This window comes from Hirundo rustica, chromosome 3 (assembly GCF_015227805.2).
Source record: "Hirundo rustica isolate bHirRus1 chromosome 3, bHirRus1.pri.v3, whole genome shotgun sequence".
NCBI classification, from domain to species: domain Eukaryota; kingdom Metazoa; phylum Chordata; class Aves; order Passeriformes; family Hirundinidae; genus Hirundo; species Hirundo rustica.
The window spans coordinates 106802658-106946836 of record NC_053452.1 but is presented as its reverse complement, the minus strand read 5'-3'; the positions used below and the strand labels follow the sequence as shown (position 1 = coordinate 106946836).

Here is a 144179-nt window from a genome sequence, read left to right as displayed (position 1 = left end):
TCCTCTTTGGGGATGGTTTTTAATATTTCGTTATGAGTTTGCTGGAAGTGTGCAGCTGAGATCTATATTACCACAATGCTTACACATGTGACTTTTAATGTACAAAAATTGAAAGAACCTATCTTTCTGGTTAGTGAAAACCCTAATTACTCATTATTCCCTGCTCCCTCCTTCTGCACAATCCTTGGAGCCTGCTGGTGAACTGCATAGAGGTGTTTCTTTTACAAGGGATATTACAGAGACACCTGTTAGGATTGATATAGTTAATACTGCATCAACATTTCCATTGATTTGGTTTATGACCCAGCTGTAAAAACTCCTTTTAGTGTGAGAACTGATGAATGATGACTGAAGCAAGGAGCTCAGGGAAAATAATGATTATAAATTACTAGAAAGCAACATCAAATTAGATGAATTAGACATAAAGAAGTTTCAGAAGCTGTCTTTATGTATTTATAATGTGAAAAATATTTTTTTATAATGAAAGTATGGAAGTTTTTTAGACACAAAAGTCTGGTGCTTTTGTGTGCATAAAAAAAATAATTAAACCAGAGCTTTTCATGTGGAGAAACAGCTCCTATTAGAAGTTTGGCTAATTATTTTGCATTGGGAAATTCATTGGTATTTTAGTAGCAAATTCATAAAAAGCTATGATTTAAGGTATAATGTCCTTTCTGTTTTGGCTAGATCGAAGAATCACTTGATACTTTCTGGGGAGGGTGGAAAAAATATCACTGATATTTTCTCCTCTGTAAGATGGGTAAGTGGTATGGAAAATATAGACTTTGCACTACTGTTTATAAAGTGAGAGCACAGAAGTCCTGTGTGTTCTGTACTGAGGCAATCCACAGAAACAAGTGGCCCACGTGAAACAAGACTTTGTAAGGTGCATTATATACTAAATAATTTATCTCACCATCCCCCTCCTCTCATGGTCCAAAACCACAAAATGCAACCACATGTTTGGCTAATAATCTTCCAAACGGAGAAGAGGATCATTAAGGGAGGGAAGATCTGGTTTTAAGCTCAAGAGTCAGCCATTGCAGCAGTAACAGACACCCTTCTCCAGGGGGTCTGAGTGTGTGTCCTGTGCCCCATCCCTTCTCCAGCAAAGGTGGAGTCAAGTAATTGCAGACTGGGAGCAATTTCACCTGCAGGGTAAGAGCTAGGCTACAACAAAAGAAAGCTGTGGTGTCCCAGGGATGTGAAATTACAGAGAACCTGGTCCCAGTGTCTGAGATAATGCATATCCATGTGCAAGCAAAAGGTGCTGGGCATGTGTAATTGAACTGAACCTTTGAAAAGAACTATTGGTACTGAACCAGAGCTCATTCATTGCACCTGACTTGGAGCAGGCACTGTTAGTTCCATTACAGTATATTGTAACTTAATATTTACACACGGAAATAACTGAGTGAATGGCCTCAGCCTGGGTGACTTATGCTACACTCATCAAGGCAGTCAGTCTCCTGGAGGGTTCCAGATTTGCTCAACTCCTGTGGGTTTGCTAAATGTGATATAAATAATGGGGCTGGCATCACTTTCCTCAACAAGAAGGAAAGACTGATTTTCATAATAAAAAAATATCCATTTGTGAAGACAATGTTGTCTAAGGTAAAATGTGAAACCTGGGGTCTCAAAGGATGTGGAAGTTTAAGAAAATGTGAGATCTGATCCAGAGTTTACTGAAGTCGTGGAAAGATTTCCCTTGACTCTATTAGTGGGTATTTAATGAGCCCCTTGGATCAACAGAAGTGGAAGAAGAGCCAGAAACAAGTTATCATGACAAGTCAGAGTGATGGCAACAGCACACAGAAAAATACGGAAGTGTAATAAATGTGATGTAAAACTAATGCTTCAATTTTTATAGTTGGCATCTGCTCTTCTAGTCCTCTTGGCTACGCGCCAGGGTCAAAGTATTTAATATCCATTAGGCATTTTAGACCAATTTTTTGATCACTACTCAGTTTCAGTAGCCCGTGTTTACTTGTTCTTTATGTGATGACTATGTCCAAGTTCTTACTGGCATATTCCTTATTGGACACCACTGATGAATTTAGTCCAATAGGTAGCCCCTGAAAGTAAATGGATTTAGTTTATCAGATCTCCTTTAATTTCACATGATGAGCATGAATATGCTGTACATATTAATTCTAAGGTTCAGATGAAACAGATGGTTGTACATACATGCGCACGTGTGGTGGTGCAAGAGTTGTTTTATTAAGTTATTTTTGTAAGTTTTATAAGAAGTTTTTTGTAATGGTTCATTCCACTGTGACCCCCATTTTCTGTAATGGTTTCCCCCCTATGAGTTTGTTATACAACCAGTCATTTAGTGTCAATCACCCTCTTATTCCACCTCTCTCTGTCAACACCCTCTCTCTCTCTCTCTTCTTGGTCGCCCTGTCTGTCACTTTGGGACCCTTCCCTGGATTCTAGAAAGATCCAGGAGAGGTGTCGAGTGATAGGCTGGTGCCCGGGGAATCCCCTCCTCCCCTCTTGTGATTCGTTCATTGTTCAGAAGTTGACACCCCCTGTTACACCCCCATGTTCCCTTATTGGCTGACCCATTGTCACCACCCCTGGATCCTCCCTCATTTATAAGTCTCTGCTCAGCTTTGATCTCAGCTCTCTCTGGGCAGCAAGGGTCTGAGGCGGAGCTCCTTGCCGGACTCCCCTTTAAAAACCACCTTTTACCCTGCTCTGGAGAGAGTCGACCCTTTATCCGCCGCCGTGGTCGTGACACCATCAGGTCCAGCCGCCCGTGTGGGGAACCAAAGACCCACCAGGAGGAGGTTACTCGCCCTGCCTGTGACCCCGACCAATCCACGCTGTCACAGTGCAGGACTGAGCTAGCCTGTGGTCAACACCTGCTAGGTGTGAGGGACACTGCGACACACATGCACACACAGACACAAAAGACCCATCTGTTGATTAGGAAAAATTTCTTGCAAAGAAGACTATGCCATTGATTTTATTGAGCTGAAGCTAATCAGAGATTGAGCTATGCAGTGAAGAAGGATTTTTTTTTCAGAAGGCAGTAAAGTCTCCACATGAATTACAGCAAAAGACACCACATTGTTTTTACAATGGTCTTCAAAGCCCAGAGTTAAGGTGGCATTTAGACAGACGATTTACAACCACTGGGAAATGGCCATCTAGATTTTTTTTTACCTGTTTGGGAGAGTTTTGAATAAGGTATTTACATTTCTGCTACTCTACAACTGATTGGGATGCAATTTTGGAGTGCTGTGGGGTTGTTCATTATTGTCACAGCTCAGTCAAGTGTGCTGTCTACAATCTTCTGAGAATATGATGGAAACTTGCACCCTTCTGCCTGCTAAGGACCAGACTAAATGAGATAAGGTAAGAGTGCTTTAGCAGAGAATATCCGATCTTTTCTTTTTGGGAACTTAACCTGCTTCACGTGCAGGCCAAAAAACCCCACATTTAATAAGTTCATAACCTACCTTAGAAAAGCCTGATTAAAGATGAGCAAAGAGCGGGAAGTCTTTATGCATCTGTGAATATAAAAGAGACTTGCTTTACCTGATGTAGCCCACCAAATATTTTCTATCTTCTTTGGATTGAGAAAGAAAAGGCAGAGACATATTTAAAAAATGGGTGGGCAATGCTGTTTTTAAAATATTTTTCATGAAAACAAAACAAAACAAAAAAAACAACCCCTTGGCATGCCAAGTATATTTTTTCTCAAATTTACCTTGATAATTGCGTTCAAATACAGAGTTCAGAAACCATTAATTTAATCTTACTAATTAAAATGTTACTTATACATCCACAGTGACATTCTACATTATCTTTTCATTCTGAAACTTGTTTATAAAACCCCTTCAATTTATATTTGAGATTAATTTTAGCATGAAGTTTATATTCAAAATTTATTGAGTGTCTGCAATATTTTTTTACCGTTATTTACAGGATAATTTTTTTTCTACATCTACATGTGAGATAGGAATAGACATAAAAGCTTTAAAAAATGAAGAGAAGGAACATCTAAAACGAGAACATTAAACCTGTTCCTAGCAAATGACTTTTAAGACATAACATATTTTACTGAATTGTCTAATGCTATGTATTTCTCATATATTACCTTTCATCAAATTTCAGTTTTCTATAATCCTTACAATTTCCTAAAAAGGAAGAAAAAGTGGTAAGCATAGTTTTGTTTGATGAAATCAGTCTAAAGTCAGATATTGGAGAACTAGTGTATATCACTAAATGAAATCCTTTGCCATTCCTCCCAGTTTGCCATGATTTTTTTTCTCAGATAAGTTATGTTTATGACTGGAGAACCTGTCATCCATTCTTTGATATAATTTGACCTTCTGTGAATAAATGAACAAGGTAATAATCTTCAGCATGAAGAAAATCAGACTGGTTTAAACTGTATTATATAGATCTTATAGATCATTGTATGAAAAATAAAAGTACTGTTCAGTCACTGATCATTTTTTTCCATGATTCCACTGACTGCCACCCTTCCAGGATTAAAAAGTGGAAATAGACAGCTTTGTCTACTATGCAGAGTGACTTCTAAGGGCTGAGACACACTTCCAGAAAGGTAAAGAGATCACCAGCCTTTGAGATCAAATTATGACAAGGTCAAATCAAGGGTAGTTTTCACTATTAAGGAGCATAAGAATTACAGAGGTACTTGGACACACACATTCAATTTTTTTTCTGGTCTGAGTGGAAGGATCAACATTACTATTTTATTACAATATTAGTATTTTGTGCTGTAAATGGTGGTCGACATGGCAGCTGTTTGTCATAAGCTTTTGTCAAATTTTACCATTTTTAAGGCAGTTTATGTATGTCTTGAGCAAAATAACTTACACAACAGATTTTTCTTCCCATTTAAATGTTTAATAATGATTGTCATGATGTAAGTTATAATAGATATCTTCATGACCAGGTAGAAAACCATGCAGCTTTCTTTTCTTAATTGAAAAGGGCATTATGGGACTACATATTTGGTAAGGGCAGTCTATGTATTTGGTATTAAAATGAAGTAATAGATAAGGATTGTCCCAACTAATAATAGAGTATGCAATTTAGTGTGTGCTATAATGTCACGATGTCAGTGACATCTGTTAACTCAAAGTTACAAGATGCTTTTGGTCGGAAAGGGAAAACTCTTTTTGACATTTCATCATCACATTTGTAGTCATGGTCATGATTCATGCACAGTTTTAATACAACCAACTAAAAATCTATAAAAAATAACTTAGTGCAAAATTATTTGTGGCTTTGTTCTTGGTTTAGTGGATTTTTTTTTTCTTGTTTTGTTTTGGGTTTGGTGGGGTTTTTTGGTTTTTTTTTTTTTAGTGTTTTGATTTTCATTTGGCTTTTTATATACATAAAAACTAAGATTCTCTTGTAATTTCTGAATTTTGGAATATGGTTGACTAATATAAAACCTGATTTTCCATAATAGGTGTATTGTGTCCAGGGTACATACCCCCTTAAAAGCTCAGCAAGGCTTCTTTCAACTTCTAGTTTAGTTGCTTTTTCAAAAGAATTTTCCAGAACTTGATTGCCAAACTCTTAAGTCTCCAGTGATCCTTTTCTCATTGCATTCTCATTACATTTTCAAGTAGTGTATCCTTTTTATGAAATTTGGCTTGGAAATGATGCTGATCTTGACAAAAGTGAGGTGGGGATTTTAGTATTTTGTGCCAGGACTTTGGCTGCTATTCCTGTTTTGTAATCACCTTATCTATGAGGGGTTTGTATTACCCAATCAAACTAACAAAATAAATAAATACTCCAGTATGATGCACACCATGTTACTAATTTCTTGAAGGATTTTTGGCTGCAGTTATTGTAATGGTGTGTCTTTTTTCCCAGCATCATTCCTGAAGTCCATCAAGTATAATTTTTTAGCTAGCTGAAGCATGTACCATGTATAAATATTAGTGACCTAAAGAGCAACTCACCGATCTCCAAATAATTAGAAAGGTTCTATGCATGTTTATTAGGTCAGTCACAGAGACATGGCACTTGTGTTTAATATTTAAACTTTTCTTCCTAATAAACATATTCCAGGTTTAATCCTATTTTAGACTCAGTTGAGTTTAGCTTGGGTTTAGTTCTTCAGTTGTATCCTGTACAGACTGTAACTCAACTGGTATATATATTATGTTCTACCATAACCCACATCTCATCTTCAGCTCTGAAGAATAAATAGACAGTTTTGAGTCCTAAGTTAGTTGTGTTTCCTTTACAAATTACACAAGGGGTGGTCAAGATAGTTTGTGGACCAAGCAAAACAGAAATAGAGTATGGTCAATCCATACACTTTTATTATTTTTGTTATGTGGGTTCATAAAGGACCAGGCTGTTTTAATCTTACTTATGTTGACCAGGTCTTATTCTACATGTAGTGTGTGGAATTCTTTTCAGTGTCAGTTGCTTAGTGAACAATCATATTTTAAGCCATGATACATTTGCAGATTGGTTTGCTCAATATTGGATAGGACAGCATTGCTACAGGTATGTGTCTGTGAAAGCTGTTGTAATCACATCAAAAGTGCTGAACATAAAAGAATTTAAGAACCCCTTACAGTAAGCAAAGCAAATATTCCATATTGGTTTTGTGGGATAAGTTATTCAGAATTTTATTTTACTAAGCAGTTTTGTGATGGTGGGTTTTTTTGGGCTTTTGTTTTGTTTTGTTTTGTTTTTACTAAGCAGTTTTGTGATTGTGTTGGGTTTTTTTGTTTGGTTTTTTTTCTTTTTTTTTTTTTTTTTTTTTTTTTAATATTTAATGTGCAGACTGCAGACCTAATCTGATTTGTGGAAGGTATGGCTTTGTTTACTTGGTGGAAGGTTTTTGGTTTTTTTTCCTACAAAAAAATCAATAAATAAAAGAGTGTTGCACTCTCTAGCACAGACCTTGCAGCTTTGGAATTTTCCAAGTGCTGTGCAGGTGAGTGGAACTCCCAACCCGTTTTCTATGAGTACTTTACCTTGTGATGCACAGAGATAGTAGGAGTCTCAAAAACCAAAACACAAAGCACAATCTGCCCAATATAGAAGTGTTGAGGAGAGGGAAGGTAGGAACAGACACTGTGGCTTAAGCCCTGCCCTCTGCTACACAGAAATGCCTGTAGCCAGATCCAAGACAATGATCCAAGAGGTGAGTAAGAAATCCCTTTCAAAAGAAGTACTGTCTTCCTAAAGTCAAGGAGAAAAATCACTTTTATCTTGTAAACTGGTTGTTGAGAGCATAATTTCTGAGGTTAGAGACCCTCATTTAAGACCCCCCTCCCCAACATTTTTGTGCCTACAATCTTTCCTTGCCTAGGGGAATCAGTGAATTACACTGTATTATTAAGTGCTAATGGCTCTAGTGGATGAAAAAGGAAACAAAACAAAAGAGAAATAATACATAACGAAATTGCTTCTGACAAAGTCTCTCTGTTTTGCATATAATTTTGCACAACTCCCATATTTTTGGTTTGAGAAATAATAAAAAAAATAAGCAGATGAATCTCTTAAATAGATTGCATATTAATATGAAAAATGCTCTATTTACTACATTCCTAAGATAAATGCAGCTAGCTCAGTAGAGTTTAAGGGCATGAAAACTAGGGCAAATTAGAGGGGTTTTTGACTTCATTACTTCTTGCTGTGTGAGTTGTGAGAAAAATTTGAGTTTCACCTCAATGAAATATTCCAGACAAAATGCATAGCACGGAACAAAGTTATAGGAAACCATTTGCAGCATCTTCAATTTTGCAACACTTATTTTATGTTGCCAAAAATATTGCATTTTGCGCTCTGTCAGTTTTACTCCTGCATGACAAATAAACAGTGATTTCAGAATTTCGAAATATTTTTGAGGAAGTGACTTTGTTCATGTCAGTAAATTTATAATGAAATATTTAGTTTCTGAGAAGCGTATTAGGCTGTGTGCATCTATGAAAAACTATATCTCTTCTTGAAACCTTATAGATTCTTTCAGTGTTATGAGAAACATATATTTAATGTAAAACACTTTGACTATATCTGTGCTGGTAAATAAGATGACCAGAGATCATTGTCACCTTTGATGCAAAAGTTATGTTGATAAGGTCTCTTTACTCTTTTGTCCCCAAACCATCATACTGAGACAAATACTGTACATGTCAAGTCCTGATGATGTATCCGCTGTAATGTAGGTCAGTGGCAGTCACTCTGGGTTAAAAAAAAAAAAAAAAAAAAAAAAAAAAAAAAATTTTGTAATACTTGTGTAAGATCCTGCCATAGTTGACTTCACGCCCTAGCCGTGCTCTGTGTATTCCTTTGGATGTGACCTAATAACTGAGTCACTTTGGATAAATGATTCCCTGATAACCTGCAATGGTGAGTAGAAAAAACAGTGTCTAAACAGATGAGCAAATAATGGTTCAAGTTTGAAGAGACGATAGGGTGAAATAGATAACCCAGACATGTTCTTCTCCATCATTGCTTCCTTCTGAGTAAAAGAATTGTATTTTGGAGGAGGAAAAGGAGGGGGAGGAGTACATGGTCCTTCATTCATGTTTGTAACCCCCAAAGCTGCTCCTGTCAAGGTCAGTATTGGAGGAGCCTTTTGTCTTAGTAATGAAAAGGTAACCAGTTTTGTTTGGAGAAGGTGTCAGCAAGAAACTGCTCCTTGTTTTTGTTCCTGGTAAATATAAGAGCCTGGAAGCTTCAATCTGACCTTCCAACACTGCACAGTGACCTGGTTTTGCTCCCTCCCATGCAGTGAAGTAGGCAAAAAGGGCAGCACAGGGCTAGCCAGGTGAGCACTATGAACATCGAGGTCAAAGATATTCTGGAGTTTTCCCTGTTTCACTACAGAGCAGGGTACTTAGAGGCAGAACATATTGGAAAATCAGGATTTCCATCCCTGTTGCAGAGATAACAGAGATAATGCAACAGTTGTATTACTTGTAATTTTGGGGCTGAAATAGCAAAATGATTTTTCTATGTGTTCTTAGAGGGGGCAGAAGGAAAGTGATCAGGAACATTTTTTAATCAAAAAACCCCACCCCAACCCCCCCGTGAAACACCTGCATAAAAGCTGCATACAGTGTACAATACGTGAAATTTACCATCGTTCTGAGTAGGCTGGAGTGAGCTAAGCTTTCCAAACACTGTTCTTGCTGTGGAATGCAGTCATTCTTCATGATAAGTCTTCAGGGCGTAAGTATTTCTAAACCCAAAGTTTTTCACAGCATATTTTAAATAATCAGTCATCATATTAAATGTTCTAAGTGACTCCAGTGTTTCTGTGTTTGAGGTACCTCTTTTTGCAGAAAAATTACACAACAGTAGAGAAAATAACTATTTCACCCTTAATGCTAGCTTATCAAAATGTATTTTCTCCCTATTACTTTATTTCAGTGTGGGTTTTTGAAAACTATAAAAATGCTGGGCTTAAAAATACAAATTTTAAACCAGATTTGTAACCAGCATTATCCTTGGAGCTCTGAGCTAGCCTAAAAAGAGGCTTTGGGTAGAAATATAAATTCTCCTAATAGGGAAAACTGCAAATGGCAATGTTTAGATCTGTAGCATATGTGCAATATAATCCTTGTCAAATGAATTAAGTAGTGTAAGCTGGTCATTATGACTTCCAGTGAAGAGAGTGGGAAGGGAAATCCTCACAGGAGCACATACAAGCATAGGAAAAAAAATCCTCATATTTTAGGCATGTTATTTTTTTAGGATGAAATTAGTTAGATATTTTAAAATTTGATATATATATATATTTGCATACAGTAAAAATATCTTACAACATGACAGATAATTATAAGCATAAATAAATATAAACTTTGGGTACTCCTCTTTTGAGGCACAGAAACTACAGAGACTACACTCATGAGGAAGGAAGCTAAAAGGACACATGGAGCTTTTGTTGATATGTTTGTTTTTCTTAAATATTCCAGTCTAAGAAAGATGGATTTTGTGTTTCAAAAGGGTTCTGGAAGCATCAAACAACCTCCTCTATTCAATTCATCCAGTGGATCCAACTCTGAAGCTGATTCTTAGGATATAATCAAATTATCACCATGTTCAGTGAAATTTTGGATTCAGTCTGGACAACTGAAATGAGACCAATTTTCAGATAAGATGAAGTATGAAGTGCTAAAATGATGTTAATGGAGCTGTGAGGAACATATTCTCTGTTTACTCCAATTTATGTAAAATCCATGTGATTTCATGTTTAATAAGAATATTGGACTTTCTGAGGGAATCTTAAGCACAGTTCTGAGTGATCCTTCGCTGATTTATGCTTTGCATTCTCACATGATTTTGACAATGAACCAGATAAAATTTGGCAGTTTTGACTATGTTTCATTTTGAGGTTTTGAGCATATTTGGACATGAAACACAAGCAAAACTTGTAGCTGTGGACTCACCTAGAAAGAAACTGAAGAAAACAGTGACCCAGCCCTTACTTTATCTTAATTAATTAAATTAATAAATAAAATTAAATTAAGCATTTTCATATAATCCTGACTTATGGATATTAAAACTGAGATGAATCCTGCGCTCCAGCCACACCGCTGTTGGTGACAAGAAGCAGTAACTTCCAAGATGTAGCCCATATGGATACTAGGAGATACATTTCTGTATTCACTCAGTTGTTTCTTCCGCACAAGCAGTTGAAATGGCAGAGCTCTAACACAGTGGGAACCCAGCTCTACCCCCACACCAATTTTCTCACCTGTCTGCCAGGTACCACAACTGCACCCATCCAAACCCACCTCCTCCACTTAATGTACATTCACCTATGGCACGTTCCCCTTTGGCAAACTTTTCATTGACAGGCTTTTTGCCTCCCAATGCTGGTCCCACATTCTCAGGCAGGAGAACAGGCCCTGAAAACAGCTGGTTGCTGGCAGAATTTAGAAAGCCAACATGCTTCTGCACTCAAGTACTTATCTGAAGGATCTGTCTGCAGCTCTGCTAAATGCCTCTGCCTCGATGGACCTGGCAACTACTGCTGTTGTGCACTACTTTAGCAGGCTGGAAACTTCTGCACCACACTAAGCAAAGCTGTATATCAGTACTAGCCCTCACATCCTGCCAGCAAATTTATGTCACGCTAGAGAGGTATGACATGAAATGAAGTTTTTAGTTTTGTGCTACCACAAGGATAAGAAACAGCACAAATACAGATTAAAAGCAAATGAAGAGAACAAAGTCTTGCTCAAATGAATGGCATTATAAAGATGACAGAACTCACTTGCACAGACAAACTACATTGTTTCAAGTCATCTATAGTTTATTAGTGTATTTTCATTTATTCCAGATTCACAATCTTTGTCATCTTAGCTGACTTTGCCAGTGATGGAGAACTGAACTGTCACTGCTGATAACAGTTCTGGTGATCTACCCATGAAATGTACCCACACTAAAATGACTGGTTTGTAAGGTTTTTTTCTGTTACACCTTTGGGCAGCCTCTTGCTCTTCATTATTGCTCCCAGAGCCCAATATTAAAGAAAAAAAGCCCTTTCCAGATGATTGAGAATGTAATTTAACTTTGTATTTTTTTCCCCCAATCATCTTTCTTCTTATATGCAGTTAGAAGTTTAACTTCAGTACCAAAATAGGAATAAATTTAACCTCTGATTAAAAAAAAAAAAAAAAAAAAAAAAAAAAAAAAAAAAACAAAACAAAACATGCATGGTGAACAAGCAGTATACAGTCTGACAACGTTTTTGTCTCCAGGATGTATCTTCTCAAGCAGTCAGGTTTTTAAGGGAATTGCAGTGCAAAACATACTTTTTGCAAGTGGTTAGTGGTAGTTTCAAAGTTTTTCTGGCACATGTCACTCATATGTGAGATTTAAAAAATGTTCTGTCCAAATTTAATTCTTTGGAGTCTCAAAGCATACCCCAAACTTAAACATGACAACAGTGTAGGCATCAAAAAGAATCAATCATAAGCAGACTTAAAACATTAATTATGTTGACTTTAAGGACTCTTAGTTTCAACTGAGGAAAAAAAAAGGTCAAGAGTAGTCTTAAGGGTTGCCCTGTAAAACAGCAGTAGAGGAGAGAGCGAATGACAAGTTGTGTGCTGCATTTTCTCACTACAATGAACAGTATGTATTATGAAATGACATGAAAGGGAAAGCTCTTGCACCTCAAGGAAACACAGTCCTGATCTCTAGCAGTAAAAGCACCTACAGCACAATCTGACCCCATCAGGTCAGTGAACTATTACCCTTATGTAGAAACACATGAGAATAAATGAGACAATTCAGATGGTCAGCTATAAGTGTCACTTAAAATTTTGGGAGGCCATTAGAGAACATGTAATTGATGTGGGAGAGAAATCAAAGAAAAACGCACCATGTCCTTTACCCTTTTTCTCCCCATCTTCTTTCTTTCCTTCATCTCATTCCATTCTTTACGACTGAGGTGGGGATGGCTCAGCTAGGACATTTCCTTGAGTCCATGAAGAGAAGGGACATAATGAGTTGGAATGATTGAGACCATGTACAACAGACAATTTCAATGTAATGAGTGCCTTAGAAAATATTAGGATAACCCCAGCATTTTGTCAAAGACAAAAAATATTAATTCCAAATGTAGACAGTGTCTTAGGATAAAACCAGGCAGATACTCTTGAGAAAAACTCCCAGTAGGAGAGGAAGAGTCCACTTCCTAATTCAACACTGAAGACAAACATGCACCAGGCTAAGGGAGAGAGAAACAGGGAAGAATCTCAAGCTGCAGTGAAAAAGAAAACAAGCTCAGCAAACTTTCCAAGGTGAGGCCAGGCTTTGAAGAAAGAAGAAGTGGAAATAAAGGAAGGGAGAGGGAGAAGCATTACACTGCCAGACCTTTGCACTCATTGTAGCCAAGATGCTGGAACAGCTAAAAAGGAACTTTGGAGTCAGATATATTTTAAGTTTCTGTTTTCATATTTCATTTTTTGTTTCCAATTTTGCAGTCAGGAATTCATCTCACAGTTTGCTAGGACACATTTCTTTCCTTCTTTAGTCTTGTCTTGTGTAAAGAATGGGCTGTTTTGGCAAGAGGCATGCTCTGGAGAAATAACCTGTGATGCTGGATTAACTCATGGTGGACGTTGTCCTTTACTGTGTGATGAAGGAGAGCAATGGGTTCAGGGTGCAGTTCTTACTAGACACAGCCCCCACATCGGTTCAAAAAACCTAAGCTTCTCAGAAACTTAACTGAGCCATCAAGGAGCTGGGTAAACTAAAAACTGTGTAAATTTCTATGTGAGCAAAAATGGAGCAGAATGCAAATGAGACATTAGACCTTTTTTTTTTTTTTTTTTTTTTTTTTTTTTTTTAAATTCTCTCAAACCTTTCAGTTGTCAGAACAAATAAAAGCAAATAAAATTTTGTTTCATTGTTAATCTTGGTATCAGGGGTATCAACTTTACCCTGGTTTTCTACCTTTCCTCCTTACTACAAATCTTGCTTGAGGATTCAAATACATCAGTTTTAGCTTTCTGTTAAAGGTAAACACGTGCATGAGGTCACTTTTGTTACAGTGAGTAAGATAAATTTCAAATGTGGCCCTGCTCAAATAGAGCTGGAAAATTTTATATTTTAACAAAAAAGTATTTGTTCTCCTTTGTGTTGGTGTCAGTGGCAGTTCTTATATGTGATATTAGCACTGGTAGCTGAAGTTCCCTACAAGGAAATGATTCAAGACAGATGATAATAAAAATGGGGGGAGAAAAATGGGATATGGTTACAGCAACAAAAATCTCTCTTATTAAGGTTATGTCTTCACTGCGGAGTTGCTCAGCTGGTGTTCTGAGTTTGGCAACAACACAGTCTTCCAAAGCAACTGGAGTGATGCCTTGATCCAAGCAAGATGAATTGCAGAGCTATAGATTAGTGTGTGCTAATTGTTCTTCTCCTTAGTCTGATGAATAGCTCACTTTTCAGGGAGCATTCCAATATCCCTCTTGTGCCTTACTGCAGTTCCCTCTTTGCTTCATTCCGTTCATGGGAAAATGCTCAATGCCTTCAGAACCATACTATGGTTCAAGGAAGCCCTATCTTACACCTGTGACTCAGACTTGGTTATCACTATTCTGTTCATTGTAATACACTCTCATAAAGCTAAAGTTATTGGTGCAACAAAATATGAAAGGGTATTTAAATTTGCAAGGTCAGATTAATCTTCCTTCAATGTAGACATTTATGGTGTGGATTGTGATCCACAGGAACCATTCTGGGTGTCACCATGACACTGAGATGAACATTTGTTAAAACATCTGTTCATTGTCTAAAAAGAGAGGGGAGTTGAGACGTAAACAGTTACACCAGGTGAGATGGATCCCACTCCAAGTGACTAATCTCAGCTGGGAAAGAGCTACCACTTTTTTTACTGGCCTTGAGTTCAGGTCACTGACTGTCAGAGTGAGCACTGGATTGAAGTCTTCAACAGATTAGCTGAGGTCATGGGGGATGCAAAGCAGGGTGGAGCACAAGCATTTACAGAGTCAGACCCTGGTTACCTACCCTCTCCAGCTGAGTCCTGTCACTGCTGGTGTGGGTGCCCCTTCACGTCTGTTCTCAGTGTGTCCTACAACATTCTGCTCAAAAACGAGCATCTGTCTCAATTTAAATGCTGTGGTTGTCCTAAGATTGATGTTTGACATGAAGATGGAAGGCTAGGCCAAAGAGAGTGGAATAAAAGGTGAGTACTTTTACAGACAAGTGCCAGACATTAGAAAAGGTCACCACTTGCAGCTGACACTGGTGCAGACCTTTTTAACTCTTTCCCACTATTGTTTAAACTAAACTGCCTGAATTCACACTGACTGGGCAATGAGGAATCTCTCTGAGCCAAGAAACAGCAAGTTTAGTTAAGATACCAAAGCTAAGAGCTAACAAATGCATGCTGGGATTTCTGGAGAACCCATGAGCTTCCATGTAAAGGAGATAAGGAATCCCCAGACAGGATTGTTTTCTTACTGGGAGAAACTTATAAGATTAAACAAGGAGAAAACTAATATTAGAGGCTGATATATGAGTTATTGATAAAATGAAGTGGAAAGAGAGAGAACATGCAGTGTGATGATACTTGTAGACACCAAGTTTAAGGACATAAATTAGTAGGTGAGGGATTTTTATTTCAAATGTGATTTTACATTGGGTTTATTCTGTCTAAAGCCTTCAGCAAGGCAGATTGGATCTGCCTTGGAGACTTCATGTCAGAAACCACACAGTTTGATTAGATTAATCAGTCAGTTTGCCAGGGAGATGCTCACCAGTTCATTGTATCCTTGTATTTTCAAGAGAAATACAGACATTACCCAAGATAAATTTTCTAACCAGAGTTTTGGGGAAAATAGTGGCTGCTATAGCTAACCATGATTATCCACCTGAATACCAGCCCAGGGGGACAGATGACTGGCCTGCACATGGGAAACAGCAAAATCAAAAGTTGATCTCTTTGAGGTTTTATCTGGCTGCATTTCAGGCTACTACACAATTTTAATTTGTGTCACTCTATTTATATTCTCTATCATACATGGGTGATAAATGGATCCATTTTCTAAACCTATTCTCTGGATGTAAGCACATTATTTGGAAAGTTTTTAAACTGCAGATCAAGGCTGAAACTGTAGGAAGATGACTTCAAAGTCAAAGCAACATCATAGACAAACTCACCAAAGAGTATTTTATCTCACATTTCAGCAACAAAAGCAAGACTATATCACTTCCCATTTTATATGTGAGAAGATCCCAGGCCATAAAAATCAAATAAGACTCAGGAAAAAAGCTGGGCTAATGAAAAACTTATCTGAGAAATGAAGAAACTTTGTAGGGCCTAGTACACGCTGATTTAATAATTCAGATCCTGTGAGATGCTTTTCCATTAGTTGGCAAAATATTCCTCCAAGCTTTGCCTTGACTAAAACGTGCTATTTTTAACATGATAATGAGCTTAGCACCAGTTTTCAAGTCCTTATCACAGAATTAGAACTGAACTAATCAGAACAATTAATATTTACTTATATCTTCTCTTGGCTAGTTAGCGATGGCCAACACGGCATCAACTAGATCAAATCTCATGTGTTCAAAGTTTTGGTTATGACATTGCATGGATTTTTTTTTTTTTTTCCTACAAGCTGGGACATCATATTTCCCCATGGATCCCCTCAAGGCTGATGACAGTGTGATAGTCATGAATTTTTTTAGTGGGTTTGCATGCATTTTTGGAGTATGACAAATGTATGGAAACTGTTTTCTTGTTCCTGAAGAGTTTGTTTAAGACCTTATTGATATGAAAATCTCTGGCTTCATGAATCTGAGAAATTTTGGATCATCTTCCTTGTGACCTTGATACTTTTGAAACCTTGTAAAAATTAATCATTGATATTCAGTTACATTTGGGCATTTAATTTCATTGAAAGTTTCAAAACCACTGTAATATATTGTAGTGGTGCAAAAGTTGTTTTATTAAGTTATTAAGTTATTTTTGTAAGATGTATACGTTATTTTTTTAATGGTTCATTCCACTGTACACCCCCCCCCCCCCCCCCCCCCCCCCCCCCCCCCCCCCCCCCCCCCGTGTTCTGGAATGGTTTCCCCCCTATGAGTTAGTTATATAACCAGACGTTTCATGCCAATCATTCCTCCCCTGCACCTGTCCCTGTCAATCCCCCCTCTCTCCTCTTGGTTGCCCTGTCTGTCACTTTGAGACCCTTCCCTGGATTCTGGAAAGATCCAGGAGAGGCGTCGAGTGGTAGGCTGGTGCCCGGGGAATCCCCTCTTCCCCTCTTGTGATTTGTTAATGGTTCAGAAGTTGACACCCCATGTTACATCCCTGTGTTCCCTGGTTGGCTGACCCGTTGTCACCACCCCTGGATCCTCCCCCGGTTATAAGTGGCCGCAAGGCTTTGATTTCTGTTCTCTCTGGGCAGCAGTGGTCTGAGGCGGAGCTCCTTGCCGGACCCCCCTTAATAAACTACCTTTTACCCTGCTCTGGAGAGAGTCGACCCTTTATCCGCTGCCGTGGTCGTGACACCATCACGTCCAGCCGCCGGTGTGGGGAACCAAAGACCCACCGGGAGGAGGTTACTCGCCCTGCCTGTGACCCCGACCAATCCACGCTGTCACAGTGCAGGACTGAGCTAGCCTGTGGTCAACACCTGCTAGGTGTGAGGAACACTGCAACAATATATGGTTGTCAATGTCCTTTACCATGATCTCAATTCTATTTCCACTATCAAAAGTAAGTCTGGCCTCTGCTTTTAAAGCTGAAGACATGATTATGATTAAATCTGAGGTTCTCCAGCATCAATGAACTGTAGATTCTCATCAGTCAATGCACTGAAGCCCATAACTGCAGCTTGACCTAGAACTGTTCTGGAGTTTTGTTTTGGGGTTTTGCTGTGGGTTTGATTGGCTTATTTATTTATGTAACAAACCCAAGCCCAGAATTTCTCTTTTTAGCTGGGTGAAGCCTGGAGAGTTCAAATGGCTTTGGCAAAGCCAATGCACAGGGCAGGGCAGAACAAGACCAGCACTCAGACTTGTGTCCCATATTCTCATTGCCCTGACAGATGTTCAGATGTCTCAATGCTTTTCAAAATATATGAGTACCACCAAACTTGTGTGATCAATTCAGAAACCAGGCAAATGAACAAAATCCGAGATGTAACTGAGATAACTCAATAAACTGAGGAAATCTAAGAAATCAGTTCAATGCTGCAGCATGAGCAAGAGATGAAGCAGAAGAGAAACAAATTTTGATTTATTGAATTAAAATAATTTATTTAAATACAGCTTTACTGAATATTCTCCTGGAAACCTTGTTTTGTCTAGCAGTGTACTTATTTTTAGTATGGGCTTTTTTACCTTCATTTCTGACACTAGGGAGAAGTTAGGAGTATGTTATACTCACTGAGGTTCTCCACTATTCAATAAAGGGTTCCAGTGGTACTCTACCTGACATTTTTAATATCAGAGCAGATTCCCTTCAACTCCAGAGGCCTACAAGGCAGAAACCTCTCCAGAATTTTTTCTAACTACCTGCTGAAGTGCTGTGTTGGGCTTTTGAAACTGAAGCCAAGACAGTAGTGGTGTTAACCTATTTTGTAAGCAGATCATGCTGCCTTCTTCTGTCAGAGGTGGCAGTGCTCTGAGGATCATTCTCAAGGTCCTAACCAGTTGTTGTGTGCTGTTAGTCAATGAAAGCAACAGACAGACACCTAAAATTATTCACCTAAGTAAGCACATGTAGAGATGGTGGCAGTAATGGGTGACATTTTCAAGACATCTTATACGTCTTAAAACTTGCCCTGCATGTGCATGTGTTCCTGCTCCTTCTGTCTTGACTTCCCCTGATGTTGGCTGTGCTCTGCACATCAAGGGTCTTGACTGTTCTAGGGGTCACAGGAGAGTTCAGAAGCTTGTGGAGGATTTTTTACAAAAATAACAACAACAACAACAAGAGATGAATAATATGAAAAACAAGTTATGCTGTTTTACCTTTGATTAAAACCAGCAGACCTCCATTCAAACCTCATTCAGTCTTTGCCCTTGCTGTACTCAGCATTCAGAAGGGTTTTGTGTAGACAGAGGTGTGAAAGGGCTTACAGTTTTCAAAAGTGAAAATTTTTATTCCATCTGATTATCAGCCTAAATGCAAGAGAGGGTTAGACCAACAGTGAGTGCAGATAGAGAGCACATCTGCAGAAAGAGAAGACCCTGCTCTGTGGGTTGTCTTCATCCAATCTTCTACATCTCCTACCCCAAGGGATCACATGAGATTTCAAACTCAGATTTGAACCTCTTCAACATCACAGATTTGGTTGTAAAATTAGTCTGTAAGCTAGTTTTTTATAAAAGTGACCAGTAGTGACCTGTGTAAGTTTACCTTAGTTACAATAAAATTTTATGGCTCTAAATAAGATGTGGTTTATAAAACCAAGGTAAAGGCAGGGGGAGCTGGATGCCAAACAGAAGCAAAACCTAATAGGTTGCTATTGCTTCTACTACTTCTTTGGCTGTGCAAGTCCAGTGTGGTGATGTGAGTAGGACGGGAGGGCAGAAGGGCAAGAAACAGGGGGCCAGGACACCAAATTCTCTCTGGTTTTGCATGGAAAAATGAGACATTAATGGCCAGGCCTTTCCATGTGGATGCTTTTTCAAGTTCATTTTGGTTGTAGATTTAGATTTAATGGAAAGTGAAAGCCTGAGGTTACCAGAATCATTAGTGAACCTTCTGCCAATTAAAGTTTTTGCCCCAAAGACCACACCTTGCGATGGCTGAATTTCACTGCCACCCCTTCCGGAGTGTTTTCCCTCTGCTACCTTGTTATTGTGGTGATGGTGGCATTGTAAATTATAGTCCCAGCTGGATGAAGAACCCTTCTGAACTGAAACTAGTGCTGTTCCCTATAGTATTGTTAATGATTACACAGCTGCCTTGTAGCCACTCTAGAGCATAGACTCATGGGTCTGCCTCCAGCACAAGTTGCAATAAAGTTTATTTTTATTCCAAACAATATATATTGGGATTATTGTCAGAGCAGCCCCAGAGGCTTGCACAGGAGGTCTAGTAAGCATTGGTAAGAAAATTGGAAGCCTTGCGGTTATTAATGTAGCTAGAATGGCAAGCTTAGTGACCAGCAGAGGTATAATTTACCTATGCTAGCATCACACACTGGAGCAATGCAATCAAGTAAGAGGTCAAGAGACCTTAACACAACATAAGATAGATATATAGCCCTGAGCCTTTTAGGCCAGATTCTCAGCTGCTGTAAATCAGCATAGCTTCATGGGAATCAGTGGACCTATGCAGTTTTCAATGTGCTAAGAATCTGGCCTATATCCTTTATGGAAGTTATCCTAAGATCTGAAATGAATGCAGCAGCAAAACTCAATTTTTATTTTTGCTTTGTTTTAAAGCCAACACATGACATTTTTAGCTCAGCTATACATTGGTTTGGAGAGCAAGACTGAAGTTTAACACTTTTGGCAAGGACACATCTCAAAATGGTCATGAAAGAGCTGATGAGATTCCATCAATACACATTAGCTAATAGAGAGAAAACGTAAGTAAATGCAGAAGGAGCAAATATCTGTTTTTAACCGGTTAGTAACCAAAGTTCAGGTAGCATACAGTCTTTTTGCTCGCAGCTGTGGGTTCCAGTCTATAAAACAGAAGTTCATGTTTCTACCTATAAAAACAAGTTTGACCAAAAATGTAATATCAACTTTTGGAGATTTAAGTGACATGAAAGTGTGCTTTGAATTCATGCCAGGGGATAGAGTGAAAAAGCTGACAGAGATAGCAGAGAGTGTGAGGAAGACACAGACAAGTCAAATGCATGCACCATTGACTCACAAATACACAAGAGTTGGTCATTTTTGGTACATATAGATCCAAGCCACAATTTTTACTCCTGGAGTGCAGTCCAAGTTTGTGTCTCAGTGCAGTCCCAGAGCTGTTGGAGTTTCAGAAACTGCAGAGGAGGTGATGTCTAATGTTTTTTCAGAATAATTTGTGGCAACTCATAAATGTAAATCCTGTGCTAACACTTGAATATCTAACAGACACTTCAGCCTCCAGTAGTATTGCCTTCTGTTCTCAAGAAGATGTTATATTTACTGATTTATCACAGTTACCTATAGTACCTGCCACGGGAAGAAGCTTTTACTACAATTCTCTAATGAAAAATTCGATATGGAGTGCAAAGAAATTAAAGAAGCATAAATATTTTTCCTGAAGTGGGGAGATCAGCCTGTTAAACAATCAGTTTACTTGTCCTACATGTCTGTAGGGGCTTGAGCTACTTAAGTGTCCTACTTTTTTATGCTCTCTAGTTGTTTTTGTCCTTTGTTTAGACAAAGACCTGACTCCAGCTGACCTCTGAAGAGAAGTTAGCTGCTGTTGTTTGCATTAATATATAAGTCTTTTGAATCTTTGTATCTGTTGAAAATCTGAGTTTCATACTGATCTGATTTTAATAGTCTTCAATTGATGTGCTTTTTCTTGGCCCTGGAGATTAATCAAGTCACATCTTCCAGGTCAATAAGGTATTAAAATTTTGAGACAGTAGTTTCCTTTCAAATAAGATACTTAAAAGCTGGACCAGATGGGGATTTAACAGGTGAGAATTGAGAGGGCTCATATCATTTTGTCCATTTCAAAGCTTGTGTAAAAAAAAAGAAAAAAGTTTTAAGAAATTTAAAGTAAAATAACCTGAAAGGTGATATAACCCGTGCTGAGAGCAGACAGGAGAATAGGAGCTGACAAAAGAGAGTTACAGCTTTCTACACAGCATTCTTTTCCTCCCTCCTTTACTTCAGCTCTCTGTGAATCAGTTTATTCCCAGGTGTGCTCCCATACTGCTTTTCTGGCCAACAAGAACTGGAATCCTCACACCTATCTGTCCCTTCTGTTTGTTTTCTCTGCATTTGCTCTCAGTAAATAGAAACAAGCAGGACTCTGATGAAGTCTGAGAGAGCTACACCCCTTCCATCAAGTCAGGTTTGACTCTCCTCTCCTACCTGTCCACTTTCAGCACTGCTGGGGGCTGCTGCCTCCCCAGCAGCAGCAGCAGCAGCAGCAGCAGCAGCAGCAGCAGCAGTGCAGCCTCTCTGCTGCTAGTGGAGTTCACAAATCATCAGGCTCATTAACACAAACTGAACTCGACTGTGACTCAAATTGATATACCAGACAGTCAACTGCAGTTGCTGGGGAACCAAACACTCCAACTGTTCTGTTGCCACCGCTGCTGCTGGGGAGGAAACCTCTGGGCAGAGAGCTGGGGCAGAGAGCTGAAGAGCATGACTTCTTAGGTTACACCAAACTGGACCACCACAGAGTCTTTGGAAATTCCTTCTGTCACTGTCTGGGTTGCCCTGGACCAGGGCTATAAAGTGTGTGTGAGGCCAAGGAAATCTGTTCTTTCATGCTCCTTTGCATGGGTAACTGAAAACCCACAGCCTTACTCAACCATCTCCTCAGAGTATTTGTGCTCTCTGGAAGGGAGAACTGCCTTCCAGAAGCCAGTGCTGGTGACAAAGGACCAACTGGCATGCTTGTAACCCTTTATTTTTATGTGGGCGGCCTGCCAGGCTGATCAGAATCTAAATTTAACGATGCTGCTTCAGGTATTGTGAAAACAGTGTATTTCTGGACCACTGGATGCTGGGCAGTGAGCCACCCCAAGGACCAGGAGCCAGAACCTTGTCTGTTGGCATGTTCTATGGAAAGCATATAGTTGATTCTTTCTTGGCCGTTTATCTCCTGCTCCAAACAAGGGGCAGAAGTTTGAAGTGTTAACCCTTCCAGACATTTAGGAGGGGATGCCACAGGCATGCATTGACTATTTCAAAATAAAAAGGCTGGCCCACTGTTCCTGTTTAAACATGGAAACTAGTGGTCAGGATGAAAACCTTACCTGCATGACATATGAGAGTTTGCTTTCACTGATCTCAGTGAGTTTTTGCTTGTTGATACTTAAAAAGAACCTGACCCACAGTTCTCCAGAGCTGTGAGGATGGGATCAAATCACATACACTATGTTACAAGCATCTCTTGATGACTCCCAAAGCACTTGCAAACACAAAAGAGGATAAAATATGAGATGAATGGGAAACTTGAATGAAACAGAAACTGTAAACCTTTAGGCAGAATTTCTCTCTGGGGATTTCAGAGTCTCCTGCTACTAATAGGTGAGGATCACATGGTCAGTGAGGATCACAGGACATACCACAGCAAGATCAAAACATAAACATGACTCCTGTGTTATTTTAGCTAAACCAGGAACAAATCTGGCACCATTTGACTCTGGCCTTTCAGCTCTGAGACAGGGCAATAGCAGGGCTCGTGCCAGCTGGCTATCTGCTCTGCAAGAGTCAACAAATTTCTTGACATGCGATGTCCTTCTATCTCATTTGCTGATAGGAGCAGTGAAATATTTATGAACTGCCATCAGTGTCCAACTTTTGAGTTTTGACCCAGTAAAGGATAAATATGGGACAATTTGCCTCTGGCCTTTCACTTTGGCCAGCGACCAGCTTTCTGTCTGTTTGTGGTTTCAACTGGATGGGGAAATAAAAGTCCCCTAGGTAAAACACTTCCATATCTATGATTTACTCCAGAAATAATGTGTTTGGTTTTAAAATCATTTGAGTGAGAAACAAATCTCACACAGTTGTCCAATAGCCTTTGACCTCCTAATGGCTTGATGCCATCTGGCTGCCAGCTTGCTACTTCACTACACGAGGAAATAAGTTTCTCACAGACAATGCTCCCTTCCACTTTTAGCCCTACCAAAAAAGAAAAAGCTAACACACCTTTCCTATAGCACCCTTTCATTCCAACAAAAGGAGAAATGTGACGCAGGTGGCTACTGAACTTTCAACTTTGAGTGGCAAACTACCAACCAGCTACTGCTGGACTACACACTCCCACAGCAAAAAAAAAAAAAACCAAAAAAACCACAACTTGCTTGGCCAAATCATTGTACAAGTCTTCCACTTAAAAAGGAGTATTCAAAGATGGAGAGAGAACAAGTTAGTAAAAAATCAAATATAATGAGAGGTTTTGCAAAATTTTTGTAGGTGTTAAGCCATAAGTAGAGATGCATGATTTTTAGAAAATATGCAAAAACTAGACTTTATACATAGACTCTGCAAAAAGGTTCCTGCTTTGTGCAAAAAGAGATGGGATGAGAAGGATTTTTACTTTGCAGTGAAAATAGTTCAGCCTGATTCAGCAGACATTTGCCTCGTTCCTGGAAGTAGAGCAAATGTGTTTTGTCAGGAATGGTCATGTAAGCTTCCTGACCCTCCCAGCTGTCTACTGAAATCCAGGACCCATGAGGTGAATTGGAACGCCTCTGAGAGCTGAAGGAAAGAGCCCCTGGGTATAGTTCTAGGCAGGTGATGACAGGGGCTCCTGGGACTCCAGTGCCAGGCAGGATAAGGCTGGGATAGGCAGGCAGCTGGATTGGAGGGTGACATGCTGCTGCAGCTTATTTCCTTCCACAGACTGGTGCTGCAATTATCCAACAGTCCCCATATCAACATGTGCACTCACAAGGTAGGTCCAGCGTGGGAAATGCATCTATATTGCTAGAGAGCAATTGAACACCTTTATATTACTCAAGTAAGGATAAGACTTTATATTTTATATAAATTTCATATTCTTTCTTTCTCTCTCTTTCTCACTTTCTTTCTTTCTTCCTTTCTTCCTTTTGTCCTTTCTTCCTTATTTGCCTTTCTTCTTTCCTTTCCTTTGTTTTTCTCCAGTGGTATAGAAAACCAAGTATATCTAATCAACATTAGCTGTTACAATTCAAATAAATTTTAACCCCACCATGACCCTAAAATTTCCCCTTTCTCAAGATTCTATTCCCTTTTCCGTTCTGTGGCCCCTGTAGTGCATGATGTCCACAGACAATGAGTGTCTTCCCACCCTCCCTGCTCTCTGCCCGCCCATGGAGATTCTCAGGGTTGCAGGAGATGTGAATCTCACAGTTTACTTTCTCCATGACAGATTCTCTTCCATCCTGTCATTTACATTTACAGCCTGACTCCAAGCCTGTTTATAGCCAGAGAACTCTTTTCATTTACTTCAGTGGGCTTTGAATCAAGCCTTTATAAACCACACATGTACCCAACAGGTATTTATTAACATGAGCTGGCCATGTACTCTATGCCATGAGTGTGGAAAAAACTAACAATAACTTTACAATTACCCACCTAAGCCCTCTAACAGGCTCCAAAGGCATGTCTCTTTGCCAAGCAAGCATTGAATCAAGTTTGACATTTCTAGGGTAAATCATTTTTGTGTTCAAAAAACCAAAAAAGGGGTTAGGAAAAAGTCCAAAGAATGAGAACATCCCCATTTTTGGACAATAATATCATTCAAATGTCCTATCCAAATGGCTTCAAATGTTCCAGAAACAAATGTGTGTTCTGGGATAAGACCACTGAATGCAAGGTAAAGTTACAGGTGATTCTGCTTGAGGTTGGCAAGATTAGGCTGGAATTAAAATGGAATTAACAGTCCTACTATTTTTTTTTTTTTTTAATTACCCACAAAGATATTAGTGTTACTCACAATCTTTCCAGAACAATTAGACATCTTTATGTATTGACTTTACATACAGAGATTTCAGTTCTTTCATAAGCTGTGTCTTAATTTATTTAATTTTTTATTGGATATTTTATGTTTTTGGACACGAAATTAAGTGTTATTTTTCAGTCTCTTGAACTGAATTGGTGGAACCTGAACCATCAGAGAGGACAACCCAGTGGACTTGGAAAACTCCCGACTCACTGTGTGGGTGAGGTTCATAAAGGACTTTCCACATTTTATCAGATGGTAGCTCAAAGCCAAAAAGTTTGGATCCAGACCTAGATAAAAAGCGCCTCCAAGGACAATTCTGAAGAGCTCCAGGGTTTCCATCCAAGCCAATTTCTAGCTGTGATGTAAGACAAGGTTATTTCCATTAATGTTGAAGTTTTGCATCATCTGTTCTCTCATGCTCTAACTTTTTCACTTTCAGCAGCAAATCAATCATCATAATACTAGAAAACTTGGTTTTGTCTTGTACATGTTATAGCTCTAGGTGGATTGTTCTGGTGAAATATATATCTCTGAGAAAGCACTTTGGAGACAAATATCTGCTAACAGATAGTTTTGTCTTGTTCATTAAGGCACAAATTTTTAAAAGTTAGATGTAAAAGTTTTCTGTTCTGAGTCTTACACTGGCATTTACATGAGTACATGAGTGTCTGCTTTTTTTAAAAAAAAAAAAAATCTCAGCTACTGATCTTCAGAAATTCCTTTTGAAACTCATGGCTGAAATAATTCCTGGTACTGTCCATAGATTTTGGTCACCTTTCCTTCATTTGCTGTCTCCTTGGGGACATGTACCTTGATCATTTCTTCTGCTGCTGCTTCAGAAAATCTGTAGTGGCAAGGGTTAAACCCAGGACTGTAAGTTCACAGATGTGAAAATACATATTTTTTGGCAGGTTAAATGCACTAGGCAACTTTTGCGTGTTTGTGCTTTGAGTAAGGAGGCCACCTGCTTCTAATGTTACAGGAATATGTTGGCTAGTGGAAAGGCAGAAACCATTTTTTATTAATTGAATAATTTCTGTATCTTATCCAAATGCCAGGAGATTGCTTCTATCCCACTATTAGCTTGTAGTTTTCATGACATATTAAATAATAATAATAATAATAATAATAATAATAATAATAATAATAATAATAATAATAATAATAATAAATTCCAGTCACTCCCCTGTTTGGTGCAAATCACTATTCCTAGTAAAGAGTGATAGGAAAATGGGTATTGGATGAAAGAAATGGTAAATAGGAGACAATCGTTTGCTTGGATTGCCAGGGCAGTTTCTGGGTGAGGTGGTGTTTGGTGGGTAGGCACAGTCGACTATTTGGCACTGGCACATGGAATAGCAAACACATGCAGCAGTTAAAATCAGGCTTGCATTAATGATTTCATTGCCCAAACTAAATTTGTAATGTAAATCATTCAGAGGTGCTCTAAGGCATTTCTATTCTTAGAAGAAAAGTCACAAACTGGAAAGTACGTCACCTTTGCAATCAGCACCCCCTTTAGCCTGTAATGTGGAACACATGGTGGTTGAAGAGGTTACAGTGTTACAGAAATGTCATTACAGAATTTCTCTGTGTTAACATGTATCATCTGTCACATAATTGTTTGTTTTACAACCCATACCTATAATGGGCTAAGTGGGGACTATTTATATCAGTTAACAATGAGTGCCTTTAATTAGTATTTCATGCAACTGGAACATGTTAAAGATTCTGACACAAATCTGGCTTGGGTTGCTAAATTCCATATGAATTTCATTATGAAATTGCTAAGACATTACAGTTGCTCAGGTATTGAGGTTTATAAGTGCACTTCATCTGTTACAAAGCTAGAGCAAGTAAGTCACACACATGCTAAAAAGAAAAAAAAGCTTCAGAACAACAGCTTGGTATCCGACACAGTTGAATGAGAGTTTAAAGTAAAAAAGATGAAAATCTTTTATTGTTTGAAATGTGCCTGTATATGCTCTAAATCTGCAAATCTGCTAACATCTACACAGCTGAAGCATTATATAGAATGGAAAAGATTAAGACAATGGAGAATCAGATTGCACACAAAATTGATAATGAAAACTTGTCAGAGATGGACCAGTCAGCAAAGAGCTTCAAGCTGTTGCCAGACTGTAGGATGCAAAGATGGTGTTTTGCTAATGATTGATACTGAGTGGTTAAAAACATGGCCTATGCCTTCTGAGTGGTCTCAAATTATATTTAGCAAAATATTTAGCCTGAGACCCTCTCTCCCAGCACAAGCTCTTTTCAGTGACTGAGGTGGCCAATGGGACATTTCAGTTCACACTGAAGGAGACATTCAGCCCCTGTGGGACTCTCATCTGTTGGCCTTCATGAATTTGCAGCATGAAGAATGTGCCAAGGAGCAGTGTAACATCCAAAGAGTGATAGGAGAGGAAATTGTGCCTCAGCTTACTTTTTTAAAGTTTAGGTGTTGTCATGGTCCTTTAGACTGATGGAAAGAACATGCTAGAATCAGGCTTATGTCAAAATGAAACCTGTTTGGGAGATTAGGAGTGGGAGAGCAAAGGATGACAGGAAATCCCAGCAGCTTCATGCTTCCATGTTATTCTTCTCAGATGTTGTGGCTGAGGCTCTCTGTGTGTCAGTTTCTGAACCTAATGCTTCTTTTTCCCTTCTATACCAATTATTAACTTGCAAATTTACATTATAATGACACAGTAATTGAGCAGCTGTCTCTAGAACGTTTTCAAAGGTTTCTTCAAGATTTTGAGATGCTGAACAAGGAAAGAGAAGAAGCTCAGGATGTCTCATTTTTGTCCTCTGCCACTTGTATCAGTCATCCTTATCAGTGCCTACAGTATTGTTTAAAGCATTTTTTGGCAGGCAACAATAATATGATTAAATTATTTTACAGATGCTTTAAATGAAACTTTTTTGTTGATATTAATAACTAATATACAGAATAAAATATTTTTATTAATGGAATACCAGAACATGATACATTATTCTAAAGAAACTAACTCTAGCTTCTTTAGAAATTACTGATTCAGAGTCCAGCAACAAGCCTTGCGGTAAAGTTGTTTATTTACTTCATGTTTTCATAGACAAAAACCCATTAGTCATTTTAACTTTTCCTCACAGAGCATGTTTCCTGTCCTGTTCTCCCTGACTGAGGTTGGCAATAGGAAAGAGCTTCATGGTTTGTTACCTTTGTTAAAAGAGAGGATCTGATTTCTGAAATTTGTTTTCAGTATTCCAGATAGCAGTAAAGCAAGTCCTCCTTCTATCTACCCATTCTAATGAAATATCTTGAAGATTTGTGTCACTTATACTACTTTGATATCCACTTTTCCTCTGTTAGACTTATTAAAATTTGTATTTATTTATTTTTTTTTTTTTTTTTAAACTACATTTTTCAGGGGATCTTACCAAAGTCCTCAAGCATAGGACATCATAAGAAAATCTATCCAGGCTGTGTGTGTGCAATGTATAGAAGTAGATAGGAACTTGAAGTACATCATCTGCAATGAGAGGACATATCAAAATATCTGAAATCAAATAGTCTGAATTGTGTACAAGAGAGATTTTTGTTGGTGATTTTCAGATATATAAAAAGGGGACTTTTTTTTTCTCTTTTCTGTCCTCTCCCCTCAGAAATAATTTTCTCTCAAAACTTGTTTTATGATTGGTTGTCTCTTTTCTCTTGTTACATTGGAAAACAATTAAGTCCTTCTAGACATTTATGAAAGTCCCTTTTAGGAGAAATCTGGAGAATGCATCTTGATAGAAGACAATTTTTTTCAAAAAGGAAAGGGAAAACAGACAATATAAAAATATACATGGGAGTATACCTGTATATCTGTCTATGGCATGAGTATTGTTTTTAATAGTTTTAGAATGAAGCTATACAAGTAGATACTGGTTAGGTGATTTTTGGGTACTGGAAAAGTATTTCCCATGGAAAGTCAATTTGAGTACAGTATGTTGAAGGAATAGAGATAATTAAAAAACTGGTGAGAAATCATGCAGCTGATTTGGAAGAAAGGGTTGCAGAGCAGCATCATGGCTTGTCCCCTTGCAATCTGATGAAGACTATGAATGAGGAGGAACTTGTTTGTTCAATAAGGATTTTGCTGCAAATCTTTTAGGGAGTTACACTGGCAAAAATTAATTTCTGGATCACTGGGGGCTTTTAAGAGTTCCCTGTTGGCCACAGCAAAGCGTCTGTGTCCCAGAGAAAAGCTTCACAATATGATTCATCATCACATTGTCCTGTGCTTTCACTCTGCTCTGTCACCCATAGGAAGAGCAGTTCTATCCTAACAAATGACCTGGAATTGTACAGAAGTATCTGGTTTTACACTCCCAGGACTGCTGCCCAGTTTTAGCTATACCCTTGTAAGTGGTGGTAAGTTCATTTGAAATACTGTTATAGCATAAAGCATTTATATCCTTCCGTATTATCTGTCCTATTTTTTTTTTTTTTTTCCTCTTTTACATGTGCGGTTACTTGAGTTTTTGTACCTCGGATGTGAACCAACACCCTTCCACCCATCTCAAAAACCACTGGAAATAAAATGTGAACAGTAGTTTGTAAATTAAATATGCTTAAGTAGCAGAAAACTGCAGTAACTAAGGGTGATATATGGACTTGGAAGACTAAATCTAACTTTGTGGATTCAATTATAATTACAGCTGTATTAGCTGGCACATTGGCAAGATGGACCTGCCAAGACTGGCTTACTAGAAACTGAAGAAAGGCTGACCACATCATCAAAGAATAGCTCTCTGATGACATCGTACCTGCAGCTCTCCAGCTGATGGCCCACAGGCCCAGCTGAAGACACTAGCTGGTTTGTTGGGAGGCATCAAACAGAAGGGATGATGGTTTGCTGCCAGTGTCAATGGCAAGAGGGATGTTTCCCCTTAGCAAGTTTAGGGAAGTCTCCAGAACAAAGAAGGGGAAATTACAAAAATATATTGGATTTTGGAGGTGTCAGAGCCAGATTACAGTTACTTATTAGGGAGGAAAGGTTCAGAAATGCAGTGCTTAACACTCTCTCCAGCTCTGCTAAACTATTTATGAAGAGCTAACTATAATTAGAAATCCAAATTTAAAAAATGGTAAACCAAAAATTTACTTTAAATGTGGGCAAATGGCCAACACTTTTTACTGAGCAGCACTGGAATGTTAATGCGGAACATACGCAAAACTGTTATGAAAAAAAATACTCCTCTTTAATGCTAATATTCAAATAGATTGAATGATAATTGCATTAGGCACCAGTTGGGAGTCAGCATAGGTCCCTGAGAACTGGAAATCCACTATATGTTAAAGGATAAATTGGTACTGACAGAGCAAGTTTTAAGAAAATTTTTGCAGGAAAAAAAATCTGAAAGGGAGGAGAAAACACAATTTTTCTTGCAGAATGAATGAAACTCTTTTGTCAGTTAGTAGGAACTAGAATAATGCATGTCTAATTTAACTTTTTTTTGAAAGTGCCTTTGATCTAAAATTCATAACCTCATACCAAATACTGGAATTTATGAATAATCTACGTATCTGCTTTCCCAACCTGCTTCATCCATTTGGTTAAGGTTTAAGAAAATAATCACCTAAATCATTGGCCTGATTTTGTCCCTCAACAACTACCCATGTGGAATCATAGGGAGAATTTATGGTGGGTGGAATGTAATTATCTGATCTGGAATTTACCCAGAACCTGAAGTGATTAGTACAAGGTTTTCCAGGCACCTTTTTCACTTACTGGTCACTATTTCTCTGTGGTGGTCTTGATGATGAGTAAGCCAAAATCACTGGGGTGAGAATTAATTTAAAATATTTCAAAACCTGAATGCAAAGTGTAGTGCTGTACTTTGGCAACAGCCACATCAGAAAGGCTCTATTAAATCAGAATTCTTGGTAGTGGTTTCTCCTGAGCAAAGAGGATCCCATTACAAAGGGTTGTGGCACAAAGCCCAGAGAGGAAACCTTTGCTGGGTTTGTGCTACTTCTCTCCAGAACCAGCCCAAGCCTCTCTGCATCCTGATTCTGGAAAGTACAACCCATGTGAATTACTCTGGCTGCAGTCAGTCAGGTCCAGCCACTGCTTTTGGCTCTGTCTCAGTGCTCTTGTTAGAGCTAAAAGTGAAGCTGGTTATGGAAAGGACAAGGAGGATCTGTGTGCATGGAAGGAAAGGATTAAATATTGAGGATGTGCTTTTCCAGTGAGTCAGGAAAATCAAGAGCTAAAGGGAGAAAGGGATCAAACTATTATTTATTTAAAATGAAATTGTGACACACTAAAGATGAAACACTAATCTTTTTCATATAACTTAAAAAATGCACAGTGTATTCCCATCTTGAATTTAGGTCACTAAAATCCACAGGAAAACTAAGGAAGAGAGAAAGCAACACAAGTGATCAGAAATATGGAACAGTAATAACACAATGAAACACAGAAACTAGAAAAATCTCATCTGGGAGAGGATATAAAATCATGTTCTGTGTGAAATTTTGGTGCACGAAACATTTTTTTCACTAAAAGAAGAAATATTTTCATTTGTATTTCAAAAATAGAAGTATCAGTTTAAGATGAAAGTGTCAGGTAGGAGATTCAAGACAGAGGGTTTTTTTGTGCTATACAGCAATGGAATTCAATGTCATAGGATGCCAAAAGACAAGGAAGGGTTTAAAAACTGGTGTGGCTCATCCACTGAAGAGAGTTACTGCAATGGTTATTAAACATAAAGGTGTTGCCTCTAATTTTTAAAGTTTTTAATTCTCTCATGGCTGGAACCAAGGGAGGCTTGCTGGGCAAACAGAACTTTGTGTTGCCCTGTTTGTTCTGTTTTCTTTACTGTCAGAATCACTCTGCTGAACACACTTTGATCCAATCAAATACTGCTTTTTCTGATCTTCTCACCTTGATTTTTCAGGGCCATGTGCACACAGTCTACCTGGGAAAGACAGAATCTTCCCAGAGGTGCTGGCTGACAATAACTGTTATAGAGTGACTACAAAGCTTCCTATAAGTAAAGGCCCAGGCACACACTTAGCCCCCCATGAACTTCTGCTGAGTTGGAGAAATCCAGCTATTTAGGGCTATCAGCTACAGGGGAAATCCCAGGCAAATATATAAGGCCTGCTTCCTCTTCCAGTCTTCCCAGATAAAACTTTCTGTCAGAAGAAGGAAGAAATGCCCAGGAAACTCAGCCTTCGGGTAGACCTAAGGGTTATAATATACTTAAAATGGATTAGTGAGCAAAAGTGAAAAGGAGGTGGTGACCTTCACCCATGTGTTTCTATGCCAAACACAAAAATAAAAGTACATGCCACTAAATCCATGCCCTAATGGGAAAATCGCAGTCTATAGTATACAGTCTGCATTGGAAACTGAATGGTTGGTTTGCTTATATCTATTCCATGCCAGAAAAATCCCTAAAACTGCACTATCCTGGAGAACTCTAATACTTTTACTTGAATCATCATATTTTCTATTTAAATAGTCAGAATTTTTGAAAGTAACATGTAACAATTAAAAAAAAAAAAAAAAATCTTGCAGCCAACCAAAGGGAATTACCTGGCTCTTTTCTTGGTAAACAAAGTCAGTCATTTTAGAGGGGAATACTAAAATGTAAATCTTACCTTGAAGTAAATATCCAGGAGAGTTAATTTCACAAAATTGACAAGAATGGTGAATGTAAATCACCTGTAGAAAACAATGTTCAGAAAGATAAGAGATAATGAGGAAGCATTTAAAAAAGTTTTCTCTCTTATCCAAGAATCACAATCCTAGAATTAGAAGATGCTAATGGTGCTAAAGTAAAATAATCTAGTAAACAGGAGAAATGGTGGCAGATATGAAAATTAAAATTTATGATGAAGGAAGAGAAACAGAGCAAAAACCAGCAGCAAAGCATAGTATTAGACAAGAAGTTGCAGCAAAAATTATGAAAGAAGCCAAACAATGAAAAGAGTAACATTTTGCCAAGCCAGAGAAGTTTAACAGCACCAAGGAAAACCAGAGTGTGTCCATGACATTATTGGAAATATTCCAAATGCTACTTATAAAAGAAGCGGTGCTCAATAGGCATTCCTGCTTTTTATCCAGGACAGAGCTGGAGGAAACATTCTTATCAGAGGGCAGTCTAAAAACATTTCCAGTTCTAGAGCAAAGCAGGAGGCTGATAAATCACTAGGTGAGGATTCCCGCATCTGCAAGTGGGAAGAGAGGAATAACATGAGCTGTTTGAAACACTGAAGAAACTGTGGAGGTATAAAAAATGGCTGTAACCGAGGTAAAACTCTGAAAGTTTAGCTATAAGGATGTTATCTTTGTCATTAGTCCCTGGCAGAATAATGTAATGCATCATTTGTAACTTCTTTAATTAAGAATTAAAGAAGTACATAAATATCAGAATGAAAAATTAATGGAAACACATATTTTTGGTGTGGCCTTTTTTTCATGTCTGTACTTCCATGTCTTTGATGAAATTAAATATTCCATGATAATAATGTTGATATTGCTTTTTGTAGGATATCTGACTTGATTTTTTTTTTTTTTTTTTTTTTTTTTTTTTTTACATTGACCAAGAAACAGATATGCGATAAATTCAAGTATTGATCTATTAAATGAATAACTGGTTAAGTACTCTTGTGGAAATGTGAACAAGAAATCACTTGCAAAGCATCTCTGATGAAGTAGTTTAATTTGAGCTTTAATTCATGGTCAACTGCTACTTTATTGATGAATTGGAGGAAAACTGAATTGTTATATGCCTTCTTTAGAGATTACATTGTTAGGAAAAAATGCTTAATAGCAAAGACGATCAATTACTTTGAATAATTTTCTTTCTGTGCTCAGCTGCAGGCAAGTGAAATAGCTTTCATTAGAAGCAGATTGTATTTACAGACCAGGGAAGTATCTCTGCAAATGGCTTGTGTGGTGTAAAGGATAAACAAATGAGTTCAAATCCCTGGTATAGCACTGGAACAAAAAGGGTAATACAGTTCTTATATATATGAAGAGAGGAATCTGGAGGAAGCTGGAGGATGTTATTTTAGCTGTGGTGATGGTAACCACTACCAGGATGCTGCACTTTGAGCTGAACTTTACTCCTGTAGGAAATTGTAGAGGTAGAAAGAACTTTGTCATAAAGTTATAAGATGGTGAAAGATCCTTTACAGCTGAGTTTTGGGGACCCCTCTTCACCTCTATTATCTGTGAATGAGATTGTTGACAAGAATCAAGTGTGGGGTGACTGGATGAACTGACATTTAATAGGAAAGGCTCTTCATCCTATCAGAACTCATGACTGAAAATAAATGCAGTCAAATTCTACCTTGAAACAAAGTGGAAATTTCAATCCTTTTTGTGTTAATTGATCACTGAAATGACTGACTAAGTTTGACTCATATTTCCTCTGTCCTTGGTAAGCATTAAATTTTGCCAAGATTTTCCTAATAAAAATAAAAGTAATTTGAGGAAGATTTATTGTATATTTGTTGAGTCAGTGTAGCTGATTATACCATATCACCTCACACTGTAATGTCTAAACTAATAGTTCTACTCTATCATTTTTTTTTTTTCCCTGAGATGCATTCCCAATCATTTACCCCACGATATGGATGCATGCCCAGTTCTGAGGTTGGCTGTAGCTATGCATACTTATTTGGTACAAAAGTTTGCTCCAGAATGTTTGCAGACAATGCAAACCCAGAGTGATAGATGTCTAAATAGACAATAATCTGAGAAAAATCTCTACTGTAATGTAAATCTGCCCATGATGTTGCCACATTCTGTGAGTTTTGTGAGATGTCTACAGTTCTGTAGCTGAGTTCTCACGTTTGCACCACAAACAATCGTCGTTTTCTACATTCCTTTCTGATGAGGAACACTGATTGACTTCTAGCCTGGCTAGTGGGATGGAGAGGTGGTAACCTTGTTCTCCAATCCCTGGTCATTGCTCAGAATCTATATAAGCAAGGTCTTGGTAATAACTAAAGCTTTTTCTTCAGCCTTCTTGGAGTCAGATTCTGTGAGTATCCATTCATGTCCTCTAGTGACCCCCATGACTTCTTTGGAGATACTCAAAACCCACCTGGACACAACCCTGTGCAACCTGCTCTGGGTGATCCTGCTTTTCCAGGTGCATTGGACTACAGGGTCTCCAGAGGTCCCTTCCAACCCCAGGCATTCTGTGATTCTGTAATTCCTGATTCAGTGAGCACACAGGGTTCTTGTGAGAGGTGCAATAGCAAACTTAGAGTGACCAATGCAGATTAGAGCAAAGAAGACATCTTCTGTCACCAAGTTTCCTCCTATTCCCTAATGGATACTCTTTATAGGTCCTCCTAGTGCTTACCAACAACAGAACAGAAATAATGTTTGGAATTGCTTGTGATGTTACCCCTAGATAATTTTCAGTATTTTTGATGAAAATCTGAGTTTCTGTAAAGAATCTATCTGACTACACTTCCTTTAGGCCAAGGTTTCCAACCTAAACCGTCTAGACTGCCACAGCTTGTCCAGTTATCTACTCCCTCTCTGACCCTGGTAAAAATTTCCTTTGTGTCAATGTGACTGTTTCTACTCAAACAGGGAAGTTATTTAGTTGCAGGGTGGCAGGTTAACAAATACTTTCTTTTCTTTAAAGTAAGCTAGTTTACAGATGTGCCTGAGACCAGAGCCACATAAATAGTTTCAGTGGCAAAAATAGATGACAGAAAGGAGGAGAGGGGGTGAGTGGAGGAGAGCATGCAGAAAAGAGAGAAATTGAAAGGGATCTTTCACCCTGACTTTGCTGTGAAAGGCTTCATAGCACTTTCTCAGCACTTTGGTTGTTTCTTTCTCTCTCTGACATATGAATATATGTACACAAATGTCCTCCCAAAAAACAGCCAGCAAAGCCATCCTGCAAGATAATTTGAATTCCTTAATGGTCTTGGGTGTGCCTTTGTTTCAGCTCAAATGCTGCTATCACATCATAAATAAGCCTGTTTCTACTATCTTAAATGAAGAGTGACAGTCACACCCAGCAGTTCCAACTAGATTTAACCCAGCCTATAACAGTATTAATCCTAGATCACAACCATAAGCTTCTCCACATGTTTCGAATAAGAGAAAGTAGTGTAAACCCCGCACAGTTTTACAAGACCTCGTTCTAGTTCATGAGTGGATAAACTGCAGTTTCAAAAGCCATTTTAGCCTGAACAGGAAACCAAATTATAATAAAAATGACATGCAAATCCTGTTTTCACTGCAATGCTTAAGACAGTAAAAGAATAAACTGAATTTATCAAAGTACCATGAAGTTAGCCCCCTTGCAATGTCAGTCCCATCCCCACCAAGATCAGACATGGAAGTGAACACTTCACTAGCCCTAAAATAGCCTTGTTTCAAAGGAGGAGGTTTCTCATATACAGTGGACCTATAAAGCACCTATTACATCACCTATAACAGGTTCCTTTAATAAACAGTGTTGTGAACAAACAGAGCACCTCTTCATATTCCTTGTGGTTAAAATCAGTTATCTAGCAGTTTCAGTAACTAACCAGGACTTTATATGAATTTTTTACCACAGCCTTTCTTTTTGGTGTACTTTGATTAAAACAGAGGAAGGGCTGTATTGTGTATGTCTATTTTCCACAGTATACACTGTACAAAACAGCAGTAAAGGCAATAGGGCACAGACATCTTAGTAAGTACCCTTACCACAGTAAGCAGACAAAATGTATGTTTCTACATTGTGTAGATAACTCTGGAGAATATTCCCACTGATTTGAGAATGAGCAAACTTGGGGGGGGGGGGGGGGGGGGGGGGGGGAGGGGGGTGGTGTTAATGAGTTTTTGAGTAACTGTTTGTATCCCTGAAACCAGCAGACACAACCTGAAAAAACCTACGCAAGCTAAAAAGTTGCAACAATAACACAAGGTTTAAGTTTGTATTTGATAGAAATGTATTTCTTTTATATCCTTGTTAAACTAGGATGGACAGAATCCAGTGAATACTACTATTAGAAGCTAACACATATGTGAGAATGAGGTAAAATTTGTGAGAAACTTCAGATAGCTGGGCAAGGGAAAGTGAGGACTTTATTTCATGTTTTTACCCTTCCTCAATACTGCAAATCAACAGGATGATTTTTATGATAGTCTAGGGTTTAGTCATCTCACGCTTCTTTAGCTTGGATCATTTGCTGGAGAACTTCAATTTTCCCCATCACCTTAGATCTTCGTTGTTGTGTTAAGGTACTGATCATTTTTCCCCGACAGTGGGGAAAATGTTGAAGAGATTCACCAACGCAATGTTGATTTCCAATATAGTCCCTTCACTTAGAATTTACTGGACAACACAAGTGACAGTTAAGATAGCTACACGTTTTATCTGCTTCATTGATGGCAGATTTAGCCAGAATGGCCTTTTAATGCTGCAATGCCACACTTCACACCACCATTCTCCTGATCCTCAGCAGCCCACACACATTCTCCCAAATCTCATATTCCCACTTCAGTGATGAACTTGCATTCCTATGAATTCAAAATAGTAAGCGCATTCCACATGGAAATTGTAGGAATGGCATAAAATGACATTTAGTATCAGAATAAATAACACAAGGACTATATTACAGGCTACATAGTTTTTTTTTACATTTAGTCATGAAAACTTCCATTATTCAATTTAAGTGAATATGTCACATAATTTCCAGACTCCTGCTCCAGAGTACTGGAGAATCCAAGCAACTCATTTCAGAACTTAGGTCCAGCTTCCCATTGAGCATTCTGGTCCTGGAGCACACAGACCTTGGGCAGCTTGTTGATTCTGTGGTAGCAGGCACAGCCAGCCAAGAGGGGTTTTTTTCCCTTCCTGCTGTGTTTGGCAAGGAGAGCACAACCTTTCCTGTCACATGTGGTCCATGCTTAAGTTATCCATACTTTTCTTACCACAAGGTTAGATTACTCTAATGCACTCCGTGTGAGGCTACATCTTGAGGCCATTTGGCAACTGAATCTAGTGTGCACAATTCAACCACCTGTTTATTAAGTGGAGCATCATGCAGAGAGGACATAAAACCCCCCGAGTCTCCAAAAGCAGCAATGGCTGCCAGTAAATTTCTGGGCTGAGTTCAAGGTGTTGGTTTTAACCTATAAAGACCTAAGTGTTTTGGGATTTGGTTACCTGAGAGACTGGCTTTCTTTCCCCATGAAGTGCTTTTAAAGTTGATATGAAGGGAGGAATCTGAGTTTGTATCACTCAGGTGTAATAAGGGTGCTGGCAGGACTTCTGTGTGCAAAGCCTCTGCAATACATCCACATTATTATAGGTTTATCTATTGTGAAATATCTCTGATTGTGGAAGAATTCAAAATGAACATGCCAGGCTGGGTCTGAACCAGGCTAAAAACTCATGATGGAGCACATTGCTATGCTCTGATTTTCCCTTTTTCTAACTACAGTTGCTACTTACATTAAATGTGATTTGGTAACTTAACTTAAACCTGATGTTAACAGTTGCTAACCCAGCTAAGGCTCACACTGTTTGTTTATCATCTGTCTCTGAGGTACCTCTCTCTCCTGATTGACTATGTAGGGTAGTAAAGCACCTCAAGAACTGTCAGAAGAGAGTTACATGCTACAGCAACCCAGCCATTTTTCCTGCTTGGTAGGTTAGTCAGGTTGGACTATTTCTGGCCTTCAGACCTGTGACTACATCTCCCACAAACACATAAAATGCTACAATGCCTGTTCTTCAGATATTTAAGTGCCCTGGTAAAGTTTACATCTCTGACTCTGAGTTCCCAAATTGATCGATCTCACACTTTTTATAAAGAACAGTTCATGGACCATTAAACCCCTCCCCATGTGCCTGGGCACTGAAAGCAAGAGTGCTCATGAGTGTGGGCCCAAACCAGGACAGGCATCCTTGACAGCAGTTAAGTTGTGCTCATAGTCACGAGAAAATGTTTTTGTTCATGCTTCCATGAGTTTGGTTGACTAGTAGGGAAGTATCCTGAAAGTCTTGAAGCCATTGGCCAAACCAGCCTTCTTTATGACCAAAAAAAACCAGGTTACCAAATAATAAAGAATCTCAAATGAGATTTTGAGACCATGACACTGTTCTGCCCTGATGAGCCAGGACTGGAAAATTGATTTTACAGAAGAGTGGAGCCTTGTGACTTTATTGGAAATTTGTCAGCAATGGGTCAATCTTCTTGAAGATTTTTCTCCTTACTCTTCCTGATGGAAGAGGATGGTACTGCTTTCGTTATATTTCTGAGGAAAAAAACTCTGTTGACACAGTTACCCAAAGCCATGTCGAAAAGGGGGAGACAGCTGAGACAGCAAATATAATCTTACCTCCAAAATTCAAGACTTGGAACATGATCTATATTGATCTTCCCAATAAAATACAGGTCACAAAAGCATAGGATGCTTTCTTTTCATACATTAGACAACAAATAACTTAATGTTTGCTGTCCTGTGCCAATAGAAGAAAAAAATATCTGTCTTGGTATTTCTTAACCAGAGAAGGTTGTGAAGTTTCCATTGCTGGAAATCTTAGAAAACATCAAAGGTGTGGATGACCCTTCTTCGGGTCAGACATTGGGTGTCTGCCTGAACTGTCTTTGAACTGCATGATTTTACAATCATGTTTTGCTGAAGTAGAGTTCTGTTGCTCCAAAATGTGAGTGAAACCATATTATTACACCAAAAGTTGTTTGCACACCTGTGTGAAGGCTGGTACAGAGCCTCAGGTGTCAAGTCCGAGAACTGCAGACTTTTTGTGGGGGAAGACAGAGTTTTCTGGGGAATTTAACAAGGCTGTGGAATTAATGGCCTTGGTCAGAAGCCTTTGACACAATAAAACTTTTTTTTAAAACAATACCTGATATTAATCTTATTAAGAATAATAGATCCTACCAATGTGTTTCATACTTTTTCTGCATTAAAAATACTCATTATACATTTCTGAAATCTCCTGCAGTTTGTTCTCAAGACCCCACCTTGAGACATCACTTAATCTGGATTAATGTGAAATATCTAAAGAATCCGTATAAAAGGAGACTGGAAACCTACCCCTTTGCTAGTTTTGTTCTGCTGAAAAATCTTGATTTATCAAAATGAAAACTTGTGTACATTAACATAGCCACTTTCCAGAAAATGTCTTTGAATATTTTTTCCTCTTAAGGAATTTCTTATCCTTAGAAACATAACTATTTATCTGAAGTAAATAGTTCTATGAAGTCCCTGAAGGTTATGGAGAAATTCATGTCCCACTTGACTCACATAGGAAATTTTAGTCTGGTAGAAACTGGAGGAAAATTATCTTAATTACATGAAATTGAAGAGTCTGTCTACATGTTGGAGAATAAAGTTTTTATATGTTCAAATTTTTTCCCATTTGATAAAACAATTTCCTATTCTGATCTATGTCAACTTTATCAGCAATTTCTGGTGAGTTTTATAGAAGACTCAGCCACTGTTTACCTCTTAATGAACAGTTAATAAAATTTTAAAACCAAAGATTATAAACTCTGACAGTAACACTTTTATTTGCAATCTTCAAGGTCCTTTTCTCACCTGCCTCTGTAACTAGATTTTGTAAGTGCTCCCAAGTGTAATGTTGAACATGTCATGAACCGATGCTATTTCCCCACTATGTCCCCTATGTTGTCTATTGTTTGAGCTAGCAAAATATTGGAATTACTTTGCCTCATAGCTGTTTCCCTCTTGGGAATGGTGAGGTCTGATGCTAAAAGACCTTTCAAGCATCATCACTTATCTCATGGTGAGTTGTATCAGCTGTAGCAGAGAGGTTTGTAGTTCATGAAATGGAGATGTTTTGCCAATGAAGAGGTCTGTGAGTTCTGCCAGCTGTACCAACAGAAAGAGAGATGCCTCTGAGCCAGCCAAACGAGACCTTCAAATGCAATGCACTTCAACCATTAATGATCCAAGGGAGGTACCAGGCCCACCAGTGCCTGCAAACATGAGTTCTCTGTTAAAGATATAAACATTAATGGCACTCTCCACACTCCATTTCCATGAGACAATGTGAGGCACAGATGCGGCTCTAAATGATCGTCACCACTGCTTGACTGGAAAAAAGTACAGTAGATTTGACAGGAAGCAGCCCCTGCCTTGTCTTTATAATGTGTTTCCTCTTGCAATATTGAGACAGCTACTTCTATTTTGGTTATGTGATTGGCTTGCAGATGCTGGCTTAACACTTTTGTTTTCTTCTTTGTGCTGCAAATAATTGGGATTTAATTAGTTTAGAGTTTAGAAGCTCTGGCCAGAGAGCATAGTACACAGCTTCAGCCTCATCTTTCCATATACACAACGATTGTACCTCCCTTGCTATACATCACACAGGGTTTCTGAGAAGAGGCAAAGTTCAGCTACCATCAAACAAACAGACAGAAAGGGAGTTGGACCTGTACACCCATATCAAGAAGAAGCCTACTCAAGTTAAGTAGTGATTAATGGGCAGCTTGAAGTAATTTTCCTATATTCACTCCTCACTTTCATTTGTGTTGCTGACATCTGTAGTTGGAACTGAGATTGTGTCAGCAATTCCTTTTCAGGTGTTCTGGCTTACAAGTTTTGTTTCTTAATTTCATCAAAAGTGAAAGCCATCAGGACACAGTGGATAATTGATAATTCACCATATTATTGAAATGAAAAGCATCCTTCTTTTATCTTCAAAAGGTCTGTTCCCTACAAGAAAAATTAGTTTCTCCAACTCTAAATATTGTCTCAAAATAAAATGTTTAGTAGGGATTTGAAGAGGTATGGAAAGGGATGAACAGACACTAAGAATTAAATATTTTATAACGTTTTGCTACATGCTTGTTCAGCAGAAAGTATTTTATTAATTCACAATGTCTTCTGCTAAAACTGTGATTTATGTAAAGTTTCATTTTTTAATAATTTTAACCAACAATACTCTTCAATTTATTATTATTGTTGTTGTTAGTATTATTACCATTACTATTTGGATATTTGGAATGAGAGGCTGGAGAGCAGCGCTGAAGAAAAGGACCTGGGGGTCCTGGCTGATGGCAAGTTGAACGTGAGCCAGCAGTGCCCTGGCAGCCAGGAGGAACAACCCTGTCCTGGGAGCATCAGGGACAGCTTGGCCAGCGGGGCAAGGGAGGGGATTGTCCTGCTCTGCTCTGCTCTGCACTGGGGCGGCCTCACTCACCTTGAGTGCTGGGGGCAGTTTTGGGTGCCTCAATGTAAAAAAGATGTTTAGCCATTAGAGAGCATGTAAGGAAGGTCACAAGGGTGGTGAAGGGCCTTGAGGGGAAGCCATGTGAGGAGTGACTGAGGTAATTTGATCTGTTCAGCTCGAAGGAGACTAAGAGGAGACCTCACTGCAGTTGCAACTCCCTTGGAGGGGAAGAGAGGGACAGACACTGATCTCTTCACTCTTGTGACCAGGGACTTGAGGGAAGGACCTGAAGCTGAGTCAGGGGCAGCTTAGATTGGACATTAGAAGAAGGTTCTTCACCCAGAGGATGGTTGAGTGCTGCAACAGAGTCCCCAGGGCAGTGGTCACAGCACAAAGGTACACCTGACAGAGTTCAAGAAGCATTTGGACAATGCTCTCAAGAACATGGTATAAAATTTGGGGTGCCCTGTGTAGAGACAGGAGTTGGACTCAATGATCCTGATGAGTCCCTTCCAACTCAGCTTATTCTGAGGAATGTCTCTTTCTATTACCCAAGGTTTTCCATTATGGATCTCTGAGGTGTCTGCTTCCCTCTTGCTGTGCTTTTAGCACTCTGTCCCTCAGACTGCCCAAACCTTTCTGACCAATGCAAAGTGTAATGTCTGATTTTCTGGTCAGCTGTATGTCCCGTTGTTGTTGCTGCTGCTGTAATTATTATGCAAACTTTTTTTTGATCTGTAAATGATCACACTGACTCTTGAAGTGGAATAGCTTCTTGCCCTTTCCCCTCCAATCAGCTGAGGAGAATAAACATAAGACACATCCCCTTACAATGCCGGCATTTTTTCTTTCAGGAAGTTCTCTGCTTCTTCCTTCACACCTCAGTGTGGTTTCCTCTATTGCTTTACCTTATGTGAATATATGCATTTAGCTATCTATGCTCTCAGTGGAAGATTTGCTTCTGAGAAATAAAACAGTCTTATCACAAGTGACTGAACTAGAGCATTTTTAAAGGATTCATCTGGAGTTCATTAGGTGAAAGGAACTCTATCAAATTATTTTCTTTCTCTCAGAACTGAACCTGAGCAGAGTTATTCATTCCTTGATAGCAAGAATAGAGCACTAATTGGTGTGCAATGGTCTCTATCTTCTCCTGAGCAGGACAGGAGGTAAAATTTTAAGCTGTAATCCAGACATCATTGAACCCTTCTATTTTTGTGAACAACAACTGAGGTCTAATAATGAGACTCTTTTGTTTTAATAAGTTAAATAAAGAACTTTGAAACAACTGTGTACCAGAACAAAGAACATGTGCATTACAGAGAGGAAAAATAACAGGAGCATATCCAGCAAGGAAGGAATTACAGACATTATGGACTCTGTTAATGTTGCATATCCATTTCAAAGGCCTCAGAATAAGGTATTCTTTGAGGTGTAGGGAATGTCAAGAAAAATGAGACAGGCCAGAAGATCACATTGGCATCTTCTGGTTCCAATCTTTCTAAATATCAGACAGGGTGTAACATTTTTGCTCATAACAGTCAAGGAATAAACCATTTCTTCCTCTTTAAATGTGGCTGCTGGAGTAAAAGGACTCTGGCGGGCAAGAGTGTGACTGAAAGAAGGTAGGTTATTCACTTGAGATAACTGAGTTGTGTAAAAGTGATTTAAGATGAAGCATCAAGAAGATATGACAGTAATCTCCGGTCGTGCACTGCCCAGTAGTCAACATTCTCTTAGCTTCTTACAAGGTTTGCAGTTTATGAAAAGCATTTAAGTGTTTCTGTTACACATTTTGGTTGCCATGTTAACTTGGCTTCCATCAGACTGCAACAAACCCAAAACACCTCCTTACATACTTGCTTTATGACATTTCATTAGAATGCCAGTATAACAGTTTTATAGTAAATGTAGGATATGGCAGGAGACTAAAATAACACTATATTCTCTAAACACTTTAATCTAGGTTTAATAATTTTAAGGTTTTTAGACATTTGTAACTTAACCTGTGGGCATAATCTAGTAGTAACAGTGCTTGAGAGAAGTTATGAGCACTGCGCTCTGAGATTATAAGTGGCTCAAATAACATAGTGGTTCCAAGGGAAACTAAATCTTTTTAAACCCCTCAAACATCAGTTTAAACTGTTAACTTTAATTTTATTTTAAATTCATGTTAGAGTAATTGCATCAAGCTGGGATTATGTGTGTTCTCTGACTCTGTCTTACAGCACTTCTGCCTCTTTTAACCATTTCCTGTATGGGTGATTCTTACTTGTTGTTTATTAATAGAAGTTTCTCCCTCCCAGGGTATATTCATTTCAAACAGTATCTTACCAATGACAGCTTTGCTGGAACCTTATTGGCAGCACATGTAATTTATGCATTATGAAGGGAAGCATGTAATGCCTAATGTATGAAAGGATAAATTTTATTTTTCAGAGGATTTGTTAATTTAAAAATAGGTGTTCCATATCCAAAAATTAAAATATTATTATTATGGAAATATGTATTTCTCTTTTATATAAAAGAAGATTGCTACTTTTTACTTGATATATGCTCTTTTCAAACACCAAACAGGAAGAACAAAAGCAGCATTTTTTTGGAAGTTTTGCATGTGAATGTGTGTTGTGCTGTGGTGCTTAACATCACACACCTCACAGGAGTCCAAGATGGAGAAATTGTTGGGCAAGCACCTCTGAAAATCACACATCCTTTTTAGCCAAAATATTTGTAGCTTGGGGGAACTAGAATTGTTCTGTGAATTACTGTAGACCTCAAAATAGTCTTTGGGAGGAAAAAAACCTATACTTTATTACCTTTGTTTTACAGCACAAGAAACTAAGAGACAGAAAGGCTAAAGTCAAAAAAGTTACTGAAGAAGCCAGCGGAGAATGGGCTTCTTGTTGGAACACTTTGAGCAAAACTCCCATTTCAAGAAAGCTGAAGAGTCTACAGCGAGAGAAGCAAGAAGGCTGAGAACTTTTTTTGGTTAGCAGAATAGGAGAAATATAGCACGAGGAATATCTCAGTCTCTGGAGTAGAAAGATAGGGCAAAATATTAGCACCAGTACCACGGTCTAGCACCAAGAATGCTGTTTATATATGATGTACATAGTTAAACCTTGGTCCAATTTTTCCATCAAGTCCAAATAGCCTTAATTCAACTTGACATTACTCTAAGATTAATTAATTTATTAGATATGTCTTTCAAAACAACAATATAAAATACTGCTTAGTGAACAACTGAGAAAACAGGCAGATGACTAGAAGAAACTTTTCAAAAATCAGTCTGGCTTTTAAAGGAATGTGATCTGCACCTCCTTCATCCCAAATTCACATACAATTCATACGCTTATTTACAATTCATTTAATGCCTTGCACTTAGAAGTTTGATATTTTAGATTCCTCAAGCCCTAGAACTTCTAAGTGTTTTCCTCAGCTGCTGAGTTAAGACAATAAAGGATATATCATAAAAGCACATTCATTGATCTTCCATGAATCCTGTCGTGCAGTACTGATGAACTATGTTATTACTTAGGTTTTTATATATCCTGAGCAGCATTTCTAGCACTGTACCACCTTAACCATAAAGAATTTGTTTTGCTCTGGAACGCTTAACCCCAGAAAAAATGCGCAGTGACTCTATACATAAGTGACTAAGAAAATGCTCTCTTTTGTTTATAACTGCCTGGACTAGTAAACAAACCCAAACATACCCAAAGAAGACATTGGATTCTCCTGTCCTTTCAGGCAGTGATGGCCTCCCTCCATATCACAACACCAATCTGAGACTTATCAGAAGCTTATTTCAAATGAGAGGCGCCATTTCAATGACAAAAAAGGGCTGCTCTGCTCAGGGACTTGGACATAAAACCAAGGGAAAATGAAAGCCTGGTGGCTGGGGTCCGCCACAGAAAAAGTAGGTAGAATGAACATTAGGTTTTTATGAGTTTACAGCTTTTGGCTGCTGCCCTACTCCAAGTGTAGATTAAGTCAACTTCTGGCTTTAAACTCAGTGCTCTCCTGAAACTGTATGCCTGCCCCAGATTATGTCTTTCTCCCAATAAATGGCCCAATATTCTTGTGATCTGAAGGGCAGAGATTAGACAAGTTATTTGGTGTGTGAAAGCCCCATGTATTCTCCTCTTCCTAACAGGAATCTGAATCACAGTATTTCACTCCAGGGAGGAGGCACCTTTGCTCTGTATATGAATGAAGGCTGATGATCTCCCTAGCTTGCTCAGCAAAAAGTTCTGCCTTGAGGTGTAGTTTGTGTATTAACTTGAAAAAGCGGGTCTCTAGACCCTTTAAAAACATTTATCAAGAATGGCTGGGAGTTGTGTATTTGTGCAGAAGACACATTTTCCTCACATTGTATGTATGGAAGCATTGAAACAGTGGATAAACCCTGGATATCTCCAGGATTCATCCAAAAAGGCACCTTGGAGTTACAGCTGGATTTAGGTGTTTAATCTAACTGTTCTCTGGATTATTTATTACTTTTTTACTCACAATTTCTCTTTGAACTTCTCCTCTTACTGGAAAACCACTATGTTACAAATAAGCATATCCCAGCAGCTGGCAGTAAGATAAAGGATACTCACCCTGCAATATTTCAGGACTTAATAAAGCTACTGACCCAAGAAACAGAAACCTATAAAATTTAGTGCTGGTGGGTGAAGAGCTTTCCACTGAACCTGTCTTAGATCATGGATTTTGGCCATGCTGTGTTTATACACTCTAACCATGGTACAATATATGCGTATGAGCCACTCTCTATTCCAATAGATCCTGTCCAATCAGGTTATAAAAGCATTGAAGTTTGTCCCCATAACCCTCAGCCCTGGTGGGTTTGCTAACTTCTGTCCAAACAGTCTAAATGTCCCCCAAAACCCCCCACTTTCTCCCTAGCACATGCACGGTTTTGTGGGGAGCTACTCCCCTGCCTGATGGAGAGAATTCACCTTGTAAACACTTGTACTGTCAAACTTTGGTTTTTGAAGCTCTGCAGCAGCTCCCTTTAATCACCCCACCACAGACAGACCTCCTCAGCATGTCCACGTCTTCATTTCCTCAGCAGAAGCCTTCTGCCAGATACAGTCCACTGAAGGCAAGTGCTGAGAAACAAAAAAAAGCTGTTGTGAGCTAGGAAGTGTGTCAGTGCAAAAAGAAAAAGGATGGGAAGAACAAAACTGACAGCAGTTTGAATAGCCCTAGAACTGAGGAGGGAAGAGATTTTTCCTCCCTGTTCCTGCAACAAGTGAAGACTGAGAGTCAGGTGACTGTGTCTGCCTAAGTCCTGTCTAAAGATTTTGGGGTTTATAGTTTGAGTCCAGCTTTATTAATTCCAAAAAGCATGTAAAATGTTTTGGCTTTGGAGTGCTTCTGTAGATAACCAAGACAGATACGCAACATCCTAGACAGGACAGCTGAGTACTGAGTCCAGCCTAAGCACTGGTGACCTATAGACATAATGCCACGAACATGAAAGGGAAGATAATCTTAATATAGTCATGTTCAATGCACAGTCACTTTTCTTAAAAAGTAGATGGGAACTAGACAAACATCTTTATTATATTGCTTGTTCCTGGGATGCTGCTTCAGACTCACTCCAGCCTGAAGATGTTTGGACCTTCTGCTTCCACCACGAGTGAAAGTTCTCAAAGACTGCCAATGAAATAAGGCAAAGTGTATTACTCTTCTGTGCATACACACACACATGCCAAGACCCAAGTGTACCCCTGTGCACCAACAAATGGTGCTTGTGGCAGTGCAAGAATTGTTTTATTAAGTTTTTATAAGAAGTTTTATTTTATGGTTCAGTTCACTCTGCCCCCAGTTCTGTAACAGTCCATCCCCTTTGAGTTGTTTCATGTCAATCAACCCACCCCCCACCTATCCTTGTTAATCCCCTCTCCCCTCTCCACCACCCCCCCTGCCACCCCCCACTCTGGGGCATCCTGTCTGTCACTTCAGGACCCCTCCCCAGCTTCGGAAATTCCCAGGGAGGCGTCGAGTGATAGGTCGAAGCCCGGGGGAAATCCTTTTCCCTTTTTGTCAGTGGTCAGAGGCTTAGAAGTGGACACCCCCTGTTACCCCCAGAATTCCCTGATTTGCTATCCTGTTGTGACCTCCCCTGAACCCTTCCCCGCTTATAAGATGAGAGAGGGAAATTCAAATGCTCTCTGGGCGGCGTTTGGACGAGCTGCGGATCTCCCGCAGCTCGGCTTGAATAAACCATCTTTAAACTTGCTTAGCCAAGAGCCATCCTTTTATCTACCAGCGCAGTCACAACACAATTTGGTCCAGCTGCTGCTGAGAAGCCGAGTCCAGCAGGTAAAGATAACCTGTTTGCATACCCGGACTGAAAAAGCTTTGGCCGCTGTGCAGATCTGAGCCAGCCAGGGGCCCGCGTCCGCCCGGTGCAGAAAGGCACAGCCACAGGTGCTTAATCGTAAAACCAGGTATTGGAACTACTCCCTGAGGACTGTGAAAATCTGTCCATTTGGTCTTTTTTCCCTAACATTAGTTTTGTAAGAAATGCTATCCTTTGACCTTAAATGGGACTAAACACAGCCATAACTGAATGGCGTAATACCAGGATGGAAGAGATTTACACTGAATGAAGGGCTAGTGAAAGCAGTGTAGCCTAAGGCTCAGCTCCAAACCTCAGCCCTGGCTATAAACAGTCTGTATAATCCATCCGGGCTGTTCTCCATGGACACAGGAGGAGATTCTCCCTCCCTCCCATGCCTCGTTTCCTTTCCTGTGATGTGGTGGTGGCAAAACTCGTGTCTCCACTGCTTTTGTAATATGAGAAACACCTATATCGTACAGCAGGAAATGGGACATAGGGATTAATGTGTCTTATCTAGAGAGCCTCTAACTCCATCCCACCAGGAAATGTCTACCTGATTAAAAGGCAGTGGCATAATCAATGAACAGATGGCAGAGGAGGAAAATTGAACTTAGACATCTTTTATTCCTTGGTATGAGAGCTGGCAAAGAAGGTTAACAAGAGCCATTAGTCCTCCCACCCCTAACACACATCCTTTTCAAGAAGGAATTCAACATGTTCTGCCCTTTTACTGATTAGTTCGACTTTCATGACAAATGATTTGTGTGGTGATCCAGAAAGAAAGCCCTTTCAAATCATTAGTCTTTAATAAAATTTTAAAGTCTCAGGCATATTCATGCATTATTTGGAAAAAATATGGTTAACAGAAGTCATCAACTCATAATGTCACCTTCACTTAAGTAAATACGAATCAACAGATTTGGTGAGTCCAGGCCAAGTCCTAGCAGAAGGGATAGCGCATTACAAAGGCTGTGCCCTAGCACTGGGATAACTTGGCAAGGCTTGCTGGAAGCATTGGCAGAAGAGCTGTAGATCAGATGAGGAGGTCTATCCCTTTTACCATCCTGTATCTTGAAGGGCCAAAGCCCATGAGCAATATGTGAGAGTGATTCTGTGCCAAATATAGCAGGAGGGTGTTATTGTGCAGCAGCTGCTAAAAGAATGGGCTTTGAAACAGGTTAAATGAAAAGCAGTCTGTGATTGCCTGCTTCTTCCCACTGAATCCAAGGCAGCTTACTCCAGAGGCAAACTACACTGCAGATTTCTAGAAGTGGATAACACAGTGCCATTCCCTGTTGCTTTTCACACTTCTCCCCAGAATTATTTCACTTATAATTACTAGTGACTAACAGTCATCACTCTCTTGGTCACTAAAGTTAAGGAAGAAAACAACCAAGTAAATATAAACTGAAAAAAAAAATCTTTTTTGCTTATTTCTCTCTATCAATTAATTCTTTAGATCATACTAAATCCTATATACATACCAGAGTGGAAAATGCTCAGCATGCACCTACAGAGTCCATCACGTATGGAATTTACCTCCAACATAATTCAGTTATGACTTCCCTTTTAAATTCATAGAGATTGAAGGAAAACTCAATTGCAGAAAATGGCTTTGAAGTAAACCTTCAGCCTGACAGTCAAAATCAGGCTGTGTAAATCATACAAAAACAATATCTGAGAAGCAACATTCAGCTAAAAATTCTGGATCGTTTTTTTGGTCATGAGTTTTGGCAAGAATACCTTAGAGAGTGAAATTCTGTTTTCATGGATATCTGGGGAAAGTAGGGGTTCTATGAAGATGTTTACAGATTACATGTGCATATTGAGAGCTCTAACACAATGTGTTGAGTCAAACTAGAACAATAATTTATGATCAGAAAATTAACAAATATGTTAAAACACAAAGAAGTCTCCATTGCAAACAATTTGAGTAATTCATTTTCAAATTAAAAACTTAATATGCTATCCTTTCAATGATATAAAATAAAGCCAGATTAGGAAGAGCTTCCATTCAAAATCCATAAGTAAAGAGTCATGAAGTGTGAAATATAAAAGTTTCATTTGATCTGAAAAGTTAAGCTCAGTCAATTATTCCCAGGCATCTCCTTTAGCAATACAGTAGCTATGCTAAATCTAGAAATAGTTGATTTAAACACTGGCTTTAAAATCTAAAGTAAAACCAAAAAAATCACAGATACAAGCTTTATTAAAAAATATATAAAGGGAAGATGTTTGACAAAGACAAAAGAGGTGGAAAGGATACTATAGTTCTCTAAGGCAGGAAGTCAGGATTGTATGGTCACTGGAAATCAATACTGTTAGTTCCTGTGAGAAGTAGATGAAAAATTTCTAAAACCAACCACAACTACAAACATCTGGATGCTCAGCTGCCCTGTTGGATGAGAGGAAACAGGTGCAGTTGTTCTCTTGGTTTGAATTAGCCTTACACTACTGATGGTAGACATTCCTGGAAGAGGATAACTGCCCCCAGATGGAAACATGACCCGTCCCAATGCAGTGGACAGGACTGTCTGGATTTCAGTGGAAGAAATGGTGCTTGGGTACAGTAAGCCACAAGAAGGATCTCATCTTTGAAAGTCATAACCTTTTCCATACCCTCTTTCCTCAGTAAACACTCTCCCTTGAGCCAAGGGAGAGATGAGAGCCTCAAGCAGATGGAAAAGGAGCAGGAAAGCCACCTGCACACAGCAAAGGCTGCAAGGACCGAGGTGTGTACAGACAGAATGTATCTGCTCAGAGAGTGGATTTGTAACCAATATCGTTCAGGTCAACTGAGTTAGAAAAATAGTTAAATTGTACAATTGTCTGGTTAGTGAATAGCATGGTCTTACTTCAAAGGAGGCTGTATTTCAGATACTGTTTGTTAAGCAAGTTTATTTGTATGGATGAATGAGTCTATAAATGTAAACATTGCATAACCATGTATCTTGGGTACCAAGTACCTTTGGCACTTAAATTTCTGTAGATGCCACCACTAAGAGCATTAATTCAAAATGAAATAGACACAGAGAAAGTTCATCAAAAGGAAATTGGACATGAAACATCCATCTTTCTGAACAGGATTTGTTTGCCTTAAGATACAAAAGTCGAGGAAGAAGAACATCAATGAAGATAAACAGTTTAAATTAGCACAAAACATATGGGTATAATAAACTGCCCATAATATGTAAGATGTGGGACATTAGAACCTGAAATAATTTTCTAATGGAGATAAAAACATGAAAAAAAACACCCAAAATATTTCTCAGCAGTTTTACAATTATGTGCAAGAAACCTATGTGAAGAAAATGGTGCTGGTTTTCATTTGGACAGGGTTAATTTTCTTTACAACAGCTAGTATGGGTCTGTGTTTTGTATTTGTTTTGGAAACACTGTTAATAGTGCAGAGATGTTTTCATTATGGCAGAGCAGCTCTTAAAGAGAGTCAAGGTCCTCACCCCACCCCACCAGCGAGGAGGCTGGGTGTGCACAAGGAGCTGAGAGTGGACACAGCTGTGACAGTAGACTCCAACTGACCCAAGGCATGTCATATGGCATCATGCTGAACATATAAAGTAGAAGGGAAAAAAAGTAAGATGGAGAACATTCAGAGTGACGGCATTTTGCCTTCCCAATCACCATCATGGGAGTGTGATGGAGCCCAACTTTCCTGGGAAGGGGTGACCACCTGCTTCCCTTTGGGTGCTGGGAAATGGTTTTCCAAATCCTTATTTTTGTTTTCTGATGCATTTTTTATTTGTGAGGCTTTTAGTTTACCTATTAAGCTGCCTTTATCTCAACCCAAGAGTTTTATGCTTTTACCGTTCCACTTTTTCCCCACATACCACTGACAAGAAGTGAGTGAGCTGCTGTGGGGGTCTTAGTTGCTGGCTTAGTTGCTTAAATAATGACAAAAATACAAAACTGGACATCCAGAGAGCAGAGACCAAACCACTCTGACTCAGAAAAACCATTCAAGTTCAGTTTCTAGCCTTTAATTTTCTTCTGTAATTAGAGGTCTGAATTGTACCTTTAAGTTATTTTCCTTCCATAAGGATTATGTTAAGAGTCATGGATCAAAAGGCAATCCTTGTAGTTTCCAAAGGAGATCAAGAAATGCAAGTGTAGACCTCTCTCTTGGATAACTATATCCACAAGTGAAAAAAAGCATCATTATCTAGTTTTAGCTTTGCCCTTCTTCTTTGGGAGGGGGTGGTGACCACAGGGTCATCTGGTGGCTAGTCAGAAGTCATGACACCTGGGCAGAGAACAAACGTTGTGGAAGAGGTAAGGTTCAATTTTGACGCTCCACTCCTATCCAGGACACTCTTAAGACAGATATAATGTCCTGGTGGTTTTCCATCAGCATCAGAAAGAGTAAAGCGAGTTATGTTAGAAGACCATTACTCTGGTCCTGCCTTAAATCTATCCCCAAGGAGAGGCTAGCAGTTTAGAAACTTACCACTGCTTTATGTGAGCCAGTTTTTGTGAAAGCATTCACAATTTAGGAAGTAATTTTGGCAAGCTGACAATTCCAAGCAAATGCTCCCCAAATTCCTTAAAAACTGCATTGTGACTAAACCAAGACAGAATATAACAGTAGCTGAGACAAGGCCAAATTGAGGAAAATGCAGATTGCCAGCAGCTATTTCCCCTCTGTGAAATATGATATCTAATATTTTTCTTTACATAATCCCTGGCAGTTAGGTGAACATTTTTACCCACCTTTTACAGATGTATATACCAGAGCAGAGAATTGATCAAGTGCTTTGAACAAAGCTATACATGAATTTGGTAGAAGTAATTGATCTTATTCCACGCCTCTTCATTCATAGCTACTTTTTTCCTTTTGCCCCTTTCTTGGGTTGAAAACTGTGGTTTTAGCATTCACATTCATTCACCATTACAGCAGGGACATCCTCTCCTTAGCTGCTTCACTTGAATTTGCTCTGCTACTGTTCTCTGATCATCCCTATTACCACACACTGAGACAAAATTATTTTGGAGTTGTGAGAGACTGAACTGTTAATGGTTAATGACCAAAACAATTGTCCATTTTTAATTCTTTTGGATCTTCTAGCCAATATTTCTATCTTAGTTTCTCAGTATTATATTTACATTTATGTTATATACATGGGGTTTTTTTAATATTTCCACTATTCCTGCTTTCTACATTTTTTTGAACTTCCGTACCTTTGTTACTTTTGTTATGTAGACTGTTGAATTGAAATTCAAATGTAATATAAATAAGAATTAATAGGGTTTAGGTCTCACCTGTTTCTCTATTGGTCTCTTCCATTTCTGAAAGCTACACATTTTATTTTCCTTCTCCACTTTGTTGGTTGTATTGATAAACGAAATCCTACACTTTGCTTCATGCCAGCCTCTCACTGATCACTGCCCTCTTCCATGGCACACTTGGTCACTGTGTCTGGATGAACCCAGCCTTCAGTGCCTCTCCCTTGCTGTGTCCAGAATGTGTTGGCTGTGTGTCGGTGGATTTTTTTGTTTTGTTTTGGTGGTTCTTTTTTTTTCCTTTTTCCCTGTGTCTTGTGCATTCACAATCCTCATCAAGAGATTGTAAACTCAGTATTAGTTCTGAAGTATGTTCACAATGTACTTTGGTTTATTGTGTAATGGTCTGCCTAAATTAGATTGGAATCAATGGGATCTGTCATCTAATTTAGCTGACTGTAGAGCAGACAGTAATGAAAAAAGGCAGCATTATATACCTGACTTAGTCAATCGACAAAAAATCCTGTTATCGCTACTAAATAATCTAGAGTTGCTTACTAAAACGTCAGCATAAAAAGAAGTTAGATGGTAAACTTTAGCATTGAGGAGTGTTCCCTTTCCCATTACAGGAATGAGAACTATTTCTAATGAGATGTCAAAAATCTCCAGTTACTGTTTAGTAACAGTGAATAAAAGTAGTAACAGCAAATAAAAGACCCCGTGGCAACACAAATATCACAAAAGAAACCTCGAAGATTCCTAATGTAATCATGAGGGAAAGAAAGAGGATATATACATTTTAAAATGCATTTAACGTAACTCACTTATACAAAAATATTTAAGCCTCGAGAGACTATTATTCATGCTGAAATATTTTAACCGTAGTATTTTCAAACATCAGTGAAACATAGTGTCACACAGAGACTTCAGACCGAAGTTCTTTTTGCTCTAAGACAGAAGGTCCCAAACGGTAGGTTTTCACTGGCGAGAGCGTGGGCTGTGGGTTATTCCAGCTGCCGTGAGCTGGTCAATAGCGGCTTCGGCAGCTGCCGAGAGGAGAGGGGCAGCACGAGGAGGCGTTCGGCCAGCAGGTGGCGAGTTTTCTTCAGGATTGCGCTTCCAAAAAGATTATTTTTATGGTCCTGCCTGTTGTTCAGTGATGCCCTGACTGTATTACTCCTACAGCTTCAAAAGCAAAAGCCTATCTCAAAATAACCTTAAAGGCCTGACCTCAAACCATGAATAGCAGGAAGTTCTGAGTTAGGGCTGAAACTCTGTCACTACCTAATCTTCCCCTTGGGCCGGTGTATTGCAGCTTATTTGATATTTAGGATCACCTGACAGCACAAAGCCCCCCCTGTTAGGTGACCTTTTTCTCTAACACTTCAACATGACTGTGTATGACAGAAAATTGTCTTTCCAGCTTGACTCTTAACTTCCTTTGCTTATGTGACTTTTAGTTGGCCCCTCAGGTTTATTTCCATGTAGTTTCAAAGGGAAGTTACATAATTTTTGAAAGCTAACACTAAAAAAAAAAAAAAAAAAAACAAACCCACAAACAAAAGCAATCAAGCAAACAAACAAACAAACAAACTCTTTGTGTGTGTGTGTGTGTGTGTGTGTATATTGTTGCTATATGTTTAGAAACTGCTAAAACCAGGAAAACCATTGTGAGTTTATACAACTAAAATTCTGATTTCTTATATATTATCTTAAATAAACACCATTTTAGGGTTGTTCTAAATAATAAAATTCTCACCAGATCAATATTTCTATGTACTTTAGCCAGGCACTAATTCTGTATTATTAAAAACAACACTTTCTGTTAAAAGAACACCTTTCCACTAAGTTAAAGCTAAAAAAATTGGATCTGCAGTGACAGAATACTACAGTTGTTAGATATTAATGTCACTGAAGTCAATAATGAAAAAAAAAATTCATTTTCTGTGAGAGAAAGGGTACTTAATTCCTTGACTGCTTCAATGTAATGCAGTCATGTCAGCGGTGTACATACGGCTAAGGACCAACTGGCCCTTGGTAATTATCATATTATAGGAGAGGGGCAACTTATGTGTAATTGAATTTAAAATGTCCTTGTCCCCTGTGGAGAGCTGGCCATTCTGTCTGCCAGCAGCACTGGTCAACGAGCTTGCAGCCAAGGGAGTGGGCAGCAGGGCTGGGATGAGCAGCTATGGACTACACATTTCTTTGGGGCTGGGAAGATGGCCCCAGTGCATGAACCTCTCAGTCCTGTAGAGAATTTCTGTCATTCTACAGGACATGAAAGAGTGGCATTTTCAAATATTTGCTGAAACTGTGAAGGACAAAACCTGTTTTTAAAGGTGACTCCCACTGGCTACCAGGCCAGGTTCTGCCCTCCCTGGATGCCTTTCCAAGGTTCAGGCTTGGGATTTAAACCACCACCCATGTTTCTGAGCTGTAGGCTATGATTCTACGGACCCGACCCAGCAGATCCTCCCCTGGAGCCTGTCCTAGACTGTAGAGTGGGTTTGCACAAGATCTTCCTGATCTTCAACACCTCTTCTTGTTTGCAGTGCCAGACAGACATGGCAGCCGTTGTATCAAAGGCATGGAAAGCTCACAGTTCTTGACAGATTAGAGTTCTGTGACACAAATGATGATCCAATCACCCCTCATGCTACTGCACATGGATTGAATGTACCTTTGGTCTCTAGTGTCCAGTCTGCTGGGATGAGCGGATAGGAGTATTGGCAATTGACCAAACCCAGAGCTTTGTTTCATTGCACACCTATGCAGTGGACAAAGCCAAAACAAGACCCCAAATAATTAGGATGTAAATTGGAGTCCTGTCAATTTGTATTGCTATCTCTAGTCCTGCTAATCCCAAAGGAGGTGCTGAACTGCTGCCATGAAATGTTTCTGTACTTAAGTCTTAGGAAAAGCTTTTCTGACCACTTCTGGTGCAGAAAATATTTAGTATTTTCATTTGTAACAAGCTTATGGTCACATAAGTGTGTGACCTATCAACTACTGCAGATTTCCACTTCATTAAGTCCTGAAGATAAAGCCTGATAAAAATGTAGAAATAAAAAAGACTTATACCCATCCCCTAAACTTCAGGCTATGACTTGAGATACCTAGAACAAGGACCATTGAGTCTGTGTATGTGCCAGCATGTGGTCAATTATTATTAAAAAAAAAAAAAAAAAGTTTTCTCTAAAATGATCTCAACAGGAAGTTCCCTGCTTTCAGGAAGTGCTGAATCCACTGGAGGTTACTAGCCCAATGTCACTGTAATGAAATGACTCAATGGAAGATAAATCTTGTGGAATTCTGATTCCAGTCCTGTAATTGACTGACCACGGCAAGCAAATGTTGCCTTTGTTCACTAAAAGTTATGGACTCCTCTTTTAAGTCTTTACAATAGTAAATATAAGCCTTATCAAGTTACATATCATTAAAATATATATAAAAGTCACTAATATTCCTTGATTCAATATGCATATCTTCCTACTTCCATTGTGCATCCTGTAATGCTGTGTTAATCTCTCTCTGTACCTGCACATGCATTCTTCCTTTTTCTGGTGCATATGTATTTATATGTATACACATGTATCTCTAATTCCATACATAGCTTTTGGTGCTACCTAGAAGTAACTCTTTGAAGTCTGAGAGATTGCTCTCAGTGATCCTTTTTCATAGACAAACCAGAGCTGGATGGTTTGGAGGATACTGCTGCTGAGATTCCAGGCTAACAGAAGTGTATATTTTACAGCAATAGAGAAAGGATTTCCCTTTAAAACATATGGCATAGGCATAATCCACAGCAAAATGATGTGATGTCCAGGCTGCACTGGCATTCTACTTCAATGTCCCAATTCACACTGGTCTTTGTCTCACAGACCCCTTTGGAAGCCATGTCACCAAAGCCTTCAGTTCCTCTGGGATCATTAAATCCTTACTCAATTTCCAGCAGATATGGGAATTGTATGTGAGCAAATGCAATGTACACAAATCATTCCACCCACCCTTGTATTAAATGAACTTTTTTTAGAAGCTGGTTCTGACCTGATAGAACATAATGGTTTCAAGGGAACCATATAACCATTACAATCCATCATATAAATGAATACTTAGGGACACCTAAATCCAAAGATTATTTGACTGTTGTACATATACTTGCTTAGAGGAGGCTGGAGGATAGATCCCTCAAATCTGCAGTGAAAACATCTGTACTTTTACGAATTTTTTCCTAAAAATGAACACATACAAAAACTTTGTCAGATTTCAAAAATGATGAGTTAAGTTTGAATCAAAGTGACCCCCCAGCATCAAATTACATTTTGGATGTATTGATAATAAATTATTAGTTTAGAAAAATAAAATATTTCAGAATGATAAAGAGTATTTTATATGACCAGTTCTGATTGCAGACTCTGGTTTCTTTATAACCTGATGGTTTTTCATGTGTTATTAATTACTGTGTACTGTACTTCTCTAACAATTATGGCAGATACTGTAAAGCTGAGGAAAAGCAAGTGATATAAAATACTAAAATGTTCTGCAAACCCTGCTTTTGCTTCCTTTTGTTGCTCTCTCGCAATGTAAAAACAGATAAATGGTTTCCTCTTTCAAATACAACAAAAAGAAATGACTCCTGGGAGGAGTTCTGGGATGCCAAGCTTGAGCCTGGATTGAATTTTTATGACCACTGTAAAAACTCCTGAAAATAGGAAATTATAATGGAAATGCTGACTCTCACTGCACCAGTGTGAGTAGCATCACCACGGCATTATTAGTGATCTAAAGGGGCTGGAAGTTAAAGTGGAATCATTTACACAACCGACTTCACACCGCTTTGCAAACAAAGGGTGTGTGGGGCGGGGGACTAGTGGTGGGGGGAGATCTTGAGCTTAATTAGTTGCTTGCAAAATCCATTGTGATTCTTGAAGAAGACAAATCCCCTATCGCTCTGTTCCGTGCTCTGGATTTTCTTTCCCACTTCGCAGAAGTTGCTGGCAGAGGGCTGTCCCCGCCGGCTGCGCGGGGGGGCCAAGCGGGACTTGCGCGCCAGCGGATCTCCGCGGCCGCAGTAACTCTCTGGAGAAGGACGGCAATACATCAAAGCGCCGGGTTACACCTCAGCATCGCAATCAAGGGAAAATGATTTCCCCCTTGTTAACAAAATGGAGATGTTCCGAAGTTTGGCTTTTATTTTCAGGGAGCCCTAGAAGGTTGGGAAAAAAAAAATTAAAAAACCCCACAACCTTCAAAATTGGCAGAACAGCGTTATATCTATCTCTGCACAGACTTTCTTTTTGAGAGACGGAGGTGGGAGTTGCTATTTGAACAGCGTTTACTCGCACCGCGGGAGCAGTTTCCACCCGCGTAGTTTGCCGCTATTCTTCCCTTTCTTGTCATTAGCAGCTATTAAAATACTAAGGCTACACGGAACCTGAGGAGCGAACTGTGGTCGGGAGGGAGTGGGGGATCAGTTTGGGAAAGGGGAGCGGGAGCACCCGCTCTGCCTCCGGGCCCTGCCCCTCGCCCACCGCCACTCGCAGCTCCCGGCCACGCTCCGCGCTCGGCCCCCGAGAGCTATTGGCCTTTGCTGCCCCGTTCTGACTCTCCCTTTTCGTCTCAGTCCGGGCCATTCCAGGGAGAGCAGAGTCTACACACTCTAATCCTTCACCGCGACCATCATCAGAGGAAGAGGAGAGACCAGTCAAAGCGAAGAAAAGCAGAATACATAGACATATACACACACACACACACATATATATATATATGTATGTATGTATGTATCCCGGGCGCCACAGGTATCGGGGACATTACACCTTGCCCGGTGAGGCTCGAAGACAAGGAGGGGAATGCTGAGTGCACTTGTGCCTGCTCTCCCCTGCGTGTCTGCCGCCGGGGCTGCTCCATCCTCCCGGTGAAGATGCGAGAGCGAAGAAGCTTTGGAACCTCCGCCGAGCGCTGCCGGCTGCTCAGTCCTGCTCCCGCTTCCTTTCTCAGGAGGGTCGGGAGCTGCAGGGTTGCCGAGCGAAGGCGGCTTTGCCCAGCCATCCCCCACCCACCGCCTCTTCTCCAGACTCCAGGGGCGATGGAGCCCCCGCACTCGCCGAGCACGAACCTCCCCTCGCTCCGCCGGAGCCGCTGCTCCCCACAGCCCCAGCGGCGGATGATGCTTGGCGAGTTGCACAGTTGTTTCTTCCCAGTAAATGATTTTTTAAGGGACAAGCGCAGTACCCCGGTGGGCAGAAAGTCCCGAAGAAGCAAAAGGGAGTTTTATCCTGCTCATGCCTATGGAATGGGGTCGGGAATCGTTTTCCTTGAGAAGGTTAAGTGGGTGAAGCTGGGTATCCCAGCTGCAGCAGGGAAGAGGAACGTCAGCCAGGCTGTGTAGCCCTCTGCCAGCACGCGTGTAGGTGCATCACCGGCCTCCGCAGGAGTGTGAACCAGAGGAGGCGCGATCCCCAGCGCCCGCTGCGCGCAGGGTTAGCCCTTGCACCCAGAACTCGTTTGAGAGGAGGTGACAAGCGCAACAGGCTCCCCAAGGGAGGGACGGGGAAATGCTCTCAGATGTTCTCCCCGTGCCCGCCGAGTCTGCTCGGCAAGGATCACAAGCCGCTCCCCCCGGTTCGGGCCCCAGCACCGGCACCGTCGGCACCAGGGCAAGGCGGCAGCGCCCGGCGGCGACTCCGGCGCTGTGGGAGGACAGCAGACAGGGCAGCCCCGGTGCGCTGGGAGCGGGCTGGTGTCCGGGATGCTGCTCCCCGAAAATGGGCTGCACAGAACTGGGAGGCTTTGACTTGCAGATACAGGATAGGGGACAGGATGGGACGCGTGTGATTGTTGGAAGGGGATACAGGTAGGAGATAGGAATGGGGGCTCCGGTCTTCCCAGTCATCCCACATGTTTCTCTTGAAACGAATTGTATTTCGCTGTCACGTCTAAATCCTACAAACGTGGCTAGCTTTGGGAGCAGATGCCTTCACTTTTCATAATTCTCTTGAAGGCGTAACATTCCTAATCGACAGCAGATCCTCGCTGTGGAAAAGTGCAGCATATTCCCTGCGTGACAGAGTGGTTTTGTTCCCCGTTCCCGGTATTAGGTTCCCCACCGCTGCAAGTTGACATAATGCAAATTAGCAAGGGACATCATAAAAATCCATTCGAGAATAAAGGGTTTGGAACAACATACGCTTCATAATTTAAACACCAGATATTTAAAACAAATGCACTTAACAAGACAGTTAACCTGAAACTTCAGTTCTATCGCCAGTGGGTTGACAAGTGCAAATATTTTTACTTTTTAACAAATACGTAAATATCAGACGACACATTATCCAGGAAGATTTCAGCTACAGCTTCCAGGACTACTTTAGAATAGAATGATGTCTCAACGACCTCCTTTGATTATAAGCTATTTTCGCGTGGGATTTTTTTTTTTTTTTTTTTTTTTTTTTTTTTTTTTTTTTGTCTCCCTCCCCCGTAGACAATTAGATCATTTACTGCCACTTATTTCGATGTTTAAGTATTTATTTCAGAACGATGGGGTTTCTGGTAGTGCATGGTTTTTATTTTGTTCCCTCAAAGGCAACACGTGCAGGTATCATGGCTGGTTTTGTGTTTACCGTCTCAGCTAATCCGCTATCTCTCTAAAGAGAATTGTGATTTGTCTTTTAGTACTGCGTGCACCCACCCTCATCTATAACAAGATTTTTCCTATGGGAAAAGATACAGTTCCAGTTAGAAGAGCCTGTCTGCGGTCTGTTTCTTGGTCTGGGGACTCTTGGGAATCTTACATTCGTGTTAAGACAACTGGATTTAAACTATATTTGAAAATGCAAACTTATTCAAAGAAGTTAGCTTATAGCAGCGAATCACATTCTTGACAGGAATGCAAATACGATGTTTAGGGATTTGGGGTTTGAGTTTGTTTTTTTGGTTTGTTTTTTTGGTTTTTTTTTTTTTTTCATGATCAGTGGGGGGGTTTGTATAGGTTTGTTTTGTTTTGTTTTGTTTTGTTTTTAGTGTACGTGAGTATAATAAAGAAAGAAAGAAAATAACAGGACGAAATGCGAGAGAACTGAAGAACTGGGAACGTCTTTGCTTCGTCTTTGCCTCATAAAAATACCACTCGTTTACAAAAAAAGGGAACGAAAATCTCTTTGCCTGACTAGAGCAGAGTGCAATGTTGGACCCCAAATTGTTAATAAAAATAGAGAGAATTTGGGGCTGAAATGGCAGGGCTAGGCTTGCTTCGCCACCCTGCTGTCATGTTCATGAACACTTATTCTACAGGATGATAACGTAGTGTTTTCTTTTTGCTGTTTTGTTGATTTCGGTTTTATTTGTGTGCTTGTTTTCCCTTCGGAGATGGTATAATAAAAACAAACAAACAAACAAGGTGTAATAACAGGAGTGTCATGAACAATAAAAAGACACATGCGTGCCCCTGAGCACGGTACCGTGTTATCCTGATGGATCTGTCTTCGCTGGTGTATTATATTACCCTGGCTTCCCGGGACAATGTAATATACCGAAGCAATTTTCCCCCCTTCCCGGTTCAAAAGGAGTGTGAATGGATGGATGAATAGAAAAACAAATAACCGAGGAGATTACGGCCTCAGGATTAATTATAAAGCACGTTTAACCTTTTTCTTTGAAGGGTTATTTTGCTTTTCCCGTGTCGCCCGGTCAGTCGCTCCCGGACGTGAGCAAAGCTTTGTGGCTCCCTATCCGCGGGGAATCGGCGGAGTTTCGCACGGCGTGGAGCCCCTCCGGGGCGCGGGGAGAGACCCTCCCGGCCCGTGGGAGGAAGGACGGGGGAAGGCACCCAGGTCAGGGGCGCTGGGGCGGAAAGTGGGGATCTGGAGGGATGATGGGACGGGCGGAGGAAGCGGCTCTAAACCGGGGGTGGACCCCTGACAGGTAAGCGGCTCCCGGGATCCTCTCTGAAGATCTTTTCAGAGAGGCAGAACATCTTGAGATCCCTAAATCCAGCGAGCGGGAGCTGATTCCCTCCCTCCATCATACCCCCACTTTTTCATCCTTTCCTCCTTTGTCACCCTCCTGCCCTCTGGGCAGGTCCCGGTGAGTCCCGTCCCGCGGCTCTGCTCGGCGGGGAGAGGGCGCAGCGCGGCGGCCGGGAGCGGGGCGTTTCGGCGCGGTTCGGCGCGGTTCGGCGCGGTTCGGCGCGGTTCGCTGCCGTGAGGTGCAGAACGGAGCGGCGGGGCCGGATCGGCGCAGGCAGCGCGGCCGCGGAGCGGCGCCGGGGCAGCGTCCCGTCCCCGCGGAGCTGAGCGGGGAGCCCCCGGGAGCGCGTCCCGCCGAGCGCGGCGGGCCCTGGGGAGAGCTCCGGGGGAGGCTGCGGGAGCGGAGCGGGGCGGGGGGGGCGAGATGAGAGGTTTGCGGGCTGCGAGCCCCGGGCTGCTGAGCCTCCGGGAGAAGCGGGTTGAAAAGTTGGTTCTTCCCAGCCAGAAACTTTCTCCGTGCGTGCGCATGCCCGGAGTGCGGTGGGAGGTTGAGGGGGGAGCTGGGAGGGGGGGTTGAAATAAGGAGGAGGCAGGAGGGAAGGGATCGGTTCAGTCTGAGCGCGACCGCTCCCGGGCGCGTTCGCACTCCAGCGCACGCAGCCGGCTCCGGGAGCAGGAGCTGGGAGAGCACCTCCGGCAGCGCCGGCCGGAGCACCTGGACACCTGGCCCCGCTCGGATCTGCCTGTACCCGCTGGAGGAGCAGTGGGGTGGGTGGGGTGAGCTGTGCCCCCCAGGGCCAGCACAGACATTGACCTAGCCCAACCTCCTCTTCTTTTTTTTTTTTTTTTTTTTTTTTTTTTTTTTTTTTTTTTTTTTTTTTTCCCCTCCATTATTTTATTTTGCCAGCTCCAATTTAACCCAGGATCTTTTAACTGCTGCCAGCGGTGGAGCACAGATCGGGATTAGGTAAATAAAAAGAACAACTCATTCTGTTTGGTTTTTATTTTGCCAAGCCTCGGGGGTTGGGGATATCTATTCAAACACTTCCTTTACCTCCTTTCTTTCTCTGCCCCCATCCCCTCCCACGGTCCACTGTATGGTGCAGAAGCGTGGAAATTGCGTTTCACGTGAGGAGGACTGTTCTCTTTGGGGTGGGCGGAGGGCTGGGGTAAACCTTCAACACGGGTCTCGGATATTTTGATGCTATTTAAAGATTTGTCCTCCTCTTTCAAAGCTGTGTCTCCCCCCTTGCGGAGAAGCAGTGTGTCTAACCCGAGCTAAAAAAGACACATACGAGCAAAACAGAAGTCTGCATGTCCTTTACGGCCTTGAACTTCCAGCTTTTCTCCTTTCTATTATTGGCTTTTATTTATTCTTCTTTCTCTTCTTTCTTTATTTCTATGAGGTTTCCTCTTTCTTTTTTTCCCCCTTTTCTTGCAACTCCAGTGTTTTAGGATCGGAAAAGCCTTCTCTCTTCCCAGGGCCATAACAGAAACGACCTTGATGTTTATATTTGTCTGAGTGGGTTGAAACAAGTTCAGCACAGGAGAGACGAAGCTTCTCTAGAGGCTGAGCCTATAAAGTGTCAGTGACAAGCCGAGGATTCGGGTATGGTTGTTACAATTGGCTTTTGGGAGGGAAACTGTAAAACCGGAGCATTTTGGAAGTTATCGCAGCGCCGCAGGAATTGTTCGATAGATCGCGAGCCAGGCAGGAGGGTCCCGGACAGGTGCACTGTAGGTCCAGGTCAGTAAGTGCGGAGTCAGCTGAGGAAGAGGCCCGGCCCCTAGGGCAGCGCTGGGCCCGGGGCTGCAGCCCCGCGGCAGAGTCCCGCTGCGGGCCGGGCCCCGGAGCGCGCCGCCGTGCCCTGGCTGCCCCCGGGGCTGTCACCGCAAAGCCTTGCCCCTACCCGCGGCTCTGCGTGACCTGACCATGGGAAGCGAGTACAGTGGCAAGAAATCCACCCCGCGGCCGGGAGAGAGGAAGGACGATTTATTCCCGCGTAGGGGAGGCACTGGGTATTTCTCTAGGGAGAAGGTCAGGGTGAATGTTGTGCCGGGGCCCTTCGACACCCGAGGGGATTGCAAAAGCACACGTACAATACCCCGAACGCACCTAAAAACTTCTGCGGGGAGAAGGTGGAGGAGCCGGGCCCTGCGGCCGTCCCGCAGCACCCACCGCGCCCGCCGCGGGGCCGCGCTCCCGCCCGGGGCTCGTAGCCGCTGTCCCTCAGGGGACGAAGCCGGGGATCCTCGCTGCTCTGCATAAAGGCTGCCCCGGGCAGTGCAGCCATCGCTGGTGCACTCGGCCCCCGGTTACTATTTATTATTATTTGAGAAACGAAAGCCCATCTCATTCACCCGCGCTCGCAGTGGTGGTCTGGGGGGACTTGTCAACACCGATTTCGTGATAAAATGTGAATGATGATTTTATAAGGATTGAGCGGAGATACCCAAGGCACACGCTGACTGAGTTCTTCCAGTCCTCATTAATGTTAGCAATTAACTCTTTCACGCTCAATTAGCCCCAAATAAACCTGCTTTAATAGATTCTGCACACTTCATTAATACTTTGAATAAATCTGTGCTGAACAATGCATTTTATTCCTCAAGAGCACCACGCTCGAATAATGCGGAGCGAAAGGGCAGTTTTATTCCCTTTCCACTTAGATTCCCAAACACAGATAACTTGTAAGCTCCACTTCCTCTCTTTAACTTTAGGAAGCGAAATTTTCTGCCCCTCAAAGGAGACAAAATTAATAGTCGACTTGGTGGCAAAATGCTGCGCACCGATGCGCGCAGCTGAAAGGACGGGGCTACCAGGCTTGAAAAAGTTCAGGCAAAACTGGGGAACTTTTTTTGACAGAACCTGATTGCGGTAGTTTGAGGTTCTCGCAAGAATGCATCATTTTATGCCCGCTACTTTATCATGTTTGTAAAAATAAGCAACGTTCTCAGGGTAATTTACCTCCTCCATTCTTCCATGTGGAACTAATTAGCAAACCTCATTATTTATGACTCAGGTATTTAATGTAACAAATATCCCTTTCAAAGAACACATCGGAAATTGATAATTCAATGTAGAAAGGAAAAATACCTACTAGCCACAAGATTCCTTAAAAATCCATTTAATTTCCCCTCTTGCTATGCTACCAGCAGAAAGCCGGGTAGAATTTTTTTTTTTTTCTTTTCTTTTCTTTTCTCTCTCTTTTTTTTTTTTTTTTTTTTTTTTTTTTTTTTTTTTTTTTTTTTTTTTTTTTTTTTTTTCCTGGCATATAGAGTAGGTAGAATTTAATCTGGATGGTTAAGATTGAAATGTTCTTAAAACAGTGGCAACTGGACAACAGCATTACCGTATCGGCACTCAGGGCAAAGGGTAAGAAAGCTGGAGACAGATGTAGACTTTCAAGTTTATGATCCTATTTTGCAGGGTAAATTTATCTTGGCCTGAGTGGGTTTTGTTTCAGTCAGAAAACAAGAGGTTCGTTCTTAATTACTCATCGATCTACTTTGTGTTAAAAAGAAAACACCGCACAGTTTTATTGCAATGGGGGAATTCAAGCAGGGAGCTCGTGGGGTCTTCTCCTGAAAGAAAAAAAAAAAGAAAAAAAAGAAAAAAAAAAAAGACCCGATAACGATCTGTTTACATGAAGCAGAATTAAAGGTGGAGGTGGCACCGATATCAAAGAAACGTTGATCTCTCTGCGGGAAAGTGGGAGACCAGAGAGTTACTACACTGTGAAACACAATCACTTTGATGTGATGTCACGAAGTCAGGGGACTTCTTTATGAAATAGCCTGCTCTTCATCCATGTTTTTGACTATCCCGGTCGTACAGAGCAAAAGTGCAGTTTACATTTCTGGAAAAGCGCCAAGAAACTTGTAGTAACATGAATGCTCTGCTCCCACCTCCTCTTTTCCTCTTATTTTCTTCTCTGCTCTATTCTCTCCCTCCCCCCCCACCCCCCCCGCCTTTTTGTCTTTGCTTTTTCCTCCTTTTAAAAAAAATTATTTTTGTTTTAATTTAACAGAACTGGTCTAGCAAAACCAAAAAAAAACTGTGGGTGCAATGGATCCTGTTATGACCTGACTGTATTTCTCCTTGTTTTCTGCCTAGTTCTTTATTGGGAAGATCGAAAGAGAATTTTTAAAACATTTTCAAGCGAGAATTTACCCATATTGACATAGTAGATTTCTGCTTGTCTATTCCATATTAAGTGTTTTCTAAGGATAGAAAGAAAGAGAGACGGATAAACTTCATTTGCAATAGCCTGTTTCATGTTTGGGAGATCTAGAGCTACCTAGACAGGGAAACAGACATGGAACCATTGTGACGGATAGAAACAGACACATTCAGGTACCCGGACGAGAGGACAAGAATGTTTTCTGTGCACTCTGTCCTTCGGGTCACCAGCTGAGGCATTTGGTGATGTGGTCATGCTTAGTGTATAGGCAGCACTAGCTAAATAAAAGTATATCCCCAGTAGAGCAACAAAACAGTCTGGCTGGTTCAACAGCCCTAAATAGCACAGAAAAAAAAAAAAAAAAACCAAGCCCCCAAAAAACCCAAAACCAACCCCCCCAAAAACAAACAAACAAACAAACCCCAAACACACCCCAACCCAACACTGCTCTCCCCCCCCCCCCAAAAGAAAAAAAAATAGAAAGAGGGGAAAAAAGAGGAAAGGGAGGAGAATAGAGAATATAATGTGTGCATTTTTTTAATCAGTGACTATAAAAAATGTATCCAATTGCAAAACGAAAATGTCACAATCTCTTATTCTGGGTCATTGCAGTGGAATTCCTCTAAGGTTTGAGCCTCTCTTCCTGCTGCTGATTTATGTAAAGCAGAGTGAAAGGTGGGCCCGGAGTATGGAGCTGCTCAGAGTAAGCTTCTCCCTCTCACACCCTCCCAGCCGCAGCTCCTCTTTCCAGGCAACAGCACACATATAAATCAGATTTGTTTCCCTGGTCTTTAGACCTCTTCCACCAGCAGTTTCCACACCCCCAGACTTCCAGCTCAGAGGGACAATTACTTCTCTGCTGTATTTTGCTGCCTCCATTTGTCCAAAGCGGCTTTACTCTACACCTGGGGATGAACTCTAATCTGAATACTGCAAGGACCCTGCTGGAGTCCCCTATGGGGATCTTGTGGGGGAACCTGCCGTGACTCAGCAGGAACCCTGTCAGGATCTTACAAAGATTCTATGTGGCTCCTGTGGGAATCCTGCAGCAAACCTGGGGGGATTCTGGCAGAAAATAGCCCCACTGAGGACAAATCCCAGAGCTCCCTGAGGAGAAAGTGAGTATAAGTTGAGGACCGTGGAATAAGGAGGAGGCTCTCTGGGCTGCAGGGATGTGATGCTTCCAAAAGCCGTGGGTGCTCTCTCACACCCACAAAGGGAGGAAGCTGTGTCCCCACCAACAACCCTCGGGAGGCATCTCCTGCCAAATGGCTGACAGTAGCCAGGGCTGAATTTTCAGACTGGGCCAGATGTGCCTCAATGCTGCTGCCTTGTAGCATTTTCCCCTCCATCTTGTGGGGTGAGATGGGTAGAGATCTGGCTCAGAAGAGAGGCTAGGGGCTTGGTAGGACCCTGAAACACAGACCAAAGCGGTGGCACCCAGCCCAGGGAAGGGCTGAGGTCCTGCAGCTGCTGGCCTGGGTGCCCCATGGGAAGGGTCTCGCCAGTCCTTGTCTTTCAGCCTTTTGAAGGGCTCTAATTAAGCAATTGCTTAGATTAGGATGTGGGCTTGAAGCCAGGCACTTCTCCCAGGGAAGAGCAAATGGTACTTCAGATTCATCACCCAAATTCAGCATTTTCCTATTTCTTTTTGCAGTACACAAGAGGGAGGGCTTTGGCTGGTATTTTCCCCATAATGTTTTCTTTCACCAAAATATATTTTATTTTTTTGAAAGAGGAGATGCAGTTCTGAGCATCCAAGTGCCTCTATTGTCTCAAAGGTTTGGCTGAGGCCAGACCACAGGAGCTGAGCAACCCAGGGGCAGCAAGCTTCGCACCCTTCCCTAAATCACCTTGAATCAGGGCTAAACACAGTTTCTGTGGACAGACGTAGTGGGCAGTGTCTCACTAAAGGCTGAGGTGACCTAAGAGGGGATTTTAAATTACTGGGAGATGACGGAGCTTTTGGGCCGAAATGGCATCTCAGCTGTCCCCGTGTACAGGATCACTGGAAGTCTGCATAGGAGGGGATGCTGCTGGGAAGCAAATTATTACGGATTCAGTACAATTTTTGTGTACAAGAGAGAGATGGGGAGAGGGAGAATCTGGGGATACACTCACGGTAAAGACCTGGTCAGGCTTCTCTAATCCCAAAGCAAACCTCCTCCTGTAGCTTTGGAGAGGGATATTGATGAGGGGTGAGGTAAGGTCCTTTTGTTTTCATGTAAATCTACCTCTCCCTCTTCCCCCCATCCATCTTTATTTTCCAGATATTTTCCTCCCCTGCTCCCAAGATCCTCCTCCTGAGCGGCCACCATGGGAAGTAAAACCCTGCCAGCCCCAGTGCCTATCCATCCTTCCCTCCAGCTCACCAACTACTCCTTTCTGCAAGCATTCAACGGGCTGCCTGCCGTGCCCTCTGACCACCTCTCCAACCTCTATGGCTTCAGTGCCCTGCACGCCGTGCACCTGCACCAGTGGACTCTGGGCTACCCGGCCATGCATCTGCCCCGCTCCTCCTTCTCCAAAGTGCCCAGCGTCTCGAGCCTGGTGGATGCACGGTTCCAACTGCCGACCTTCCCACTCTTCCCACATGTCATCCAGCCCAAGCAAGAGGCTGCCAACATGACCCTCAAAGCCAAACCCCGCTTTGACTTTGCCAACTTAGCAGTGGCTGCCACACAAGAGGACCATTCTAAACTGGGACAGGCAGACAGTCAGGGCTCACCTGCAGGGCTGGGGTCTTTGCTCGAGGTGACTAAACTCTCTCCGGAAAAGAAACCCACAAGGGGAAGGTTACCGTCCAAAACCAAGAAGGAGTTTGTGTGCAAATTCTGCGGTAGGCACTTCACCAAGTCCTACAACCTTTTGATCCATGAAAGAACCCACACCGACGAACGGCCCTACACATGTGATATTTGTCACAAGGCTTTCAGAAGACAGGATCACCTGAGGGATCACAGGTAGCTATTTTTCTCTTCCTGTTCTTTTTCCCTTGTTTATTTGTACTCTCCTAGTTATCCACCCACATTCAAGATTTTTATAAGTTAAGTACCCATCCAACCAAGAGCATTCCCTCTAGTTTTTCCTTTGCCCACTGTTGGTGGAAGAGCCCGGGTAACTCACAGTGGAAGTAAAGTGAGATATACTTTACTCACTGCATAAAGACAACTTTCACAACCTCCTTTTTAGCTTCCACAGATGTTTTCACCCTCCATTTGCATCATGTGTCCTCTGCCTCTATGATAATTCAGAAGTGTCATGAAGACATGTAGTCTGGTGATCCCAAAGTGAGAGGAGAAGTTCTTTATCCCTAAGAGAGGCACCTTATAGCCCTCTGATGCTCCACTCTCTTGCACACACACATACAGACAATTGCCCAAGAACCGCACTTTCAATCTCAGCAGTAGGTGTAAGAAATCTCCAACATATTCTCCCTCAGGTGGCTCACTGCTGAGTTTAGGCCAGGTATTTCTGACATCTCGATTGTTTCTTTCTCTCTAGATATATCCATTCTAAAGAAAAGCCTTTTAAGTGTCAAGAATGTGGGAAAGGATTTTGCCAGTCCAGAACACTAGCGGTCCACAAGACACTGCACACGCAAGTAAAGGAACTGAAACCCGCCAAACTTAAGTGTTGAATCTCCAACTTCTATGAACTTTTCCTCCCCTTCAGACTTCATGCCAAAACTAGAGCAGAAACAAAACTTTCAGGATGAGAGCACTGGACTTTGTGCTTTGTTTTTGTTTCTACTTTAAAAAGGGCAAAATCTGCACCCCTTCAATCCCCCATCCAAGCAATCAACTTCCTAAGTCGTGGGTGAAAAGATTGTTTTGCATTTAAAATATATGTGAATGATACAGAGAGTGCTAGCTGACTTGTGTGGCTTTGATAAACTTTATGCCAAAAGGTGGTGCTCACGTCTTGGACAGGAATATCTTTAAAACCAAACAAAAACTCACAACTCACCCCCGACCAACCCCCCCCACACATACCCACCCCCCAAAAAACAAACCAAAATAGTATCTTCCAAAAATATTACTTAAGAAAATCCAAACTCTTATTTTATACTTTTTTTTTTGACTGTATAAAGCTTCTTACTTTTACACTTCAGGAAATACAAAGAATTCCAGAAGACGATTAAGAACTGAAACGGTGGTTTCTCATCACAGCACCATTAAGACAAGCAGAGGGTCAACTTGCAAATCTCATTTGCTAGTTTGTTTTCAGAAAAGGAGAAGAAAATTAATGTTTGGAAATGACCTAAGTCTCTCAAGTGGGGAGTCCTACCATGTGTTAGAAAATGCATCCAGATCTCAGACCCATGGGTTCCGGGTGTTGGGACAGATCAGTGTTCACAGGACATGGAGACCTTTTTTATTACCTTGTGGTCTAGTGTGCTGTGAGGAAGTTTGTAACTTCTGGACTTATTTAAAATCCCAGAGGAAAGAAAGATGGCAATACGTCAAACTGGTGGTATGCACAACATGGTTTTAGTGGTACTTAAAGTCTTCGTGTGTCCTGGTGTGAGAGAACAAATCTCAACTTGAGAGCGTATTTTTTTAAATGCTGGCTTTCTGAACAGTGTATTCAAATTAAGAGACATTCCAATATGTTCTGTTTATTAAAAAAAAAAAAAAAAAAAAAAGAAAAAAAAAAGAAGAAAAAAAAGTTGTATGGCTGTTTGGCACTTTATGCTGATTATTGGTAATTGACATTTATCACTGGATTGTGTGTGGTTTTTAAGTATTAAAATAAATTGTTATTTTACAGGCAAGTCTGCATGGACTACATATGCATTCATTTGGTTTCTGATCTCTTCCCTGGTAAACTCTCTTTGTCAATATTCAGAACCTATTTATTTTTTGATTTTTTCCCCCCCCCTTAGTTAAGTTTTGTTCCCTCGGTGGTTGTTTCTACCATTTTTTCTACCAATTTCTGGGTCTTTTTTCTATGCATTAGCTTTCCCCCTTCTAATTTTCCTTTTCTTCTCTACCGCCCCCCCCCCCCCCTTTTTAATTTTTTTTTTTTTTTTTCCCTTTCCTTTTCTTTTCTTAAGGCTGACAAAAGTAAACATCTGCGGAGAGTCAAATAATTTTGCTGCTAGTGAAGAAAAAGAAAACCGTCTTGGGTAACTAAATCCCGGGTATTAGCTGATAAGATTAGGTGTCAGAAGTGTTATAAAACAAATCAGATGAGTAATGGGTGAACTGTTGCAGCTCTCGGAGCCTGGAGGCGCTGCGGGGAGAGACGCCTTCGCACCCCCATTCCTGCCTTTGTCAGGAGCGGGCGTTTTTCAGCCACATTTTCGGCCGGTTCCGCGCTGATCGGGGCGGCCTTTGATTCCCGGCAGCTGTCTTAGATCAGAGATGTTTATTCCACCGCGAAACCTCTTTGGATCGAGACGGGGGAGAGAGCTCAGTGCTGGGGCGTCCGCTCGAGCCTTTGAAGCGCCTCTGGCCACCGTCCTTTCTCGTCCTCTGGGCAAAAACCGTAAACCTTCCTCCTCCCGTCACAAGTCAGTGCCCCCGCGATAAGAGAAGCCTCTTCTTTCGCAAATTAGCGATGCGGCGGAGGTGACCTCGGAGCTGCCCAGCGGCTCCTGCGCGGCCGCGGCGCGGATGCTCATCGACGCCAGCCGCCCGGTCCAGTGCGGCTCCTTTCCCCTTCCCCCCTGCTGCTTTTAGTAATTATTTCTTTATTTGGTCAAAGAATTCTATCAAGGTCAGGAAAAAAAGGTGCTGTTGTAACTCATTTAATATAAGGGGAGGGGGGTGAAACCTCTCTCTCTCTCCCCCTCTTATTTATTGGACACCCATTCGAGCGCACCGCAACTAATGAAAAGGCGCTCGCAGGACGGGCTGCGGACCCACCTCCAGCGTGGGAAGGCCCTCGGGGAGCTCGGGATGCGAAATGTCGCTTGTGCCGGCATCCAGCTCCGGGGGCTTGGGAGCATGGGCAGAGTTTGAAGCAGGCTTGCTTCGGCTTTGCTTCCCACCCGCCACTCGCTTCCCACACCGCCTGAAGACTTTTGGTTTTGGCATCTGAAAAGCAGTAAGCGAGGGGTGCGGGGGAAATCCGCAGTAACCTGCAGGCAGCCGGGGCTGGCCCTGCGCGGGAGGAGGGCGGGACGAGCGCGGAGCGCTGCGCGCCGCTCCGCCGGCTTCTCATGCGCGGAGCCCGGCTGGAGAGAGGAGACCATCCATCCATCCCTCCGCAGCCGAGCCGGGCCGGGATGTTCGCTCGGCAGCTTTTCTCGGAGGCAATTTGAAGGTGTTTCCCGCGCCACTCCCCGGTCCTCCGTGGGGGTTTGGAGGGATTGCCTTGCACAATCCCCGCAGGAGAGTCCGCGTTTCCCCGGCGTGGGTCGTTGCCACGGAGCGCTCCGTGGGACGCGTCAGCCGCCCCAGACGAGCCGGGCCAGGGGCACCGCAGCCCGCGCCTCGCCGAGGGAGGACCTGCAGCCCCGAGCACTGACGCGGCGTTTAGGGGCAGCCTGAAGGCTGGGTGCTTCATCCTCCTTCGGGCCCTTCTAAACGGAAAATCGGAGAGAAAATCCCCGATCATCTTCCCCGTCCCTCTTGTGCCGCTCCTGGCATCAAGCAAGGGAGCAAGGATGCACCCGGGATCCTGTCGCCGAGCGAGAAAGTAAAGGGACTGCCGCCTGGAACCAGGTTTTCAGGGATCGTAACGACGAGGCAGAAATCCGAGTCGGGTCCACAGGGAGGGAGGGACTCAGGTCACTCCATCGAGGCTTTCCCACGCTCGCTCTACCGTCTCCTTAACACTGGGAAACTGAAACACCCGTGGCAAGGTAAGAAACCGAGTCAGTTACTGGTTCCTGGGAACCATTAGAGCTGCGGGGTCGCAAAGGTGGAGAAACCACTCCTCCCAGCTGGATATGAGAAAGGTTCATTTTAAAAGCTGAAGCCTGGTGATCTGACTGCCAAGAATTTCTTGGGACCTGCATTTTTATGTGCAATTAAAAAAAAACAACAAACCCCCCCCCCCAAAAAACCCCAAACAAAAAAACCCCAAACAACAAAAAAACCCCAACCAACCAACCCAAACCTCCAGAACTGCAGAACTGACATAATTAGAAATACAGATGTATTAAAACTACATGGGCATGACGAGCACAAGATGCACATACAACCTCTTAATGTCACCTGTACTACACTTAAATGTGTGTGTATTTCCTCCTCCCAGAAGGCCAATTTTGTCCTGGTGCTAACAAAGGCTATCTATCTGGTCAAGCTCCCAGCTGCATGGGGGAACAGTTTGCCTTTTCCCTCCAGTGTTTTGAAATTTGCTAGGCAGTATCTGTTCAGCAATTCCAAGGAAAGCAAAGTAGAGATGAAATCATGACAGTCAGAATAGATAAGTTGTACTAAACCCCAAAATAAATGAAAGGAATTAGATGGGAAATGTGCCTTTTGAATCAGTATCACAATTTAAATGATTAATTGCCTTCTCTCTTTCTTTTTCTTTTCTATCTTTGCACGTGTTTTAATCTGACATTCATGCAGTGAATAAAACTTACTTAGGCCTCTGTCTGCCAATCGAGAGCTGATTCTGTTTTCACAGTTGCTTTAAATTTTGCATTTTCATCATAAAAACATCACTGAATGGGAGTTTTCAAGAGTAAAAACCAGCACCTGACTCTAGTTGCCTCTTCCTGCAAGATTTATAAGGGAAACACAGACTTTTTTTCTTTTAATTATTTTTTTTAACCATTTCCAGTTACAGAAGGAAAACATAAAGATATGTTGGCACATCTCTTGCTCTCTTTCCCTGCCCCCCTTTGCATTCCAGTCATTCTTTTCCTGCCCATAAACTGTTAGTACTCCGCAAGAGCCTGATCCTGCACAGCCTACTAAGCCTGTTGTTTTTTTTTTTTTGTTGGATGCAGGAAGAAATCCTGTCAGATGGGGTCTTCAGTGTACATTCATGAAACAGAGCAAAAGCCTCTCTCAGAATGCGCACTGGAACAGCAAATAGTTACTTTTCAGCTGTGGATTGCATGTGCCTCTGAAAAGCAGACCACAAATCACTGGGCTTTTAAAGGTTCCGCATGAGTTGTATATTAATCCCAGTTTCCCTAGGGATGGATTAATCCCAGCTTCCCAGTTTTGTGGCTAGAGACAATGTGGATGGGGTTGGGGGCAGGGGAGAAGGGAGATGGGGAAAGGAGAGGGAAATTAAAAAGATCTATCACAGGAATACATGGCTTTAGTGGCGAGGAGCCACAAGTAGTTTCAATACCTTTTCTACCTCTGTCACCACAAGTAAACTGAAGCAAATCACTTTGGCTCCCTGTTTCAGTTTCTTTATCTGTAAATTGGGGGTAATGCTGCTGATTTTGCTCCCAGGAGACTTGGCACACTTGTGTAGAAACCCCTGCTCAACCATCAGTAGTGAAAGGAGAAACTCCAATTTGTACGAGGGCAAGTGAAAGCAGGGGCTGATCTGGGGCATCTAATGGAGTGTGTACAACAAATTTATATTCACGTGTAATTCTTTTCCAGCCCTGGCAGTTTTGTTGAGATGGAGTCCTAGAGCCCAGTATTCTTCTCTACATTCCTATCCAGTGACTACACAGGAGGAGTGGCATGGGCCAAATTCATCCCTGGTGGGACTCCAATGACATCAGTCATCTTTATAGGAGTTTTTTGAATGAAGTCAATTGGGTTTTACAAGGACCAAGTTTGGCCACATGCATATTTAACTGCTCAGAGAGCTGCAGCAGTGAAGAAAGCTTCCCTTCCCTTGGAACAACCAGTTCTCAGTCTGGGAGACACAAGCAAAGCCATTGATTTGTTTTGCACAGTCAAGTTTACCTTATTTAAACTCAAGGAGCAGCCGATGTGTGCTCAGCATCCAGCTGAACTTCAAAGAAAGAGCAGCCTAGTTGCTCTAAAATGTTCCCAGCTTTTGATGGAGCTCTGCATTTGTCCACAGGCTCAGTGCAGGAGCCACTGATCCCCAGCAGACTCATTTCCATGACAGAGGACAGTGCCCTGCAGGAGCAGCAGGAGGAGGCCTGCGAGCAAAGCAGTGGCTTCAGCACAGGGCTGTGTTGGGGCTGTTCCCTCTGCCCTTTATCAGACCTGGCTGTTCCATGGTCCCTGTCATGGTCAAACGTCTCTGCCACCTCCAGTTCACATCTTCCTCTAAGCTGCTCTCTGGGGCTGTAATTCCACTACCAGTTACAGCTGATAAGAATGTGGTAGTTCACTAAAAAGGGGCATTCTGTCCCCCACCTGTGACTTGGCTGCTGATGCTGACTCCTCCTACACTTTACTCCTATGTTTTAGCTGGAGTCTGACCTTGCACCAAACATATACAAAAGCTTATAATAGCATTAGAGTTCCTGACATGGCTATTGAAAAATAAACCAACAATCTGATCGGTGTCAGTGATTACCAAAAGTTTGTCTACAGAGTTTGTCACCACTAATCAGTTAAATTATTTCAAGGTCAGTTCATGCTGTGTTATTATTGCACCTTCTAAGGAACAAGTCAGTTTGAACAACTAGAGGACTGTACTGATAAGTCTGAGTAGAACATGTGTTCTGGTCATAGGAGGGACCTCAATTGTTTCCCATAGGATGGACGTCATAGCTCTTTTCCTAATTTCTAATGTGTCTTCTGTCTTTACTAGATCTTTGAGTTATGGAAGTCATATTTAATTTTTAATATTTTTTACATTATATGTATGTAATAATGAAATCTGAGTTTATGGGTTTGTTCATCTCCTTTACAGCAACTTGACTGAATCAAACAGAGCTGTTCTAGTTTTACAGCTAAAGTTGGGAATTAGGCCTAGTGATGGATTTGCTGCAGCCACATAATCCATACTATTGATACCAACTATCACTTTTTTGCCTATTCTTAATTTTGCTAAGTTTTAATTTACCACTTTCTCTTCTGTTCCTATTGGTCTGTATGCCATTTAGGAGAGAGGAAAAAAGAAATTGTTACCAGCTTTTCAAAAGGATACACCAACTTGTACTAGAGACTCGACAGTCAGGTTTTTTTGTTTGTTTGTTTTGTTTGGTTTGTTTGTTTTGTTTGTTTTTGTTTTGTTTTGTTTTGTTTTTTCAGTTTTCTTTTTTCCTTCTTCAATCTTTATTTCTCAGATTTTTTTTTTTAATTTACAATTCTAATACTTCTGTCTCTCATCTTTTTCTTCCTCAGTGTTGATAGAATTCTTGTCCTGCCCATTTCAATCTGTGTTTCTGCCTCTTATGCAGCTCCATTTTAATTTGCCTGCATGCTGCTGAAACTTTATTTAATCTGAGCATTTTTTGCTACCTTCTGGTCTTTTTCATCAAGCTCAAGTTAGTGAATGAAATTCACTATAAATCTTTCTTTTTTCGAGTCTCTGAATAAATTCATTTCTTCATCCTCTTGCTTTCTTCACTTGTTTCAAATTTCCAGCCTTCTCTCGTCATGATACCTTTTTTCTCTATAGCCTTTTGGTTTCAAACTGGAGCTGCTCAAATCACATTTAATGAGTGAATGATTAATCTATTTAACAACTTTTTTATCCTTTCAAGGATTGTCCAGACACAACATGGCTTTCTTCCAAATGTATGTAAAGATATTTCAGTTTATATATGTCTTGGAAATTATTTTGGGGTTTGTTTTTTATCTATTCATTTTCCAGGAATTCAGTACTAAGCTAAAAAAAAAAAAAAAAAAAAAGTCTCAGGTACATTTTCAGAGAAGCGAGGAGAAAACTTCCCAGTAAGGAAATATAAAAATAGGTAAAACAGATTCCATCTAAAGTCATATGTGGAAGGAGGGCTCTGTGTGCTAAACGCCACCCTTTGGAACAGACCCATGATGAGTGTGTTCCCAATCCTGCCTTCCTTCCTCACCTGCCACAGCCCTCGAGGCTGGTCAGACACGTCCAGAGGGAGGACTGCACTGCATGTCATAGAACAAAGCAGGATATCAGCAATACACAGCTATACAGGGCTGTGGGGTTATTCCTCTGCCTAGGAATCTTCCATCTCATATTAGTCAAACTCAAACCTCAAGAATTCCCCATGTTTCTTCCCAAACTTAGGCTGCTGAGGCCACTTCAGTGTTTCAGGCACAGCCACCTCTGTTCTGCACATCTTCCTCTTTCCTGGATGTTTCTGCTGCATGCAGAGAGCACCTGCAGCCTCATGCTGGTGCCTCTTCCAGTCTGACGTTCAGCTGGTGTCACTGGGATCTGCCCAAGGGTTGCTGTAACTGGCCATACTGTCATGAGGGTTAAGGATTTTTTTTTTTTCTTGTGAGTTGCATTTCATTGTAACTGAGCATGGTGATGGGGCAGCTAATTACACACTTTTATTTTTGTTTTTGTTTTGGAATTGTTTGATCTGAACTTTAACAAAATTCTTTATTTTTTTCCCAAGATGATTTTTTTTTTTTTTCACTTCAGATGGAAATTTTGTGTTATGAGTGAAACTATATTGGCTACAGGCTGGCAGGCTCCTTTCCCTATCCCTTTACACATGTGAAACTGGGTTTATGTAAGTGGTCTTGAGAGGGACATGAGAAATAACATCATCGGTGTCAGAAGGAGAATCACAGACCATCAAGAATGTGCCACTTGCAATGACTTCCCTTTGAACCGTCAGTTAATTCTTTTCGTGCCTATTGTGTACTTATTTTTGTCTTCCTTAAAATGCACTTTGCTTGGAAAACAACTTCTCTAACACTTTACAAACATCTCTGCTTTCACCACCCCTCAAGTGCATTGCTGGCTGTCTACTGAACATCCAGTGAGTTGCTGGATACATGGAACAGACACTGCATGAAGTCAGTTAGATGAGAAGTGAAAAAACTAATAATATTGGAATAGGATTGAAGAAGTGGACATTTTTAACTGGACTTTTCTAAAGTAAATTATTAAGAAATTAACTGTTCTTTGCAGCATCTTAGTATTATTTGAGTAGAATGCTATTCTAATCAAAATGAAGGACTGATGTAATAGAAACTTATTTGGGAACTTTAAAACCCCCACTCCTGAGTCAAAAAGGCGGTCTCAGCCTTTTGAGACAAAGATAATTTTAAATCAGAAGAAGTATTAGTAAATAATACCCCAGATACACTAAGAAGCTCTGCAGATAGAACATCACAATCTGCAAAAATTCCAGGCGGCAGCAGGTGTGTGACATTGGGAGCACTGGACTATTTTGTCTTGTAGCAAACGTCTTCATAAAAAGATCTTAGAAGGACTCTTCTCCTAAAGTAATGAGTAGTTATGTCTAAGTAGTGAAACTGACTAAAAAACCTAAGTTATGTAAAGTTAATAGTTTGTAAGAGGAAAAAAGCGTGTTTTAAGGTATCATTCTGTTTTAGTTTAAGTTTTTCTTATTTCTCAACTTTTTTTTCTTTTCTCAGTCTTTTAATATATGTTAATAAAACTTTGTTCGTTCATTTTTAAGCTTAAGCCTGCCTTGTTTATTTTTTCTCCTGATCGCTCCCTCCCACAAAAATATTAACACTAAAACCCCTACATTAATTGGTATTTCTGCCTGGTTTTATTAAATTAAAACCATTACAACCGTCAGTTAATTCTTTTGGTGCCTATTGTGTACATATTTTTGTGTTCCTTAAAATGCACTTTGCTTGGAAAACAACTTCTCTAACACTTTACAAACATCTCTGCTTTCACCACCCCTCAAGTGCATTGCTGGCTGTCTACTGAACATCCAGTGAGTTGCTGGATACTGCTGGTATGCCAGATTTAGACTGTGTGGTGAAGGCTGCCCTGAACAACTCTGAGCACAGTGCTGGCTGCTGGTCTTAGCAACCAATAAATAATTAAGAAGCTGGATATTTGATGATCCTTAAAGAAGAATGACTCACCCAGTCCTCTACTGTTGATTTCTTCATTAGCACAGACTTAGATCCAGGCCAAGAATTGGTTTTCCCGTATGCTTTTATTTGGTGACCACTTGGATATGGCTTAGGAAACAGTTAGTGTCTCTCCAGCAGTTGAGAAATGTTTATTTCCAGCTGTTTATTTCCCTCAATGGAGTAATAAGTCTATTTCAAAGTGCTGCAAAAATGAAACTAGATTTTCAAAATGGGGCAGGAAGAAAATTCACAGAGACACAGTGTTTTCATCAAACTCCCTTTTTCCTGCACCTCAATGTTTAAACGAACGGCTCAGTTTCCTTAGCTTTCCAATGGACCTAATGAAGTACATAAACTACATGAAGAGTAATAAAAGTAATTCCCTTCACTGGAGAAGGGGAAATCAGATGGAGATGTTAATATTTTGGAACACAACTTTTCCGCTGAACTGGTAGCTGCTTGATTATCATATTATGCAAACAGCACAAAGCTCCTGCAAAGATTTCACCAGTATAAAACCGTCAGCAAGAAGGACTCCATGCTTGCTGCCTTTTAGTCAGAACTTTGTGATCCAAGAGGCCTCCTTTTCTTTTCCTCTGGCACAGAGTTTAAGTCTCAAACATAGCTTAAGACCTTCTGTCTTGTTTACTGATGTCTCGTATTCCTTACCAGGTGGGGATTTTTTTTCTTCTGACTTTGGGAGAAATATTTATTTTACGGTTATCATGATTTTAACAAGACAGGCATTTTATCCCCAGGTGGATGGAATATACTGTCCTGTTCTCCTGGGGTGAGTAGGAGACCAAGTTCCCTTCAATAGCAATCTTGCAAAAGTAGAATAAGCACAGATAAAGCTGATCATAAGTACAGAGCTCTCATTGCTGCTGACACTCTGGTGCGGGAGATATATCAGAAGGGGCTGAGTGGTGAATAAGAGAACAAGCCCCTCCTCTGGGCAATTCCAAGGCCAAACAAAGAAGCAGAAATTATGGATACAAGTCTGTCTGGCCCTGGCATATTTCTCAGACCAATTCCTGCTACTGTGCACAATATGGAAGAAAAAGATCAAGAGAGGCTTGACTAAACCTGGAGGTGTGAACAGGGATTTGAAAGTTAGAATTCCAAAGCCAAACTTCTAAAATTAACATATAAGCACCAAACTCATGGTGTTCCAGTTTTCAGAGCCACAAAGTGCCAGAAGGTCCCAACTAAAGTCTTTGTTGGCTGCAGGTGTTTAGCACTCACAGCATAGATTTTGGAACTTAAATTCATGATTGTTATTTTCAGGAGGGTACCCAGTTTATAAATCACTCCTTGTGTTTGGACCAGTGTTTGTAGATCTCCAGATGGAGAAGAGTGTGACCCAAAGGTGGATTTGGCAACTCCAGTATGCTTTAGGTCAAACATCTGTAAAGAACCTGTGTCTGATTTCCTTACAACTTCATTGTTTCAGTAGATGGTGTATCCAGTGCAGTGTTATATCTGCTACTGAAATAGCTGAATGCAAGTAACAGGAACCTCTGGGAAATTTTAGTTAATAGGAAAATAATCTAAAACAAATTCATCTGGTCATACAGCCAGGAGAAAAGAAATGAAAATAAAAGGAATTATTGATCCAACCAAGTAGGCACAGAAATGAAACCCCTCTATGATTTTCTTTTTAGTTTCTCCAACTTCCACTAATTTAACGAGCAAACTAGGTCAGCAGCACGGCCTTGTTATGCTAATAAATGAATGCTGCAGATTCACTAATGTTAAAATGTCCAGGCATCCAGCATCATTTGCTGCTTTGCAGAGGGTGCTGTGGCACAGCAACTCTGTCTTTGGCTAGAATCCTAATTCAGACGCTGAACCCTATGAGTCAATGTACCAACTGCTGTAATGAAAACCCAGCTATGGAGAAAGCAAGCTGCAGTACCTCAGAATGTGAATTAGCCCATTCCTGGCCAGGGTAAGAGAAGTCATGTAAACTGCATTTTAAGTTCCTGCCTTTAGATTTTATGCTGATAAAGGACTGGGAGGTCAGCCTGAGATGTGCAAAGTTTTGCATCAGGCTCTCATTGCAATACTGATGTATTTGCTTGTACTCTTTAGTAAACTTCAACAGTGAAACACTGCCAAATCGAAAGAAAATTCTGAGATGCTGTTTTCTCCATTTGCTGTCTCTTTGTGGAAGGAAAATTTATTAACTGTTAAACTGGTCATCAAAAATCTCAGTGGATCAAAAACTGATAATAGTGCTTCATGTAAATAATATTTTATTTCTCAAGGTGGGTGGAGATCTGCATGGGGAGATCCGTGTGTCCCCCCCTTTTTTTTTTTTTATGTCAAGATACAAAACAAGGAAAAATGCAAATAAATACCTTTGACTTAATGAAGATATAAATCAGTTTAGTCCTTAAAAAAGGTTTTTTTCCTGATCTGCATTCAAAAACTCATTGCAGAATAGCTTTTTGGAACACAGGTAAAAAGTTTAAATAACAGATTGAAAGTGAACAGTTTACAAAAAGTTCAAGTGTTGAAACACCTTTGCAAGAAAAATTGGCATATTTATATAAACAAAGAAAATCACATAAATTAAAAAAAAAACAAGCAGAAATATAGCTTAAATATATTTAGGGTGAAATTATTCACTTTATGGAGATATTTCAACACTATCTAGAATGCTTCTTCTGCCTAGTTTTATAGGCATAAAAAAGACTTTTAAAACAACACATCCTGAATTTATAACCTGTACTTTTGATTGAAAAATTAATAAATTGGACACTGAAAGGTGATTAAGACATGCTGTGTCTGGCTCTCAATTTCCAAAATAGTAAGTATCCATCTTTGGGGTATTTTTTCTGTTGCTGCTCTCAGAAGCAAGAGCTACCGAATCTTGTTGAGAATATGTACTAGTCTTGAATATGGCACTGGTGAGGGCAGTAATTCTTGTCTGAATGTGCATGTATGAATAGGCACATGCATGGCTCCTTGGCTGCTTTCACATATCATTTTTGACCTGTGGGGAACATTTTTTCTAGATGGTAGAGCTTACAGTTTTTCTCAACTACCTCAGGGAAAGTTTCAAGACTTTTTGGATCTCGGGAAGAATTAATCCCTCAAAATGCTGACAAGCTACTTGAGGAAGGCAATCTTAGGTTTAACTCTTCCACCTTTTCTGCTGGTGTGAAGTAAGGATTGATCTGCCAAAAAGAAATTTGCTACAAAATTGGCATTGGTTTTGCAATTGTGAGTTGGTTGCACCAAAGATTGGTTTGATCACTTTATAGAATAGACCATCTAACAATACTTAAATTTGAGATTTTTTTCCTGTATTCTTTTAATCTCTTTGTCATAGAAACAGTTTGCAGTGACAACTTACAAGTTCGATACCCATCCACATGAAGTCAATGTTTTAGATAGCGTGTCTTGAAGAGATACCAAAATCAACAACATTTGTGATCTAGGATGAATTAGAAAATTAATGAAAACACTTTAATCAAACCAAGCACTCTTTTTACTTAGCACTGATGCTTCTATATGCACAGCTTATGAAGCTACATAGTATGTGGCTTTGTGTTTGTCCATAACATAGATACAGCAATCTGTAACAGAAGTTTGACAAAAGTGGAGAAAATGAAAATATATTCAGAACATTTGTTTAAAGCATAATGCAAAATTAGTCAAATTAATGAACAAATATTTACTATATGAGAGTATTTTAGTGTTTATGTTGTCCAAATGATCTTTGCTATGTAAATTGTGTGTGGACAGCCAATATTTGCTTTTCAAACTGTCACTGGCTGGACTGGCTGCCTGGCAATATTCCTTTGTCCTGATTAGATGTGTGAGTAATATTTCAAATTAATATTTTTGCTCTTCTGGGTTCCACAAATACTCATATATGACTCCTTTGAAGCTGGTATCTGAATCCACTATGCCAGGAAACTTAATGGAAATTGTGGCTTGATGATATTAATTAATGAAAACAGCAAAAGGATATTTCTATACAAAATGAATTGCAGTGTTTTCCCCAGCCTAACACCCAGACAACTGTTCTCTGGTAGTAGACAATGCAGATACTTATAAAAAAATAAATATACATAAATAAAACAATTGAATTTTATTTCCTGCTTGAAAACTGTGTGTGGGTGGCAGTTTATTCTCTTCTCTTATTCCAACTGGGTCAGTTTCAAGTTGGACTTGAACACAGTTTGCATCTTGCCCTTTTTCTTGTGAAACTTGGGAACTTGTAGAAAGGGGTCATTTGGCAGGAGAAAAAGTAGTGTTTAGAGTTAGACTTTGCAACAGAGGTGAAGCTTAACTTATTGTACTCATGGTGGCTGGATGGATGGTGCTTGGTCATTTCACTTGTGTCAGCGAATCAGAAGCCAGATGTCTTACTTTTTTTCTCTTTAATTCCAGACACAGAGTAGTGTCTTGCCAGGGTCAAACAAATATCCTTGTATTCAGAAGCAAAAATCATGATCATGCTGAAGGGTTTACAGTCAAGTTGGAATGTCTCGGAGTCTATTTTTGGGTCAATGTCCACACCCAGGCTTCTGTTGCAAAAATCAGTTTGAAAAGGAGGATAAAATACTTTTACTTAAATATTTTGACATTTTATCTACATTATATGCAAATACAAATTGTTCTACTTAAATTTTTATAGGTGTTCTATAGACATGATGTCTACTTAGGCTGGCATCAGCGTGAGTTATATGTTGGTCATACAAGTTTATTATTTCTTGCTAATGCAAAGGTTGAATGATAGGTTTGAGCTCTAGAAAGCCCAGCTTCAATGTCCTTTATTTTCTTAAGAGTAGCATCCAAATTGCTCACGGCTGTTGGTTTTTTAGATAACATGCTTCTGAATCTATAAAGGTGACAGCCTGTGGAGTGGGTCAGGGATGGGTCTCTTGACTCTGAGACTTATGAATACACAGTTAAAATGGACACTTGAAGTCTTTGTTTATACAGCAAAAACATCTTATTTCACATGCTTAAAAATCTTAGGGATGCAATAATTTCAACCTTTTATTATGTCTGTAGGACAATGTTTAAAATTGGGAATTATGGATGTTGAATAATGAATATATTCCTTAGGAAGAAGAGCAATGATTTTTATACCCTCCTGCTAAAAGAAAGTTTGGTGGAAGTTTCATCTGGAGTCTTGTCTGTGATGGTTTGGTGTGGTTGTGGAGCCAGGTCGATGCAGTGAGTGGGAGTGGAGGCTTCCAGAAGTAATGGGATAGGGAGGAAAACAGGCAAGGTATTTTTAGAATGGAGAACATAAAACCAGCAATAGGTATGATATTTTCTCAATCAACAAAATTACCCAGCAGTTCGATAATTACCACGGTTTCTCTAGCAAAGGATTTGCCTCACTCTGCTAGGCAGAACTTCCTTTCATTGCTCTCAAGGGCTAAAAGACTTTGATTAGGGAAATGTCACTCCTCCTCTTTCCTAGGAAAAGTGCTGTCAGAAGCTGTCCTGCATTTAACAGTAGATTGACTTGGACACCAACAGTTTCCTGTTTCTTCTGTGTTTTTCTCCACTGAGGGAGGAGCTAGATAGCACTAATCTGGGTCTTAACCTTCATTTGAGAGCCCATTTTGGGATTTTTGTTTCCTCCTATGTGTGGTCTTGGGATGCTAGCAAATGAAATTTGAAGTTTCTTGCTTGATCAAAACTGTACAGCCACATTGACTCTAATGTCCATCTGAAACCTGGAGGTTTTGTTCAGTTTCTGGGAGTTTTAGTGCACTACTCCTAAGGGACTGGATAAGAGAGTAGACGGAGAGGCATCTCTTGTTTCTGGAGAGTCAGAAATAATTTTTGAATGGTATACCCCTATTGATGTAGGCTGTTAAAACATGACTGAGGCCAGATTTAAAAAACAAAAAACAAAAAACAAAAAACAAAAAACAAAAAACAAAAAACAAAAAAACAAAACAAAAAAAAACCCCAAAAACAAACAAACAAACAAACAAACAAAAAACCCCCAACCAACCAAACAAACAAAACCCCCCAAAAAACCTACCACTTTTGCAAAATTTATCCTTAGCATGTTCACCCAGTGGGAGAGGAAAGACCTCCTCTCTAGAAAGACATCATACACCACTGTAATTGGCAACATGTGCATTAGACACACAACCTAAAATTAAATTGACATGTCTCAGGGATTCCATCTGCTGTCAGATCTAACCTACCACAAACTGAGCTGCAGAGCTAGACTCGGAGACTCTGTCTCTTCCCTCAAGCTTCAATGATATGATAAAGTAGGAGTCAAGACACAAGATTTGTCACCATCTTTCTGCTGAGTATTCTGAAGAAAGATACAATCATCAAGATGAGAAATAATGGCTGAAAACCTAGAATTCCACTGTGTCCTGTGTGGTGATTTCTTACCATTTCTTGCATCTGATTCATCTTGTGCCACTCATTGCTGATGGAGGTTATTGGATGACTATTCACCAGTTGATATGACTTTCCATGCAAATTGGAAATGGACTTGACAACAAAATCAAATAAAATGCGTTATTAGTGAGAATTAAAAGGATAGCTGGCATCTAAAGGAATGTACAAGTCGGTAAGCCAACAGAATGACTTCTAAAGCAAATAAGACAAAACATAGTTGATCCTGTAGATGCCTGTAAAGTCAGGGTTTAAAAACCAAAGAAGCCTCATTGGCCTAAATCATTCCTTCCTTATGGCTGAAATGGCTCATGGTAGTGGGCACTGTGTTCCCCACTAGATCTTCATTTTGCTGTGTATTGTCTAAAAAGTGACGTCCACATGCATAGAGACGGAAATATTGTTTTAAAGTGAACAGGAGCAGGCGTTTGCTGTTCATCTGTCACTAACAGACATAAAAATGACTTAGCAGATGACTTCTTGACTTAGCAGATACTTACACTTAAAATATTTTTAGCTGTAATAGCAGTCCCTAACTATTAAAAAAAAAAAAAAAAAAAAAATCCAAACTCCCAAACTAATTGGAAAGAACTGTTTATCACAGCCAAGCATTCCCAGAAGGGGAATCAATTTATAAAAACATGCTAAAACTGACCTATTTATGAAATGTTATGGAGAGCTGAGAAGAGAACCACAACAGATCTTTATCTTATATTCACTGCTTTAAAAGATCAACAATTGGGTGGAGGCTGAGACTGGCTATCGCATGTGGTTTAGATGTGGATGTCAAAGTCATCTAAAATCTGTTGCCAAAGTCACTGTGATTGTCAGCAAAATGTAAACTAATTCCAGACTGTTCCAGGTCTCTCATTATATGCTTAATATGAATATGCTTCCCTTTGCACATAAATCACAATGAATGCAGCAATCAGTTGCTTCTGTGAAAGTCCCAAAATACACATGCAAATGAAAGAAACCATCATAAATAGTAGATGTAATCCCTAAGGGAAAAAAAAAACCAACAAAAAACAAACACACCCCCCCCCCCCCACCCCCCCTGCCCCCTAAGAAGGATATATTTGTAATTTAATGTGTGGCAATACTTTGTTTTAAAAGCTACTTTAGTATGTATACAGGCAGATTTATTTTTAATGCAGTTTAAGCTAGTAAATTAGTATGCATGTCAAAAAAAATTTGAAAAGACCAAATATGGTCTGCAAGTTCTATTTTGTCCATAAAATGTCTGTCACCTTCAGAAAATTTTCCACAGACCTCATTCATATTAACCAAAGAAGAAAATCCCCATGCAGTTGAGATCAATTGCAAAATTACCACAGAAACCATCAGAGCAGCAGTTTCTCCCAGCCTTAATTTTACCAGGCAAGGATTCTTTACACAAGGACAGCAGTATTTCTCTTTCACTAGGTGAGAGTTAACCATGCATGGTCACATACACCTAAGAAAAACTGGGACAGTGTAAAACAGCTCCTCGTGTCAGGACTTTTGTGTAACAGGTTGGCAAAGTTCAGTTGCATCATTTGATCCTCTCCATTAATACCCAGATGCAAGAGCTGCGTTCAGAGCTCCTCGTGAGCCAGGGCACATACTGCAGAGTGCTCCACGTTGGGAGTGGAGCTGCCTCAAGTACCATTCAGCAGCTCCTGGTAGGTCTGCACTGATGTTCTGTATCCTGATGTTGATACAGATGTTTCTTTGGAGCACCTAGTTACCACAGAAAATTTTATGTCATACAGAAGTACTTTATCAATGCTGGAAATTGCAGTGCTCAGTCTTGAATTCTAAATTTTCCCTAAAATCATTGCAATACTGAGGCAAAGCCTTAAGCAGCATCGTTCCAAACCTAAAAAATTAGAACAGTTGGAAACATTGACAAGGAGTAAAACAATTTTCCAAATGAGAGAAACACATACAAGTTTAGGAAAGAGAGGGATATGGATTGTCTAACAGTGCCGTGTAACACTGTTTTATTTATGATGTTGCCCAGTAGCACTGCTCTAAGCTAAGTCAATCACTGTATAAACATGGATATTTCTAAGAGTGTTAGCTTTATTCACTGAGGAGCTGAGTGAGAGATAGGAGGAAGGCAGACATAGCAAGGAGGAAGGGAGGGGAAAAGGCTGACAGAAAAAACAAGGAGAGTGCCAAGGCAAGGAAGATAGTGTTTGTGTTTAAAAGTAGAACTTGAAGCTGTGCCAAATCAGAATTTTCTTCAGGAACTTGAGAGCTGAGAACTTCATGAGCATGCTCAGATCATGGGCAGAGGGAGACACCACAAGTTCCCTGTAATGTGCTGCTATGAGGCTGGGGAGAGAAAATGGAGAAGAGAAAGAAAGAACTGGCCTTTGGCCACTACTGCAACAAACTGAGGAAGGGTAGAACACGAGCCTTAGCAATTCTTTAGTAAGCCTGGCTCAAGCAGATGGTGTTTAATGAAATCTGGTAGCAGGCAGGGGATTTCATACCCTTTCTATTCTAGGACAATAATTAAATAAATGATACATGTAAAAATTAAATACATAAACATATGAGATTCAGCTGGTGGATTTGGTTTAGCTTTGAATTTGCAGGAGGAGATTTCTGAAAGTCAAAACACTGAAACTCAGTCTTAAATGGCTGAATGAACATGGGCTTGAAGACATTCTGCACAAGATCCTAAGTCGTTGGAATAGCATAAATTCATATGGATGGGAATTACTCTAGAGTTGAGTTCAGACAGGGGGTTCACAGCTTTCAGTTTTGGTGCTCTGAGATCATGTTTATATGAGACACCCTTGATGAGAAAATACACTTCATTTGGAAGATTATTTTTAAGTTTTATTTCTAACTCAGCACAGTTCTGGATAGTTTTGTGTGGACTGTAACTTTATCAACAAAGTTGTAAGAAAAAAATTTGCTTTCACTGCAATAAGAAAATAAAATTTTAATCTTTTTTTAATACAGGCTTTAAAATATGGCATCTCATCTATGGGATTTATAAGGTAGGTAAGATTTATAAGGTAGGAAGTCATCCTCCTGGCATATCATGAATTCTAAACTGCTATTTAGAAGATAAACTGGAATTTGGACAGAATATAAGTCTCCTCTCCCCATGCAGGGAGATAATGACATTCATGGCTGTAGGGTCTTAGTGTCAAAGGTTTCAAACATTTAATAAGGTGCATTGACTCACTGCAATTAATTGTCCTATTGTCATTGAAAATGCTCAATTCCTACCAGAAAAAGAGTAAAAGAGTCAAGCCATCATTTCTCCCTTGTTCGTCTTCTCCAAACAGGGTCAGTATGGTACATTCCAGAGAAAGAAACTAAATGGACTGGAAAAAGGTCTGTAGAATCTTGTGAAGCAAGGAAAAAGGCAATGAGGAATGATGGTTCACTGTGCTCTCTGTTCTGCTGTGGGCATCTTTCTACTGGTCACTACTGGAGTCTATATGCTGGACCAGCTGAAGGTTTATAAACTTAGTCCTGTGGTTTTCTCTCCTGCAGAAATTATCACTATTCAAAAAGCTGGATGGCAGTGTTCTGCTCCTACATTTCAGGGAACTAAGAAAAAACCCAAGAGATCTTGGTCAAACATTGTTGTTTTCTTTAATGAGAAAAATGGTAATGACATTTCCTCCAATATGCAACTGGATAAATTTTAGAGCCACCATCCTGATGAAAACTCAGAGCATCCCATTTCCTCCTCCAAGCACCAGCACAAGAACTGCTTACAGAATCACAGACCTGGGAATGGTCTCAAGGAAATACCCAGATTTCTCCTGCCTTAAAATGTTGTACTTCTGTAATTTCTGACAGAAGTTGTTCTAATCTATTTTAGAGACCCTCAATAAAGAGGAGTTTATGACTTCCCCAGAAATTTTGCTTCTGTTTGAATGTGATTACCTAAAGCCCAACATGTCTCTTCCATGTTTCAGTTTCATCATACTTTTATTTTCGGTCTGTTCAGCCTCAGTAGAAAATGTATTACTACCATTTTCTTGGATGCTGTCTTTTATATGTTATTATGCCCTTCTTTTAGGGTTTTATTTTGTACACTGAGTTCACATTTGGGATAAGACCTTACTCTGGATGCTCCTTTCTATCTTTAGTAAAAGAAATTTATGTCATGTAAGTGATGAAAAAATCTGTATTAAAAGTAATAACAACAGCAGAAACTTGTGTGTGTGCAGCACTTTATTAATGATCCCGTGTAACCACAATGTTCAAGAGCTTGTAAAAGAGCACTGTGGCAGGAGTAGACTTTACTATTCTATAATTTATTTAAACACTTTATCAAATATTTGGAAAAGTCATACTCACATGGAAGTCACTCATTTCAGCTGATCTGCTACTTGTGTTGCATCAAAATAGAGAAATAAAGTAATAGATAAAACATTCTTGCTATGAAAATCTACAGCCATTTTTTTTTTCTTGCAGATAGTATTAACCTCCATGAGGAACACTGTATCTCAGGCCTGATTAATTAAATGAGGAATTTGTTTTAAAAAGGTAGATTTTTTTCTTAGGTGTTTTTTTTTTTGTGTGTGTATACAAATTTTAATACAAATACGTATTTTCTGTGCTGTGATAAACTTGATCTGTGCAAGTGACTTTCACGCTCTCAAAATAATTCAGAATTAAAGATCACTCCAACTTGCTTCACTGGATATCTGTTTATTCTTAGGAATACTGAAGATTTTAAACAGTATGACTCTGTCCCTTGTCCCTGATTAGTAATTCAGTAGAAGTGTCATAAAAAAAATCATCAAAGAAATGAAAATAAGTGGCATGACACTGGAGACCTCATTCGAGCAATGTTGCAGCTCATGCTGGAAATGGAATCTCCAGTTTCATTTGTTTTGATGTACTGTATAAATATTTAAAGAATGCAAGCTGCAATTTTATCCAGCCTTTGCTGAATTTCAGTGTCATGTCTTGGTGGGGGTCTTAATGCTGATACTAATTGCTCTTAGAATTGCTGGTTCAGCAGACCAATGGGGGATGTATGTAAGCCCATTTCTGCTCAGGAAAACAACACAGAACAAGTTTGACTTGAAGCAATGGTTCAAGTCTTACTGAAATACCACAGAAGACAGTGAGCCTTGCATATATGTTAAGAAATTCAATGCATAAATGATGAATCTCATCTAACCCTACTCTGCCTTTACTGCATTTCCGGGCTTTTTGGTGTAGAAAGGATACTTTCATATGCAATGAAGTAATTTAAGAGTGACTAAAATAGCCAAGTAACTTCACATATGTAACAGTGTCATTACAGAATGTCTTGTGATACTTTTATTTAGAACATTCATATGAAAATCTCATAAACTGCTTATTGAGAAATCAGGTCCTTGTAATATTGGAGACCCAGGACTTTCCATCTCAGAAACTAACAATGGTGTAAGATCAACAGTTGAAGATTAATATACTTAAGAGACAGATGTGGTGCTCTATAGATTAAACTGAGGACCATCAGAGATAAAAATATGAAATTAAGAATCTGGAATTTCTATCATGGGTTAATAACAGAATCACATTCACCAATAAAATATGTCTGATGGATACATGTAGCCTAACTTGGAGGATGAAAACCTGCCGCCTAAAAAATCTATTAGACTCACAGGGTAATTGATATGACCTGCAACATGAAAACTCGTGGGAAACCATAAAATACCATCAGTCATTTGGCTGTCAATTCATCTTACTTCCCAAGTGTGTATTTGCTGAAGAACGTTCACAGCATCTGAACAGGAGTATGGGAGGATACTCCTCTAGGATCATTCATCTAACAACTGTCTTCCATACTCTTAAATAAAGTAAGGCAGGGGTGGTGTTTGGTCCTGAATCTAAGTGACAGAGGGTGATTCCTGTCAACAAGACCCCCTGAAGAGGGTGACTCTGTCCAGGCTGGGAATGTTGCTTAGTTTGTGCTGTTAGTTCCAAGCTGTGTTCATGCACTGTGAGTCATTGCATCCAGAGCTGTACCTTGAAGCACCTTAGGAATTCAATGTCAGGGAAAATCACGGGACTGTACCTAGCTGCTCCTGTACCGAGCCCTGTTTCATTAGGAATACAGTCAAAATTCAGGGACAAGAACTTTATCCAGCCTGTCTGCTGGAGGTGATATTAATGAAGGAAAGGGAGTGAGTGTATGTGACCAGCTGCAGAACTAGGCTCAGAGAAAAGGTACAGAATTTTAAGTAGAGTCAGCCTTGATTAGTTCTGAACTTCACCAGCCTGCAAGGTTCATCAAAAACCTCCCAGAGTAATATTTTCAAGCCTTTAGTCTCCAAATGTCGCCCTCTAGAAGAAAGTATTGGCTTTCCCTATAAAAGGATGGATTTTTGTTTAAATAGTAGCCCAGGAAACAGAGAAAGATACTGTTAAATATTACTGACGTGTTTCTGGGAGTCTCAAGACTTTATTCTTCCCTGGAAGAGGATTATTAATGAAGGCACCATTTAAAACTACAAAGACTCCCATACTGAAACATAGCAGCTCACTGAGCAGACAAAATAGTGGCAGCACCAAAAAATGTAACCTGGTTTTGGAGCCTTAGGCACTAGAAGTTAGTTGGCACCAGAACTGCTGGTTTTTGAGCTCCCCAAAACCATTTCAGAGGTAGTGTTTTCTAAAATTTTGTTTTGTTTCTGGAGTTCAAGAAGCATTTGTTTAACCCACTCAGGCACATGTGATTTTTGGGATAACACGTGCAGGGCCAGGCATTGAACTTTGATGATTCTTGTGGGGCCCTTTCAACCCAGTATATCCAATAGTTCTATGATTCTGCTTGATTTCGCTGAAAAAATAGATTAAAATGTTTTGTTGTCATTAATACTGTCCAAGAGAAACCATATCTCCAAAAGATATTCGTGTTCATTTCAGAGAGAACTTATCTTGTATGACCTATTCTCCAAGGATGCATGCCCATGTTTAAACATGTCTGTAAAAAAATATGAGGAGTATGCTTATTTCAGTTGCTTTATATATAGATAAATGTAACACTGACTTCAAGTGGTTCATCTCACCTCAAAGCAAAATTGTCTTTTCTTCATGTGATAGGACTGTTTCTGGAGCTTGTAAAAGGTACTTGTTTTAGCTTTGGTTCCGTCTGTCTTTAAGGCAAGGAAACACATCACACCGCAGTTCTCTCATTCTGCTCCATGTGACTTGGATAATTCACAGTGCTGTGTAAATAGCTCTTGAAATTTGCCCCATGAGAGATATGTAATTCAAATGATCTCCTACTTTTGTTACCTCTGAACTGTAATTTACTACCTTTAAGGAGACTTCTGTTTTCAAGCACAGGCCTCTATTTTGGTTTTGGTGCAATGTCGTCTTGCAAAGAAAGCACACAATGTTCTCTCTTGTAGCCTTCACTGTCAGTTTTTCTAATTTTTCAAAGTCTTGCTAAATTTTTCCATGCTTCGTAATTCTGATAAGAACACCAGGAACAACCAAGAGAAAGTTCATAGTGAAAAAGAGGAGAAAAAGCTTCCTGATTAGCAAGAAAAATAAGTATTAAATGGCCAATATGATGACAGATCTGCAATGCATGTCCAGTTAGAAAAGGAAAGGAAAAATGTATATGAAGGTATAAAAGATTCATAATTACATTTGTCCTAAACCATTGTTTTTAAGCCTGTTCATAGAAGATAGTTTATGAACCTGCTTTGGGATTCTTCTGGTTGAAAGGGAGTGCAACCATGAAAGAAAGTGCAGCCATGGCTGCATTACATACCTTATGTCAGATGATTGAAGAAATTAAAAACATGATGGACTATGGAGTGTGCTGTGAAATAGAAATTAATGAATAAATGTGCTAATTAGTAAATTACATATTAAATATATTATAAAGCATAATTTGTAGTAGAAAACAAGTTATTGTTTGTGGATGACCTAGGTTTTTTACTTTGAAAGCAGAATCTCAAAGTAAAGGAGGTGGAGATTAATTCCTTGCCTTGTACCCAAGTCAATTAATTTTTTCTTTCTACAGTGTTGAGGGAGGAACCCAAGATTAGTTTTCAGAGTGTTACATGAATAAGTAAAATTAATATGATATCTCTATCTGCAGAGTGCATTTTTACATGTGAGGATAAATTACTTTTGTGTCACTTTCAAACCTAAATAGTGTCTGTCATGAGAATAAAATATCCATTAAAAAGATATTTTTAATGCTTATCAGAGGTGTTTCTGTGCCAAATACACACTATCCTGTGAAGTACAGAATAGTATGCTGGTTACTCCTTTGATCTCAATATCCTTCATCTTGGTCTGCTGCCAAGGATCATTCACTCTTTGCACACATCAGCTGGGACAGGGAAAAATGAATGCAACTGAATTCACATCTCACTTTCCCTATGTCTCTGCCTCTGATGTCCTCAGGGAAGTTATTCCTCCATGATGTGGTATGAGCAACACCACCTACAGCTGTACCTTCAGCACAGACAGATGGCATCTTCCTTGCTTAGTCAAACAACAGACAAAGTGCCCCTCTTTAAAGCTTGGAGCCAGCCATGTTATGATGACTCTTCTGAGGAAGGACAGCCTGTGGCACAAATACATTACAAAGTATAATGTAGAACTACTGATCTAACTCTGCCCACATCAGGATGTGATCACCTCAGCATGGCACTGTTAGTTCAGGTGCCAGCACTATTAGTTCAGGTGCAGCAATGTGCTAACAAGGCTCTGCTACTTCCAACATCCACATAATTTCTCCTGCAAAGCCTTGCCTTGCCATGCCTTGCTCAGCTCTGCTGTGTGGTGGTACGAGGACTTATACAAATGCCCTGTCAACATGATGCCTCTTGTTAGACACCATATCTGCATTTATATAGACTTTATTTGATTTAACACAAATCAATAAATTTCCATATGGGAAAAATTCTTCAGTGGTGGTGAGGAACCAGAATATTTCACCAAGAGAAGCTGTAGATCGCCCATCCCTCGAAGTGTTCAAGGCCAAGATGAGGTTTTGAGCAAGCTATTGCTCTAGAGGAAGGTGTCCCTGTCCAAGTCAAGGAAGTTGGAATGGGATGATCTTTAAGAACTCTTCCAACCCAAGCCATCCTATGATTCTGTGATTCTACTCTATGAACCTAGGTGGCAAATTGACATCCAGTAAAAGCCTTTGCCTTGAACAGTTCTCCATCCTAATAAAGCAGGAGGAATAGGGGTTTGCCTAAAACAGCAGATTAATGGCTGGCATGCTGGGGTTTGAATTTGCACTGAAACAACTCCTCCGTGCCTCTGGTGATGCCTAAAGATTTTTAGCTGTTTGGGAAAGACCTGTTTTATTCCAGGCATCACAGGATACTGCTAGTCAGGGGTGCTTTGTGCCGGGTACACACACCAAGGGAAGCCAGGACCATCTGTTTTGTTCTATGTCCACCTGTGCCCATCAAATTACAGACACCCAACAGCGATGTGGGAGCTGATCTGTGGCTCTATGGCCAAGTGTGACCTCTCACAACCACCAAGACAAGTTCTTGGCAACACAACCTATGGCTGTGAGTGTACAGTTGGCCTGGCCACTGCAAAAGGCTGACAGGGGAAAAAGAGCCAAGCACTATTCATTCACGCTTACAGTGTGACAAGCACAAGGCATGCAAATGCTCACAGCACTTAAGGCAACAAATAACTTGGGATTCACCTGGAAACACAACGTGGAGAACCCTGAAGTCACATGCTGGAGGTTTTAGAGAGCAGTTCCCTCATGACAAATCTGTGGTATCAGACATCATAAAGTCTCAGAGTATCTTAAAGGAAATACACAGTGTTTACTTAGACTAGACTAATTTTTCTGTGAATTTTTTACTCTTTGTTCTCATTTCTGCCATGCTTTTAGGGTAATCTTTAAATTTTACTGTGTCATGAGTTTGGATCTGGCTGTATACAGCTTCCACTGATTTATTATTTTCCTACATGCTATAGAATAGAATATTTCAGTTGGAAGAGACCTACAATGATCATCTAGTCTGACTGCCTGACAACTACAGGGATGACCAAAAGTTAAAGTGTTAAGGGCATTGTCCAAGGATCTCTTAAACACTGACAGACATGGGGTATTTACCATCTCTCTAGGAAATATATGCCTATTTCTATATTTAATTTGATATGGTGAAGTTGTGAGGAATCATCAAAGTACTTTGTCCTGAAGTGCTGCCATCAGAGAAACAACAGCAATGGGTCCAAACAGCTTTTCACACATAATTCTCAGCCTAAACTTTCATTTTTGCACTAAAACAGCATAAATGTCCTTTGGAGAGGAATTGATTACTATTAATGGATTACTTCTATCCATTTTAAGGTATTTGTGTGCTGCAAGGTGGTGGAAGTGCTGTGGAAGTGCTCCAATTGTGAATTAAAATAAGGCCTTTTCAATCAAAACTGCTTTGAATTTCTGTAATCATTAATTTAATGATGGTAATTATGATAAATTACAAATGTTCCATGCCTACAACACTCATGACACAGCTCACAGTAATAAACCTTGCAGAGCCAGGTGTAGTGATGAATGTCAGAAAGTCCTTCGGTCGTTTTTCAAAGCATAAGTGTTTTACTGCATGTGTCTGCATGCATTGGACTCTGGTACTGAAACAGACCTTGTGGCATATGGTACTCACACAAGTGGCTCCTGTTCCTGTGTGTGAACAGTCAGAGCAACACCTCTTCTTCCACTAACAGAGATTGCTCAGGGTTACAGTCAGGTGGTAGATGCGGCTATCCTGGAACACTCAGCTTGGAACTGTCTATCCTGGAACTGCAGACACCAGATGGGAATGACCCATAACCTGCTTGTAGAAATTCTTTATGTGCTGGAAATTCTTTTGTTTCCTTTTGAATTATTTGAACTTATTCCAAAAATCCTGTCTGTTTTGAATTTATTTCATGATCTTTCTCATTCTAATGCAAGATGAACAAATTTTGAGTACCTTTTCATTTACATAATAATATCTGACCAGGGGAAGAATTTCTGATGCAATAAACCTTAAGAAAGTGATACAAGACAAAAGTTCAACTTCTACACAAAATGGGTTGAGTTTTTCAGACTCTTGTACCTCAAGATGTGACCAGGCAAGTGCAAAGCAGGCATAAATGTATACCATTAAGGCAGGTGATGGATGAGAGAGAGAAAACTTATTTTAAAATGCTCTTATGCTACCTGGTTGATTAGAATGGTGTTAGAAAAAATAGAATTTCAAGTCTATACATTGCCAGATAATAAATAAGAGTGAAACCCAAGAGTTTTGAACTCATATGGCACAGGTGCAAGTGATTACTCCAAGTTACGTGAACAGAGGCAGCACATGCCGACATTTGGGCACGAGAGGCTTGACATCTGCACATACATCTTCTCTGGGTGTAGCTTAAGAGCAGTGGCAGATTTTCCACTTTCCATATCTGCAGGCCAGACCTTGATGAGACGATGCTCAGGAGAGGCAGTGAGAATCAGATGGTAAAGCGGATTAGGTGAGAATAATGAAAAGGTTTCAGGAACCCATGTAATAGGAAAGGATCTCAATTCTGTTTGTCTTACTGTGATTCCTAAAAGAACACAAGCTACAAAGTTTTGGCCTGTGCATTCACTTAAGACATTGGAACCCTGAATTAAGATGTATTCATTCAAATCCCTTTTACTGTAAAAGAAGATCATGCGTTTCACATCACTCTCACCATTGGAGTTTAAAGAATCCAGTCATGGCCATGATTTGCCTAATGGATCACACTGGTGTGGGCCCATGAAACTGCCTTCCACTAACGGTCACTTGCATTTTTAGGAGTAATTTTAAATTTTGGTGAAAAAAAAAAATGAGTGAAAGCAGAAGGAAAGATAAACTAAAGCCCAGCTGACTGGAAACTCCTGGAATAGACCAAGTGAAAACTGATTCCTGCGCTGTTTCATGACACATCTAAGCAAAACTCAACAGAACAAAACCTCTTTGAAGCACCTGCATTTGTGAAATTAGATGTATTCTGAAGGGGGCAGGGTTGATTTTGGAAGGTGAGATGGCTCACTTTGTTGTGCAAGTCAAGCGCAATGGCAGCACACCACAGATGTCTGCCACATGTTCCCACATTTTAATATTCAGTAGCAAATGTTCTTATTATATGAGAGCAAGAAGAATAAGGTTCATTTCATGAAAGCAGGTGAAGTAAACCCCATTGAGATGTGTGTCATGTGGAATGCATAATGGATGATGGTCCAGATGCATCCAAAAAGAAACGTGCCTTGCGTGCAGCTGAGATAGGGAAGCTTGTGGTAAATTCTGCCCTTTGTCTATGAGGCTTTGGCTCTGGACAGGGATTCTTGTCATGTGTTTCTGCCAAATATTTTAGTATTTAACTCATATGTTTTACCATATATGGGTATCTACTTCAGCACTTTTGTGTTTACCATTTGCATATTTTTTCCTTCTTGTTCTTGCAGAACTGCTTAGTTAAAAATTCAGTGGGCCCAATGATTACTGATTTTACATTAACTCAAGAGAAGACTCACACTTTTATTTTGTAATAAATAGAACAATAAAGAAAACAAAATAAAAAACAAACCAAATACCACTACCCCCCACCTCAAAAAAAAAAAAAAGGGGGAAAAAACCAAACCAACCAACAAACAAACAAACAAAAAACCCCAAAGAAACAAATTGGAATTCTCAGCAAGAGAACATTACAAGAAAACTCTGACCTGAAAAATATACTTGGCTACCAGGCCCTCTCTGGGATAAGTTGTATCTTAAGTATGCATTAGATAATGTTCTCATACATTTCCACTGTATGAAAATCCAGCCTGGACAAGCTGGATTTTCATACAGTGGGAGGTATGGTTCCATTTTACAATGGTCATTTAGAAGAGGAAAGACCTAAATAAATCATTGTTTGTTTGTCCAGTTCTAATATTCTCTGGGATCTTATTCCAGTCTAATTGTCATAACAGTGGTTACAGCAGTTAGTACACAGGTCCCTTCTATGAGATGGAATCCAAATTTTTAAAAAGTCTGACAGAATTGAGATGACAGGGGTCAAGAAATAAAATATAGGGTTTTACCAGAATGCTAATGTGTCAAATAAGGCTGCTTATTTAGGTGCCTAAATATGGATTTACTGCCTGATGTTTGTGTTTTACATTAGATTTGCATGAATAACACTGGAAGCCTTACATTCTTGGCCTGAATAAATGAGTAATGTTTCTTTAAGGAAAAAATAAATAAAGCCAAAAAGCTAGAAACCCCAGAGCCTTCATTAGTTTTTGTGCTAACCAACATTCTAATGTTTTATATTCAAACCAACATATTAACATGAAACAATCATTCCAGATGGAAGAAAATATCACTTCTAGGGTCAGGAAAGGGGTACATAAAATTCTGGCAAATTAGAAGGAAAAATCTACAGGGGCTAGAAAGCTCATTAATATATGCTTTAATCCCCTTGTGGATCGTTGTGGTTTGGACCTGCAAAAACTGAAATGAGAAAATGCTACCATAAGCTGACCAGCTTTAGTGCTGAAAGGCAATATCCAAAATGTTCCTCAGGTTTCCAGGGAATGAAAGGACTTGAATGGATATTTCTATATTGTTCTTCTGAACAGCTGACTGAGTAGATGCCTACCCTAAATTAACATGTCTCAGGCTGTGGTGTGAACTTCAACAGAAAGCATGTACCTAGCCAAAAGCCAGAGTAATTTAGAAGGTACAACACTTTATAAGCAAGATGTTTTTAAAGTTTTGTTTAGCAACAAAAAACAACAAACAACAAAAAAACTCTAACCATTGAACATTTTTGTTTTGCCTTGGGGATAGAGTTTCAAGAAACTACAGTTTATGCCGTGATTTAGCTAATGTACCTAAATACAGCATCTGTAACTTCTTTATGTGGTATTTAGTATTTTGACAAGAAAATTTTACCGTTTTTCTGTCAAAAAACATTACAAGACTATGTTAATACATGCTCTAAATCTGAGTTTTAAGAGCAGAATCAGATGCCTTTTCCTTTTACATATATCATCTGGTAAGACAAGCAAACAAGTCACATCTCCTTCTACTGTCTTCTTCAAACTATGGGTTAGGATCTTTGCAGCTGCAGGAGCCACATTGAGGGGCACCAACTCATAGAACAAGAGGCAACATTTAAAAAATATATTCAGCTACAACATCTGAATCTTGGCTCCTTTTGATTGAGCCAGACATTAATTATCGCCATGTTGAAAAGTGGAACTCATTTCACATGACTGCTGATTGAATTTGACCAAAACCCAAGAGCTGAAGTCCCAACGTGAGGCTGCAAAGCCAAGCACATGACTGTAGTTCTGCATGAATTTCACCAGCTGGCTGTACACTAGAAAACTCAATGTCCATGGCCAGGCCTGCAGGCATCTGAGGGTGGTACTTGAAATGCAGCCCACCTATTTCATAACTTCTGAAGCAAAATGTGATTTATACCTGGCTCAGGACAGGCCTCTTGGATTCAAACATCTTACTGGAGGAAGTACTTACACAGAAACTACTACTTCTGCTTTTCTTCCATTCCTTCTATACCTCTCTCACCTACATACAGAATATTTGCATGTGTATTACTCTTACAGTACATATAACTGTTGATTACTTTAAGACTTTGGATCAATAGAAACTCAGCAGAAAGTGAGGCAATTCTACCAGGCAGGAACCTGAAAAATTTCTGAAATGTTTCCTAAACATTAGCAGGAGCCAGGAGGTATTTTGATAGTCTTATAAATTTAAACTCATTTATTACAAATACTGAATTTATTGGTTTATTATGTGAGCAGGAATTGCATATTATATTATAAAATCAAAGGCCAACATAGTTCAGATATCTTTAGATATAATTAAGACTTCCATGTATTTTACAAGATTTGAGAGGAACACTATAAAATCCATAGACCTTATTCATTAAAAAAAGCTGCTTATGTAATCAATTCACATTTTTCTGTGTGTTTTATAGCATCCTGGAATATCTGCACTGAATATACATTGGGCAATTTCAGCTATATTTATAATGTTTATGGCTGTGGATCAACAAATATAGATAGGATATGACTGCTAAAAGGTAGGTCTGTTTTTATGCATGTTATTATTTATTATGCATATCACAGTAGCACCCAAAATGTATGTACATGTTGAATGTCACTCATTTCAGTCCCCATTCTGGCAGCAAGATCTGTCCTTGATTTGTAGCTGAGCATCCACAGGATTGGTGCTCTGGTTTGCTTACCAGTGGTGGGAGGCAGTCTGTGAAATAAACCAGGTATTTTTTAAATGGAATTTGGGGATTTCCCTCAGAAGCATCTCCTGGTCTCCTGACTGCCAACCTCTATATCTTCTTCATGGTCCCCAAAGGATCCAATCCCATGTCCCTTACCTGGCTGATCTGTCAAGACCATTTAAACCTCTAACCCACATATATTCCTTTGTTTAGCTCTATGTACCCATCTTGAACAACCACCACAGGATCCTGACACCCTCCTGGTGTGCAGGCCAGTGCTGCTGTTCCTGTCCCATGTCCCTTGTTTTGTCCTGCTGCACATCTGTGCTAGTGCTGGTCTGAAAAGAGGAGCTCTTGCAGGATTTAGAAAGGTGCATCAGTGCCAGTGCAGCCTAGAGAGTCACAGCCACTTTTATTTCATAGCCAGGGCAATGTCAGCCACAGCTCCTTACTCTGGCAGAGTAATACTTTCTCACCATACCAGGGAGGCACAGAGAAAAGAGAACTGCATGCTAACATTGGTAAAAGAAATTTAAAGGTTCACATATCATGACCTCTTGTATGAATAATTTAGTTAAAATTAGCATCATTACTGCAATTGAAGTGCATGTTTCTGAGCTGTTGATTAAGATGCTAATTTTGAAGCGTTTTCATTCTGTTATCATCCCAAAATTGATTGATCCACTAATACAGATGCCTATATATTTGGTGAAAAGGTATCTGGAGTAGAAGAAGGGTAGGGAAGTATACTCAGAAGGGCTCTACCTCATATCCAGGCAAGCCCAGAGAGATTCTAACCCATTGTACCACTTCATGGTTTTCTTGCTTTAAACTGAGGAGTGTCATCGTAACAGTTTAAAGGGATCTGCTCAGCTGACAGGGTGGTGGTGGCCTCCAGTCGTGCCTGGGAAGTGCCTGTATATTTGCTGCTTGTATCTGTTATTAATTTGTGTCTTAAAATAAACTTGTAGGCATTCCCACAGGAACTTAAATTTGAAAATATATGAAGGATTGGCAAGATCAGATTCATAATGATGCATTGCTCACATTTGTGATCAGTTTTTTCATGCTGAATATGTACTGTACAGTTTCACGACTGATTGTTTTCTCTAATAATCAGCCTTACAGCTAAACATCTAAATCAGAATGATGTAAAGAACAAATTACTGCTCAGTAATTTGATTTATTTATCCAGGGAGATTTCAAGTGGACATTTAGATACTGCCACAGTGACAGATAAATTAGCATGGGAAAGTGCTGCTGATTCTACATTCCAATAGATCTAGCACGTTAGCAGAACACCATGGGCTGGAAAAAAATTATAATCTACAAATGGAAAATTGCAATATACTGAAATCTAACCAGGGAGTCGGAGGAACATGTCTCCTGGAATGGCTCCTGTGTTGGCAGAAGTGACTGGGCAGTGATCCCAGAGTGTATTAATCTCCAGTCATGAAGCTAACACAGGAAGGTCATTTAGTTATTAGGAAAATAAAACAGGTTTTAAACTGAAGTGTGGTGATCATGAAAGGATTACACTCCTACCGGTTTTGCTCAGGACTGTCCACTGGCTATGGTTAGGGCAGCGGTGCTGGAATTTGTTATAGATTGTCTCCAATCTGCAGGACAGCACAGCTTGTAATCACACAGTTTCTGTCTTTGCCCAAAATAGGTAGTCCCCAAATGTTGCCAAGATTTGTGTCTGAGAGTGGCATCTGGCAGGAGCTACAGCCATGACAGAGAGGGTGTTAACAGCTAAAGAGTACAGACAATTGCTGTTCACTGCTTTAGCTAGCACCTTCTTCTCATTTTATTTGGTAATACAAGCATTATCCATGTATCTTATAACAGCTCTCTGCACAAGGTATCCTCTGGATGTGCCTTGGCCTCCAGGAGCATCCCAGACACTGGAAAGCTGGAATCTCAGTAGGCAAAAGAAAGGACAGAATGAAAGAGTGCAATACTTCTCACCAAATTTTAGTGATTTACATGTAGTTGATTAAAATATTTATTGCATTTATGTATTGAAACAAGAACTTTGAAACAAGAACTTTGAAACAAGAGCCACCCCAGCTCTCCACCTCACAGAGGGCAGGTTTAGTTTAGATTTTAGGAAAATTTCTTTTCTGTGAGGGTAAGGGGGCACATGCACAGGTTACCCAGAGGAGTTGTGAATGCCCCATCCCTGGAAGCATTCAAGGCCAGGTTGGATGAGGTTCTGAGACCCTTGGTCTAGTCAAAGTTCTCCCTGCCTATGCCAGGAGGTTGGAATGAGATGGTCCTCATGGTTTCAAGACAAACCATTCTACGATTCTGTGATAGGATCGAAAACCTCCTAGCATGGATACTGCACAACTTGTCTTGGCAACCTCTTCCAAAACCTAACCGACCTACGGTTTTTGGCACATGCAAATCTGTGAACCATCCCTGGACGTTTGACAGCAGCCCTACTGCACCAAAGACCATTCACTGGCCTTCTTCATTTATCAGCATGGACGCAAGCCCTCAGATTGCCAAGTGGGACCCCTAACAGCTGGGGTAGGACCATCACGGAACCAAGGAATGCAGCCTCTCCCCCCGGTCCTGGCCTTAGACTCACACATCATAGAGAGAGTTGAAAAGAGATCAGAAAGAAAAAAAATACTGTTTTCACTACATCTATGTTTTCATTTGCTTCATATTTTAGGAGCCATAAGACAAAAGGGCAAGAAAGGAAGCTACAAATCCTTTTCAAAAGGCAAAGAAAAGAAATGAGCAGCAACAAGAAGAAAAAAAGGAAAAAGGTAATTTTGAAATATGTCCTTAACATCTAAGCTGTAGAGCCAGGCCTTGGATATTGTTAATGAACCATTAGCCCTGTCTTAATCACAACATCTCTTTCTTTTGTTCTCACACCCCACTGCTTTTTCTCAGCCGGACACACTTGGATTTTCAGAAGTGACAGCACTCCTCATGAGCATGGCTCACGCTGGTTATAATGGACACATCTGTGTTTGCAATGTTTGTCCATCATATCCACTGTTTGCTTTTAGCAGCACGAGAGGAGAGTGTGGCAGCATGTGTGTGTGTGCCTGTGTGGGAGCAGCAGCGAGAATGCAGAGACTACTTAAAACCCTGCTAAGCTGCTCTGTTTCTCAATACTGTATTTATTGCAACTCACTTTGTAGTCAGATGAATGGAGTATTTTTTTAAAGGAATTTTACTCCCAATTGTTTTACTACAACATAAATTTGCTGACTCTTTATTAGACAGTAAGAACTTGGGCAACCCTTTGTGAGACTTGATCTTCTATTGAAATGTGTTCAGCTTTGCCCTGGAAGTTGGCCTTTCAGCTGAATAACAAAAACTCAGAGGAAAAGCTCCCCATACAGTCACAGCATTGGTTTTCTCTGCACAAGCCTTCCTCCAACACTCCTCCTCAAACAAGTTCCCTGTGGCAGTGTCAGTACTGGTGAGTGAAACACAGCCAGGGTGTGCTGTTAAATTGTGAACACAGTTTTGGGCATGGTTTCGGGCATGGTTTCAGGCCTGGTGAGTAAGCAGCTCCTGCACAGTGCCTGGCAAGGTCTGGGGAGCTGCCTGAGTGATCTGGCTGCAGCAATGCTGATGTGGTGAGAGTCTGAGTCATGCCACATCCTTTTGGCCCCCTGCCACAGACTGGCCTCCAACATTTACTCGAGGAGATGCAATCGCACTATCTGCCCCTTTTCCCCCCTTTCCTTTTATTTTTTTCTTCTCCTTTTTTTTTTTTTTTTCCCTCATTCTTCCTTCTCTTTTTTTTTTTTTTAATTAGTTTCTTTTTCTCTCTCTTTTTCTTTTTTTTTTATATTTTTAAAATTATTTTTATATTTCCCCTCTCCAGCAACAACTTGGATTGCCATTGTTTTAAGCTCCTATTCTGCACTGAAGGTTTCATGAGTGAATCTTTCTGCAGCTTTGGAGTTTTTCTCACCTGTTTTCAACTCAGTTTTTACCCTACAGAATTTTCACTGACCATGTGTTTACACTGAGTGAGGTGAGGGAACACCCTACAGTGCTCTACAAAAATTTGACTGTTTGTTGTTTCTGAAACTATAGGAAGAAATCCAACCATACTCTTACATAGGGAAAGGATAAAAAACCCTGTTCTTTTTTGTCTCCTTGATAATTATTTTTTTGCTTCCATATTTTTTAAAACAGCTTTTCTTTTATTTTATCTAGACTATTTACACTTCACATAATCATAGAAACTATTTACACTTCACATAATCATAGAAACAGAGCATATTTGGGATTGTAAGGTGTGGCGGTGCGAGAATTGTTTGTTAGGTTTTTATAAGAAGTTTATGTTATGGTTCATTTCACTGTACCCCCATTTCTGTAACCCTTTTGTGTTTTCTGTATAACAAGGTGTCTTGTGTCAGTCCTCCCACCCCCGACCTATCCGTGTCCATCCCCTCTGCCCCTCCCCGCACCCCCCACCCCCCCCCACCCCCAGCTCTAGGGCAGCCTGTCTATCACTCCAGGGGTCCCTCCCAGGCTGCGAAATGTCAGGGAGAGGGCTTCAGGTGATAGGTAGCCTGGGGGGAATTCCTTTAGCTCTGGATTTTAGTGGTCCAAGGCTTGGGGATGGACACACCTTGTTACCCCCTGGATCCCCTGATTTGTTGTCTTGTTGTATCCTCCCTGGAACCCCTCCCCCGCTTATAAGGTGGAGGAGGGAGATTCTCGCTCTCTCTCTCGCTCTCTGGCCTCTCTGGCCTGAGGTTTGGACCAGCTGCGGACTTCCCGCAGCCCGGCCTGAATAAACACCTTTTAACCTGCTAAGCTGAGAGCCAGCCTTTTTTTCTTACTGCCGTTGCTGTCACAACACTATTGGGTCCAGCTGCTGCTGAGAAGCCGAGCCAGCAGGTAATAGCCTGCGTGCCCATCCGAACTGGGACCTTCTGTGCCTGTGCTGACCAGAGCTAGCAGGAGCTCAGCTCCCGCCTGGTGCGGCGACAGAACCAGCCACAGTAAGGGACTATAAAGACCATCTAGTTTCAATTCTGCTGCCATGGGCAGGTAATATATGAATGCACATTTCATGCTCTTTTTAATCTTCAAGTTAATCCTATAAATTAGAATGCAAGATACAAATGGATGAAAAGTTAGCCTTAAAACATATTTAGGTTTCATTTATCCTTTTGTTTATCTTCCTACCATCATTCATTCAATCTGCTGCTATGTCCCCTTTTGTATATTGTATCCTAAAATTCCTTTAGAACATTTCCAGAACTTTTATTAGTCAAAATGGATATTGTGAATCTAGTGATGCTAAATATCAAATTAATTTCCTTTTTGGCTCAATATTCTTGGATTAGGAACATGCTGCTTTGAAATAAACAATATTTCAGACACAAACTGATTCTTCTGTATTTATTATTTATATCATTGAGCCAAAGTAATAATGTGAAGCAATAATAAAAATTAATGTTAAAAAGACTCATAATTTACTTTTACTTAGGAATGCTGATAGCTGGAAGAGCAATGGCAAATATAATTAATGTTGCATAACTTTCATTCTATCCATTTTTTAATTCACTCGTAATTTTCTTAGTTGATCATTACCCATTCCCAAGATTTGTATTCATAGTTCCTCTCTGTAAGTGATTTTTTTTTGGTGAAAATCTATGTAAAAAATGTTCCAGCAATTCTTGAGAATAACAAAACCTCAAAACTCAAAACAATCCAACAAAAAAAAGCCATTATTTTCCCCATAAAAAAGAATAACTCAATAAGTCTGTCTTTTAAGAACAGCCTTCATTAAGATAGCTTGAGCAGGAGGATGAAGAGCCAAATACTTTTCTGCTACAAATCGGGAAATGTTGATAGGAAAAGCGGGACTTGTGGTCATTTTCATGTGCAGAATACCTGGCATATAACTTGCTATGGAAATGGCCTCTTTTGAGATGAACTTGTTTGGTAAACATTGGCTACATTTTGACCAGAACTGGAATCTTTGGCAACTCAGCTCTGTTTGTTTGAAGTATATTTCTTGTATGTAGCTATGAGCTGTTACTCAGGGAACTAATTGTGCAGTGAGTGAGAAAGAGTTGAAAAATTTGGTTTAAACAGACGTTTTGCCATCCTAAAACTTGAAAGGCAAACAAGTCTTTGACACACAGAGTATTCAACATCACTGAAATGCCTCTCTGAAAAGAATGGATTATTAGTAGGTCACATTTTAAATGTTTAATTACTGCATGGATTTTGCATATACTCAAAACTAAGAACAGAAATTTAGCTTAAGTTTTAATTGAATGGCCAATGATCACCACTAGTAGAATTTTCCACTTCTGCTACCTTTTTCTTCTTTACTCTATATTTGGGCACTTATTGACATCTGTATTCAATTTGACCAAATATGTAATTGTAAATACAGCGCAAATAATCTGATCCCTTTTTTGAGAGGAACGCTAAGAAAGCAAACCAAATAGTTTGATTTTGCCCCAGATATATTCTCAGCATCACTTATTTAAGAAAATAAAAATATTTCTAGAAAAGCGGTTCCTGTCTTCACCCATCTATTATTGAGCAAAATTGTACTGATTGTCTGTAGATGGAAAAGATCAGGGTTAATCCAAACAGACTGTGGGCTTTGCTAGCCACCTGTCAGCTAAGGACCAGCACTGTAAAGAACAGGTTTGGAGGAGAAGCTGAAAAAATGCCTCAAAGAAAATTGTCACTGCTATAAATTCTGACCCAGCAACATTCTGACAGTGGAAACCTTAACACCTGATTTTAACCATTCAAATGTTAGGCACTTGGTTTAAATTGGTTACTAAAGTCCATTGTGTAGGCAGTGGAGAAATAGATATGAGTCTTTTTGGATGATGATGCACTCCAGCTTCCAGACAATGGTGGTGATACAGGACAGACTGTCCTCTGATGGTATCTTTCTGATTCTTTGAGATTTGGAGAGATGTTAATATATTGCTGCAGGCACCTAACCCTTAAACTGCTGAAGTCAGTGAGACAAATCCCAGAGCAGATTCTCTATCATCAGCAACAGTCACATGTAATCTATTGGTTGAATTCAGCAGTTTATTAAAATATCCTTTTGCAATTACAATGATATCAAGATTTGGTCATGCCACTTTACAGAAGTGAGACGGGACAAGTGACATATGAGGAAGCTGTATATGCTTTACATAATTAGGAGCAGCTTCTGTGAATATTGAGTCTCAGAGACATTTTCTTCTAATTTCTGCCACATTCCAGGTGGAAATTGCTGCAGTCCTGTTAGTGCTATTTATTGTATACCTAAAAGTACCATAGTTGGCACAGAGGTCACTTTCTGACCTTTTATAAAATGTGGAATATTATCTTTTAAAAGTGGTTAATTTTTACTTTCATTCTCACATTCCCTTCCTTAGGCAATACTAGATCAGTTTTGAATTACATTTTTTGCTTCTAACCCTGGAATTAATATTTCTACCTGTTTAATATGTTTAATCTAGCACAAGATTTCCCTTTTAAATTTTTTAATATCCAATTTTTACTTATCTTTAAGTACATATCATGTTATATATGAAAACAGAAAATCTTCTGAATTGGTTAGCACACACATAAAAGGAAGGTGTGAAAAAGGACCAATTTCATAGCTCTGAAACCTGTGATCACTACGAGACCACCCCACAGCAAGTAAGAAATTAGAAATGTTGGGGGCTGGTGAACATCAAAATTTCACATCAGATTGGCACAAAGTTGTTTAGCACAGATGTTTCTGTAATTGTGATACACTGGGAAAATTCTCAGTGTTCCAACTTCAATGGCTCCCAGACTCACACTCCCACCTGTGTGGTGGTCTACTCTGAACACACTGGCCTGTAATGTGAACCATGTGGTAACATGCGTATGGCTCAAAAAACTGTTAAATCCTCCCCTTTAGCCCATTTTCCTCACATCTTTAGGCTTGCTTCCTCATTTTTATTTTTATGTTTAAAGGATTTACAAAATGGAGAAAATAGAGACAGCAGAAATCTCATGGGACTGGAGATGTGGGGGGAGTTGGTCAGGTACTTCCAGTTGGTAGAGAATTAAATTTTCTCACTTCTCTGTGCAGGACATACAAGAGTCTGTGGAAAGAAATGTGGTGGTGCACTTTGTAATTGGATAACACATTTGTGGGGAAAAAATTGTTGCATCACTTCTTTTCTTCAGGTTAAAGTACTGCTTTAAAAAATTAGGCATTCAAATACACATCAAGCCATTTATTTTTCTTGTGAGCTGTTTTCATTTTGACCAACATTGTTATGATTCCTACTAACTCTCATATAAAAACTTTGCCTAAGTAAATCTCAGTGTGCTTTCAGTTTTCATTATATACTTGTCAGAGTTTCACTGCGGAACTCACCATTGTGCACGTGTATGTTTGCTTGAACAGAGGAGTCTCAACCTCATAACACAGGAAATGTGGACCAATATTTTGATAACACTTTTATAAACAAGTAGCAGTCCCAGAAATGCATAAATAATTTTTATTAAAAGAAGATGAATGTAAAAATGTTAGTAGATAACAGAATATAATGTACATGAATTTAGCACATATTATCTATTAAAGAAAACCAAAACCAAAACCAAAAAAAAAAAAAAAAAAAAAAAAAAAAAAAAAAAAAAAAAAAAGACTCATTTTCTCTCAAATCCTGGTTAAAGCAACACAAGAAATCTGTACATTACTTATGTTTATACTCTTACTGCTTGCTATTTTGTACAGGTACCATAAAATTTGTAATATTTACAGCCAGAACTTTTTGGAAATTTTCCCACAGAATATATTTGCTCTGGAAAATTGCTGATTCACCAAGAACTTCTTCAACAGAGGGAAAGGTTTTAGTGAAATGTTTTTTAAAGCAAATATACAGAGCTATTTTGCTAAGATCAAACTTATTAATTTTGTTAGTTCTCCAAAGAATTTTCCTCAACATTACTTATTTTAAAATTAGTTTTAAACTATAAATATTGTTAAAATTATTCTTTGGAAGGCATACTTAACTGGCCTAGAAAATTTCCTTCCTTCCTTCCTTCCTTCCTTCCTTCCTTCCTTCCTTCCTTCCTTCCTTCCTTCCTTCCTTCCTTCCTTCCTTCCTTCCTTCCTTCCTTCCTTCCTTCCTTCCTTCCTTCCTTCCTTCCTTCCTTCCTTCCTTCCTTCCTTCCTTCCTTCCTTCCTTCCTTCCTTCCTTCCTTCCTTCCTTCCTTCCTTCCTTTTGTTCCTTTCTTTCTTTCTTTGTTTTCATAAGGCAAAATCTGAGGTTGTTTTAAGGAACTTTCAGAAGACTGTTCTTGTGTAGTGGACATTCCCAGTGTAATAAACTGCACACCTGAACCTCCAGGATTCCTGTCTTTTGCATTCTATTAAGAGGAGGGATATGAAGCCTCTATAATGCCAGATAAAATTATGAGTTACAATGGTGATTTTTAAACCTTCTGGAATGTTCACCTGTTCTTAAAATGTTACAATGATGGTATAAAATATTATCTCTGGAAATGATTCTGTTCTGCTGAATGTTTAATACAATTAATGCAATAAAATTAATTGATTTTAGTGCAACTAAACAGATTTCAGAGTGTCTATCTCAAATACTCCAGTGACTTATAAAAGAAGTGACATAACTTAAAAGAGGCCTATGTTTATGTGAAGGATTGAAAAGTTCCAGTGTCTACATGAGGGGGGAAGGTAAAAAGATGCCCCAGTTTCTGTTGTGTTGCATTCTAAGACACATCACATTTTCTTGAAGTTAAAAATTCTCTGGGATCACGAAAAGAAGGTAAATTCAGACAGTTTGTCACAATTACAGATATGCTTCCTTTTTAGTTACTTTTTCTCTGCAAATGATCTCTTTCACTGCAGGATATGAAGATGCAACTTATGCACAATAATGAATTAGCTCTTAAGATTTCTGGACTTGATTCGTTACTGGTTCATGTACCACAGGCAGAAGCTGACACCAGATTTAAGTTCCTAGATAACTTTTAATAAGTGTTGCATCCTTTTAAAAGGAAAAATAAACTTTCCAATATCTGTAAAACAGCATTTCTTACAAGAAGCAATGGGCCTATTGCAGCACTTGAATGCTTAGGTTAGAATTCATATGCTTTGACTTTGAAATTTAGATCCTCTGCCACATCTTGTAAAGGACTCTTGGGAGCTTGAATAAACAGTTTTGAAGAAAATGCTTTGCTTTAATGATGTTTGTGTTTTCTTTGTAAACTGCAGTGGAACCTGGTAACCCATGGAGGACATTTGCAGCTCCAAAGTTTTCAGCTGTAGCTGAGAGAGAGGAGATTATACTGAAGTCAACACTTTGAGCTTGAGACTGAGGCTTTCACATGAAATTTGAAATTCATAAAAAGCATAGATGTACCTTCTTTCCTTCACCTTAAATTGCAGCAGATATGGTGATAAAAACTGTTTGCTAAAGGATTATCTGTGGAGAAATACAAAGACTTCAGCAAACTTTTTGCTGGAGAAGAGCTGAGCTATCCTGTCCTCTCAGACCTTGAGGAAAACAGAAACTTGATACATTAGGACTGAGGGGAAATAACATAAAATCTTTTTTTTTTTTTTCTGAGGAGACCTTTTATATCAGTTTATGTTTAGCTGGGAAAAAAAAAAGAAGCAAGAAGAACTGGGTAGACAGCTGGGTTAACAGTAGGCAAGTACTTGCAGCCTGGTGACATTTGTGAAAATAACAATATTTTTCATTTGTAGACTCTTCATTTAGGCAGCCAAGCTTTACAAGCAAGTGAGATCCCTGCAGAGTGAGATCCTTTCAAAGTTTAAACTAATGTGTCTTCATACCAGATGCCTTTTTACTTGCTCACTTATGTCACTTTCTTGCTACCCTGTGTGCTTTTTTGAGCTTTTCTGAACTATTACATTTTTTTAAAATGACTGACAGACGTTGTGGATTGAATGTCTATGGCACCAATTCATAAGCCAGTCAGTTCTGCAGAGGAAAACTAAAAAGTCCCAAAACAAAAAGAGACAGACAAACAAACAAACCAAAAAACCACCCAACTGCCCCCCCCCCCCAAAACCCCCCAAAAACCCAAAACAAACAAACAAACAAAAAAACCAAAAAACCCCACCTAGATCCAAATCCTTGGCTTTATTCTCTTTGCTTTCTCCAGCTCCTGCAATCTGACTTAATTTTACTGTCTCCTTCAATACTTACAAAAGTAGTGCTCACCTCAGACCTGACCTGCAGCAGCTCTTCCTGCTGCCAGCTTGCAGTAAAATTTAATGCCTTGTTTTATCAGGTGACATGAAACAATGCCAGCAATTTCTCCAGTGTTATCTATACGTGATCAAACAGCACTTAAATTGCCCAAACCGAGCAAAAATATTTTGTGTTCTCTTGAATATTTTTAACCTGTAAAGTCTACTGGAAGTATACCTGTTTGACAACAGAACTTTTAGGCGGAAGTTTGTCAAAAGGAATACTTGACAAGCCAACATTCAAAAGTGTTGGGAAAAGGAATCTTTTATACTGCAGAACATTGCAGTATCATTTGCTTTAGAGGTCAGCCAGCTGAAGTTATTTATTGTTCAAAAGGTGTTTTTAATCAATCTGAAAAAGTATGGCTTCTCTCCAACTATGCCTCCCTTCTCCGCAAGCACCAGTAATCAGGATTAAAGAACTTTAAATAACAACAAACCAAGCTTTGTATTTGTGCCTTGTGTCAACTCACACTGCTGTAGGAGAAGGAATGTGGACTTGTCTTTTGTTATAATGCACTTAAAATTAAGTAGGAAAAAAATAATCTTGCAGTATTTACAAATAACCCCCCAAAATCCTCCAAGCCCTCTGTTTCAGTGCTTTGCGCCTAGAATCTCTGATCACTCATTCCTTAAACGTAAAGACATGTCGACATTTGCAGCGGAGTGAGGCAAATACACCTGTGTTCATGGAAATGGAAGTTAGTAAAGTCTCCATGTGTATCTGCACTCTGCAGACACACTGACAGGAATCCATAAAGAGGACAGTCATGTTCATGCCTTGCTGTGGCCATGCCTCTTTGAAGCTGCTTGAGACCTATTTCTCTCGATGCAGCTCTGCACAAATGCAGTGTTGTCCTTTGCAAAGCAGAGGGGCCATCCCTCCGTTGCGCTCTTGCACATCTCCACCAACATGAACTGGACTCTTTTGCATCTAAAATGAAGTATCATGTATTGTACTTTTCTTATCTTTATTTCTTTCTTTCTGTCCTGAAAACCTCACACATTTTGTTGCATTTACACTAATCCAATTTCCCTTTTAGGCAGAGAATACTATTAGTATCTATAAATGAGTAATTGAGGCACAAAAAGGTTAAGTGATGCATCTGTGGTCACAGAGAAAGTCCAGGGAAAGTGTAATCACCTTGGTAACTTGAAGCATCTACCTCCATCTAACTCAAACCCCTCAAGCTGTCCATTTCCTTTCATTGATGTACTCAACAGCAGTGCCAAAATAACTTAAGTAGTATTCCAGGATGAATTAGATGCTTCAAATACCTTGTCCCATCTTCAGATTAGCACTCCCTTTCTTTACTTCTGCCAGTTTATAAAGATGTGTCAGCAAACAGATCAAATTCTATACTTGTTCTAAATATGAGCAAACCTTGAGGTTGCCCAGTTGCAGTTCTTGGCAGGAGTTTGTTTAAACTCAGAGAATGCTGGTCAACTGTCGAATCATCATGTGTTGCACACTGTTTTGTTACACGTTGTCTAAGTTACCATTCAACACACAATCTAAGTTTTGATAATGAAAAAAATTTGAAAGGTAAAAGGGAATAGAGGCTGGCTTCTGCTCTCCAGGTCAGTGGGAGTTTACGTGTGTAGAAGAAACTCCAGCATTGCTACAGGCAATAGGAATTTTGCCTTTGGCTTAGGAGGAGACAGATTTTCACCCACAGACCTTCTGTGTGATATGTGATCTTCCAAAAAATCTACGTTGCTTATTTTATTTGCTTGGGGTTTTTTTAGGTTGATGGTGGAAAAGTAGGTTAAAAAATGAATTGCTAATCACAGTGCAGTTATTTAGATGTATCACCCTTCATTTTCAAACTTGGTCTATTATGTTTATTTTTATCTAAGTTCTTTCTTCCTTGATTCCCTTTTTTCCTTTCCGTAGTGGCTTTAGTGACTTCTGCAGAGTTTGATAAACTTATTTTCTTTCAGTAACCTATTTGAAAGCAACCATAATTTTATAATAAAAATTTTGTTTGCTCCTTTCCCACAAACATGTTGTGAGCTATGTAAAAGCTAAACAATCAAGGGGTATTTATTTAATTATGATTTTATGTAGTTATTTAAGAGGGTTTATTAGGTTAGGTTATTTAAACCTAGCTGTGTTTAAAAAAATATGCACTGTACAGAATTTGTACATCAAATTTGTATAGTCCATAATACTAGAATACTATATCAGCATTTTGGTTCTGTATCAAATTTTCAGGGATTTTTATTTATGGTGAAGATGAAGACATTTTCACGGAGAAATCCCAATAAATTTAACAATACTCTACCTGTAGAATGCCTGTCTTACTGAATAAAGTAACCAAATATAATATGACTCTGAATATTATGCCCTTAATATTGTATGAGTATTGTTGATTTCTCTTCAGTCCTTCTACATTCAAAAGCATGCTGGGGGAAGAATTGTCCTTATAAACTCAGAGATGCTGAAATTCTGTTCATAGCTAATGCAGAAAGGGTTTGGAAATTATATTTTGCAAGGAGTATTAATATTTTTCAGCTGGTTGTGCTGGGGAAAGCACCTTCTGTGTTGTTAGTCCTGCTCCATGTAAGTGGGACTGCTCTGAGCTTTTTATCTGATTCCCCTGCTGCTCCAGCCAGCAGAACTGAGCTGGCACACGGGGGTGGAAATAACCTGTGCCAGGTACAGGACTCCTATGGACCAGTGCAGAGGAGCAGGAGCTGCATCACAACTCAGCCTAGTGAGCTGCCTCTGGGGAAATGCAACGGCCTGTGCTTGTAGTAAGGCCATGGCTGATTCCTAAATAAGCCTGGGGTGCTCACTGTAGTTTTTTAGGGTATTCCTAAATTGGCCTGGATGAGAATGAAAACCAGGGAACTTGCTCTTTACAGATTAAGTGGGTGAAACTCTTTTGTACTGGCTGCAACGAAAAAACTGCTGGCTGTGGATGTAGAAACCAATACTACTAGGGCATTGAAGTTATTTTTTAGTTAATGAAAGTAGAAAGAAATTTCATTTGCATTCTCAGAACTTCATGGAAGAGTTCTTTAAGGGGGGGTGGGGATTAAAGAAAAAATCTAAGACGGACAGAGGAATTTTAATGTTTTTCTATCCTGAGTTTTTATAGGAATGGTGCTATTAATGGCTTAGTGAGTGCCTGTTTGTCTCCATGCGAAGGAAGATGGATGTGTGAAGAGTCACCCAAGTTCCAGGGAGAAACTGAGCAAGACAGATTAGTCCCACCTCAGCCTGACACCTGGGGCACATCCTTATCTAGGGAGGTAAATGGATCAGAATGTTACCGCCCGTTTATTTATTCTCCTTCTGTTTGGAGACTTTCCCTGATTAATTACTCTCTAGTAATTGCTGCTGTTAACTAATGTCAAATCTAATTAACCTGGAGTCCGTTCGTCCAATACCTTCAGCATCCTTTTGCAAAGACGAGAAGGTCATCAGCAAGGAGGTTCTGAGGATGGCCACACTTTACCCAGCCGTTTATTTGCTTTGGGCCTTGTTTGCTATTCCTGCTGCAATGCCTGGCGACAGCTTTCTAGAATTCCCATCAAGTCTAATTGGCCTGCTGAAGCAGCAGCGAACACAAGATTTAAGAAATGTTTTCTTTAAAAACTTCTGGTCCTACAGACACTTTGAGATCAAGTTTCACTCTGCTGAAATCACACACGATTCCCTGTGATTTTCATGAGAAATACTGCAAGAAAGTATTAAAAGGGAAACATGTCTCTGTGGTTTGGAGGGACTGATGGCCAGGGGGGTTGAAGAGTGGGTGGTGGTAACATAGCAAGGCATCTACAGAATCTTTAAAGGTTGCCAAAATTAACACATACAAGGTATTCAGTATCAAAGTTTTCAATATTTGGCTCCATAAACACAATACCGGTTGCAAAAACAAAGCTAAGGATTTCATGCTGATTACTTAAATAAAAACTGTTTAATTACGAACATTTGGGAAACGAAGTTATGAAGGACTGCCCAATATTGCTGTGGCTTCCTAGTGTTCATAGCATACTGTGAACACTGTGCCAGCATCTTACTGTGTAGAGCATTGTTGATCCATCTATGGTAAACAGTCCTAAGGCTCTGTGTGCCTCGGGCAGATGGCTCCATGCAGAAGGAGGTCTCCCATCATTAAAGCCTATGGCTTTTAGCTTCACTAGGGAGTGGACTTTCCAGTCCAAAAAAAGCTACCAGTATTATCTGTGGAGAAGCTGATCAGGGATGCCAAGATTTTATCTGATTTTAGGTGTTTTCATAGATCAGCGCTAGATGATTTATTTCAGAAAATGAATAGGAATAATTCAAGTCATGTTAGTATTCAGGAAATAATGGATAACACTTCAGATTGGTCACAAAGATCTTATTTTTCTTTATGATTTTTTAAGATTAGTTGCATCTCTTGGAAATTTTGGTCCTGGATTACTCCTGTCTGACTTTTCAACCTCTCCCGTCCATCCCTCTGACTGGCAGCAAACCATTTTTCTGACTTGATTGCTTTATCTCACCATTTACAGGTCTCATAGATACAGCTTCCAGTTGAAGTTTTAGAAACATAAATGAGAGTTATAGAATTACTATGGCATTAGAGTAATGAGTTCTACATTCTCAAAAACAGAGTCTGAGGTCACATGATTTATTTTAGAGTGGTAGTGGAGCATATTTCCGGTCAGTCACTATTTTTCAGCTGGTGAGAAGCTGGTAAACTATCATGTAGCATCTGTTAAGGCTTTTCATTCATAAGTAGGACAGTAAAAAATCTCAAAAAGCTAATACATTGAATGATCTGTCCTGCCTTATTTTATGAGAAAAAGAATTGTTTATGAAGTAAATTCTGCACATTAGAGTCTAGCATTACAAGGTAAATTCGCTTTAATTTCAATTTGCTGTAAAAAATTTAGATAGCAGCAGTTCAGGTTTTTTTTTCACAAAAAAAATCAGTATTTGTACTGAGGAGAAAAGGAAGGTGAGGACAGCAGGTATCTAGAGTTTTAAGACTTTTTAAGCATTGTGTATAAGTCATTCCCAGCTAGGAATCCAAGTTGTAACATTAATCATCCAATTAAATGAGTCTACCATAATTTCTTACTGGGTTGAAGGCTGGAATGTTTTATCACAATACTCCTTGTGTTACCAGTGCTCTCACCTTATTTACATCTTTTAACTCTGCTCCTTTTCTTCACTGCAACTCTTCTGTGATGAAAATTCTAAACCATATCACTTTTAATGGCCATGCCTCACTACTAAATCAAGCCATGACAGATAGTGTTTTCAGGACGCAAATTTATTCACCACTCATATATGATTGCTAGTGTGGTGCCTGATGTATTTGCCTGGGTATTTTCATATTTTCCCTAAATGACCACTGGGCAACTCTTGGAGTTTGAAAATATCAGGGAATATTTCCACTAACTGGTTTGGGCACAACCATCTCACTTTAAAAGCTAGGAGTCCTCAGAAATACACAAGTAGCTTTTTCCCATCACACTGAGATTTTTGTCTAGAGGTTGTCTTGGATAGGTCACTTTGCATTCCTTTCTTCTCTCAGAAGTCCATTAGGAGTCATTCAGAATTAGATAATATCATTCAGTGTTAATTTTTAAAGAGCTACCGTTAAGATTGTGTTCTGCTTTGATTGCCTATGAAGGTAAAGCCAGAGGAAGATACAAAACTGAATAAAAAGGTATTCCTAACATTTCTAAGTGAAACACATCACCACCAGCAGCAGAACATGAAACCTTCTTGGTGTAAGGACTGAACTTACTGGATTTCCTGTGAAAAATAAGGAAGATGCAATTTCTGCCACCATCTAATGCAAGAAAGTAATACTCATTCCAGCTTTACACAAATGAGTATATTTGACATAAAAGATGTTGTTATTAATTTTATCTGATCATATAAATATTGTTAGCTTGTTAAAAATATAGGTTAAAATATCTGGTTTTCATTTGTATGATAATAAAGCCTTAAGAATACTTACCACCTTGAAGAAAGACAGCATTTTGTCTTATTATTCTCTTACCTTTCCTGTGCAATTACTAATATGAACAAGTGGAAATTGGCAAAACTCCTTCAACTGTGATGTCCACAGAGAAATGATGTCAAAGTGAATAAATTTGAATCAAACTTCTTCCCCTCCCTTGTCCTTTCCCTTTCCTTCCCATCCCCTTCCAATAGCACAGGACAAACCACACTAGAAAAGGAAATATGGCAGGAGGTGTAGCCAGATAACATCTGGCTGAGGAGCTCAGCTTCTGGAGCTCTGAAAGTGCTTCTATAATGGCAAGTTAAAGACTACCTGGAAACATTCCCAGACACTGAAACCCTGCACTGTAAAATTGTTAGCACAGACTCTGGAATGGCTTTGACCCTTTCCAGCTAACCCCTGCCCAAGCATTCCTAGATAATGTGCAGGAGTCAACATTGCTGGGGGATCACTGCCAGAAGGCAGTCTGGGTGGAGTTACAATTTAAGCTAAAAAACCTTAATTTCACAGATGTGGACAAACTGTGCCACTTGGCCAGCCCAGGGGCCTTGGCACTGTTTAGTTTACAGATGTTACCTGAAACTTCCAAGATCTGTCCACACATACAGTTGGTTCTGCTACAGATTAGATTCTGTTTTTCTGAAAATATTTCTAGGTGGTCTATTGCAAATGCTCATGAGATTTTGAATGCTATTCTGAAGATATTTTGATATGTATTTATGATTTCTGGTGTATCTGAGTGTTTCACAGATACTTTTAGCTTACCTGACTACACAAGATACATAAACAGAGCAGGATAATGAACATATTCTGAAAGTCATACACAGATCTGCAATAAGAAGATATTTTCAAGGCCATCTTCCCCCCCCCCCCCAACACACACACTCAGAAGCACTCAACCCCCTTCTACCCATGATTTTTTTTTTTTTAATTCTCAAAATACAGCGAGGTCCATGCTCAAATCCTTTGCAGATATACTGAGCTTACGATTTAAGAGGTCAAAAACATTTTAAGGAAAAATAATGGTAAAGAGCATTTTCCAAGTCTATTTTACTTCTTCCACAACACTGGGCAAATGAAATGGTTTGTTACTGTAATTCCCTCATAAGGATAGCTCTTGCAGAGCTACAGCACCTCTGACAATGTGAACCACCTGAACTATGTGCTCAGATTTTATATTGATGTATCTGAAAACAGAAATCTTCCCTTCCTTTTACTTTTAACCAGTATTGTCTATACTTAAAAAGGACAGCAGTGAGATACAGGCATCCATATAGATATGCATCTGTTTGTTTGTTTCCTTTCCAGCTGCAGTTATACTAACACTTCCTTTTTCCTTATGGTCTTAAACTAACAATAAATAAAAGAACTAAGGTGTTGATCTTTACTGCAAAAGACTTTCTGGTGTTATTTACATCAGGTGATCTATACCAAAAAGACTCTTTAAATATATACAAGAGTTAATGTTAATACATGCTGAGCAAGGAGAAAAACTTTTAGTTAAAGATCTTCAGCATTTTAGACTCAGTCTCAAAATATGTGAGAGAAATTGTCAGAGTAGTTTAACAAAAAAAAATTGAACAATGCATTTTACTCTAATGAAGACAGTATAAGAAAGCCTTCTTAAAGAGTCTTTGTATTTCCCAGGTGCCTTCAGCAGTTGCTTTTATGCAAAGCAAGTTACAGGGGGGTTATCCATTGTATACAAAAGTACCTATTTTTTTTTTTTTTCCTAGCAGTTGCAAGTATTTCTGTTTCACATGACAGATTCATCTCTGTATCTTCTGACAGCTTAGGTCTTCAGAACGTCTTTCATCACCAAAGAAAAAGACATGTTAATACTCGTATGTCTGCCATAGGATTTCTACTTTTGGATAGTAAAGCTCAACTTATTGCACTAATTTAGCTGCTCTATTTAGAAATACCACAGCTTAATATGGGACATACTGCATAAAAATGAAAATTTTCATCACACTTAAGATGTAATTGATGTGCTTAGGATAACTGTAACCTAAAAATTAGCCTCTTACCTATGAGACAGGCCTTTCTAGTGACACGCAAATATACTCCAGAGAAAGGCAGTTTTATGAAGGAGCAAAAACTACACAGGAAGAGGAGAAATGAAGCAATGGATAGATTTATAACTGAGATTCAGCTATAAAAATCTTGGGAACCTACAGCCTAGTGGAATTGCGACTTGCATCCTTGGGTGTTTCTTTGACTTGTGGTAGGTATGAAGTCAAGGAAAAACTGTGGGTACTCATGGAATGTTTAAATCTTGTACAATGTTTGCTCTTTCTTTCTCTTTCAAGTATCAAACATAACAGAAAATTTTGATATGCACATATAAAAAACTCCACCCCCACCAAACTTTCAACTTTCATGTTGTCCAAGGAGCTGAATTAAATTCTTTGATACATTTTTTTATTCCTGGTCCAAATAAGTAACTTAATTTAGAGCAAAAATTAATTCTCTGGTCAAAATTTCTGAGGGATTGATTTAAAAAAAAAGGGGCATTTTATTTTAATACAGCTCACTGAATTTTGTTGTGCTGATTAATAACACCAATATATACAGAAAATCTAAAACAAAAAGCAACAGTAATATTTAATGTACAAGAAACTACTTTTCAGTTATGACTGGTTTGTGATCAGAAAACATTTTATTACAGGGACAATTTGTGCAAGATTTGGGGAAAAAGATATTAAGAATTAAAAGATATTTAATTAATTTTAAGAAAATTAAAACTAGAAAGAATAATAAGTCAATAAATTAGCAATCATATTTTAGCGTGAGCTAACTTCCTGTTAGGGAAAGCAGTTTGTTGAGAATTTTACAAAGAGTATAAAAGCTATACTCCATGTCTGGAGCTGATAGCACACTGTGTCTTGTGGCACTATTTAAGCAATTATTTCACTCCTAATTCTGTTTTTAGAGAATTGTGCCTCAAAAGTCCTGTGGCCAAATCAAGCTATAAGTGAGGTGAACTTAACAATGAACGCAGTTAATAACTGAAAAAATAATTGCAAGTAAATATCATCAGTTGTCCACTGATGTCAGTCTTTCCATCAGAACTGTCCATCTATGAGAGAGAGACTAACACAAAGAGAAGTTATCAAAAGGTAATGCAGAGTAAAATTCCCTGCAGCCTTAAAAATCCTGAATATTTCCATTGGTAATCATCCACACACGCTTTGTCAGTCAAAAGAAGTTCAGCAGTGGAATGGAGAAACAGAAATTACCAACTTTGTTTTGCATTTGCATGGACGAATTTGACTCTAAAAGGACTACAGAAAAGTATATATGAAGTGGATACTTTAACTGTGCAACTGAACTTTGTTGACTTCAACCAACATCATAGAGCTGACAAGGTTAGAGCCAAGCCCAGAAAGTCTCTAACAGTTTACAATATTTATTAAGAAAACAAGCAAAAAATTCTTAAAATATTTGTCATCACACAACAGCATGTGTTATTAGGTCTTTTGTACTGTGACTTGATCAGAATTTCCCTCTGCTTTATACTGCAATCTACACTTGCTCACATTTCTTAAGATATCAACTGTTTAAAGCACAATTTTGATATTTGTGCTCTCAGAAAATGTAACCTCAATTGGATTCTCTTTACTTCCTTTGTAATGATTACATTCTTTTGCCTTTCTCCATGCTTTTTCTTTTTTTTTAAAATTTCTTTGAACAGTTTGCAATATATTGATGATCTTTCTAGTGTTGGTTTTTTTTTTTTTTTCCCCTGGGAAATTTCATCAGCTTCCTCAATATCTCAGAGGTGCTGGTATGACGACATGCAAAAAAGAATATATTTTAGCAAAACCCCTTGTGCTATGCAAGACAGAAAAAAATGGATGCATTTGTCTTTGTTCTTGTCAGAAGTAATTTTGCCTTTGCTTTCAAAAGGTTTAGTCATCATTCGATCTATAGTCCATGCAGTCTGGGGAAGAGTTGCTACCTGCATTTGACAGGCAATCTATTTTTAGGCAATTGTGACACATTTTTTAACACTTCAGCTGTACATCCCAGCTTGAAGCAAGTATGCCAAATCAGTGATTCTTAACACATGCATACAGAATTGTTTCTATTTGTCTGTGACAGATTTTTTTTTAGGGACATCAGTTTCCTCCCCTATCAGTTTATTAGTAAAATCTAACTATCTTTTACTTAGTGTCTCCAGCCAACTGCAAGTACAGCCTGAGATATCTAAATAAAACATCATTGTTTTTACTGACATCTCAGCCAACATATTCTCTAGCTCAGCCTTCTCCAGCCAACTACAAAAAGCAAAAAAAATTCCAAAATGTAACAAGTTTCCAATCCTACTCTTAGCATGAACTGGTATTTTCTAGATTACTCAGAAGCCAAAGTGAGTTATCACAGAATGACCTTAGATGTATGTTCTTTGAGTTATACTATCAACTGTACAAAGAAAGCTCTGATGCAGTTTCTTTCTTGGCTACAATTTGTAGTAAAGGAAACTGTCACAGTTTACACCTGACATCTGCACAGGAAAGTAAATCAGATCCCACTGGTGAAAATGTCTCCTAAAAAGATCCTTTTAAATACCTTCGGTGTCACAGTTTTAAAACCCTGAGTTCTTTTTGATATGTGCATGTCCCTTCTCCGATGGCATTTCCAAACATCCCTGCTGTTTTACTCTTACAGATCTAACAAAGAAATAATCCTGGACATTGACTGGTCTTGAGAGATGGTTTAAAATTTAGCATCCCTTTTCCTAAAAGACACTGTTTGGGGATTCTTACTACTTCATCCATCTTTCTCTTTCCCCAGGGTGGCTGGGAAGGACCATCCCATCTTGGCTCTGACCCTCCACTCCTGCTACTGTTGTTGATACTGCTGCTGACTCTCTGCAGTCATGATTGATGTCTTGCTGACAGGCACATAAATCATGCCTGTTCATAATGGTTAATGTTGGTATTTGCATGTATTAAGCATGTTTTGGCTCCGAGACACTTAGCACCATGTGTGCTGCATCCATTTTGCTACCTCAGGGCCTTGGAGGGAGAGGAAGGGAGTTTTCCATTTATAGATAGTTTTGTTTGGGCAGTGGGGAGAGCAGAGACCATTGTTAAAAACCCATCCAGATGAACAGGAATGAACTTTGCAGCTGCAGCACAATTTGCTCAGACTACAAGACCCTACAGGATATATTGTCTGGCTGACAGCGTATCGGCAGCTGCAAACAAAGATGCATCTGCAGGATCACTGGATTATGTACCCTGTGCTGGGTTATGAGTGCAAAAGAAAGATGTTTCTATAAACCCTGAGGCTTTTAATGTTTCACACAGACTTTTGTGGATACCTGGCCATTTAGAGATGATTTTTGAAGGAGGTGCAATTAAGATTTCATGGATTTTATCGCTATAATTTCTTCTCCCCCTGTTGGCCCAAAAACCCCAAGAAACCATTCTTATTATTTCATAACATAATTATAAGTCCTGTGTTTCTGTCCTCTCCAAAAGTTCTCTGAAGGGAACAATCTGTCCCAGAATTTGGCAGCCTGGACAGCCTGCAGTTTTTGCGAATCCTTCTGATGGGAATGAAGTTTTGGCAGCTGATGAAATCACAGAGGTATGTGAAAGTCAAGAATGAAGAAAATCCAGGCTCAAAACTTCCAAATCTGCAGAGAGATTGTCCCTTTGGGGATCTCCAGTTCTTCGATAGTCCAGGTCATGGAGGCAGCCTGTGAAACCTCCCGACGCAGTTGCAGAAAATAAAGCTAATGTCATGAACCATTTCCTCCTTTGTAGACGAGGCTGTTTTCTTTGCAAAACTAGAACTGGAGAGCAGATCTCCTACCTGGCATTATCCATTTGTGATGATAATTGCTAGTTCTACTTTTTACTATTAAATTGTTCGCACAGTTGCTGGTATAGTTTTGGGCTTTGGGCTTTGCACAGTTCCAAGAGATACTCTGCATAGCTAGCAGTTTGCAGCAGGCCAGATATCATATTCACATGATCAGTTTTTCATGATGTAGTTTCTAGCTTCCCTTTAGACAATATTAAGGCATCTGCATATGGTTTTACTCTTCTAGAGCTCACCTTAGTATTATGAGAAAAAAAATCACAGTGCAGCAAAACATTGCAGGATGGACTATAGTTTAAATGGGAATATTTCAAACTTTACATCAGGAGTTGTAATACCACTTCAGAAGAGGCACATGCAGTTTTTTAAAAAAAAAAAAAAAAAAAAAAAAAAAAAAAAAAAAAAAAAAAAAAGGAAGATAAGTAGATAAGTTTTATGGACATTGGACATTTACAATCTATAGAGGAAATCTTCAGAGGCTTAGATTTTTCAGTTATTTTGTAAACAAATTCATCGTTCTATAGCATTTTTCCTTTAAAAAATGGGCTACATGACAGGGAAAAGTAGTCATAAGAAGTCCTTATGATGAAATAGGTCCAAATCCTCTGCTCCTGGGAGTTGAACCCAAGCCCTTTGGCACAGCATAGAGCAGTGATTCTTGTAAATGTCAGTGCTGATTAATTGGGGCCTGGCCTAAACATACCTATTGAAGTAAAGCTGTCATTTGTTTTGGAAGGGTTTTTGCTCAATCAAAAGGAAATGCTCAAATATTATGTAGCTAAAACTAACACTGAATTTAGAAAATACTAGCTTCTGAAATAATGGAGGGCTATCCTCCAAAGAAATTTTTCCCAGGACAAAGTGGCGCAAAGAAACATACTCCAAAGGTTACAGCTATGGATTTTTCATCAGGCTCATTTATACAGAATGTACTTCTGTTTCACACAAGTTCTTCAGGTGTGGGACACCAACCTAAAGACTGAAGTCTAAGACCTTTTGGTTTGCAAAAACAACATGTTCAGATGCCAGAGGGGGTATTGTTGTTCTTTTATCTTCTGTTCATTTCCAGGGTGCTTCCAGACAATTAAGGGTTTTTTTTCTAAGGAGCATGACACTTTTCATATTAAATGACAACTAAGGAACAGAAGAGAATCTTGGTGACATGAGATGAAGAAATGAAAAACCTACAGTGTGAATTCTTAGACAACAAAGAAATAATTGGAGGAAATCCCAAGTTCATTTTTTAAAAGAGAATAGAGAAAAGGAGTAGGAAAATGAAGAAATATTAGGAAATTTTCAGTTAATTTTACATGTAAATATGTAAAAGTTAAAAGTTATAACTTAAAAGTTATGCAGTTGCTGTGATTGCAATAGTAAAAGGTGATCCAAGGAGGAGGTGTCTGTCCTTTTTTTACTACATGAACTTGGACTGTTTCTTAACTTAGGAGTTTTATAAAGACCCCAAAGATTAAATTTTCTGTACTCCTGTGATCAACTAAACATGGTAAAGTTTAGACACTAACCCTCCATCAGGATGAGACTTCTTGATAGCTATATAAGGATTACTTATAAAGTTTGCAGATGATACAGAATTGGGAGTTGCTGAGAGGTCCTGCAGAGAGACCTTGACAAATTAGAGGACTGGAGAAAAAGAGGCTGGAAAGCAGTGGTGGGGAAAGGGACCCGAGGATCCTGGTCAATGGCAAGTCAGGCATGGGCCAGCAGTGCCCTGGCAGCCAGCAGAGCCATCTGGGGGCATCTCTCCTGGGGGCATCAGGCACAGCATGGCCAGCCAGGCAAGGGAGGGGTTTGTCCCGCTCTGCTCTGCACTGGGGCAGCCTCACCTCGAGTGCTGGGGGCAGTTTTGGGTGCCTGACAGGGTGCCAGAATTGCCCGCTGGCTCCCAACAATGTGCCAAGAGCAGCTGCTCCCAGCTGCCATCCGAGTAACAGTAGAGCAGGGCTTGCTCTCTACGGCACAGTGCTGCGCTGAAGTGCCCAAGGCAGAGACAAGAATAAGGGAGAGATCTTCCATATAGATCCCAAGCCCACTTATTAGCAACGAGAGTCCACGGACAAAAGACAAGGGGCCCTGGTGTGCAGGGACCTTTATCAAGGGGAGGATCAAGGGGAGGGTACAAATTTTCAGCCAATAGGAAAAGGAGTGGGGAGGATCACAAGGCAGGGTTTACAATTCTTCAACAAATGAGGTGGCACAGGGGAGGAACAGATCAATGGGGCTTCCAGGAAAAGGAGCTTTCCAGGGGATTTCCAGCACAAGGGGACTGGTACCAGACGGGATTGACAACTCAGTAGGAGGAAGGACAGGGAACAGTCTGGATCAAGGGGCAGGGCTAGAACAGGGTAGACTTGTGGTAGAGTGGTAGAACTAGTTGGGAGGATACAACTTGGAATGAACCAACAGGGGGAAATGGAACAAACCATTCTGAATAAAATGCACAGCAACAGGTGCCACAATGTAAGAAAAATAGTATCAGAGAGTGTCCAAGGAAGGACAACAAAGATGGTGAAGGGCTTTGAGGGGAAGTTGTGTGAGGAGAGGCTTAGTTCACTTGCTCTGTTCAGCCTGGAGGAGACTTAGGAGAAACCTCATCTCAGTTTGCCTCACAACTTCCTCATGAGGGGAAGAGGAGGGGCAGACACTGATCTTTTCTCTGTAGCGACAGTGACAGGACCTGAGGGAATGGCCTGAAGTTGTGTCAGGGGAGGTTTAGGTTGGATATTCGAAGAAGGTTTGTCACCCAGAGAGTGGTTGGATGCTGGAACATCTCCCCAGGGAAATGGTCAGAGAACCAAACCTGACAGAGGTCAAGAAGTGTTTGGACAATATTCTCAGGCACATGCTGTGATGTTGCTGTCCTGTGTAGGGCAAGGAGTTGGATTTGATGATCCTTGTGGGTTCCTTACAACTCAGAATATTCTGCGACTCTGTGGTCTTTTCTTGAAATCTAGGGATTTTTAAAATATATATATATTATTTCTCAGTATTTTAGGCTGGTTTCTCTCTCCATAAAAGCATTTGTGTAGTTGTCCTTACATAAAACATTACTGCAGAGGTGCAGAGTATTTTAAGACACCTCAGAAACATTCTTCCCTGGATTTGCCAATAGCAGAAGGATGCAGCAGATGGCAGGATGTGGCCACTTCAAGACAGCCAAGAATCTGGGCCCCCACCCTCCTTTCTGAGCATGTGTAACCAAGCTGTCTGTCTGTCAGACAGTGGGAGAGAGACCAGTGTGGGAACTGCATGTACTATTGGAAAGCTTTTTAATGAATATCACTGCCTTAATTAAGAAATTATCTTTATGCATTTAAACAGAGGCCCCACTTATGTGCCCTATGAAATTCTTACTTTGCATCTCTGGAAATCATAGAATATTTCTTTGCATTGGCTAGGAACCCACAACTTAGTACATGCCTTATGGCAAATATGAAAGGATTTTTTTTTTTTTTTTTTTTTTTTTTTTTATGATCCATTAAGATTAAGAAGTACGTGCACCCATTGCCAACAAGCACACCATCTAATCAATCTTGCATTCCATTATTCTGTTTCATACTATTTTTGATGGGAAAATTCCACTGGGTGGGCTGTCATCCCTTTTATAAATAAGGAATAAAATGAACACACAAATAACCCACTCACAACCCAGACTGATTGTAAGGCTCACAAAGTTCTCATATATTAATTGACTGCATCCCAAAGTATCATCTATTTTGCGTTTGAGTTCAAATGATTTCAATGAAAATTAATGGCCGTTGTGCACATTTGGGAAAGTAAGGATAGACCCTGAAATACAACACTATTGCCTGGTTTTGATGGATTTGGAAGGCTTGCAACCCAGCTTTCTATCAGATGAGAAATCAGTGATACAGAATATCTTAGAGTAATTTATTTATACTGTATACAGCAGTCACTGAACATAGGTGGTCATAGACTACATGCAGGCTAAACCTTATTTAGAAGTCTTAACCCAAAAGCCACTTTCAGGTTCTCAGGAAATAATTTTCACCAAGAACTAAATCTAATCAGAGAGCATAGTATAGGTTGAACTCCCTGGTTGTTTACAAAAGATCCCTCATAAACCTGAACACCAAAAACTAACAGTATAACATTCCTTGAAAGTGCATGTATTCCTCATGGACTAAGAAAAGGAATGTGAAAGATTATATTTAACATGACCACCTGGTGATTCTGCTCCTACCATAACAAAAGAAAGTTAATATTTTAAAAGGTGCTTAAGACTACTTGACTTTAGTGTAAGTAAAGGATTTTATGTTCCATAAAGGATTAAACACCCAAGTCCACTCACAAATAGGATGCAAAAGTGGCCAGAATGTAGTCCCCAGGTGCAGTGTTGTTGGCATGAATATTCTTTAGGTGTGGAAGTAGAGTTCACGTGCCCACCTTCAGTCATCTGCACTGCAGGGATCTCTGTCTGAGCTCACTGCCAACACTCTCTTTTCACCTGTGAAGAGCAACAGTTTCTTCTAATGTGACGGTCGTCTCATCCTGAAGTAAATACCTGAATTAGATGTGATAAAACTTCACTAACAATAAAAAAATCTGGCAAAGTGTACTGGCTGAGGCATGTTTTTCTACATTGCAGAGGTCTATATTTGGGTGAGATGAATCCTGCTGTTTGTGTTCAGGCAGGTTTCACATAGAAAACTAGCCCAGTTTTGACATTAATGAGCAGCTTGTCACCTAGTTTGTGCTTGGACCCAAGTAGGCTCTAAAAGAAAGATGTCTCTCAAATCCTCAGAAAATTACAATGCTGGGGGCCTCTCAGGGAGTACCAACATGCTCCAAGAGAAGAATCCTGACAAAATGTTGCTATGGCATCTTTCTTTCAATACCCTAGGCAAAAGCTCCCACTGTGATCAAGTCTCCCTAGCAGAGGGAGGGTTGTGTTCCCCTTTACCCTGTGAGATTCTGGAATGACCTCTCCCACCCTCTCCAGGAGCATTGTAACCCTGTTCACAGGGCTCTGACCTTCTTGCTGGAGATTTCTATCAGGCCAAAAGATTAAAACTTTTCTTGAGCCAGAAAGAAAAAGCAGGTGTGACTGATATTTGATTGCTAGTGATTAAAGACTAAAGGGCATAGGCAAAGGGAGAATTGGGTGAACGGGGTTACAGGCAGTGCTGTGAGAATTGTTTTACTGTTTGGCATGAGATAAATCTGGCTAAAGTGTATGAACTGCAAAAGCAAGAAAAGTTATGTCTCACAGGAGGAAAAGTATTTCATTTGAGTAAAGGAAGTCAGAGGTATATTGTAGTTTCACAACCCATGTCATTTTTAATAAAATCTGCAGGTGGCTTGCTTCTTGTGTAGCCTAATGCTACAGAAAGCAGCCAACTGTGAAAGTGTAAAATTGGAATAAACCAATTGCAAATAAGCCCAAAGTTTAGACATTTAACTGACTCTACATCTATGGAGCAAGGATGAGATTGCTATGAACACAGCTTACATAGCTGGGAAATCTTTGCATGGGTCCTTTGAATTTCAAGAGCAGAAAGTAGGAGTAAAGTTTATTAAAGCTGATAAGGGAGGTGGAAGATTTTGTAGGAGTGTGCTTGAGCATGCTGACCTCTCCCAGACTTCCTTCAATTAACTTTCTTGTGAGTCTCCAAATCCCAGAGGCTTTGGTGCTCAATTCTTAGGCTGTAGTAAAGTATTTAAACAAATATTTTAATAGCATTTCAACTCTTGTTCTAACACATGCATTGCTCAGCAGCAGTTCAAGGGTTAATAAAAGCACACAAACATAATTTTTTATAGGTTTTTCCTTAATGTACAAAATGAAGACATTCCCAGTAACATTTTAGCCATTTTGCAGCTCACAAAAAGGAACAGTTTAAGTTGCAAATCAGTTATGAAAACATTGAATTTTTCTGCTGCTTTGCACGGGAGGATCTCAGTTCACTTTCTGCCAGGAAGAACAACATTCTTGGAGGTGCCCCTTCGTGTTAGGGTTGTTTTCAGTCCATACCTGGAGACTGTGTAGAGCTGATTTTCACAGCAAAGGAGACTTTAATGTTCTCCTATGTCCTCTTATATAGCTCTTTCTCTGGAAAAAGGAGTTCTAGCCGTACCAAAATTTGCCATCCAGAAATGACAACACTCAAAATCTATGGTGAATACATATTCCTATTAGTTAGAAACCAGATCAGTAAAGCCCTTGTGACTGTTCCGTCAGTGTCAGCAAGCACTGAATAGCTGCACGGGTTTTGGAAGGAATGTAAAAGTCTGTTGCATGGGAATGCAGCTGCTTGGGGAATAAGGCACAGTGCTTTGACCCAAGTTTGAATTTGTTCAGTACAGATGTATAAGTATTACAAATTTCCCTTAGGGGACTTTAATTTAATCCACCTACTCTCATGAGGTGGTCACTACTCATCACTAGGTTGTCAGGTAGTCCACTGTTAGCCACTTCAATAAGACCCTACACATGGTTAGTGAAGTAAATGGAAGAGATTTCCAAATGTGGGAGAAGTAGATGAGCCTCAAAAGCACTCCAAAGGCTCATGTCATTTCAATGCCTTTGGTGTTTTCTGGGGGGTTGGCATATCATGGGATCATTCTTAGGAGAGATCGGCTAGAAAGGAGAGAGGTTGGCTAGAAAGAAATGTATCAGCAGCTGCTCTTGTAATACCCCAGAAATTCAGTTTATTTTCACCCCATTCTGGAACTTCAGGAAAGATTATGGTTTGAATTTAAAAACAAAATAAAAGTTCAGAAGTATCCTTTTTTTCATCCAGTTTGGCTTGGCAATAGTCTCCCACTCATTCCAATATGTGTTTATTGCTTAATTTTGTATGTGCTGGTGGCACTGGTACTAGCTAAAGATTCCTATTTGTTAGGTCTCTGTCAAACTGAAAGACAGATACCATTTTGATGTAGTTTAATTTTGTACAGTTCTCATTATATTTTTTCAATAGATTAAACCTAGATCTTTAAATTAAAACAAATCTCAAGCTTGGGACAAATGTGTGCAGAATTTTTGACTCAGTTTTATTCACTGTAATTTTAAATTTAAGTTCTAAATTGCATCTTTAAAAAGTGGTTTGTTGTTTCATGTGTATAAAAGCTGCTGTGTTACAATGGCTTAAGTACATATCACACCTTATTCAGATGTGTCCCCTATCTTTACTCTGTAGAGTTTCTCCCATACTGATTGTTTATACTCAACTCTGTCAACAATAGAAAGTTTACCAATAAACAAAGGACCTTTACTCAGATAGTTTAGACCAGTCGTTTTAAAACTAAACTCCAATTTATAATTCCTTTACCTTCATAATGAGACACTATGGCTAAACCTAGGCAAATAAAATGATAGAATGTTTCTGTTTAACTTCTTTGGTATTAGAGATGAAAATTTTAGACTGAAATGATTTTGTATGACATGTACCAACAGTCTGACTAAATAGTCTTTCCTTTTGCTTTTGGCTGGCTGGATCAAGTCTTTGATGAATTCAGTAAAAAAAAGTACGCAACTGATTTTAATCTTCTCTTTACATGAGTGAAATTTTGCTGGCTTTTGATTATTTTATTTCTGAGTCACCTTGGTGCAAGATTACTGAGGAGCTGAAGATGTCAGTCCTTGCTGGTGTAAACAGGTGTAGCTTTAATGAAAGGATCATAATTATGTACCTGTAAACAAAGAGAGAAGTAAAAATTTCTGTTTCTAATCTCAGAGTTACTGTTTACACTGTCTATTTAAATAAGAAAGTTGATGTATAATTCCATAAATAATAAACAGACGTTCCAGGTACTTTGCCAGGAGGAGTATACGTAGCAAAAGGAAGGAATGTTGAGGTCCACCTGTAAAATTATTTGTCCTTATAAGCAATAACAAGCATATGTTCTACATCATATTTGGGTCCAGTCTCTGTGGCCCAGAACCAAGGTAAACACATTTTTCTGATGTAATTGTTTATTCTAGTTGAATTAGTGCAACACAGTCATAACTGTGAGAAACATTTTATTTGGATCAGCTCTAAGCCAGAGCTCAGAGAGGTTGCCTACCTGGCAAATCAGCAACAGTAGCTTGTTTTCATAAAGTCCTCCAGGTTTTTTACTCAGAGGAGCATATAAAAACATTTTAAAGCATGGGCTGTGGTCCTTCTCCAGCTGACACTTGAGTAAATCAGAAGTAACTGCAGTGGAGTCAAATGTAGTCCTCCCAGTATATGTGAGATGGGCTTTATGTTCCACTCCCTTGCTGTTTCCCACTCTGACGTACTTGGTACTCAGAAGAATGTACTCACACACTGGGCACACACACCACAGCTTTTTTCTCCTCCCTTTATTTCCTTGTGCAAGTGTTGGCCAGCAGATGAATGTGTAGCAGTAGTGACAATAACTGGAGCCCTCTACCTGGATGCTTGAGTGGAAATGCCTGCATTGCGCTGACTACTCCTTTGGAATGATAAAACTACTTTCCCCTTTAACTAGCCTTATTCACATGCTAAAAAGGGAAGGAAAGTAAGAAAAGAAGGCAAAAATTTTCACCCAGCACACAAATACCGTGTGCTTTACACATGATAGAATTTTGAAGAAAAAAGCGTAAAGTTACAGTGGAAAGATTTTTTTATCAGAGTTTTAAAAGTTCAACATAAGCTTCTAGAAATACTAAACTCAAAAAAGCTCTCTGTTTTGTCTTCTGGAGGCTCACTCTATTTTAGGAGGATTAAAACCACATATTCCTCTGTAGATAAGTACATTAAGAAGTAAATAAGCCACAAGTAAGCAACTGAGGTTGGGAAACATAGGAGTAAATACATAAAAAGCTGGCTGAGTAAAGCTATTTTCAAAATTAGGGTGTTATTTTGTACACATTTTCAGGTATGAAAGGGATTGCACAGTTCAATTTATTCATATTTCTGTGGACTTTATGAAAGTTCTAACTTTTTCTATATAATTTTTTGAAAAAAAAATATTTTGTTCTTTTTGAAGGGCAGTCAAAAGTGAAATAAAAAAGTTTTAAATAACTAAAAGCTTCCAAGCCATTTTTTTTTTTTACCAGATTCCTGAAAATATTCCACTTTAATTCTAATATGAATTCTTACTATTTGCTCTATTTTGCCCCATTATAGGTTGACATCTGTTACTCACACAACTAAAGTAATCATTAAAAGATTAAAATTATTTCTTACGAGCAACTGAAGGGCTGAATGGAGAAAGAAACTGGAAAAGGAAGTGACAGAAAAGAAGGGGTCAGTTGTCAATCTAAGGCACTTTCAATATGCTTTTGCTGTACTTTAGCAATGATTAAGTAAAGTGCAAGAACAAGAGCTGTTACAGGAGTTTTCAGCATGATTGCCTGAAGACTGAACTTAACATTTTATCACAGAACATCTAATTGAGAAATCTCACTGGGCACAGCGTGTGCACATACAAAGGAACTGATGTAGCATTTTTCTATACAGTATTCCCAAGTGATCCTCAGAAAATCATCCAGTTATTTAAGAGATTTTTTTTTTCTTTCTTTTAACATATACAAATAACTAACGCTGAAAGCTATCTTTCTTCTGTTTCCTATATTGTTACACAGGTGGCTCATTCATTGAAAACACCCTCTGCTGTTCCAGATAAATTATTGTACAAACAAACAATGGAAACCTCTGCCCTGGCAACTGAAAAGAAAGATCCCAGCCATTGCATTTGTAAGGTTTCTCCAGCTTTATTCACTCTTTTCAATCAAATCTTTCTGTGAATCAAAAAGAATTAGCCATAAGTCATTTAAAACAAAAGTTGTACATCTGGAAGGAGATTACCTAAGCACAAATGTACAACAGAAATCTGCGAGTCACAAAGTTATAATCTTTCTACATTCTTAAAGTCTTATGCCAAAATGCTTTGCTTATATTGTAAGTTTTCTGTTTGGGCCTCTTCTGTCTATACTCTCTCATGAAATGGACATTTCAACATGAGGAAGGAAATCTGGTTCTAGATGTTTAGCTGGATGGCGCAGCCTGTTAATTTTCATCCTCTTGGCCATGCTGATTTTCTCTAGTGTAGACATGGCATCAGCCAGTATCAGATTAGTCTTCATGTTTGCAATTTCTATTATAAAAACATATTTTATGTCTTACTAGATTTTTTGCTCAGCCAGTAAAAACTGCTTATGCATGAAGCATAAGGCTTTCAGTGCTACTTTTAAGCTGATTTTCTTAGGGGATTAATAGTAGAATTCAGTGTATTCAACTTCTGCCTAAAACTCAGCCATCTAAAAGTAGTAGACACCTCTCTTCCTAACTGACAGTCTCCCACAGATGCTTTGCAAATTTTACTGGTCATGCAATGCCAGAGATGTCTGCTGTCAGGACACAGTGCTTGACTCTTCCCAACACAGTGAGGACAGTACAGTATAAATTCTGCCTCACTTCTCCTGAAACTGTAGTTTGTGTGCTCAGAACTAGAACTTCCTCTTGATTTTGATGACTGGTTTCAGACACCTTTGTTACATTTTTGGAGATGAAGTTCCATCATGCACTGTGAAAACAGACATCTAGGAAGGGGTAGGAAGCCTTATTAGTGCTGCTGAAAGAAAAGAAATGACACAAACTCCACTTTCACTACAAACCAGATAAAAACTTCTTGTGTCCTGTGCTCATAATTAGTCACTGTAGGATGCAGAATACTCTCCTCTGAGGACTATGTGATATCTAATAATTTATTTTCCCTCCCTTTGGAATATTCATGGCATCTCTTCCCCATGTCTAAAGACCATCAAAAATGAACTAATGCTGTAACATTTGTATCTTTCATCTAAAACTGTGAGCCAACCATGAAACACAAACCTGTCAGAAAAAAGGCTTCATTTCCTTGGCTGTCATGAAATGATCTCAAGTACTTCAACCCCACTTCTTATTAAATTCTAAAAAGAAAAGAAAACATTTTTTTGTTTGTTTTCCTGGCATGAAATAATTCACTGAAAAAAACTTAATGAATTTTTAAAAAAGTAAAATCAGAATGTATGTAGCTGGAGAGATGGTCTTGTGGGGAGGCAATAAAAAAGGAAGGCATAATGCCTTGATGGAAGCGTACTACTGGGACTGGCATACTCAGCACTGGTAAAACTGTTTTCCTAGTAGAAACTAGAATATTTCACCCTTTGCTATGCTGTATTTAGCAGCCATAAACTGGACTTTATCCATGTCAAGGGGTAATGCAGGATCCCCACATAAACTATAGGTTGCAGTCAGAAATTCCTAAAGAGTAGGAAGGGCAGTAGTGGCTCTCCATGTCCCTCAAACATCTCAGTGATTTTGCTCCATGATTAACAGTCCTCATACTCAACTGTTTCAATGGTGAGAAAAAGCCTAGGAGAGGACATACCTTTGATTTTAAATAGAATGAAATAGAAGCTAGCTTAAGGAGAATCAGATTGGTTCTAAAATAGCTGAGAAACCATTGGAATAAATACTAGGAATAAAAATATGTTTGCAAATGTTATATATGTTTTATGATAGACTCTTGCTAAAATGGGCAAGGGGAAAGAATCTAATTTTCTATGCATTTTATTGAACAGGGCAGCCAGAAGTGCTCCCACATGCTCTAGAATATAGATAAAAGCCAAGGCTGGAGTAGCACCAACGTCAGTTATTAGACTGGAAATCAGTTAGAGTCTTTGATTTTCCACAGGCCAACTGTACAAATTTTACAGAAGAACAAAATGAGTTTCATTCCATTCTTCCTCAAGGTCCCAAGAGGCCTTTGAAAAGAGTAAGGAAATGTTTGCAAGGTGGTGTGCAGTTGCACCTTTCATAATGAGGAAACAGAAAGCAAACCACTGCTCGTGCAATAAAATAGCGTTTTATCTCTTTGGGAGCATTCTGCTGTGGGTTTTGTTTTTTTTTTTTTTTTTTTTTTTTTTAACTCTGTCAGCTTCCACTTTGAGATAGCCAGGCCTTGTAATGGAAGTACCCAATCCTCCAGCATGGTCTGTGGTAAGAATGGATGCCTCTGAGTGCCTGGAGAGAAGTTCTGTCTGTGTGACTTTTATGGCCACAGGAGAAGTAAGAATTTAACCTAGGAACTCTTGTTTACTATGTCCAGGACATTTAGACAGAAATTCGGGACTTATTTTAGGTGAACTTGTTGAGTTTACACATTCATCAGAGACCCATACCTTGAAACCCTCATCACATATTTTGTCAGAGTTATGCAACTTTGTACTGCTCATTCAGAGTCAGAGCACTGAAATGTTTGAAGACCTGGCTGGATTAATTTACTCAATGGAACAAATAATCCAGTGACTGGTTTTGTATTTAGTGTTTGTTTCTATAGTAGAATCTTATGAATGAATGACTACTGTTATATCGTCTTGGATTAATTAAAAGGGATTACTGTCTTTTCCACAATATTTCTTTCTTTTATAGAAAGTAGCAAGACTTAGACTCATGCACCCATCTCTTTTTAAGTATCTGAGATATTTTATAATTCATCTGCAGAGAGCCATTATTTTAAAATGCAGTCATTCCACTGATCTTAAACTTTATATTCTGTATACCAGGTGGATAAGTGCTTTTAAGAAACTACTTTTGCAGTTGTGTTCTTTGGTGATTGTTTTCCTCCTAGACTTATATTCCACATACGTTCTTTATTAATAAAGAGAGAAAAATGCAAAAACGTGGAAGATCCTGCCCTTAGTGTTCATTTTGGAGCTGTATCAGACATACATCAAATAGCCTTGTTTCAATCCATAAACTTATGAACTGATGATTTTATGAAATACAGCTCTAACTTCTATTATAATATAATCCTCATTCCCTTCATGACACAGTTTTTCTGCAGATTTAGACCTTGCTTTATTTTCCCGTAGGATGACAGGGATGTCAATGCCCACTTCCATCACAATACAAGGCGGCATCCGTCGGGTGATCAGATAAGCAGTTGCTGAGTACAGTCAGCTCGTTCTGAAATCAGTGCCTGAATGCTTTTGCTGGGCAGTGGGTGCATGATTTACTCCCAGGGCAACAGTTTGTTTGGTCTTCTCATCTATCTCCTGACAGTTGACTGTAAATCTGGTTTCAAACTTCTTCTTTCCTTTCCATGTTAGTGAACTGGGCAGCCAATTGAAGTTCTTTCTCTGCACCAGGAAGAAAGGTAAGCTGCTATTGATTTATCAGGGTCTTGTTTATGAAATTAATTACTTTCCATTAACTACTCCTTTGGTTGGTTCAGAGGTAAAACATTATTTCTCCTAAGGAAAACGTAGCAAGAAAAGATACAAAGAAAACCCCATAGCAGGGGCAGATCCAGCGGCCAGTCAGCTTCTGTGGTTTAGGTCCACTACAGAAACAGAACTGGGCGCATTTAAGTCTATACTCAGTTCCATCGTGCCGGTGGAGAAAAGCAGCCTGGAAAAGCTCGTCCAGGGAGGAGAGAGGTGGTGGGGATCACCAGGTGGCGCTGGAAGATGCTGCCGAGCCGAGCCGTCAGGCTCTGAGCGCTGCGCAGCTCTCGCTTGCCTCTGGTCAAAGGCTCTTGTTTGGAAAGCTGTCAGGAGAAACGTCAAAGTTGCCTTCTTGCTAGAATTTCCCCTGAAGGGCTATTCTGTTTCCTGGACAGTTTCCTGAGAAATTTGGTTTGAGTGGATGAGCCCATGATATGGGCAGGAACCTTCCACTAGACCAGGTTGTGCAAAGCCCCAGCCTGGCCTTGAGCCCTGCCAGAGAATGAGCATCCACAGCTTCTCTGGGAAACCTGTTCCAGAGCCTCCCCACCCTCCCAGTAAATAACTTATTCCTAAAATCAGCTGTAAACCTAGTCTCAGTTTGAAACCATTCCCCTGTGTTATATCACTACATGCCCTTGTAAACAGTTCCTCTCCAAACTTCTTGTAGGCTCCCTTTGGGTACTGAAAGGCTGTAATGAGGTCACCCAAGGGAGCATGTCTTGCTTGGGTGTTCAGCATCCTGCTGATGGTAAAGGCCTGGGGCAGGAAACCTGCAGCCCTCCTGCTTCAGCAAAAATATACAACGGGTCAGCACGGAGCAGTAAACCTTGGGTCTGAGCCTTGGACCTGCCTGCTTGAACTTGCCTGTCTTGCTGGTTGACTTACCGAACAATTAAATATAAATGGCTGAAAATATTGGTTCCTGTGTGGTGGAATAAACTCTGCTCAACTTTGTGATTGGAGTGTATTGCATTGCAAAATGTGCTATGCATTAGTGGTTTTTAGTTGGTAGTGTCCTCAAACACCTTGCAACCTGATAACCATGTGTGAGACTTCTGCTTATGTGCATTGAAATATTTCCATTTCAGAATTAAAATAAAAAAGATTAAAAAAATAAATAAAACCAAAATAAAACCCCCAAACATCATAAGCAATTGAACCCCCCGCAAAAATACAATAGAATTGTGCATATTATTTGGGAGCAAAATGTGATAAATCTGTTTATATATCTAAAACTATTTGAGAATCACCAGGGTCGACATAACCTTTCTTGTGATATATAAGCTCTTGAGGATATTTTTCATGTTTAATTTTCAATTAAAAATGTCATTTTTAATACTTTGTTTTTATTCACAGACTCACAATCACAGTATATTCTGAGTTGGAAGGAACCTGTCAGGATCATTGGCTCCAACTCCTGGCCCTGCACAGGACATCCTAAGAGTCACACCATGCTCCTGACAGTGTTTCCCAAACACTTCTTGAGCTCTGTTAAGCTTGGTTCTGTGACCTCTTCCCTGAGGAGCCTGTTCCAGTGCCCAACCACCCTTTTGAGTGAAAAACCTTTTTCTGATATCCAGCCTAAACCTCCCCTAATCCAAGGCCATTCCCTCAGATCCTGTCCCTGGTCATGACAGAGCAGAGATCAGCATCTGCCCTCCTCTCACCCTCACAAGAGAGTTGTAACTGCAGTGAGGTCTCCCCTCAGTCTCCTCCAGGCTGAACAGAATGAGTGACCTCAGCTGCTCCTCACACGACTTCACTTCAAGGCCCTTCACTATCTTGGTTGCCTCCCTTGGACACTTTCTGATAGTTCAATATCTTATATTGTAGCACCCAAAACTGCACACAATATTCAAGGTAAGGCCTCACCAGTTGTTTAGAAACATAATTTGGGAAAAATTTGAAAGCACCCTCTTTTTCTTCTGTTTGAGAAAATGGAGAGGATCCACTTACTTTTAACCTTTCATAGCAAATATTTACTATTTTGGTTATCTGCAGCAGTTAACTATAACAGGACTATAGCAGTCTCCTGGCAGGACTTTAAAATGAACATATTTCTCTCCTTTCTTTCCTGTTTCCTAAGAGTTTATGCATTCTTTTCTAGTCATGGTTGGGGAGTCTGATTTGTGTTCAGTATTAGTGCACTGAGAAAAAGCACCACCTCTAACATTATTACAATCACTCCCAGCAGCCTCAGGGGATCTCTATATGTCTCTGCTTCTTGTATGACCCCTCTTGATCCTGTTTACCTTGTAAAATTTGACTGGATCACAGCTCAAAGGGCTGTGGCAGATGTCTGATTTTAACTCCTTGATGACCTCATGGAAGTTCCTGTACACAGATATGCACATGCCCATCTGGGACTGCATCCGGTGAGGTGCAGAGCACCGTGGCTCTGCTCCAGCAAAGCACTTAAACCAAGTGCTCACACCAAGCCACTGGGCTTGAGCCAAGAGGGAGGGACTGCCACGTGACCTACACTCTGTGAATGCAATTCAGATTTATGGCTACAAGTGGCCTGAGAATGGGGATAGGTAAGCCAAACAGGGTGTTTATTTTACATTGAATTGAGTTACTCACAAAGGTTTGCTCAGCCTGGTAGTCACTCCCAGGGAAGTCCACCTTGCTTCTCTCTGTAGAGGATGTGTCTAGAGGGATCAGACTTGTGATGATCAAGGGAAGCTTTATGAATACTCTCAAAAGTGTAATGCAAATTGTATTTTTTTTTAATCTGCTTCAGTTCTTGAACTCTGGGTAATGCTTCTGAAATGTTCTAAAGCATTCCAGTATTTTCTAAAGTGTTGCTGTTTCACTTAATCATCAGGTAGATGATGTAGTATATTCAATCATGTGTATTGCTGAAACTCCTTTCAATGCTGGTATGAGAGACAGCTTTATCCTTGCAGGTTTTCAATTGTTCCTCCAGTTCACTGAGTGAAGGGTGTGACTGTCATGTCTGTGTATCATATGAAGTTGATTCTTTCAGTAATAATTTGAGCAAAGGCGATGTGGGTTTCCACCATTTTAAAGTAGCTTTATGCCTTTCAGCAATTTTTACCTCAGCCAAATACATTGGCAAAGTTTGTGTTGAACAAGTAAAGAGTAAGATATTAACATGAACAGTGGGCTTACAGCAAAGGTGAAATATAAATGATAAAATGTTAAAATGGTGATATATGACCCTAGGATTCTTGTTAGTATAAATTCTTTCAAAAGTGTGTCAGAGCATCTAATTTTGTACATTTTAGACACTCCATATTCTTGATTTTAAGTCTATTCTCTCCAAAGTGTTCTTAACTTTGTTCAGTGTGCAGAATTAAACTGGACATTAATCCTTTTGGCATTCATAATCCTATGGCATGAAGAGTACCAAAGGAGACAACAGGATCTTAGTGGACTGAAGGGCTGAAGATGATTGGTAGCAACTGGCTCTCTAATAGTTTTGATGTGATACATGAGTGTGCTAAGTGGATGAGTTCAAGGCAAGAGTATAAATTCAGGTGATTGCAAGCCTCTCCTAGTTCTGTGCACAGATTTTGATAATTTGTTCTAATTGTGACTAGTTCTTTTCAAGACATATTTCTCGTCCTCTATCTGATCAGTTCCTCCAGCATATAATACATATGCCTTCCGTCAGATGATAAGTGTGGCATCTGGACATTGCTTCAAATAAATAATCATTTTATTTGGCAATACTTGTCCTTTACAGTCAGATTACGTGGTGATTTTTGTTCTGTGTGATTTAGTCTCATTTTAGTAAATTCAGTCAGAAACTTTAAGTATTCTTCATTCTGCATGAGCTCAAGTCTAATCAAAGCAAAAAACTACTGCAGTTAGTCAAAGTGCTTATTTTCTATTTCTCTGTGAAATTTAAACTACTAACTTTTTTCTGCTGAAATGTGAAAAATAATCCTTATACTTATTTTGACCTTGATTTTAGAAACAGTAGACAATTCTTAAAAAGTCAAATGATCCACAAGCAAAAAACCAACTCAAACCTGACAGCAAATTGATTATTTTTCCTGTATGTTTTCTTCCAGTGCATAATAATAGCATCTAAATTTCTGTCAGAGATGCTTTTGTGCCATTTGGACTGCACAGACATGAAAGTTTCTTTCTATCCAGAGGAAAAGTTTTGACTGACCATCATAGAAAAGGAATGGATTCCTAGGGAAAAGTAGTCCATTGGTATAAAGTTCATGTCCTCCTACACATCTGCTGATTCACATATTAAACAAACAAACAAACAAACAAACAACTGGGAATGAAGGTCTTTGAAACACCTCTTGTGAATGATCATTTCACATAGTGTTGTAGAAAATAGATGGAGGAGCATAAAATTCTTTCTTCAGCTCACATCTGTAATTGTCTTTTCAAGCACAGCATCAGTATAGGGAAGACTCCTGTTTTGATCTTCAATGAAGGATCATTTTAATCCTCCAAAGCCTAGAGATTTTTTTGCTATTGGATAAAAAGAGATATATCTGGAAACACATGCTGAAGCTGTACAGACTCTGAGTTGGAATAACTCCTGAAGGATGCTGGACCTGATGGGAATTAAAAAGCCTGACCTGCTTCCCAGCTTCACACTTCCTCTCCCAGGCATGCAGCAAATGTGTTATTCACTCTCTGACCCTTTGCACAATGGGCTGACCTTCCCCTCAAACAAGTCAGCCCAGCATGAGAGCAACATATGGAGCCTTTGGGACCTTCCTCTGTCCAAAAAATTGTGTCATTTTTAGGCAGCATAGGACTCCCAGTTACACGGACCTTCCTTCTGCTGAGGTAAGTATCAGTACTCTCATTGACTTCTGTGTAAAGGGGACTGGGCATTAAGTTTGCCTCTGGGAAAACAGAATCTAAATAAGGAAAGTTATTTGGATCTCTGAGAGTCCATAACATAGGAATTACTCATGCAAATGCAATATTTAGACTATTTTAAATGCAAATTAGTTGGAACACGTAGGGTGATATTTTGCAGTTTCCCTGCAAATAGATCTGTGTGTGCAAAGTAGCTGGTGATGGTGCAGTGCCACAGGGTGGGGAATAGCAGTCCCTAGAGTGGGACAGCAGAGAAGGGTTTGGAAAGGCTGAGGCAAAGCAGTTTTTTACTTTGGAGAAGATCCTTGTATAACAAATTGTAATACTAATTTTTTCCTCTGAATGTCTTAGACTTGCCATCAGATCATGAACATAACTTAAGAGAATTTTGCCTGCACTGTCGTGGGAAAGAGTTTGCTATACATTTTTGTAAAAGGAAAAATACAAGACTTTTGTAGGTAGAGGAAAACATGGTATGAGTTTTCCAGTTTCTACAATCCTGCTCTAATGAATTTAAGATTGATTTTAAAAACTTCAGTTCTTCTCTCAGCTTTGCTCATGAATAAACATAGATGATGGAGATGCCCCATCCAACTGCCCCCAAAAAGACATGAGAATCTGGGCTTTCTTTTGTAAAACAAAGCAAAACAAAACAAATTTCCAAAATTCTGTATAAAACTCTGAGATGATCTTAAAGAAGAAATATTGAATCCTAGAACCAGATAAACTGTGATGGGTGGAGGCAGATATATACAATTATAGAGCTAAAACTCTGTACATGGCGCACACTGATGGAAGAAGTTTTTCCTGCTTGTAATACTTCACCATCCCTATGTGTTAGTTTTGAGCAAACTATAATAATGGATGTCAGGTAACCAGTCCAAATACCTTCCTCTTACTAGAAACTATATTGGAGAATGTGTAAAACTGTAACACCAACAGGGGATTTCAAAGTAAAAAAAAAATTCTCCTTTATTTTGATCATTCCAAAATGCTGTTCATGCAAAGGTTATTGGGCAAAACCAAACTTAAAGCAAAACAGATTCATTGCCCTGTTTACGTACCACTATGTGCTCTCTACAAATCAGGCTGTGTAATGATGTGACTGACCTGAGAGTGTGGGAGGCAAATAGGTACAACAGGTCACCATCTTCCTGCAGAAGAAACCTTCTCCTGAAAACAGACAAGCCAGGCAGTGTGCATTTTAATTAAAATCACATCATGGCCATTTAGGTTTTCAAAAATTATTAGTATGACAGAGGTTACCTTTTCTTGTGACTACTATTATTACTGTCAGACTGCCTGCTTCAAGTGGGGGGCTGAAGGTTACATATGGGATGGGGGAATGTAAAGTTAGCTGGAAGGGGTTAGTACATGGGGCCGTAGCCTTGGAATGCTCTTTGTTGGCCAGAGCTCCCTTGCTGTCTTGTCTACAGCTGTGCAAAAGACCCCTCAGGACATCATGTACAGCCCTCAGCAGTGACTGCAGTGCTATAAACTGCAGGTGACTCTGGTCAAATCCAATTTCTCTTCCTGAACAGAGTGCATGCTATCATTGCTGCACATTCCTTGCCAAGGTAAACAGGGGT

At 39.8% G+C, this 144179-nt stretch overlaps 1 protein-coding gene and 1 long non-coding RNA gene across 3 annotated transcripts; both read left to right on the top strand.

Moving 5' to 3' along the window:
* Nucleotides 1–63701: 63701 nt before the first annotated feature.
* OSR1 (odd-skipped related transcription factor 1) lies at nt 63702–71670 on the top strand. Of its 2 annotated transcripts, XM_040058947.2 has the most exons (3): nt 63702–63800; nt 69288–69980; nt 70522–71670. In XM_040058947.2, exons 2-3 carry the CDS (start codon nt 69334–69336, stop codon nt 70655–70657), a joined length of 783 nt encoding a protein of 260 aa, XP_039914881.1. In that variant the 5' UTR covers nt 63702–63800; nt 69288–69333; the 3' UTR covers nt 70658–71670. The 2 variants fall into 2 exon arrangements, with proteins under 2 accessions (XP_039914881.1, XP_039914882.1); XM_040058948.2 differs by lacking the exon at nt 63702–63800 and having other exon boundaries at nt 68474–69980.
* A 1399-nt stretch (nt 71671–73069) lies between these two features.
* Nucleotides 73070–104259, top strand: LOC120750502 (uncharacterized). Its single transcript, XR_005700021.1, has 3 exons — nt 73070–73831; nt 101241–101345; nt 104188–104259. It is a non-coding gene; the product is annotated as an uncharacterized LOC120750502 (long non-coding RNA).
* Nucleotides 104260–144179: the final 39920 nt, after the last annotated feature.

Coding starts and splice junctions, on each gene's coding strand:
- OSR1 (XM_040058947.2), top strand. CDS start 69,334: ATGGGAAGTAAAACCCTGCCAGCCCCAGTGCCTATCCATCCTTCCCTC. Junction 69,981..70,521: donor GATCACCTGAGGGATCACAG/GTAGCTATTTTT, acceptor CTTTCTCTCTAG/ATATATCCATTCTAAAGAAA.